The sequence below is a fragment of the Nelumbo nucifera genome, chromosome 1 (genome assembly GCF_055504915.1).
Source record: "Nelumbo nucifera cultivar China Antique chromosome 1, China Antique-T2T, whole genome shotgun sequence".
NCBI lineage: Eukaryota > Viridiplantae > Streptophyta > Magnoliopsida > Proteales > Nelumbonaceae > Nelumbo > Nelumbo nucifera.
In genome coordinates this window covers 35177830-35289116 of record NC_142649.1, presented here as the reverse complement: position 1 = coordinate 35289116, position 111287 = coordinate 35177830, and the positions used below count along the sequence as shown (strand labels likewise).

Below are 111287 nucleotides of genomic sequence, written 5' to 3'. Positions count from 1 at the left end.
TTTAACTATTACTAGCTTGAATAAGTTATTTCTGATTTACTAGGGTCCCTGTAGTAGTGTTGAATTCTAGCAAAACCTGTATGAAGGAGAAATTCTTCATAGTATTTTTGGTCTTTATTTAGACCACATACTATGAAATGATTACCATCAAGAAATTCTAAGGCGAGATGTTGAAGAGCACCCTTTGGATTTACATGAGAGGATACCGCAACTGTTTCTTCACGAGATATTGTTACCATGAAGTTTGAAGAGTTGGTTATGTACTAGTTGAAATTAGCTTCATCAATTGCTGGAGAGGGTTCCCTAATTAAGGGAGAAGCCTTGGGGGACTGATTAGTCCTAGTAGAGATTGACCTGAACTAATAAGTTCAAAGGTTGAACTAATTAGTCCTTCTTTGATGCCTGTGATTAGGACTTGGAGGAAGATCTTGTCTCCTGTTGGCCATCTTTAATTAGATGACCTTGAAGGAATTCTCTGGTCAAAAAATGTGGTAGAGCATTATCAGATCCTTTAATATATTTAATTTTGAAATCAAATATAGATAGAATAGCTTATTTGTTTTGAAACCAAATTTTTTACATCTTTTTCCAAAATCTCTTTTGCAAATTTACAATCAATTTACAAAGTAAAATGTTGATTTATCAAATCTCCTTAAAATTTTGAGATGCATAAAACAATGCTTAACATTTCCTTTTTGACAGTAGAATATTTTTTTCTAGGTTTCATTCTACGTACTAGAGGTAAATTGGATGATTTCATCTCTTCCATTCCTACGTTGCTTTAGGGTTCCTCCATATCCATTTTCACTAGCATCAGTTTCTACGATCTTGGGGATCTCTGAATGACGAATATTGAGACATGGAAGGGTTTTTACCCTTTGCTTTATTCTTCTTACTATTTGAGTGAACTTATCACTCCACTCCGGAGGACTTTTCTTTAGTCTCTTTTGAAGCAGTTGTCGGTCCCTAGCCAGGTCTTTGTAGTAGTCTGCTACATAGTTAAGACTACCTAGAAATCTTTGGAGTTGGGTTTTATCCTTAATTTCATCAGGAAATTTTTCTGCAAATTCTACCACTCTTTGAGTAGGGTTTATTTTCCCTTTGGATATTTGATATCCCAAAAATCTTACTTCTGTTTAAAACAATTTCATCTTCTTAGCTGATGTAGCTAAGCCTAGGAATGGCAGCGGGGCAGGTTTAGGGCGATGATCATATTCCTCGTCCCCGATCCCCGGTGGGGATGGATTCCCCGTGGGGACCCAAATCCCCAAAATGTTTTCAAATAACAATATTTTTTAAACTAAATTTACTTAAAATAAATAAAAAAATTAATTATAAATAATATTTTAAATATGTTTTGATATATAATATAATATAATAGTATATTTAATATAAATAACATTTAATATATATATATATATATAATGAGGGTTGGGGTGGGGCGGGGACCTCAATCCCCATCCCTAGCCCCATCGAGTCGAGGAAGTCGAGTCCTGTCGGGGATGGGAAAAATTGCCATCCCTAGCTAAGCCATTTTCTCTAAATATATTCAAGTATTTCCAATGGGATTTCAAAGATGGATAGTATACCAATACGTTGTTATATAGACTATAATGAATTGAGTATATGGAATAAAAATCTCATTCATAATTCTTTGCAATCTAAAGGGAGCATTTTTTAATCCGAAGGGCATAACATTCCATTCATAGTTCCCAAAAAGAACTATAAAAGCTCTTTTATATCTATCTTTTTCATTTATTTGGATTTGCCAATAACCTAATTTTAGGTCGAATTTAGAAAATATCTTTGCATCGTATAACCTGTTTATTAGGTCTTGCTTATTAGGGATGAGATATCTAATCCATCTCAGGGCTTTGTTGAGTGGTTTATAATTAATCACTAGCCTTGGTACCCCTCTTTCTATCTCTGTTGTGTTTTCCACATAGAACGTTGGGCAGCTCCAAGGAGACTTACTTGGTCTAATTAGACCTTTCACTAATAATTCTGGATTTTGTTTTTTGCAAATCTCTAATAATCTACTATTCATCTAAATCGGTCTAGTTTTAGTGGGAATTTTTGTTTCACTAAACTCTTCCTCATAAGGAAGGCTTACCACATGCCTTTTCCTATGCTAGAATGCACTAGGAATTTCAGCGCATATTTCTTTTTCCAATTTTTATCTACAATTTAGAAATAAATTTGACTTTATTTTTCAAATCTTCCCTTAAAGTATTTATAGTTGTTGTTTTTGGCTTTTGAAAAAATTTATAGGTGATGGCTATTTCACCTATAATGGTAGTAATTTCTACAGAATCTATTTGGCAAGGAAGAATTGATAATAGGAAGGTGTTCCTAATATGGCATCCTACCTAAGGTTTTTGACCATAAGAAACGTGGTTTTTAATCAAGTTCCTTGGTTACAGATATGGCCAACAGGGATTTTGTATTTAATTCCCAACTTCCTTCCATCAGCGGCATTTACTTGTTGGAAAGTTTTTTCAAAGTATTTGGAAGGCACAATTCCTTCCCTAATACAGTTTATATCTGCACCTGAATCAATTAAGGCTATAACTGAGAAACTAAAATCTTTAATCTTAACGGTTATTTTTGAGTATCATTTTTGGTATTTTACCTCTTCAATTGAATATACAAATTCTTCATCCTCTCCTACAAATTTATCTGGTTCTACACCTCCTATTTCTAAAGATCTACTATATCATTCTTGGTGTATGAAATCTTTATAAGATTCTAATATCTTAATTCTTCCTCTCAGGGATTTAATTTCGGTTTTGAGATTGCTAACCTCTTGCTTTAGGTCTATCAAGATAGGGGGGGCGAGAGGAGGTTTCTTCAGCCTTTTTGATAATTTCATTGTATGATATTATATTTTCTTTTTTAAACAAATCTTTTTTAGATTTTTGTCTTTTATTCTTTTCTCTACTACTTTGTATTGCCATAAGTAGATGCTTCTTCTTGGTTTCCTCATCAGGAATATCGTCTAGTATTTATAATAAATGTTCTTCATCTAGAGAGGCCATATTAATACTATTTGAATCATCTTCTGTACTAGTTTCATATTTACATGTACAGAGACCTTGGTTGTCACAGCGCTCTTCTAACAAGGTAGAGGTAGAGGTTTCTCTTTCTCTTTCTTCTTTAGAGGCGACCTCTTTTACAGATTCACCTAATTCATTAACCTTTTTTAGGTTTTTAAAGCATTTGTTAGCAAAGTGACCCCTTTTTCCACACTTAAAGCAAGTGGCGGTCTTATAATCATTTTTATTGTTAGAGGATTTCAATTTTCTTTCTTTTCTCTCAGGTTTTCTTTTGTAAAGTTTGGATTTTCTCCTTTTATGTGTTGGTTTAGCATTGGTGGGTTCAAGACCTACCCTAGAATGGTAGCAGAAATCTCCTAACTCTTTTTGGAATTAGTCTTCTCTCTTTTGATTTGCCTTTTTAGGCATAAGTCATTGCATAAGTCCAGTCCTATCTATTTTACTATCTGGACTAGATATCCGAACGTATAATGTTATTTCCTTATTAGTTGTAAGAAATAGTTAAACCTATGTTATTTCCTTATTGGTTTAATGGATAATTATCTGGATTTAAAAAAAAATCAAAAAAACAAGAAATTAGGAAGGGGGTTTAGAGCAAGGATAGATAGATATTTGTTATATATTACTAATAAAGTTGTGATATGTGTTGGAACGCCCACAAGCTGGCATGACCTAACATGACTCAAACCATGTCTAACATGGCCTAGTTATTGTAAAAGGTGGACCATGTTGAGCTAGGGGTTTTAAGGCCCATGGGTTGGCATAGAAAATTGGTCTATGCTGGCTCAGCCCACGGCCCAACATGGCATGCACTAACCTACCTAATTAATATAATCTTGGTGAATTCCCTATCACTATTTTCACCATTTTGGTAGGGGGTTATAGAAATACCCCTTAACACACTTAGTTTGTGGGTATTTGTGTATTATTGCCTGGGGCAAAAAATGACTTAAATGCCCCCTCACTCCCTACCCCCAACCCTCATAATAGCTACTTATATAACAACTAGTTTGGAGTATCTTGGTAAAGTAATAACTAACTTAGTGAAAGACCAAAATACCCCTTCCAAAAATTATAAAATAGCTAATTTATGAGGGTATTTAGGTCAATTAAATATTTCCCAATTCTTATAAATACCCTTACACTTCCTCATTCTCATCACATCAATTCTCATACTCTAACTAGTAATAATGTATCCAAAAATTTCTATAAACTTTATGTATTTTTTATTTTTTTGTTTTTAATTATTAATCAGATGGAGATTACATAAACACCTCATCCAAATATGTGATAATCAAATCAAGTTGTGAAGTTTCAAGTATCATTAACAAGCCTATCTACTTGGCTAGATTCTTCTTGTCGTAATATTTTATCTTTTTGGTGTATCTTTTCTCTTTTTGTTCATTTATAAAAAAAAAATGTTAGATTTAAATAGAAGGAATTGAATGAGGTGAAAAGCATTCAATTTACAATTTAAATTTCACAATTAAATAGGGATTGTGGCTACCTCACTCGGAGGAAGGACAATTATGGAATATGGATGGAGACGCCACCTAAATTTTTGGAATTGGGAATTTAGGAAAACCCAAGAATTTTACAAGAAAAATAATTTGTTTTCTTGATGTCTCGTTGCCCAATGGGAAGAAAGATTTGATGGGTCCGAGAACCAAGGTATGGTGCGGTAAAGTGTTAGGCACCCCACGTGCATCGGGTTAAACTGGCCATGTTTATAGTCCACTAACTTTTTTATTTAGCATTATGGGTTTTCTTCTTCAAGTTCAAACTCCAATTTCTTATCAAGATTTTACTTGGATGACTTTTGTTGTTGTTGTTATGCAAAGATTTAGCAAACTTAAATGGTGTTGGGTGGGGGGGAGGAGCTACGAGACTTTGAAGAGACATGAATGGGAGGGGTGTCCATAAAAGAACCAAAAAATTGAACCGAACCAGAAAATGCGATTAATCAAACTAATCGGTTTGGTATTTTTGAAAAACCAAAGGACCGGTTTGATTTTCGGTTAACCTAGAAAAAAATCGATGGTTAACCAAATCAACCGGTATATATATTTATATGCCTTCTGGAATTTTTCTTTACTGAAATACCCCTCCTCTTAAATTTAGTTCGTCTCCATTGAAATGGTAGAAAATGTAATTAAAAGAATACCATTAAGTACATTCAATTACCTCTCATTAAGTCTCACATTTAAGTCATTAAATAAATCACATTCTCTCTCATTGAATCCAACATTTATACTTTTGTTTATCATCATTACACTAATAAATCCATGTGTAATAATTATTAATTGAACGAAATTTTATATTTTTAAAATAAACATAGAAATGAAATCATATTTTTCATCTAGGTGGTGGGTAAGTAGTTCAACCATTTGGGTCAAATGGATAATTTCATAATGTCATAAATAAATAATACTAATTTAGAAATATAAAAAGTACTTTTGTTTATCATCACTAAATTCCACTAATAAATCCATACACAATAATTATTAGTAGAATGAAATTTTATATTTTTAAAAATAAACCTAGAAATGAAATCATATTTTCCATCTAGATCATAGGTAAGTATTTCAACCATTTGGGTCAAATGGATAATTTCATGATGCCATAAATAAATAATACAAATTTAGAAATATAAAAAATACAAAAAAATATAGAAAAAAAAGAAATTTTGAAAAAAAAAATTGGACAGATTTCTATTATTATATATTTGCCATACTAAAAAATAACTATGATAAAATATACATGATTTTATTAATGAAGGACAATAAAAGTGCAAATGAGGAGGTATTGGCTTCTAAAATTTTTCTTTACTAAAATACCCTCCTCTTGAATTTAGCTCATCTCCACTGAAAGGGCAAAAAATGTAATTAAAAGAATACCATTAAGTACATTCAATTACCTCTCATTAAGTCTCACATTTAAGTCATTAAATAAATCACATTCTCTCTCATTGAATCCAACATTTATACTTTTGTTTATCATCATTACACTAATAAACCCGTACACAATAATTATTAATAGAATGAAATTTTATATTTTTAAAATAAACATAGAAATGAAATCATATTTTTCATCTAGGTGGTGGGTAAGTAGTTCAACCATTTGGGTCAAATGGATAATTCATGATGTCATAAATAAATAATACATATTTAGAAATGTAAAAAATACTTTTGTTTATCATCATTAAATTCCACTAATAAATTCATACACAATAATTATTAATAGAATGAAATTTTATATTTTTAAAATAAACCTAGAAATGAAATCATATTTTCCATTTAGGTTGTGGGTATGTATTTCAACCGTTTGGGTCAAATGCATAATTTCATGATGTCATAAATAAATAATAAAAATTTAGAAATACAAAAAATATAGAAAAAAAAACTTTGAAAAAGAAATTGGATTCATTTCTATTATTATATATTTGTCATATTAAAAAATAACTATGATAAAATAGACATAATTTTATTAACGATGGACATCAAATATACAACCTAAAATCGATTGGAAATTAAACATCTTCCTATCTAGGGGGTGGGTTAGTGGTTCAACCTTTCAGGTCAAATAGGTTAACCAATGATGTAGAATTAAAAATAAATTTTTTAAAATAGAATAGTATAAAAATAAGTATGATAAATAATAATTATTTTATCAATGATATAAATGAAATACAAAATTTAAAACCAATTTGAAAATGAAACCATTTCCATATCTAGATGGTAGGTAGGTCAATGATCTAACATTCCGGGTCAAATGGATCAATCTATGATGTCATAACTAAGTAACAAACATTAAATACATACATACATACATACGTACATACATACATAAACTCAAAGAAAAATATAAGCTTTGTATAAAGCATTTTGATATAATTCTATTGTTATATATTCACCATTAAACAAAAATAAATTTGAAAATAAGAATTGGTTTTATCGATGATGAAAATGGAATACATGATTTAAAATCAACCGAAAAAGCAAAATGGTTTTTCCATCCAAGTGGTGGGTTAGTAGTTAAACTATCCATGTCAAATGGACGTTATTATTAAATAATAAAATACATAAAATTCTAGAAAATGTAGAAATTTGTCGATAATTTTGGGTACATTCTATAATATTATATATTCATCACATAAAAAAGTGTGATTAATGAGAATTATTTTCATTAATGATAGAAATGGGATAAAAATTAGGATAAAAAATAAAGAGCATTAATTTATAATACATGACCCCACTAACCATGTCAAATGGTTCAAAGATTTAATTAGCTAGGTAATTGTAGACAAGTAGTTTTGTAGGGATGAAAAGAAATTGAATCAGATTTGAATCAAGGTATATTCAAATTCGATTTGATCCAAAGATCTGATCAGATCCAATAAATATTAATTTGAATCTTAATCCAATCAAAATGTTGGATAACCGAATCTGATATGATCTTATTTAATTTTAAAAAATAATAAATTATTAAAAGGAAAATAAAATATAATAGTTGAAATAAGAAAAACAAAAAGTATAAGTATTTTTTCAACTATTTTCATCATGTACAAAGTTTACAAAAATGCAATATAAATAACATATTATAAATAAATAATAAATAACATATATATTGTATATAAATGATACATATAAATAATTGATTTGACCACAATATTAAAAACCAATATTCAAACAATATATTGGAATTGCATTTTCTCTTGGTAAATAAGTAATTTTATTATCTCATAAATTAAATAATAAAAAATAAAAATATAGATTTTTTTATAAATTTTATAAAAAATTGAACATTCATTAATATTATATATTCTTCATATTAAACAGAAATATGTCTGAAAAATAAGAATTATTGTTAGTAAAAATAAAATAGCTAAAATACAAAAAAATGAATTAATTTCTTAATCATTGTCCATTTTCCTGGTTAAATAGGTTAATGGTTCGACCAGTAAGGTCATTTGTTTGCTAACTATTATCATCATCATTTGATATTGCCACGCGCAACACACGTACACTTTTACTAGTAAATATAAAAAACCGAAAAAGCAAAGAACCAAATTGGCCAAAAACTGAAACCAATGGACCGGTTTACCGGTGGTACTAGTTTGGTTTTGGGTTAGAGAAATCAAAAAATCGATAAGATTGGTTCAGTTTGAAAAATTGTCCATAGTTCGGTTAACCAAAACGTGGACACCCCTAATGAATTGTAGGAGAGGATGGATTGGGGAAAGGGTCCTCTTAAAGGCTTCCCACTATTCTCACATTATAGAAGTGAAATGCCTTGCTATCACCCTTTCTATTTCTCTATTTCTCCTTTTTTAATAATTTTTTTCTTTATTTATCCTAAAAAAAAAGAAGCGAAATGTATTGCACCTTCCCAAACTCTCCCCATTATTCTTGTGTTTCCTATGCTTTAAAATTTCAATGTTTGTGCATCCAAAGTGATTATAGAAGCCATTAGGCATATTTATCTTGACTAAAATCAAACAATATAAGATAATAATAATAATAAACAACTAATTATGAAAATATTATTTCCTAGTTAGTTTATTGACCTCGTTATAATTGGTCAATTAGGTATAAGTTCCTGCAAGTTTCTAACCCTTTCATTTATTGAATCCCTTAATCTATGTTCCTACAACAGCCTAATATGATTACTAGAATTAGAGAGCCAAGTAATATCCACCAAGAGAAGATTTGAGATTCAAGTTTCGAATGGGTGATTGGTGAGGAATGAGTTCAAAATCCAATAAAGCCTTGAAAATACATGATAACTGATTTGTGGGCTGACACTTTGCTCATCCCATTTGGTTGAATTTCAAGTGCAAGGCGGCAGGATTGCTATTCAACGTCCTCATTAGGCACTCTAGAATCTTTTAGAGGTCTAAGCTGTGTAATTTTTAAGAGACAAAAATGGGGTAATGGAGATGGAGAGAGAGAGAGAGAGAGAGAGAGAGAGGGACCGCGTTGTGAGGAGGAAGAAGAAAGTGGTTTTCTTGACATATGAATTGTATTTTGAAATTTTGAAGAATAGTGGATATAAAAATCAATCACAAAAAGGTACTATTGGGTTTAGGGATGGCAATTTTCCCTGTCCCCAATGGGTCCCATCGGGGATGGGGACAGGGAATGCAATCCCCGCCCCGACCCATCCTCGATTAATATATATATAATATTATATATTTATAATAATTATTAATTTTTTTAAAAGATTAAAACTTAAAAAACAGTAAAATACTAAAACCCTCGACAGTAAAACACAAAACACTTCGACAAAGAGAAGAAAGAACTCTGTCTCTAAACCCTAGGTCCCTAGCTTCATGCCTTCGTCTTCCACTCTTCCTTCGTCTTCATCACCGGTCGTTGATTCATCGACCGTCATTGTTGTTGCCACTCGCCCATCAAACAAAGGACAGAGATACTCGAGTGATAGAGAAGAGCTACTCAAAGAAGAGTTTCTATTGCCACTCGTTGACTGTCGTCGCTTCAACCTTCGTCTATCGTCGTTGTGTCACCGACCGTCGTCGCTATCGCCCGTTGGACTCTCTCTCTCGTCTCTGACCTCAACTCTCGCAACAGTCCCCTCTCTCTCTCTCTCTTTCTCTTTCTTTTTCTCTCTCTTAGTCTCAATCTCTCTGTCTCAGACTCTTAGTCTTTCACATATGATCCAGGATGTGTGGATACATATCTCATCGGGGATTCGGGTCTCCAATGGGGAATTCATCCCCATTAGGGTTGGAGATGGAGGGGGGACTCCTTTCCCCGCTGGGTATTGGGGACGGGGATGGGGGTGAGTTGGGGATTGGAGTCGGGGATGGGGAATGTAATCCCCGCCCCGTTGCCATTCCTAATTGGGATTTAAAAAAGGTTTTGGGTAAATTACTAAAACCTCCATTGAAGTTTTGGACCGTTGCTAAAATCTCTCCTAAAGCTTGGTAATTACAACCGCCTCCCCTAAACTTTATTACACAATTGCAATTAAACCCCCTTTGTTAGAATCCTCTAAGAAGAGGCATGAAAATGTCCAAAATATCCATGCAGTTACTATTAAGGTTGGTTTATAAGAAAAGGTAAGGGCAAATTTCTTAAACTATCCCTATTATTTAGCTAATTAACTAACTATATCCTTATTGTTTAGCTATTGTCTTACACCATCCTTACTGAAAATTGACTAACTCTACCCCTGCCATTATTGTAAGTTAATGTTTTGTCAAAATTCGTACGAACATGACACCACGTGATCCATAATTTTTTTAAACCCAAAGTTACCCTCTTCATCTTTTGCCCTTAGTCTTTCGGTCGGAGAATGAAAACCTAGGTACATTTCTCCAAGAATCCTATGACCCCTCATCTTCAATCATGAAGACAATCTCAGATGGTGACAACCCTCTTTTGATTTAGCACTTTGATTCTACTACGGAAAAAGTCAGGTTAGGGCTTCGATTTGCTAGTACAAATCACAAATATATTCTCCGATTTACTATTGTTGCCCTTGTTAGGGCTTCAATTTTACATGTGGAAGAAGGCAACAATGGGTTATTGGGCACCATAGGTTCATGATTTCCCCATCTCAATGACTAGCAAGAATCAATGGATCACAAAAGGTCTCTTCCCATGACCCTGATGGGGAAAACCTTTCTTTGAGTTATGCATAGGATCAAGGGATCACAAAAGAATGGCACAAGAGTACTTGCGGCTAGGAATTATGAGAGAGGTGGACCTGCTTGGTTAAGAGAGCTCCGTCGCTGCAACTCCACTCCCCTATTCTCATTGATAGAGAGGGGAGTTGTAGTGGCCTAACGGTGAACTGAAAAAAAAAAACCAAGGGAGAGAGAGAGAGAGAGAGAGGTCGTCGTCACTTGTAGAACTCGGTAACACGGAATTGACGAAGAAAAGGTAGTAGTTCCTTCATTAAAATTATCAAGTATATATAGGCATTTATTACAAGAAGCCAAAAGAGGCTGACGTGGCATTTACCAAAAACAACCAAAACAGATTCATAATCGATTAACAGATTGGTAACAAACTTCTTCCCGAGAGTAAACCTCATCGTAGTTAAAGCTCATCGCAAGAGTTAAGTTCATCACAAGTTGCTCATCGCAACTTGCGTCAATTGGGTATTCTCCAAATACCCCCCTTCAAGTTGGAGCATGAGGATAAAAAATGCCCAACTTGGGTAATAAAGAAGCAAATCTATCTCAACCAATAGCTTTGGTGAAGATATCCACAGGCTGAGTTGATGTAAGAAGATGAGCAGTAGTTATAACTTTAGACTAAAGGTGCTCTCGTATGAAGTGACAATCTATTTCAATGTGTTTGGTGCACTCATGGAATACTGGATTAATAGTGATGTGGAGTGCTACTTTGTTGTCATAATATAACTGCATCAATTGTGGATGATAGAGACCAAGATCAGAGAAGACTTGCTTCAGCCATAAATACTTCATTGGTGGCAGTTGCCATTGCATGATACTTTGCTTCAGTAGAAGAGTGGGCCACTATTGCTTACTTCTTGTTCTTCCATAACAAAGGAGATTGTCCTAGGGTTGTGAGATACCCGGTGATGGATTTCTGAGTGGTTAGGCAACCAGCCTAATCCGAGTTACAATAAGCTCACAATTGGAGATCACAATCAGCCAGAAGAAGTATACCATGCTCAGGTGTAGCCTTCAGGTATCGGAGGACATGTATTGCAATATCCAAATGTTGTTGTCTAGGATCACTCATAAACTGACTTAAAATGTGAACTGAATAAGTGAGTTCTGGTCTCGTAATGGTGAGATAGAGAAGATGACCCACAAGTCGTCTGTACTGATTGGGTTGAGCAATTGGCTCACCAGATTCAGGTCCCAAATGATGTTGTTGTGCAATGGGAAACATACTAGGTTTGCAACCTAGCATGCCTGCATCCTAAAGGATGTCAAGGGTATATTTCCTTTGATTGTGAAAAATTCTAGAAGAAGACCGAGAGATCTTAATGCCAAGAAAATATCGAAGGACGTCAAGGTCCTTGATTGGAAAACACTATCGTAGGTAGTCCTTAACAGCAAAAATACGGGTTGGGTCATTTCCGGCAACCACCAAGTCATCAACATATGCTAGTACCACAAGAATGCTGCCTGATTGGACTAAAGTAAAAAGGGTATTATCAGCAATTGATTGCTTGAAGCCCTGTTGGCGAAGAGCATGAGCTAGAGTTTCAAACTAATTGTGTGAGGCTTGCTTGAGTCCATAAATGGATCTATTCAAGCAACATACTCGCTAATCCTTAGGAGGTAGGAGTCCTGGTGGAAGCACCATGTAGATTTCTTCATGGAGAGTACCATGGAGAAACGCATTGTCTATGTCCATCTGATGTAGTTCCCAATTTCAAGTTGCAACCAGAGCTAAGAGGCAACATACTGTTACTATCTTAGCAACTATGGCATATGTCTCTGTATAATCAATGCCTTCAGTTTGAGTATAGCCTTTTGCTATCAAGAGGGCTTTGTAATGCTCTACAGTTCCATCGGACTTGTACTTGGTTTTGTAGACCCAACAGAACCCAATGAGAGTCTTTTCAGTGTTAGGTCAGTCAAGGTTTAGGTATGGGTGCGCTGAAGTGCAACTATTTCAGTTGACATAGCTTGTTTCCAACAGTCATGTTTTCTGGCTTCATCATAACAAGAAGGCTCAGGTTGTGCAGAGGGGATTGAACTCAGTTAAAAAATTGGAAATTGGGTGGTGGGTGCTGCATGAGTTAGTTTGTGATTGAAGTGTTAGGCAAATGTAGTCAACCAGGTGTGGAGGAGGTCTCTTGGAGTGGAGTGGGCAATGGTTATGTGAGGTTGAAGGGTTAGGAACAATAGGTTCAGAAGTTGGTGAAGCGATGAAGTCCATGTCACTAGTGTGTTCGGGTAATTCTAAACTAATAGGGGGCTATGAGCTATCACAAACTAGTTCAGTTGAAGGTGTTTGACTAGGAACTGTATCAGCCACTTTATCATCGATTATCGGTAGAGGTATGGTTGATGGTGGAGATGGGTCCAAAGACATGTCCTCATCAGCAAAGGGAAATTTGTGTTCAAGGAAAATTACATCTCTGGACACAAATATTTGCTTGGTTGTCAAGTCATATAATCTATATCCTTTTTGATCATTAGGATACCCGACAAACACACATTTGGTGGCACAGGCATCAAATTTATCATGCCCATGTTGGGATGTACTTGCATAGCAGAGGTAGCCAAATGTTCAGAAATGATTATATGAAGGAGGTTTGCTGAAAAAAAAGTTCATATGGTGATTTCCCAGCAAGTATTAGATTAGGCAAGTGATTAATGATGTAAGTTGCTGTCAAAATACATTCTCCCCAGAACTCGATTGGCAGGTGCGCTTGGAACCGTAAGGCCCTTGTTATCTCAAGTAAGTGTCGGTGCTTGCGCTCAATGATCCCATTCTGTTGAGGGGTGCTATGCAAGATGTTTGATGTAAGATTCCATGTGTTGTCAAGTAATCTTGAACAGATCCAGAGAGAAATTCGGTTCCATTATCCAAATGGATATACTTAGCTTGGGCATTGAACTGTGTTTTCACCATTTCACAAAACATTACAAGAAAAGAGCAGGCATCTGATTTATATAGTAACGAATATACCCATGTAGCTCGAGTACAATCGTCTACGATTATCAAGAAATAATGAGCTCCATAATGAGATTGAGTGCGATAGCATTCCCAAATATCACAATGTATGAGTGTAAACTGGGCATCAAATCTAGTATGACTAATAGGAAAAGAAAGACGCGTTTGTTTTGCTCAAAAGCATATGTCATAACAATCATCATTTGGTATAGTAATGTGCAATTCTAGAATCAAAGCGAGTTTCTCATAAGAAGCATGTCCCAACCTTGAACGCCGTATGCGTGGATCATGTGGGTGGGTACTATGAGTGTAAAATGGGCATCAAATCTAGTATGACTAATAGGAAAAGAAAGACGCGTTTGTTTTGCTCAAAAGCATATGTCACAACAATCATCATTTGGTATAGTAATGTGCAATTCTAGAATCAAAGCGAGTTTCTCATAAGAAGCATGTCCCAACCTTGAACGCCGTATGCGTGGATCATGTGGGTGGGTACTATGCAATGAGAAGGATGGTGGAAAGGAAGTGAAGCGATACAGCTCGTCATGCATCAAGCCCACACCAATTAGCTTCTTGGATGTCAGGTCTTTAAAGGCAAAAAAAGTGGGAAAGAACAACACAACACAATTCAGGTCTTTGGTAAGTTTACCAACATATGTAAGATTGCATTGAAATCTCGAAATGAATAACACGTCCTTCAATACCAGATCTGAAGACAATGCTATGTCACTTTGTGACTGAACCGGTAATAGTGTTCCATTTGGAAACTAAACCAGTTTCAGTGTTGATGCCAATGTAATAGATGTAATAGCAAATTCAGAATTAGCGGGGACCATGTGATTTGAGGCCCCACTATCCAAAAGCCAAGAAGTGGTAGTGATTTTACCTGCAAAGTTAGTTGAGAAAGTATGTTTATCTTTGTTCAGAAGATCAGACAGACTGCTGATGGTGCTTAATAACTATTGATATTGTTCCTTAGATAGGCTAGAGGAGAGACTCCTTGGACTAAGTTCATGCTAGCAACAACCTTTTCTTGATTGCTAGTGTTATTCTTGGATGTAGACTTTGATCGAGTTCCCTTATTCGGTGGATACCCGAACAATTCAAAATAGCGGTCCTTGTTGTGACCTTGTTTCTTGCAGTGATCACAACAGATCTTTTTCCTCTTTTTGGGTTGAATTTTGAACCTGCCACATGAAAAGCAATAGCCTCCGTAGTTGGACCGTGTTGGGCAATTAAAGACTGATGTCTTTCTTCTTGTGATATAAGTGCATTGACTCTAACAATGCTCGGTAGAGGGTCCATTCTCAAAATGCTCGATCTGATGTTGTTAAAATTTTCAATCAGACTCAGCAAAAATTGATACACCTTCTCTTTCCTGTTCTGTAACAAAATTTTTCTAGATTCCACAAGTACACAACCCGTAGGTACATAATGGTCTAGCAATGTTGCTTGACAATTCATCCCAAAACGCCTTGAGTTTTGAGAAGTAAACAAAGACAAGGAGATTTTCTTGCCTGAGCAACATGAGTTGTCTCTTGAGATGAAAGATCCTTGGTGCATTTCCTTGTAAGAACCTTTCTTCCAAATCTTTCCATAATCTTGAGCATGTTCAACATGGACTACGTTTTCATGGAGATCTTTGGCTAAAACATTGAAAATCCATGACACCACCATGGAATTACATTTCGACCAGGCGAGGAACTCTGCCTGATTCGCCGGATCTGACTTTTGAATCATTCCATTCACGAAGCCAATCTTGTTCTTGGTGCTGAGAGCATTAATCATTGCTCTTCGCCAAATCATATAGTTGTCTTCATTAAGAAGACAAGAAACAAGCACTATGCCAGGGCTGTCAGAAGGATGGAAGTAGAAAGGTGAATTCTGATCACTGAAAGAGGAGATCTGATCATCAACAGTGAACATAGTGTTTCCACTTCTATTCGTGACTATCATTGTTGATGGCGAAAAAGGGCAAAACAAGAAGAAGAAGATTGGAATCAAGAAGGGCAAAACAAGAAGCAGAGGAAGACTGGAGTCAAGAATCGAATTTTTCTGCAAGAATCAGAATTTTCCGAGATGGCCTGGGGCTCTGATACCATGTAAAACTCGGTAACATGGAATTAACGAAGAAAAAGTAGTAATTCCTTCATTAAAATTATCAAGTATATATAGACATTTATTACAAGAAGCCAAAAGAGTCTGACGTGACATTTACCAAAAACAACCAAAACAGATCCGTAATCGATTACCGATTAATAACAAACTTCTTCTGAGAGTAAACCTCATCACAGTTAAAGCTCATCGCAAGAGTTAAGTTCATGGCAAGTTGTGATGTGCGTCAACTGGGTATTCTCCTATTACCGCTGGTTAGGTGTCAAGAGTTAGAAGATGAAGAGTTCCAATGGCGACCTCTATTTGCAACTATACAACTCAGACGCACTGATTGGAACCATTGTCATTTGAAGAATTTGAAAATGGCAATCAATGCATTGAAAAAAGCCATCAAGGCACTGAAATAGCCGAAAGTTATTCTTTTCTTCTTCCATCTTATCGTCACACAAATTGTTCCTGTTTTCTCCCCCTTCTCTAATGTTTACTTTTTTTTTTATAGGCTAGGTTGGTCTCCTCCTTTATTCCGATTCTCTTGGCCAAACCTCTTTCCAAAAGATAAACCTTATGTTTTGTTTTCTAGTTATTTGTTGCTTGAAATAAAAAAATCTAATGACATGAATAATTGCCGGCTCTTTTCAAGCAATGTTACCTTCAACACTATGGCCTTGATATTTGGGCGTAAGAAGAAGATCTCTACTTCCGCCAAGAAAGAAGGCAAGGAAGGTGAAGCTACCACTTAGGAGGCAAAGAAAAGCAACCATGTTCTGAGGAAACTTGAGAAGCAACAACAAGGTCACAACTCACAAGCTTGACGCACATATTGAGGAATGGTTCAATAGTGGTCGTCTGTTGGCTGCAATTGCATCTTGACCTGGTCAGTGTGGTTGAGCTGATGGATACATCTTGGAGGGTAGAGAAATTCGAATCTACATGAAGAAGATCTAGAGGAAGAAAGAGAAGGGTGCAGGAGGTGTTGCTTAAGAAAGGGAAGGGTGTTGGTTGTAGTTGCCGGTGAAGAACAGTAGCCAAAAGACAAAAATTATTCTCCGATTATGGCGCTGTTGCAAGTGTTAGAGTTTTCATTCTTTTCTTTTGTTCTTTATTTCAGAATAAAAAATGGAGGAATTGCCAACATTCCGATCTTGAATTTCATCAGAGATTGTGCGGTGAGAAGAGGATTAGTGGGGTTGCTATTGGACTACTTGGGGAGTAAGGGCAAAAGGGACATTTCATCATTTCTGTTATAATTTAACAGTGACGACAATTGTTAAAAATAGTAAGGGTATTTTAAGACAATAGTCAAATAATAAGGGTATAATTGTCAATTAGCTAAACAATGGGGGTAATTTAAGAAATTTGTCCAAAAAATAATACAAACTTTATGAAAACTGAAAAAAAACGCAGAATTTAAAGTTGTAGTTTTACTTTTGAGCATTTGGTATGCAGGGAAAATCTGGAAAATAAATCAATTTTAGAAAAAGAGATTGAAAGGATTCAGGTTACATTCATAGGTAGAGAAAACTTGGAAAATAAACATTTTGGCCAAAGTAACTAGATAGGTAATTTGGACATTAAGGGTCTGTTTGGTTTCACTAGCAACAGTAAAGTTTAGGGAAAACTTCTGGGAAGGTTATTGCAATTTATAAATCTTAGGGGAGGTTTCAGACTTTCAGTAGCAACAATATACTTTAGAGGAGGTTTCAGCAATTTACCCAAACAGAAAACTTAAGGATCTGTTTGGTTTGTTTCTGGAATTAGAATTAGAATGATATATTCTTATAGCCTGTTTGGTTCAGATGGGAATTGAAACCAGTTGGAATGAGTTTCTTCAAATGGGAGAATGCCATTTCATGGAATTTCGATTCCTCCCGAACAAACAATTGGAACTAGAATAAGTCAAATAAGTCATTCCGATTTTGATTCCAGATCACTATTCCTATAAACCAAACGGGCCCGTAGTAATTGTCAGAAAAGTTGAGTCCTAAGTGAATTTGGGTAGTTTAAGAGATTTCTCGAACAGAAAAACAGTTCGAAAAACCTCTTTTTTGGGGTGAATTAACCTTAAGGAGAACGTAGCCTCCAGAATCTCAAAGTCGGTCGATTGCCGCCACCATTCCAACTTCACCGCTGGCCGCTGCTTTGCTGCTTCATCTCTAAGTCGACGAACGTCTCAATACCAGTCCACCTCCACAACCATTATTCAGAGCATCATAGACCATGTGAGACGCAGAGTTTTTCGTGAAATATGATTTTGATATATAGTAGGAATGGTACATCTAGGAGATTACTGCTCACCCCCTAACAAACTCCCTTCTTTTCTCTGTTTCGAGAAACAGCTAACTACCACTGCTCTATCTTAAAGTCTGATTGTGAACTAAGAAACAATGTGAGCATATTCTCTTCCAGAATCACGCTTTTCTACTCTTCTTTTTTCGATGCCTTGGGTGTTCTTTTTGATTTATTTTCCTATTATGTTCTCAGGTCTCGGATTTGTGTTAAGAATATTCCTAAATATGTTGCGGAGGATCGCCTCAGAGAGTTCTTCTCTCAGAAAGGGGAAGTAACCGATGCAAAAGTGATGAAGACCAAGTAATTTGATCGAATTCTCTTTCCCTTTTTGCTTCTTTTTTTATTTTCAATCGTTCACTTATTCATTCTTGTTTGATACTTGATGGCTGGCTATAGTTCTAGTATTAATTTTGTCTGTTTTTTGGGTCAATTCAGAGATGGTAAGAGCAGACAATTTGCTTTCATTGGGTTTCGGACTGAGCAAGAGGCAGAAACAGCTCTTAATTACTTCAATAACTCTTACCTAGATACTTGTAGAATTACATGTGAGGTTTGTAATTTTGTCTTAAGAACTTGTTCATTTCCTTGACTTTATTCTTTAGATTCAGTAGGAATTAAGATAACAAGAGTGCAAGTATAAGTTAAGGAAGCAAGGACTGGACCTTTAGCAACATGAAATTTAATTCAAATCAACAAATATCCTTACATCAGGTAGCTCGTAAAGTTGGGGATCCAAATATGCCTCGTCCGTGGAGTCGATATTCAGTAAAGAAACAAGAAGAATTGACTAAGGAGAACAAAAAGAGTACTGGTTCCAAAAGTTCAAAAATTTTGGATTCTAAAGGCAACACAGAGAATTCTAAAAAGGGCAGTGAAAAAAATGACTTAAAGCTTCAAGAGTTTCTTCAGGTTATGCAGCCACGGTCTAAATCAAAGTTGTGGGCTAATGATGAGTTGGGAGCTCCATTTCTTGACCAGAATGGAAAGGTTGATGGAAAGCAGAATATGTCAGGCAAGGGAGGCAGAAAACAAACAGCTTTGGTGGAGGCTGAATTTAATGAAAATGATGAAACAGAAAATGAGCCCTCTGACTATCATGCAACAAAGCACTCACATGATCTAGCTCGTGATGAGGTTGTCTCAGATACGGATTACTTCAAGAGTAGAGTTAAGAAAGACTGGCCAGACTCAGAAAGTGAAGAAGATGATGATGATCGCGATAACAGCATTGATGAGAAAGTAGATGGGGAGCTCCTTGATGCCCATAAGGGTGCAACCCTAGAGGAGAAGGTTGAAAAAGAGGCACCTTCTGAACAATCTGATGGTGAAATGGTTGCTGGAGAACTGTCATCAGAATTAAAAGATGAGAAAGAAGAAGTTCTGAAGACTGGTCGTCTATTTGTTCGTAATCTTCCATATAGTGCAACGTATGCTTATCTTGATTTTCCTCTCTCTAGAAGTTATATCCTGGGAAAATGTTTATCTGTTATATGAAATCAATATGAACATAAAAATTTATTAGAATTTAGAATTATTTCAGATTATTTATTCTAATTGGCCTTTTGTGTTTTAATGAAATTCAGTGAGGAGGAGTTGGTGGAGCTATTCAGTAAATTTGGTGATGTCTCACAGGTCCATATAGTAGTTGATAAAGATACCAAGCGGTCCAAAGGAATTGCTTATGTTCTTTATTCACTTTCTGAGTCCGCAAATAGGTAATAATTTTCATTTTCAAATTCAAAATTTATGGTATTTTCACAATGATATTTGATAAAGCCTAATTTCACTTTTGGGACTATGACATACAGAATTTGTCGTATAAAGAAAGATATATTTATATCTCCTGATTTGTCTTTTTTTTTCAATTATTGTAAGGACATCCTGGCTTTTTTTTTTTCTTCGCAATCATTTGTGTCATTGCTTGAGCTAGATGCAAATGTTGGCTCGCATTTCAAGTTTATAATTTTGATTTCACAACATACTCATAAAAAAATTTTGATTTCACAATTGTTAATCTTAGAAACCCCTTTCCTGTTTTCCAGTGATTTTGATCATTTTATGTCTGTCACCTACCTATGTGTAAGTTATGTTTCTCAATGACCTTACATCTAAAATGTAATTATTTGTGTTTATTATTTCAGGGCACTAGAAGAACTAGACAATTCTATATTCCAAGGAAGACTGTTGCATATTATGCCATCAAAACAACGAATTCCTTCTGAGACGAAAGGGTTAGTGTTGTTAGGTGTTGAGCTACATTTATCATTTATGTTATTGTTACTTGTTTGTGCTTCGTTTGTAGCTTTCTTCATGCAAATATTTGATGACTAATAAGGAACATCTATATTTGGGCTCACCTACTCTCCAGGTTTGATGTCAACCAAGAAGCAAAAACTTTTAAGCAACGTAGGGAGGAACAGAAGAAGGCAACTGAAGCTAGTGGAGATACACGAGCATGGAATAGTTTGTTCATGCGCCCTGATACAGTATGCCCAATTTAGAAGTTACATTTTACTATGAAAAAGAAATTGCATTTTTCCATCATATATACTTACCTTGTAACTAAGCTGAGATATTAGGAATCTAAATTGTTTATGAAGCCTATCTCTTTTAGAGGGAAACTCTTCTAAGTTTCTGTTCCTAGCAGCCCACCCAAAACTTCTCAAAGGAACTAAATCTATCTTTAGTGACTAGGCTGTTTTCTTTCTTTCTTTATTTTTTTGGGTGATTGTCACTACTAGGTCGAATAGACTTTTTTTTTTTTTTCTGAGGTAAACTTGGAGGGAGGGGTGGGCCAGTGGGGAGGGTGACAGTGGAACTTGATCCCTGGTCAGTGGGAACTATGTCCACTGAGCTCTAGGTTGTTGCTCATGTCTTTTACATATAGTGTCACTTCATGGTATGAGCAAGTTCTGGATCCTTAGCCTCTTAATTGTTTGCTTTTTGTGACACACTGAGAACATTATCTTATTGTAAGCCAGCCCTAATGTTTCATGATGAGGAAAATAGTGGTGAAGGATGTGGGTGAACTGAACTGTAGATTGGAAGTTGGAACTTTTGAGAGCCAATTTGGTTGGAAGATTTGCTAGTATTGACCCAGAGACAAAAAATGTTGAACTTTGGGCAGAAGCAAAATAGGAGCTGGCAAGATCATTGGGAATTAGAAAGGTGAATGTAGGAATGCATTTTAAAATAGGGAAGAATCTGAGAAGGTTTTGGCATTTGAAAAACCCAAGTTAGACAATCAGAACTGTGTATTGGATGTTGGTATCTGTTGGTGGGGTTGATGAAGTATACAACAGTAAATAAGTTGTTATGGACTATGGACAAACCTAGCGGGCATTCCTTTACATGCTTGTTGCATACAAATGTGTAATAGGAGATGCATGCGGCAGCCGGCAAGTTTCTGACAGTTGATGGGCATATAACCTGGGACAACTTGATGGTGCCTAGATTATTTTTAGAAGTAAAAGAGATTGAAGACATTTTGTTGCTGTGCGAATTGATGCTTGCTGGTAAAGTGGTAAAGAGGGAGGATGAGACATGTTCCCAGTTGGTGAACAAGATTGGGGGAAGAGATCTGGGCATAGAATAGAGGGTAGTGAGCAAGACGCTGCAGATTTTAAGAAGATGAACAGTCATTTGAATGTGGAAGGTGAAACTTTGGGTCAAGCAAGGTTCAAAATTTCAATACGATACACCCCGTATCGGCAGGCCTCTGAAACCCCAAATAAGGGTTGCTTCAGATTTTGACCAGTTTCAGGGGGTAGGCAGGCCTAAAACTGATTCCCTGGAGCAGTTTTGAAAAAGAAAAACTGTAAAAAAGATTTATTAGGTATTGAAACACTTGATATGCCTATTTGTGTGTATCAATACTTTGAACCTTGGGGTCAAGGAAGGGGCAGAAAAGGAATTTTGATAAGGAGACATGGGGCAAGAGGTAGAGGGGATTTTTGATGGGAAGATGAACCCATGGAGGTTTAATGATACAAAGGAGAGTCAGTGGTTCGATCATAACAAGAAGACAAGTGATTGACACATAGGGAGAGCTGAGATGGATAGGCCACATATTTGATGCATAAATGAGAGTTATAATATAAGTGTAGGCAAGATGCAATGAATAAAAAGTTAAAAAGGAAAAAAATGGCCAAAGAAAGTCTAGGATCAAAAAGGAAGAGGGAAGTGAGAAGAAAAGGGAGGTAAGCCAACAGATGAAGGGTGATGCTCAGAGAAGGTGAAATGGGCAGAGGTTTGGATAGGGATTATTGCAAGATCTGAGAAAAATGAATGTTGGTAGTGAGAAGAAAAGGGAGGTAAGTCAACAGGCGAAGGGTGATGCTTGGAGATGGTGAAAGAGGCAGAGGACTGGATAGGGATTATTGCAAGATATGAGAAAAATGAATGTAGGTAGAATGGAAGACCAGACCTAAAGATAGAAGTGAGTTTCAACGAGAAAGCAAAGAAAAGAAATATAGAGTACAAAGTCAGCTAGTGGCAGGTAGTAGAGCCTGGGAATACAAAGGAGGCTGCTACAACCAAAGGAAAAGAAGTGTGTGGACTGAAGCTCAACGATGTACCAGAGTCATTGGCAGCAGGGGAGAAGAGAGGGGGTGGCAAAGAGTTTAAGAAAGGTAAGATGTTGGAGGATGACTTTGGTTTGAACTCCATCGAGTCCCACACCTAAGACATTGTTGAACAAGGTTAGCAGAAAGGATGAGTGAGAGAGAAGGAAGAGGGTGTATGATAGGTGGTTGAAGTGTTTGGGTGTAGCAAGGATGGAGATGAAGGGAACGATAAAGTGGTTAAGGAGGAACAAGGGTGAGGATTCTGTTGTGGTAAGATGTCCGACAGAGGGCTGTGGATGATATCTATCAGCAAGCTGTTGAATCTGAGGCTCAAATTTTAGAAGGAAATGAAGGTGATACTGAATGATTTGTGTATACAAGAAGATTGTACGATACTGGACCTCTAAGAGATGAGTTGCATGAAGTAGGAGAAGGGGAAGATGTAAGACGTGTTAGAGGTGGGGGGTGAAGGTCCAGACTGCTCTAGTATGGAAGAAAGAGAGGTAGTGTTGGATGAAATGCTTGAGGTGAAGGAAAAGATGGACTGAACCACATTGATTAAGATAACAGAAATGAGGAGTATAAGGGAATTCATGGAATTAGAAGAAGAGTGGAGGACAAAGGACCATAAAATGGAGATAAAGATAATAGAAAAAAAGGTCAATGAAGATGGGGATCAGAGGCATGTGACAGATAGGGGAGGAAGGGATGTCTAGGAAGGAAGAGGTGGTGAGGTGCTAGTGATCAGAGAGAATAAAGTGAGATTGGGGAATGGTCTATGAGAGAAGCTAAAAGAGGGGTGAGAGGGTTACAGAAGAAAGAAGAATCCAGAAGTGGAAGAAGAAATGAAATTAATAACATGGAGTTTTTGAGGTCTTTGGGAAGAATGCAAGTGGGCAACATGGTCAGAAAAGATAAGATTGCAATATTGAAGTTTCAAGAAACAAACCGGAAGAAGTGGAGAGTGGAATAAGTAATGAGGTCTGGTGAAATAATGTTGAAGAATGGGTGGATCTGTGGAAGTACCTTCAGACTTCAGTATGCTAGGCTGGGGAATTCTAATGTTTGGGAATCCAAATTTATTTTGTAAAATTGGTGAACTGAAAGGTAGATTACCAATATGCATTTTCTTCAAGAATGTAAAAGGGGATCAGTTGTGGGTGCTTTCAAATGTGTATGCATTTGATGAGAGGGGAAAGGGAGGATGTGTGGGAAGAATTGAAATAAGTGGTACATGGAGTGTGCCATGCTGTATTGGGGGTGACTTTAATGTGGTGAAATCAATAGATCCAAATTCATTAGCACAAATGTGGTGGTGGATCCTCTCGGAACAACACAAGAAGCAATCTTTGCTTGGACTTGTTGAAGAAAGGGGTGGCAAAGAAGAAAGTGGGGGATTCATACCTGCGAGGGAAAGTGGCATAAATATGGAGAATGAAGAAGTGGGGGCTTCATTCCTACATGAGATGTTGGGCATGGGAGGGTATTGAATATAGGGGGCGATGGAGGAAGGCTTCATACTTGTGATGAGATGGTGGGAGGAAGTTGTGGTAGAGAATAAGAGATTCGTCCTAGGGAATCTAGAAGGGTAGCAACACTGAGAGTAAGGGAAGACAAGAATTTGATGGTTCAAAGGTTTGTGGATGGTGCGGTTCACACTACAATGACTTGAGGGTGGAAAAAGTGAGTTCAGAAGGGAACGGAAGAGTCACTTGGTTGGGAAGAGATTGAACAAAATTGTATGCTTCTTGATGTTAACTGAAGTTTTTGGCAGCAGTGGAAGGCAAATAATTTGTTTTCCAGAAGGGAAAGGAAAACAGGGGTGGACTTTGATAGCAGAGCTATTGCAAGAGTTTGTGGTGAGGAGTTTGAAAGGAGCTATTGGGTGACGAGAGGAGAAAACAAGGGGAATGGAGGTGAAGGGCCAAACTGGAACTGAAAAGGAAGGATCAGAGGTATCGATTAATGGCTCTGCTACGTTTCCAAAGCCTTGCTTGGGGAGAAATAAGGAGGATTGTAATAGAAAAATGGTGATCATTGCTAAGAAAAAGGTAATGGACTGGAAAAGAGTGTTGGCTTGGTCATGCGGAAGACTCAAATTGAAGAGACGACAATCCTAATGCTCTTTGAAAACAATTAAGGCAGTGCTTGACCTGGGGGAGTTTTAGGTGGATTTCATGATAGTAAAAACAGTGGAAGGAGCTGTTAGAGTGGAAAATTGGTCCCCATCTTGTAACGAGAAGGAATTAAAGAAGAATGCTTGGTCCCGAAGCTTTTTGTGCTTCCGTTCAGTCTATGGTTGGACCGTTGGAGCATGTCTTTGAGAAGATTGCAATTGTGTGTGGTGGGGTTCTTGAAGCATTGTACACACTAGACCTGCACACAGCTAGAATCAAAATCATTGGTGCCAACTTTGATAGAACCCCTTGATGCTTGGATCTATCTGTAGAGGGGATATGGAGGAAGGTTTGGGTAGCTTGGAAACTGAATTGATGCTCTGGTTGCAAGGGTGAGAGGTTGAAGATGACAGTGACGTGGCATGGAAACTGACATGTGGCAGGGTAAGAGGGGGCAAAGAAAAGGAAGAACAGAAAAATAAAAATGGGGAAGTTGGTGGGTCTCAAGTGAGGGTAAAAACAACTCACACTGTTTTAGGAAAGGAATCAAAAGCATTTGAATTACATCCAATGGCCAAGAATTTGTCCTACGTGGATATTTTAAAGTTAAGATGAAGATGGGTCTAAAGAAGAACCAAAATGTGTGAGACAACTGAAGTGGGGTGGTAAGGCTTAATCGAATGAAGGAAGCCATTTTGTTCTGGGGACTGTAGCCTGACTACACGAAATATTAAGTGTGCACGTGGCTGGAACTAAATTAGGTTTATAGGGAGATGATAAGTGTAATATATCATTGTCTCCCTTGAAGAAAGTTGAGGAAAAGAAGGTGGGGAGGTTATGCTGGAGTAAAGTCACTATGTAGTGGGCCCCTTGCATTTCTACCGAGCAAGAACACCCTAATCCAGATATTTTCATTTTGAAGAACTCAGCAATGAAACAGGTGATATAAGGTGGGTGAACTTGAGGATAAAGATGATGGAAGCAACTCAGAGGATGCCTCTAGCATCAACAGTATTGGAGGAAACAATGCATACTAGTGTGGGCCAAGATGACTTAAGCTTGACAGAATTGTTCAATGAGAATCTCCAAGAAGTCTTTGAAGGAGGTTTGGAAGATGAAGCAGAGAACTGGTTGACTGATAAAGGAGGGATGTCGGCGTTCTAGTCCAAGCAACATAGAGGGACCTCAAGCAGTCAGAACGAGAAGGAAACCAGCTAAATCACATTCCATTATGGGGGGGGGGCACGTTTAGTGGATGAGAAGTCAAATCATGATACTTGCACAGAGAATCCAGTGAGTGATAATTTTCCAGATTTTGATTAACCTTGCAATACTCCTATGGGAACTCTTCAATGAGGTTAGACTAACAAGGTAGTAGGCATGCGTAGCCTTCCATAACAGGAAAAAGGATACTTTGTTGTGGTCTTCTTCTCCAGTTGTTTCTGCCCTGGCTCCCCCAGGTACTTGTGTTCATTTGATTTTGGGTACTAATGACTGTTTTGTTAACTGTGCAGAAACACAGTTATCCCATTCCTTGTCTGCTAAGCCCATTGTAAATGATTCTGATGGTGAAAGCTATAAGCTAGGGGGATAGGGGAAATTTAAAAGTTGAGAAGTAAAATAGAATTGAATCTAGTCATGAAATAAAGTTTATTGTTACTGATAAAAAAAAAAGAATCTAGTCATGAGGGAGAATGGGGTAATAGTCAGGGTAGTGAGGGCAGCAAATATTGAGATTGTTGGGAAAGGAAGCAAGCAACAAGATGAATAGCCAATGAATTGGGCCTTATGGTAAAGAGGGATCACTAGTAGAGAGAGTTGCAAAAGATAAAGAAGACTTAGAGAAAAAAGAGGAAGTAACAGGGGAAGACAAAGAGGAGAAAGAGATAGAAATGGGATTGAAGATGGTCAGGAGCCCGTGGTGGAAATAGCCAATGAATTGGGCCTTATGGTAAGTTCCACAAAGGAACTAAAATCCTATGTTAGGAAAGGCAAGGAGGGAGGTGGTGGCGTAGAAGACGGTGGGGAGATTGATTTTAGCAATTGGGATGATGATGTCTTGCTTCTTTTGTTAGTTTAGAGTTGAGTCTGAGGAGAGCTTTGGTTAAGTTGCATGTGAAGTTGATGTATGAGTTTTTCTTTTCTGGCAAGGTGGTTGAAAGTGTTTTTGTTCAAGGTGTTAAGTTAGCACCTTACAGGGTTGTAACCGGTTTCTTTTTTCTTTAATAAACTTTCTCTTCTACTATCAAAAAAAGGAAAGGAGAGAGGTAAGACAAGGAAAAAAATGAGTGAAGTTGAGAGGTTGGTGAATGATGTTGAAGGTGACAAGGAATTTAGTGTGAGGAAGGGTAGGAGGAAAGGAAGTTACTAGGGAAGGAGGATAGGCAATTGGGGTTTGCTTATAGTTTGAATTTCATGAAGATCTTAAGCTGGAATGTGAGTGGTTTGGGGTTTAAGATTATAGAGAAGCCTGAGCATGATGGTTTAAGAGTCTAACCTTCAACAGTTGGATGCAAGGTGGGCAAGGAGCTTATGGGGTTTAAGTGGAGTTAACTTGTGGTGAGAGGAAACAATAGAATGTTTGGAAGAGTTGGTGGGTAATGAAATTGAAAAATTTGAATGATGGGTTTGTGTGGGTGTTGACTAATGTTTAAGGCCTAACTCATATTGGGAGAGAACATGATGCGGGAAGAATTGGCAGACATTAGGGGATTGTGGGAAGGACCTTGGTGCTTAAGGGGTGATCATGCGAAGACATCAGCAACAGAAGAGGCAGATTCTCAACAACAAGGCAGTAAAGAGGTTTGTGATGAGGAGCCGTAGTCAGGATTTGGTTTGGAGGTTGGAGTTTTAGCAATGATGGATTGTTTGTAGAGCAGACTTCATCAGATTATGCATTTGAAGAGGTGATGACAGATGATGTAGTTTCAACAAGGACGCAAAATCAAGAAGACACTGTAGTTGTTTTGAGTAAGAGTGGGGTTGATTTTGGGAAGGAATCTCTTTGGGTGGAGGGTACCCCTGGACATGTAAGGGGGTTGACTCTTTTAAGTTGGGGGAAGGCTGCATCGATCTAGGTGGGGAAAATGAAGGTGCTGAGAGTTCCAACGAAATTGAAGGTTCAAGTGGAGATATAGAGATGTTAGATCCTGTGACAGAAGTGCTTATTGGAAAGCTGGGGGTGGATTTGGGGAGGAAAAGAGATGTAAGTACAACAGATGGGGCTAGAAATGGTGGCAAATCTTTGGTGAACTTGAAACAACCCAAAGGATCAAATAATGGTCATGTCACTGAAGTTTTCTATCAGTTGAAAGATGGTCTTTTAGGAGCTGGCCATTGTAGTAAGTAAATTCAAGAGGGTGTATAAGAGGAAGGGGTAAAGGTCAAAAATAGAAATCAGAGCAATGTTTGAAGGAGCAGTAGTTCTTTGGACAAGTTGAAAAGAGAAGTGGAGGAGATGAAGATTGGACCCAATTCTGATGCTCTAAAGGATGATGATGGGGAAGAGGTTGCTGAAGGGATGAGATATCCATCACATGGACGCCCAAGTCTTGCGGAATGGATTGGGCGACTTTCAAAAAATTTCTCCCATCTTTGTAGGGAATCGAATTCCCTATATTTAGAAAAACAATATTGAATCAAGAACCAAACCAGATCTGAACCAAAAGGAGTAGGAGGGAGGATGTACCTGATACGGAGAAACAATATCTCCCAATGGAGGTGTTCACGCCCAAGGAAGGATCCAAAATCTGTTTCCACTGAAGATGGCGCAGTGCAGGATGAAGCAGAGTTAGCAATGTTCTTCCAAAGAACTTGACCCTTCACAAGAATCAACTAGATGGTGTGTGAGTACAGCTCCAACCAATCTTTTTCCCAAAAGATTGGAATCAAGATCAGATCTTGATTTCTCCCAAGAACTGGAGATCGAACTGAAGGTGATGGCGGCGGCAGGAAGGAGGCGGCAAGAGAGAATTCGTAGGGTGCAGAAATCTCTCTTGTGATTTTCAGCTCTGAAGAGAATTGAACATCAATCACTAACTGTCCATCGGCCCTTTCTCCTTTCATAATCTTAAAGGGATCAACTCCTAATCCCATTAGGAGTTGCTAATCTAAATCATGTTTAGATTAGAAGTCCCTTTAAGTGATAAGGGATAACCCTTATCTTATCTGCAGATCAGATCAGCTAACTCCTAATCTAATTAGGAGGTTTCCAGATCTAAATCTCATTTAGATCTTGGACTCTCTAAGTGGATAGGGTCTAGGCCCAATCCTATCAGCTGGTCCATCTCAGAATTCGCCCCCTTTTAATTGACTAATCAAATCAGCCCAGTTCGAAATGGGTTTAAGGCCCATTTAAGGTTATGTACTCACTTAGCCTTCCAAACTGCTGCTCAGTTGGGCTTCCTTGTATGGTGTGGGACCCAAACATTGATCTACACATTAGCCACCTCCGTTTGCTGGTTTACCTATTATTAAAAAGAAAAGGTTCAATGTGAGTACCTCCTGGAATGAATATGGGGTACGTGCCCTGGCTTCCTTCTTGGGGACCAGCCTAGCCTTTAATACAAGGCCTGGTCGAATACACTGTTATGGACAGTGAACCCCCTGAAAACCCATCTTATGGGCTCTATGGGCCCAACACTTACCTTAAGTGGTCCCTGGGCCAAACCACCTTGTAACACCCAGGGACTGTGGGCGGATGCAAGATTAGCCCATCAGGTATTATCCTCAATGGTCTTACACTTAACCTCTCAGCCCATAATGATCATACACTGCCCGACAAGAGAGGACCTCTCCCTCGGCTGCAAGGAACAGTGTTGCACTCTCTACTTATATGGATCCTGGGAATTAAAACCTTTTGCAAACCATTTCGAAACCATAACATATATATATATATCTAAATATATTTTGCAAAACAAAATCTCAACAATTGAAATCGGCTGCCGGCAGTCTTGGTTTCCATCAAAGAGAGTGCATCCCCGATCATTACCTTTGTCCGACAAAGGGGCTGATCCTTTATGATCACCCACTCAGATGAATTCTCGGACTGTCCCAACATACCCAGGTTTTGACCCTCGCTAAGGATCTCACTGATTGGCACATCAAAGACAGCCCAATCCGACACCTAGTGTAGTATCATAATCGAGTCTGGGGTTAGGTGTAACTTTCCAGTTTTGCCCATCTATCTCCAAGGTCCAGGGCATTACTGAAAATCTGGTCCGGTTCAAAGGTTCTATTAATCCTACACTGCATGTGCTTCGGGTCTCACCCTGGTAGCTGAGACAAGCCACCCCAACAGTTGGCCGCACACCAGTGTCAGCCTTGGCAGGATAAATCCCCCAGACATACCCAATGGCTGTGAACATTCTAAACTAACACGTCTCATTAAGTGTCCAGTTTAAGGGTATTACACAGAAACACACCACAGGAACATGAATCAAATGTGTACTTTATTCATTTACAATAAATTCATAATGTACATAATTCTGATTGAAGCTAAGGGCATACAACTGTCTAACAGCTCCCACTTGCACTTAGGTCCAATCTGGTATAAGCCGGAGTCCCATACTTTCCACGTGTTTCTCGAACAGTTTCTGTTTGTGGCTTAGTCAATGGGTCTGCTACATTCTCTGCTGATGCTACCTTCTGAATCAAGATATCCCCTCTACCAACAATCTCCTGGAGTACGTGGTACTTCCTCTCGATGTGCTTCGACTTCGAGTGGGCTCGTGGCTCCTTAGCCTGAGCAATCGCTCCATTGTTGTCACACAACAATGGGATGGGTGATGTGCTGGACGGAACTATTCCCAATTCGTGAACGAACTTCTTCATTCACACGGCTTCCTTGGCAGCTTCACTTGCAGCAATGTATTCGGCCTCGGTTGTGGAGTCTGCTGTGGACCCCTGTTTGCTACTTTTCCAGCAAACAGCACACGATCCTATCGTGAAAACATATCTAGATGTAGACTTTCTATCATCCGGATCCGACTGGAAATCCGCATCTGTATACCCTTGGATATGTAGTGAACTACCATCGAATACCAGACAAAACTCTTTTGTCCTTCGAAGGTATTTAAGTATGCATTTCACAGCAGTCCAATGCTCCTGCCCTGGGTTGGCCTAGAATCTGCTTACTACACTCACTGCCTGGGCGATGTCAGGACGAGTGCACAGCATGGCATACATGATGCTCCCTACGGCTGAGGCATAGGGAACGTCTTTCATGCTCTCGATCTCCTCAGAGGTCTTTGGAGACATCTTCTTGGAGAGATTGACTCCATGCCTAAAAGGAACATTTCCTTTCTTGGAGTTTTCCATGTTGTATCTCTTGACTATTTTGTCAATATAAGCAGATTGGGATAATCCTATTATCCGCTTCGATCTATCTCTATAGAGTCGAAGACCCAGTATATAGGAGGCTTCTCCAAGGTCTTTCATGGAGAATTGCTGTGATTGCCATACTTTTATCGTAGTTAACATTCCCACATCATTCCCAATGAGCAGAATGTCATCTACATACAGAACCAAAAACGTAACCTTGTCACCACTGGTTTTCCTGTAAACACAGGGTTCATCCGGATTTTGCTCAAAATCAAACTTTTTGACCGTAGAGTCAAATCGGATGTTCCAACTTCTAGAAGCTTGCTTGAGTCCATATATGGATCTATTCAATTTACAGACCATGTGTTCCTGACCCGTAGCTACAAAGCCTTGCGGTTGCTGCATATAGATATCTTCAGTAAGATCTCCATTCAGGAATGCAGTTTTGACATCCATCTGCCAAATCTCATAGTCATAGTAAGCTGCTACAGCTAGTAGGATTCTAATGGATTTAAGCATGGCCACGGGGCGAAAAGGTTTCCTCATAATCGATGCCTTCTTTTTGAGTGTATCCTTTTGCCACCAGTCGAGCTTTGTAGGTCTCAACCCTACCATCGAGGCCCTTCTTCCTCTTGTAGATCCATTTGCAACCAATTGCTTTTACCCCGGAGTCCAGACTCCATTGGTCTCCATTGAGTCCATCTCAGCTCTCATGGCATCTACCCACTTAAGGGAGTATGTCCAACATAGCTTCCGTATAAGTTACGGGATCCTCTTCACTAGTTAGGGTTTCGACCAGGTAACTATCTTGATCGTAACCAAAACGGACCGGTGGCTTGGACACCCGGGTAGATCTTCTAGGTTGGTCACTACCTGGAACTTGTGGGACACCTCCCACTGCATTTGAGCTCTCCTCATCAAGAACAATTTCCTGACGAAGATTGTCCAAGATGTAGTCATTTTCCAAGAATTGTGCATTCCGACTGCAGAACACCTTCTGCTCACTTGGATCATAGAATAGGTAGCCCACTGAGCCCTTTGGGTAGCCTCCGAATAGGCAACGGCTGGTCTTGGATTGCAATTTGTCCGGATTCGTTCTTTTAACATGAGCCGGACAACCCCAAATCTTCAAGTGTCGTACACTTGGTTTCTTTCCGGTCCAAAGCTCATAGGGAGTCTTAGGAACCGATTTGGTTGGAACCCGGTTCAGCACGTATAACGCAGTCTCTAATGCGTATCCCCAAAAGGATGTGGGTAACTCTGATTGGGTGAGAAGTGACCGGACCATATTCAATAAGGTCCTATTCCTCCTCTCTGAAACACCGTTAAGTTGTGGTGTAGCAGGAGGAGCCAATTGTGATACTATCCCATTGTCCTTTAAGTAGTCCCTGAATTCGTCAGAGAGATACTCGCCACCTCGATCTGATCAAGGGCTTTAATTTCTCTCCCTAACTGTTTCTCGACCTCTTGTCTGAACTTTTTGAATTTTTCAAAGGATTCATACTTATGTCTCATTAGGAACACGTAACCATACCGAGAATAGTCATCGGTGAATGTAATGAAATACACGTGTTGGTTACGGGTCCTAACACTCAGGGGACCACACACATCAGTATGTATAAGGTCAAGCGTGCCTGTACATCTTTCAGGCTTACCGTTAAATGGCCTCTTTGTCATCTTACCCTGAAGGCAAAGCTCATAAGTGGGAAGATCTTCTACAGTTAGAAAATCCAAAGGACCATCCTTTACCAGTCTTGTGATTCGGTCAATACCAATATGGCCAAGTCGGTAATGCCACAGGCACGTGGGATTAACTGTATCACGTGCTCTTTTCTTGGGGATTTCGGCCGACGTAGTTTCGGCTATGTTAGTTTCTAGAGAATGATGTAGAACATAGAGACCGTTCTCCAGTTTCCCATGTGTGATGAATTTATTGTTTCTTTTAATAGTAATCGTATTACTGAAAAAGACAGAATATCCATCCGCACAGTTTTGAGACAGAAATCAAATTTCTTCTTAGATTTTGCACAAAAAGACAATCTTTAAGTACAATATTTCCTTCTCTAAATTTTAATTCTACGGTGCCTATTGCCGTAGCTGCAACGCTTGCAGAAGTTCCCAAGTAGAGCATCACTTCTCCATCATTCAGCCTTCTGCTTACCTTGATCCCCTACAGTGAGTTACACGCATGAGTTGAAGCCCCAAAGTCAATACACCAGGACGCAGAAGCCACTAATAAGTTAGTTTCTATGACACAAGATTCGAATTTACCTTTCTTGGATTTTAGGTACTGAGGACAGTTCCTCTTCTAGTGGCCGATTTGTTTGCAGAAGTGACATGCATCTGCTGTCCTGTCCTTCTGCTTCTTGGGCTTGGTAGTCTTCTTCTAAGGCTTCTTTGCCTTCCTCTTTTTCTTGCCCGTTTTGTTAGCTTCAACAAGCATCACCACAGGCTCATCTTTCTTAAGTAAGTCCTCGGCCCTTTGCAACATATTGCTCAGCTCTTGGACGCTGACATTCAGCTTGTTCATATTGTAGTTTAATATGAACCCATTGAAGGAAGAGGGCAAGGAGTTCAGAATGGCATCTACTTGAGTGCCAAGATCTAGCCCGGATCCAAGGGCTTCCAGCTCGTTAATGTATCCCATCATCCGAAGACAATGGTCGTGAACTTTCTGCCCTTTGGACATCTGAGCGGTCATGAACATTTTCAAGACTTTCTGTCGAGTAGAGCGGTTCTGCTCTTCGTACATTGTTTTCAAACTGTCCAATATGTCCTTAGCAAGTTCGATCTGATCGAACTGCCTCTGTATTGAGTTGTCCAAAGAAGCAACGACATAGCAGCGGGCTAGGGAGTTTTTATCCTCCCAATCTTGGAATTCTCTCCTACGGGCTTCAGAAGCCCTATCACCCGGACGTTCCGGGGCAGGAGACTTGACTACCTTGTCCAATTTTTCAGATGTTAAAACCAGCATTAGGTTACGGTACCAGTCGGCATAGTTTGGGCCCTTGAGCTTGTTGTCGTCAAGAAGCTTTGCAAATTGTCCGTTTGCCATTTTCTGATAAAACAGCAAATATCAGTCCACAACCTTACTTGATTCATGTTCAAATCATAGACATGGATTTTAATCTATGTTCCATTCCCATTTGTTCATCTCTGAGTTTTCCCTCCTGCTCAGGGACAGAGACAGCGACTTGTCTCTGGAAATGTTGGAAACCATGTAGGGTGCATGGAGCCAACTGTTTCAGCTGCAAAACCCCACCACCTTTCTGTGAAGGATCATATCCACTCATCATATGAGTTTTCCCTTTGGCCTCTGTCAGACAAGGTTCAGAGCCGTTTTCAGGTAAACCTTTCTGTCCAGTGAGTGCTCACCCATCATCTTCATGAACGCCAAGGTACCGTGAGAGAGTTCCCATTTTCTGGTGAAGCCCCTCCTACATCGGTCTATGACGCTCCCATCATCTTATGAAACACTTAGACAAGCCCAACAGCAAATGGATAGCCCATTTTTTGGTGTGTTTCCTCATTACTGAAGGACCCATCCTCATGCTAATGATGGAAGGCCTTTAGAGAGTTCATCACATGAATCTCCCTATCACGTGCATTCATATTTACTGGAGGGAACAAGAATTATGCCCTAGTTTATTTTAGGTCAAACCAAAGTAGCTCCCACCGACTTTCATAAAGCCAGATTTCGATGGGCCTAAATCGGCTAGGGTTCCGCACGTAACATCTTCAGGAGGTGTGGGGCCCACCATTGAGGGAGGTCATCCAATGACCAGTAGGGACACCATGGCAATGATGTGCATTCAGCCATGGTGTGCGCAAGAGCCACTATCGAATCTGCATGGGCCAAGCACTTATGGCCCATGAACGTAGCACATCACACACATCCATACATCACATGCAGGGAGGAATTGATCCAATCAATTAATTATTTGTAAAAGCCCATTTGAAGCCCATTTTAGTCCATAATATTAACAATTAATATCATCTAGGTATATGGGCTGAATTAGGGTTACCCAGTTCGGCCCATATAGCTTGTTCTTTTGAAGTGGGCTTTTGGCAGTTTTAACAATTTAAAACTGGGCCTTACAGGTTGGGCCGAATTAAATATCCAATTAATTATCAATCCTTAGGCTTATTAAACAAAAATTAGGGCTGATATACAGCCTTAATCGAACCCCAGATTCGGTCCAAACAATTTGAACCAATCTTGGTTCGAATGGGTCTAGGGTTTGATTTTTAATTAAATCTTTAATTCAAGAAAATAATATGAAATTAAAGAACTAATAAAAGAAAACAAGAATCAGTCAATCCAGGGCTGTTCGTAAAATCCATCCTGCAAAACAGAGGTTAGATCACAGAATGCAATTTCATAAACTGCAAATCGCTGGTAGCGAATGTCCCATCTGCGAAATCTCCTTCCTTGCGCCGCTATCTTCGATCCAAAAATAAAATAAATAGAAAACCTAATTTCTATTATAATTACATCAGATCGAATACCTAATACATTGAGTCTAAAAATAAAAAAAATTATTTACAGACCAAATGTAATGAATAAATCAAGAAACAACAAATCTTGCAGGTTCCCTGCGCAAACCAAGAATTCGATCTCCTCTTGTACGAACAACCCATAAATCAAGAAAATCATAAAGAACTATTCTAAACAATAATCAGATTTATATAAAATTAATTTCAGATTATTCGCCCATTAATTTTGGGAACAAATTTCCCAAAACCCATATCTGCGCAAATCGGGTAGAACACCTTCTGCCCATTTGCGCAAGTTCAGATCTGAATTAAATTGATTCAAGATTTGAACCATGGCTCTGATACCACTGAAGGGATGAGATATCCATCACTTGGACGCCCAAGTCTTGCGGAATGGATTGGGCGAATTTCAAAAAAATTCTCCCATCTTTGCAGGGAATCGAATTCCCTATATTTAGAAAAACAATCTTGAATCAAAAACCAAACCAGATCTGAACCAAAAGGAGTAGGAGGGAGGATGTACTTGATACGGAGAAACAATATCTCCCAATGGAGGTGTTCACGCCCAAGGAAGGATCCAAAATCTGCTCCCACTGAAGATGGCGCAGTGCAGGATGAAGCAGAGTTAGCAATGTTCTTCCAAAGAACTTGACCCTTCGCAAGAATCAACTAGATGGTTTGTGAGTACTGCTCCAACCAATCTTTTTCCCAAAAGATTGGAATCAAGATCAGATCTTGATTTCTCCCAAGAACTGGAGATCAAACTGAAGGTGATGGCGGCGGCAGGAAGGAGGCGGCAAGAGAGAATTCGCAGGGTGCAGAAATCTCTCTTCTTGTGATTTTCAGCTCTGAAGAGAATTGAACATCAATCACTAACTGTCCATCGCCCCTTTCTCCTTTCATAATCTTAAAGGGATCAACTCCTAATCCCATTAGGAGTTGCTAATCTAAATCATGTTTAGATTAGAAGTCCCTTTAAGTGATATGGGATAACCCTTATCTTATCTGCAGATCAGATCAGCTAACTCCTAATCTAATTAGGAGGTTTCCAGATCTAAATCTCATTTAGATCTTGGACTCTCTAAGTGGATAGGGTCTAGGCCCAATCCTATCAGCTGGTCCATCTCAGAATTCGCCCCCTTTTAATTGACTGGTCAAATCAGCCCAGTTTGAAATGGGTTTAAGGCCCATTTAAGGTTATATACTCACTTAGCCTTCCAAACTGCTGCCCAGTTGGGCTTCCTTGTATGGCGTGGGACCCAAACATTGATCTACACATCAGCCACATGGGTTCAGCCCAGCTTTTGATACAAGGCCTGGCCGAATACACTGTTATGGACAGTGCACCCCCTGAAAACCCATCTTATGGGCTCTATGGGCCCAACACTTACCTTAAGTGGTTATTGGGCCTAGCCACCTTGTAACACCCAGGGACTGTGGGCGGATGCAAGATTAGCCCATCAGGTATTATCCTCAATGGTCTTACACTTAACCTCTCAGCCCATAATGATCATACACTGCCCGACAAGAGAGGATCTCTCCCTCGGCTGCAAGGAACAGTGTTGCACTTTCTACTTATATGGATCCTGGGAATTAAAACCTTTTGCAAACCATTTCGAAACCATAACATATATATATATATATATATCTAAATATATTTTGCAAAACAAAATCTCAACAATTGAAATCGGCTGCCGGCAATCTTGGTTTCCATCAGAGAGAGTGCATCCCCGATCATTACCTTTGTCCGACAAAGGGGCTGATCCTTTATGATCACCCACTCAGATGAATTCTCGGACTGTCCCAACATACGTAGGTTTTGACCCTTGCTAAGGATCTCACTAATTGGCACATCAAAGACAGCCCAATCCGACACCTAGTGTAGTATCATAATCGAGTCTGGGGTTAGGTGTAACTTTCCAGTTTTGCCCATCTATCTCCAAGGTCCATGGCAATACTGAAAATCTGGTCCGGTTCAAAGGTTCTATTAATTCTACACTGCATGTGCTTCGGGTCTCACCCAGGTAGCTGAGACAAGCCACCCCAACAGTTGGCCGCACACCAGTGTCAGCCTTGGCAGGATAAATCCCCCAGACATACCCAATGGCTGTGAACATTCTAAACTAACACGTCTCATTAAGTGTCCAGTTTAAGGGTATTACACAGAAACACACCACAGGAACATGAATCAAATGTGTACTTTATTCATTTACAATAAATTCATAATGTACATAATTCTGATTGAAGCTAAGGGCATACAACTGTCTAATAGTTGCGAAGGGGAAATAGGAAACTGAAGAGGTACTTTAGATCAAGTGAGAAAAACAGAAAAAAATAATTTGGAAAAATAGTAGAGACAGAAGTTCAAGTAAGCAAAGCACGGGGCTATTTTTTATGGGAGGGGAAGAATTTGCAAGAAAAGTTTTTTTTTTTGGAGCTGGAAAAGAAGAATGGTTTGGGTGTAGAGGCTTGATAAGTAGGTGGTTGCATGTGTCTAGGAATTGGGGTGTAGGGGGAGATTTTGGGTCTCTTGTGATGGTCTTGTGATCCTGGCAGCGAGGTTTTCTGATTCTTTAAGGTCAGGCTGGGGAAAATGTTTGTGTTCAAGGGGTATAGGATTGTGGCTGGTGTTGGGGGTCTGAGTTTTCTCTTTCCTGGGTGATATCTTATCAGCTTTTGTTGTTGTGGTCTATTTTTTTTTTTCTTGATAAAGTTTTTCTTTTTTATCAAATTTTTTGGGGTTACTACATAGTTTCAAGCTTTAGAGAACAAATGTGGGGTTAAGTAGCTCCATCTAGCCTAACTTAAAAGCACTTTTAATCATTGTAAATATTATAATTTTTGTTTCCCACAATCAATACAATTTACTGGTACAATCAGAAAAATGTATAATGTGTTTTCTGTAACATTTTAAGCTTTTGTTTGCTGAATTAGGTCTCAGCTTAGTATGTGTGATGTAACACTAGTTCTTTTTTTGACAAAATTTACTTTTCCATATTGAAAAAAAGAAAAAAAATTATCATAAACTTGCCTCTTAATGCTGATGGAAGAAAGATAACACATTTTTACCTGATTTATGTGTAAGTGTATGGTGCATAACTTTCAATGTCAAGTTTCACATCTCAATGTTTCTTGTATAAGAATGGTATATATTCCTAATTCTATTCAAGTTTTCTTAACTCTATGCTTTCATTTTGGTGACTTTATTCTGATGCTACTTATCTATTTTGAATAGGTTGTTGAAAATATTGCTAGGGAATGTGGTGTTAGTAAAAGTGATTTACTTGACCGGGAAGCAGATGATCTTGCTGTGCGTATTGCTTTGGGAGAAACACATGTGATCACAAAAACCAAAAAAGCATTAGAAAATGCTGGAGTAAATATAACTGCTTTGGAGGAGCTGGCAGCTAGAAAGGCTGGCAATGTTAGAAGGAGCAACCATGTTCTGATAGTGAAGAACTTGCCTTATGGTTCATCTGAAGGAGATTTAGCAAATATGTTTGCGAAGTTTGGTAGTTTGGATAAAATTATTCTTCCCCCAACTAAAACATTGGCCTTGGTATGCATTATTTTATGTTTTAATTGGTAATACTTGTTTTTGGCTCAAAAATATCTATCTAGATAGTACCTAATTTTTTCTTTCACCAATAAATTTTATTTACCAATCCAAAAACAAGGAAAAAAAAAGAAAACCTCTATAAGCTGTGTATTGTTCTAATAACTTTATGGTCTTAAGATGCTTTTATTTCTTGATGTTTGTTTGTTGGAAACTTGGTGTATATCATGTACTTTTATCACCTGCATTACTGTAGTTGAGCACAGATCATAATTGATAAAGGAGATGCATTTAACTATTTAGAGAACTCTCTTTTTAGTTAGGAGTTACTTTGCTTTAATTTTTCTGAAAATATGAGGTCTAGGCCATGTTTGGTTTTACTCTCATTCTTGCTTATTCTTACTATTGATGAAATTCTAGGATGGACAAGAATGGGTAGAAATGGGAAGAATGACAAAAAGTTGCTACGAATCAAACACTTTTTTATCTAGAAAAGTTTGGCTGGTTCACTAAGGCTATGTTTGGTTTGAAGGAAAAAGTAGGGAAAGGAAGGGAAAGGTAGGGAAGCCTATACAAAATTTGTAAAGGCTTCCCTATCTTTCCCTACCTTTCCCTTCCTTTCCCTACTTTTTCCTTCAAACCAAACATAGCCTAAAAGGTGATTCTAGCATCACAGTGAGTTGCTTATCAAATAGCAATCCAGGACTGTGAAAGCATGGGAATTTTCTAAGAGAGATAAGGGAGTTGGGAGTTCAGAATTGCTGTCTCCCAAGGGAAGTTAACAGTTTGGTAGACATGTTAATTAAGCAAGGGGTAAGTGAATTAATACTTATTGGGGCTCGGGCTGTCCACAGATTGTTCAATCTGATCCAAATCCAATAACTTTGGATGTGGATTGTAAAGAGATTGGGCCGAATGGGTCCTAGTATCTTCTCTTGTAATATTTTTTCTATTTTCCTGTTAGCTAATGTGCCTCTCTTAATGGGCCTGTTATTTCTTTTTGTTTGATCTCTTTATGTTACTGCCTAGCTGGCCGCCCACTTAAGGGCATACTTTTAATTATTTTAACATTAATTTTTAGTAAAAAGGATTAGAGAAGAAAGGGAAGGATTATTCGAACCTTTCTTCTTCTTCCTCCTCTTTTCTCCATCTTCTTCTCTTGTACTGCTGCTCTTTCTTTTCTTCCTCATTTTTCTCTCTAATTTTTCAAGTTTACACTTATTTTTGAGGACTGGTTTACATCTTGGTATCAAAGTAGGATTCTTTCTTCCTTCTTTTCTTCTTCCTCTTTTCCCATACACCATTAGATTAAGAGAGTGTATGGAGAGATAGGTTTTCTATAGCTCAGAGGTTCTTTGGCCTAGTTGGTAGAGGGGTTGGAGAGTTTAAATCTGGCTGGATATTGCCAAGAAGTGGTGCTGTTCTGTTGCTGCCCAAAACCCTAGCCGACTAGAGATTTTCGAAGGTACATGTAAAGGTGAAGCTTTGGGTGTGGCGCTCTGTGCTTGGGAGGTGTCTTTTGACTCCTAAAGGAGGGCGGTTCAGGTTTGGAAAAGATTGGGAAGCTCTGGTAGGAACGACTGCTTCTTCTCTCTCTTCCTCCTCAACAGTTGGACAGAGTAAAACCCTAGTTTTCAAGCATCTGGGTTCTGGTTTGACTTCAAGTAAGTTTATATAGACCAAATTTCTGGTTCTTTGATTTTCGTTTGATTAATGGAGCCATACGGAAGTGAGTTCAAGCAAGTGCCGGTTTCCGGCCTTTGCTATGTCCCTAGCTGTTCCTCTTCCCATTCCTCTTGAGTTCTCTCATGAGGTGTTCACTTCTCCCACTGGACCTACCTCCAATATTCCTGTTCCTCCTCCTCCTCCACCTCATTCCCCTATAATTCCTCCTCATCCTGTTCTCCAAAGGTGGTACCAAAGGCACAAATTCAGACATGGCCAAGTTGTTTCCACTCCTATGGAAGAGCCTCTTGCTCCTCCCATCATTACTGAGGTAACAGGTCGGCCTTCCTCTGACCCATCTACATCTTTCCCAGACCTTGACCTTCCTATTGCTCTCCGCAAGGGCAAGCGGAAGTGTACAACCCATTGTATCTCCAAACACCTGTCTTACAACCTTCTCTCTCCTTCCTACTACTCTTTTCTTGCTTCCATTTCTTCCCATGTGATACCCAGGTCCGTACCGGAAGCCTTATCTAAACCTGAATGGAGGGATGCTATGATGGCTGAACTGGATGCTTTGCATAAGAACCATACCTGGGATATTGCTGACTTTCTTGAAGGGAAGGAACCAATGGGTTGTAAATGGGTGTTTACCATTAAATATCACTCTGATGGATCTATTGAGAGGTTTAAGGCTAGGCTGGTTGCTAAAGGCTACACTTAGATGTATGGTATTGACTATCTTGAGACATTTGCTCCTCTAGCTAAGATGACCTCAGTCTGGGTTTTGTTATCTCTAGCCGCTACTTTTGATTGGCCCCTACACCAGTTTGATGTTAAAAATGCCTTCTTGAATGGAGACCTACATGAAGAGGTCTATATGTCTTTGCCTCCAGGGGCAGTTTGATGTTAAAAATGCCTTCTTGAATGGAGACCTACATGAAGAGGTCTATATGTCTTTGCCTCCAGGGGTGTATGGGAAGAAAATGCAAGGCAAGGTGTGTAAACTGCAGAAATCTATTTATGGTCTGAAACAGTCTCCTCGGGCTTGGTTTGAGAGGTTCAGGGCTGCTCTTGTCTCCTTTGGTTACACACAAACTCAATCTGATCATACCCTATTCTTGAAGAGAAATGGCTCTCTGGTGACCTTTTTGATAGTTTATGTTGATGATATTGTCGTCACGGGTAATGACACTCAAGAGGTCAGTAAAATCTGAATTTGAGATCAAGGATTTGGGAGATCTTCGGTATTTTTTGGGCATTGAAGTTGCTAGATGTAAGGATGGTATCTTCATTTTTCAACGTAAATATGTCCTTGACCTTCTTGCTGAGACTGGTAAACTTGGAGCTAAACCAATCTCCACTCCTATTGATCCCAATCATAAGCTTTCTGCTACAGATGGTGACCTTTTATCTGATAAGGGGGTGTTTTAGAGACTGCTTTGGAAGTTGTTATATCTTTGCATGACTCGGCCGAACATTTCCTATGTAGCAAGTGTTATTAGTCAATTTATTCATTCTCCCAGAGATACTCATTTAGCTACTGCAGAAAGGGTTCTGTGTTACTTGAAAGGTACTCCAGGGAAAGGTATTCTATTTGCCAAACATGGACACATGAAGCTGGAAGCTTTCATTGATGCTGATTGGGCAGGATGTATTGATGATAGGAGATCCACCTCAGGTTATTGTGCTCTGGTCGCTGGGAACATTGTGTCATGGAGGAGTAAGAAACAGTCTGTAGTTACTAGATCCTCAGCTGAAGCAGAATACAGGGCAATGGCACATGGTGTGTCAGAATTACTGTGACTACAATCCCTTTTAGAAGAATTGGGGGTTGACTATGAGAAGACAATGATGCTTTACTGTGACAACCAAGGAGCTATCAATATTGCACATAATCCTGTTCAACATGACAGAACTAAGAACATTGAGGTTGATAGACGTTTTATAAGGGAAAGAGTTTCCTCAGGAGAAGTTCGTTTGCCATTCATCACATCAGATGAACAATTGGCTGATATCTTGACCAAGGGAGTTCCGAGAGGGAAAATGACACACTATATAAGTAAGCTGGGCATGATTGACATCTATGCTCAGCTTGAGGGGGAGTGTAAAGAGACTGGGCCGAATGGGTCCTAGTATCTTCTCTTGTAATATTTTTTCTATTTTTCTATTAGCTAATGGGCCTCTCTTAATGGGCCTGTTATTTCTTTTTGTTTGATCTCTTTATGTTACTGCCTAGCTGGCCGCCCACTTAAGGGCATACTTGCACATAATCCTGTTCAACATGACAGAACTAAGAACATTGAGGTTGATTGACGTTTTATAAGGGAAAGAGTTTCCTCAGGAGAAGTTCGTTTGCCATTCATCACATCAGACGAACAATTGGCTGATATCTTGACCAAGGGAGTTCCGAGAGGGAAAATGACACACTATATAAGTAAGTTGGGCATGATTGACATCTATGCTCAGCTTGAGGGGGAGTGTAAAGAGACTGGGCCGAATGGGTCCTAGTATCTTCTCTTTTAATATTTTTTCTATTTTCCTATTAGCTAATGGGCCTCTCTTAATGGGCCTGTTATTTCTTTTTGTTTGATATCTTTATGTTACTGCCTAGCTGGCCGCCCACTTAAGGGCATACTTGTAATTATTTTAACATTAATTTTTAGTAAAAAGGATTAGAGAAGAAAGGGAAGGATTATTTGAACCTTTCTTCTTCTTCCTCCTCTTTTCTCCATCTTCTTCTCTTGTACTGCTGCTCTTACTTTTCTTCCTCCTTTTTCTCTCTAATTTTTCAAGTTTACACCTATTTTTGAGGACTGGTTTACATCTTGGATGCCTGTTAAGGCTTAAAGGATTGACTTGGACTGAAAGTAAGTGGATCTTTTCGTTATTGGATTGAATTGGATGTCCAGTCCAGTCTGATAAAAATCCAATCCATCTTGGTCTGTTACCTTTGGAAGGATCAGTTATTGGACAGGATCAGATTTGGATATTATGGATTGGATCATTATTGGTTTTAGATTAGATTGGACCAAATCCATTCTAATGACAGCCCTGTTGGAGGGTAATTAATGGAGACCCGGTTAACTATAATGTATAGATAAAGGGTGTACTTGGGCTGATATTCGTAGTGGCTCGTACTTTTAGTACAGTTAATAAATCTTACAGTTACTAAAAAAATTGTCCATTTTCCTCAAATGGTTCATGGACATATCATATTGACCATTCACTGTAGTTAGCATTCTCTTTTTCTTTTTCATTTAGGTAGCAACTTTTCTATTCTCCACCCAAAAATACAGTTACTAAAAAAATTGTCCATTTTCCTCAAATGGTTCATGGACATATCATATTGACCATTCACTGTAGTTAGCATTCTCTTTTTCTTTTTCATTTAGGTAGCAACTTTTCTATTCTCCACCCAAAAATATAGGAGTTTCTTACTATGAAGTTGAAAGTTGAAACTTGTATGTTGCATTCTTCATGGTTATACACTTCAAAGTGCACATATTTGAGAATTAACTTAAAACTTCATTGAAAAAAGAAGAGGGGACGATATAGAAATTGGTTACTTAATGATTGACCAAGAAAAGGAAAAACTGAAAAGATTATGGATGGCAGAGGAATATGCAGTCTATGATACATTCTCTCATCCTGTTTCTCATTTTATATCTCTATGTTCTATCTATTGTCTCTCTATCTCTCTATATACATCAAAAGTATGCATAATTACAATCATAAATTGTTACACGGTGATTGTCCAGCAATGTCCATTCAGAATTGAGGATGCTTGTCTCTCAGTCAATTTCAAGGTCATATTTGGCTGTAAGTAATGGTATGGCTGTATTGTATTCATAGTTTATGCATATCTTCCAGGTTGTTTTCCTTGAAGCAGCTGAAGCGCGTGCAGCTTTCAAAGGTTTGGCATATAAGCGTTACAAGTAAGTTAAATTGTTTTTTCTCTTTCCATCATTGAAAAGCTGTAGCAAACAATAATGCACAATGTTAACCATTATCCAAGACTAACTGGTGAATGATGGTGTTTCTGTCTGCCAGCGTTCACTTTAAGTAAACTGATAAAAAAGTGTTAACCTAAAGTAATGAACCTGTTTCTTAAGTCTTTCAGCTCGCTCATTTGTTTTAATTGAGTTGCAGTGTCCAAAAAAGAAAGAAAAAAAAAAGAAAGCATTGTTTTTTGATTAGTAAGAAAACAAGAAATTATGACTTCATGGTCTGTTTAGCCTTGATGCATTTTTGGTTTTGCTCTGCAAGTCTGCTCAGAGATGTTTTTGTTCTAAGCTATGCTCTAGCTTAAGATGCAAGTGTATTCAAGATATGCTTGTAGTAGGTTGCAATTTCAAGGTGATACATCTTCTATCCTCTAATGTGATACTTAGGTTGAAAAGGGAAGGAAACAATGGACAAAGAAATGACATTTTTCTTAATTTCTCATCCATTGCTAATTTCATAGTTTCTATTATTTGATTTGGGCCAATTCTGATTCTTTTTGGTTATTTTTGTTTTCATTATTTTTGTAAGGATTCATTTATTAGTCTAGATAATTTAAATACACTTATTAGGGAGTTTTAGAATTTATAGTGGTTCTTGTTTCATCACCTTTCATCTGAAGTGTAGGTGTCAAATCTCAGAATTTTTCCATCTGCCTTCATTTTGGTGTCATTAAAATAGGGTTTTCATCCAATGAGACCAAGATCTTGCAAAAAAGAATGTACTCTGTGGAAAATTACAACCATTACCCATAGGGTTTTGACTGGTGACAGTAGTTGAGTCTTTTTTATATGTATATTTTAGAGGTTTTTATCTGTTATTCCACCTCAGAAATCGAAATGTCCGATGGCCTTGTACGGAGTGCGAATTGATGGTTGACTCCTAGCATTACATATGTAATTTTTGTTCGCTCCACCAATTTGAACACGTCAGCCCTGTGCTTGTTTTTATTCCAACTATACCCCTCGAGTTCCTAACCTCCGTTTGAACGTCCTAGCCTCATGTATTCCTCTTCCTCTTCCTCCTGCTTTCATCGTCTTCCTCTTCTTCCTACTTTCGTCGTCTTCCTCTTCCTCCTGGTCTCACTCGAGTCCCTAACCTCTGTTTGAATGTCCCAGCCTCATGTATTCATCTTCCACATCCTCCAGTTTTTAGCTTCTTTCCCTTCCTCTTGGTTTCACCTTCTTGCTCTTCCTCCTGGTTTAACCTTCTCCATCTCATCTTCCTCCTCGTGCATTCGCCGTGGTCGTGCACCTCTGGTTCATTTTCCTTCTCTCTCATTCCCCATGGTCATGCATCTCTGGTTCATCTTCCTCCTTATGCATTCGCCATGGTCGTGCATCTGTGGTTGCATTTCTTCTTGTTTGTTTCAACAGTGAAGAGCCCATAAGGATCTCTTTTTTTCCTACTGAGTTTTTAGGAAGTTCGTCTCCTCCTGGTTTTTTAGCAAGTTGACCTCCCCCCGGTTGAAGCAAGAAATCGTAGAGCTGACGTGTCCTGTATTTCCCTCTAGCTTGTCTTCTTCCTCCCAGTTTCCCATTGAAGCTCCCGTTAGGCTACCTACTTCATTTTCAGAATTTTCAAGTAGTTCAGCTCCCATAGTGTCGTTCTGTTGAGGCTCTCTTTGTGCCATCAATCATCGCCTGTTTGTGGTAATCCTCTATAGATGGGGTTTAAATCATTGTTGATTTTTAGTTTAGAACATGTGATATGTTGTTATCTTGTCATGGGTTCTAGTGTTATGTATATCCCCACCTCGGCTGTGTGAATTGGAAGAACATCGACGGAGTCACAGTTGGGAATGGTGGCCCAATTGGAGTCACGGTTAGGCTTGATGAGTGAAACAAAGCTTTTGGGTAAACCTCGATTTCGCTCCGTCGACCAAGGTCGTCGGTAATTTTGCATCCTGTTCGGGCCAGATGTTAATATTGGGACATTCTGGAGTGCCCTGAGCCGGTTTTGCGGCCAATGCACTGCTCCTTCAGTCCACGTGCCTCTTAGGGCAACTTAGTGAATTTGGTCACGTGTGCGTTTCAATGGGTAGGGTTAGGGTTGGGCTATAGGACCTGCACGACGGGGTAGGGTATTGCCCTCAATGACATGGGTCTTATGGCGGTGCGATCGAAGTTACGGTTAAGCTTGACAGAGTGAAACAGAGATTTTGGGTAAACCTCTTTTTCGCTTCGTCAAGCAAGGCCGACGGCAATTTTGCATCCCGTTTGGGCCGGATGTGTAAATTGGGACATTCTATAGTTCCCCAAGTTGGTTTTGCGACGAACGCACTGCTCCTTCGGTCCACGTGCCTCTCAAGGGCAACTTAGTGGATTTGGCCGCGTGTAGCGCCAATGGGTAAGGTTAGGGATGGGTTGTGGAATGGCTGCCTGATCAGAGTTGTGGTTAGGCTTGACCGAGCGAAATAGCACTTTTGGGTAAACCTCCATTTTGCTTCGTTAGCCAAGGTCGTCAGCAATTTTGTGTCCCATTCAGGCTGGATGTGTATATTGGGACACTCCGGAGTGGCCCAACCCAGTTTGGTGGCCAACACACCCCTCCTTCGGTGCACGTGCCTTTCTAGAGAAACTTAGTGGATTTGGTAACGTGTAGCACGCCAATGGGTAGGGTTAGGGATGGGCCGCGGGACCCTCACGGTGTGATAGGGTTTTGTCCCCCAATGACAAGGGTCAAATGGCGGCCCGATTGGGATCATAGTTAGGCTCGATGGAGCGAAACAGAGCTATTGGGTAAAACCTTCCTTTCTCTTTGCCGGGTAAGGCTGTTGGCGATTTTGTTTCCTGTTTGGGCCGGATGTGAATTTTGGGACATTCCGGAGTGCCTTGACTTGGTTTGGCGGCCAACACACTGCTCCTTCGTTCCACGTGCCTCTTAGGGGCAACTTAGTGGATTTGGCCGTGTGGCATGCCAATGGGTAGGGTTGGGGATGGACCGCGGGACCTGCACGGTGTGGTAAGGTATTGTCCCCCAATGACAGGGGTTGAATGGTGGCTCGATCGGAGTTATAGTTAGGCTCGATTGAGCAAAACGGAGGTTTCGGGTTAAGCTTCGTTTTGCTTCGTTTTGCTCTGTCGGCCAAGGCTGCCGACATTTATGTGTCCCATTTGTGTCTGATGTGAATAATGGTACATTCCAGAGGATTGACATGGCATGGTAGGGTAATGTCCCCCGATAGCAAGGGTCGAACGATGGCTTGATCGAAGTTACGATGAGGCTTGACGGAGTGAAACGGAGGTTTGTTCACCCTTGTTCAAATTTAACATATGTCTCCAACTTCCCTATCTTACATCCTAAATCACTACAAGTGTACCCCTATATACACCTCTCCCCACCCATCTATATATCAACATGAAATTACATAATTAGTTTACTCATATGACACACGGATGGTGAAGTGGAAACTATCTTCTTCATTTTTAATTTTAGTCTCATGCCTTAGATGAAGCAATCCCAGTCAATTGGAAAATGATATTTGATCAGGGTTTAAGGGGTTATAGTCCATTGCATAAATCATGATGCACAATGGCCTTATACGGAGAATGAAAAGTGCACCCCACAAACCCCCAAAAATTCCTAGAGTGGTAATATCTAATATATTAAATATCTGGTTGTTATGTGTTTTATTGATTGTTTAAAACTGGGAGAGTTCAATGAGGGTTAAGAGCATATTATTGTCAAACTCTTAGTTTGATTTTTCTTGGCCATATTGAGAATTTATGAAATTGTAATGGGCATCGATCATAAAAAGTTCAAGGTACATATGTCATCAATGGGAAACAGTAAGATGAGTTCCTATAATTGCATAATAGTTCATGTATAGTGTTCTACTACTGGTCATGCAATGGTAAGCAATAGCACCAAAAACCGGCTGTTCATGTGGAAAACAAAAACCAATTATAAGCCATAGCACCAAAAAACCAGTCATTCATGTGGAAAACAAAAAACAATGGTACGTAATAGCACCAAATACCAGCCCTTCATGTGGAAAAGAAAACCACCAAGGACTCATTAATACCTCCTGAGCCATAACTTCATTGGTCGATCAGTGCCTTGCACATGCTCTTCCAAAAGGGCTACCGAGTACACTCTATACAAATTGGTGGTAGTTAACTCACGGGCATATGAATGGGGTAGTGAAAACCTTCATTAGAGGACCATGCGTGCACGCTACTGAGGAGTAATTTCTTGGAATCTTCGTTCTACTACCTGTGTGCACTGACATTTAGATGTTCGGACTACTTGTGCACCATCTGATGAGTAGCTGATCGGCCTATCTGATGGACTAGCTGCAGGCTGCAGCTGAGGTGAAAAGCCTATTCGTAGGCCAACCCGAGTGGAGTTACACGACCGCTGTAGTTGCTAGATGGCAACATCTCTTCACGTTGCCCTAGGCCCGCCGGCCAATGCTGTTAATGCCCTCCGTTGCAGACAGGGAAGGCTGCAAAGACTATTTGCAGGACAATTGACTCCGAGTGGCTAATAAGCAACTCAAATGGTCTCTACGAGGCAACCGTCACCATTGTGGTGAATAGAAACGAGTCCTCGTTAACGGGCGAACTCTGTCCGCTAGATAAAGCAAGCGTCTAGACAGCTGCTCATCTTGCAATGTGGCACCTTAAAGAGGCATAGCATGTACGCGCTGTTGATGTTACATACCCGGAGTACCGGCACTATGCTCGCCTATGCCACAATCTTCAAAAAGAGGTGGATGATCTACAGCTTGAGAATCTGGCATTGAAGATTAAGATCGCACGCCTGGAGCGCGATCTTGACGAGTTTAGGGCAAGGCCTGACAACAGTGTGTCAAGCAACCACCTTTGAAGGGGTTGTATACTAACCATCCACAACTTAGCCTATTAAAGACAATCCTATGTTTGTGTGCTCAGGACTACTCAAGCGTATTGTTCTTTATTGTGTCTACTAATACAACTCCCCTCCTTTTTTCTCTTCTAATATGTTTGTCAATATCCTATATTTGTATGTAAACTAAGATGTAATAGAACTACCTATGCACCAGGTGCTTATTGATGTTGCACTACGAGTCAAGTTAACTCATTGTTATATAAAAATGGAATGGCATCCACTTTGACGGCGTGAAAAGCCTATACAACCACCAACACCGTGTAACGATACCCAACCACACTGTGTCCAGTCTCGCGTCCCATCTGTATCTCTAACCCTTATTGCGCCATACTCAGCCAAACCACCAAGTCAACCCTGAGTGGCACATGGACCGGAGCGGTTGTGTGTTCGCGGCCAAACCGCAATAGGATACTCCGCAAAGTATCGATATTTATAGTCGGCAAGAACGGGTTGCCTAATTAATTGCCTACGGCCTTGGCCAACGGAGCAAAATAGAGGTTTACCTTAACATAGCCTAAATGAGCTATGTAATAATCCTAAGTATGTGGCATCATGTTCATTTTTTTGTTTCGTTAAGCTTGGAGCTTTCTTTTGAAAGTTGAGGGAATCCTCTCTTGGGTGAGTGAGTCCTAAACCCCTTTGGTTGAGTGAGTCCCCAACCTTATTGCCTCGTTGTAATCCACCTTATATTAATGAAGTTCTATCCAATTTCCTCCTTTTCCATTTCTTCTTTGAACAAATTTCTTATTTTTCTTTCTTTATACTTGAGCTGCATCAAGCAATCCCCAACAACTTCAAGAAGACGATGATTTTTCCTTTACAACAACATTCTATTGAGGAGTTCCTATGAATGAGCTTCAGTGAAGAAAGCCACTGGAAGTAAAGAAATAAGTTAGATCACCATGGAAGTACTCCTTTACGTTGTCAAATTGGAAAACTTGTATCTCAATCTGAAACTATGTAAAAACAATATGTTGGAAATTTACAAGTTTAGGTATTTCTTCCTTGAAGTGCATTGGATAAACCCATGTATATTTGGAGAAGTCATCAATGAAAGTAATGGAATACTTGTAGCCATTCTCAAATGAAATAGTAGCAAAGCCCCAAACATTAGAGTGGAAAGGATAATTAGATCTTTTATTTCTTAAAGGAAATGGAGTTCTATAATGCTTGTTTAATTGACAAGTTTGACACGGTAACTCAGTTATTGACATGGACTTAAATAATTCTAGAAAAAAAATTCGAGGACTCAAATGACATATGACCAAGGAAATTATGCCAAAAAAAACTTGACTTTTATTAGACTTGTAAATTTGGATTCAGTATTCTTCTTTCTCATCATTGAATGTAATGTTTCGCACCACTGATTAAAAGGAAAAACTGGGTTTATTCTGAGGATGAGTATTCACCATTAATTGAAATAGTAAAATAATGCGCCTTTCATTTTCTGTTGAAAACTTTTACTTCTTGGTGCAACATCAATATAGTTGGGCTTTCTTGGTCCATTTCCTCTTTAGTGCCAAGTGGGAAATTAGCTGCCCCAATCCAGTAAAACTTGTCATAAGCGTTTTTGAGAATGGCTATCTATGTTTGTGAATTGCTAGGACCCTCTAGTTGTTAGCTTATTTAAAATAACTCTTTTAGAATTCATGGTTTCTCTAACTAGTAGCCTAGATATTCTTTTACAGGTAACTTAGTGTTTACAATCTAGAAGTTGAGCTTGCTATTTGCTTCTTGTATCTAGTGTTATTTTGGTGGTCCATTTTTTAGCATCCTATTTGTCATGTGCTTGTGTAATCCTATCCTTTTTATGTTTTTGTTACATGTCTGTTGTTCACTGGTTTTCATGTCTTTAGGCATTGTTATTCTTTATTATGTCCATAGTACCTTCACCCCTATGTGTTTTCTATCAACTGCTTTTAGTAAAAGCGTTAGTTGAGCATTTTCCAGATGAAAATTTAACTTTCTTCTTCTCTCCATAGAGATGCTCCATTGTACCTGGAATGGGCTCCTGAGAACATTCTTAGTCCAAGTTCAACATCAGAGACTGAACAGACTAATGATATTGTTGGCGAAAAGGATGTCAAGAGAGTATTATTAGAGCAGCGTGTGGAAGGAATATCAGAAGTGGATATTGATCCTGATAGAGTTGAGGTTTGACATTAATCTTAATATAGGAATTCCTCTTCCTTTCAATATATATGACATAATCAGTTTCCTGTGATTCTTTCTGTTTTTTTTTTTTTGTGTTTCCTTTTTATTGCATTCATTTAAAGAGTTAATCATGGAAGAAAGTTCTCTTATCCTTCTGTTTTGGTGTATTCCCTATCAATGAAAGATCAACACATATATTCTTTTCCCACTTCATCCAAGTTGTAGAAAGAGGTCTAGTCATTGATAAAGAAAAAGGGTAAATAAAGGAATTAATGGTGATTGGATTAACTGTTCTGAAAAATGCCAACTTTGAATAAATTAACAAGGAAAAACATGTTGTAGTGAAGGTGGATGTGCAGTGTCTGGTCATTTTGGCCTACCTGGGTGATGTGTCAATTACTGCTAGTCGATTTGATAGGTCACCTTGTCTAATGTGGTTCTATAATTGTGGAAAAACCTCCTCTACTAGCTCATCACTATTTTAGAGAAAAAAAAGCTAAAATACTCCCAAAACTCATTCTTTCTCTCTCTCTCTCACTCTCAGTTTCTGATCCGGGACATCCCAAAACCAGGTACGTCTTTGAAGTGGCAAAAGATAATAAAAGTTTGTTTATAGAATTACCTTTTCTTTTCGAAAGGAGACTTTTTTTATCTTAGGGCCATCTCTAAATTTACCCCATCTTTTTCCTTTCTGTTTTGAACATTGGGGTTTTGCCCTTCCCCAAACACAGACCTTGATGAAGATAGGATTTGATCCCAGGTTTCTGCTACAACAAGCCCAGTGATTTAAAAGGCGCGCCTAGGCGCACAAGCGAGGTGCATTTTGGGATATGCACCTCGCCCAGGTCTTAGGCACACCCCTTTCAAAAGGCCCAGGTGTGCACCATTTTAAAATTTTGCACTATTTGCTAATGTTGTTCATTCATTCATTGCATTAAAATATCTTCTTAAAAGGCAATGGAAGTTATAAAATCATTTTTTTTTATGTGAGATAAGAATTTCAGACCCTGACATAGACTTGTTTGGGCTTGCCTCGAGGGGCGTGTGTTAGTGTCGACTGTATAGGGGTAGTTTAGTCCTTCTATTTATATTTAAGCTGATGTGTAATGTTTATGTTAAGTGATGTGTCCCATACTTAAGTAGGGACATAATATAACCTAGCCGACTAGAGAGAGTGACTTTCTCTCTTCTTTGAACCAGTTTTCTTCTTCACCTTTCCTCTCTTCTCGTCTCTTCTCTTCTTCTCTCTTTTCTTCTCTATCTCCTCTAATCTTCCTCTAATTTTAACAGAATTCTAGTGCAGGTCTGAACTTTATCATGGTATCAGAGCAACTGTGAAAAAAAGAAAAAAAGTCAGATCCGCCCAGAATTCTGTTCTCTCGCCATTCAGCCTAGGGTTTTACAGTTTTCCTTATTATCAGTTGGAGATAGGAAAAAGGGTTGAAAAGGAGTGATCACCCTTTCCTTTTGGAGGTTTTCATGCCTCTTGTCAGTGGTTTAGTGGGTGTTTGCAGTGGTTTCTAGGAAGCCCTCTAATCGATGGTACGAAGGGGGCTATTTCAGGTGGTGCAGTGAACAGTTGAGTGTTAGGCTGTTTTTCGGTGATCAAATAGGTGGGACATATGTGTGTTTCAGTGAGGATTGAGTGGTTGGTGAGTTGCTAGTGCTATGATGTGTATTAAGGTAGTTGTGTGGTAGTTTTTATGGTGCTGAAAGTAAAGAAATCAGTGAAGGGTATTGCTGAAATTTGTGACTATAGGTAGTTCCGCTAGTGTGCAGTTTGTTGTGGTGCTGAAAGTGAAGAATTCAGTGATGGGTATTGCTGAAAAAAAATATTGACTGTAGGTGGTTCCACTAGTGTGGAGTGTGGTGAAAAGTGATTTAGAAGCTTGATATACGAAGTAAAGAAGGGGAAGAATTCAGATATGGGAGTTCAGCCCAGTCATAGTGGCAGCAGTGGATTCATGTATGGTCGTAGTGGTGGTGTTGGACCCATGTATAGTCGTAATGGTGGACGTGTTGGAGGCCAAGTTTCAGGGGGAGCTCGTGGTAGAGGACGTGGTAATGGTCCAAGGAGGTGTACTCGTTATGGTATGGAAGGGCACACCATTAACTTCTGTTAGGATTTGCATGTCCCACCTTCAACTTGGGTAAATCATGCAGTGTCCAGTGATAGTAGTTCAAGATAGGATATCCAACAAGCTGATTAGATGCCCTTTACATCTATGGGTGTCTCCAGGAAGGAGATGATAAGTATCCCACATGATGAGTATGAGCGGTTTATCCAGGCCACCTCTCAACAGAATACAGTTACTCTTGCTCACAGGTATGGCTTGTATGGCATCCAAACCCACCTCCTGGATTATCGACTTTGGAGCTTCTGATCATATGACTGGGACTCTAGGTGTGTTTTCCTCCCTTTCATAGTGCTCCACATCATAGTATGTTACCCTTGCTAATGGTTCCGCATCCTCCATTTGTGGTGTTGGTAATGTTGACATAGACCTTTTTCCTCTGTCCTCAGTTTTGTATGTTCCCAAATTCCCTTTTAATCTTATGTCTGTTAGCAAGCTAACCAAGTCTCTTAATTGCTTTATTACCCTTTACCCCTCTTCTTGTGTCTTTTAGGATCTCAAGACGGTGAAGAAGATTGGTGGAGGGTATGAAGCTGGTGGTTTGACAACAACCCTTTAGACATCCCTTTCTCCTTTTTAGTGGCATTGTAGACTTGGTCATCCATCACTTAAAGCACTAGAGTCACTTATTCTATCGTTGAGTCATCTTTTTGTTCTGGATTGTGAGTCATGTCAGTTGGGGAAATATCATCGTGTTCCCTTTAGTCCTAGGGTTGATAATCGTATGTCAAGTCCTTTTTCTTTAAGGTCATTCTGACTAAAGGGACTTGACATACGATTATCAACCCTAGGACTTGTTTCCTACCTTGAAGGTCATTCTCCTTTCACCACCTTGTTTCCTACCTTGAAGGTCATTCTGACATACGCCCATCCTTGAAGGTCATTCTCCTTTCACCACCTTGTTTCCTACCTTGTCTCCGTTTTCTCTTACTCCTATGGTTTTCGAGTGTGTATGTTTTGTTCATAATCTTGGACTTGGAATCGACAAATTAGATGCACGATCCACTAAGTGTATCTTCCTTGGCTATTCCCAGACCCCAAAAGGGTATGTGTTATAACCCTAGTTCTCGACGTTCCTTTGTGTGTCCTAATGTTACTTTATTTGAGTCTACTCCGTTTTTCTCTGGGTTAGGTGATGTCTCTTCTTCTTCACCTCCTCTTCCAATTCCCGTTGAGGACCCCATTCCACTTGTTCTAGTTGTGACTAAGTCCTTGCCTCTGGTGCAATTTCCTGTTGAACGACCACCCATCCATAAAGTGTATACGCATTGACAACATGTATTAACTCCTCCAGCTTCGTCACCATCAATAGATCTGGCAGTTGTTACCACACCAGCCCTAACTCCTATTTCTGACCTAGGCCTTCCTATCGCCTTGCGGAAAGGTAAGCGCAGTTGCACACTTCATCCCATTCTAATTATGTTTCTGTCTTTTACCTTTCTACTTCCCATCGCTAGTTTGTTTCTCTGTTGTCTTCTATTTCTATCCCTACTGTTGAGAATGGTTAGACGAATGTTTTTTGGTCATTTTCTCCTTTCTTATACTCTCTCTGTATTTGGGCACCCAGATAGGGGCCTTGTAATTATTAATTTTCAATTATAAAGTGAACTTTTGAGGGTGTGAACAATGAACTTCACACACCTCTCTACACTTTCCTTTCTTCTTCTTCTTCTTCTTTTCTTCTCTTCTTTCTCTCTCTTGAAACCCTAGTTTCTGCAACTTGGTATCAAAGCGGGTAGAAGCATCTGGGAGTTGGTTTCTGTTGATCTCCTACCTAGAGGCGAACTGCTGGCGTCAGACTGCTGTCGGATGACGTCTGCAGTCACTACAAGTGTCGGTGGTAGTCTATGAAACCAACACAGTTTGATTCGCCCTAATTTTAGAAAAATTTTGGTATGACTCTTGTTGTTATATGAAACTTCTATAATTTTTGGTGGATTTTTCAAGGAAAAAATCGCAGAAATTCCAGATCTGATGTCGAGCCATGTACAAAAGGTTTAATTATTCTTTTTTTGCTTTAAAACCTAGACCATTCAGGTCATTTTTCAATTTGTGATTGATGGGAAGTGTTGGTAATTTTCTGAGCATTGTGTGATTTTTGGGAGATTTTTTTCTCCCTCTATTTTTCCGCCAACCTAATTTTTTGGGTCTTATTTTGGTTCTTAACCGTGGGGTAACGTGTTTTTGTGTCTGGAACCTCGGTTAAAGTGTTGGGGGTCCGTTTTGGTTGGTGAAAAGGTGTCTTGTTAGAATATGGAATCATCTAAGGTTTTTCAGATGGTTCCCGGTGTGCTCTCAGGAACTGCAGATATTTCCAGTGGTATGATAACTACTATTAAGCTGGATGGAACTAATTTTTTAGAGTGGTCTCAGTCTGCTAAACTTACCATTACTGGGAGGGGTAAACTGGAATTCATCACAGGAAGGGAAGTGAAGCCGAGTCCTGAAGACCTGAAATTTGCAAGGTGGGAACAGGACAACTCCCTTGTTATGTCAAGGCTGATTTGCTTAATGCAACCTCATATTGCCTGAGTGTATCAGCTTCGGAGGGAAGCTTGTAGTATGCGTCAAGGGAGAGATCTGTTGCTATGTATTTCTCTTCTCTACGGTCTATCTGGGAAGAAATGGATCACTTGAAAGTTCTAGTTTGGAAGGACCCTGAAGATGGTGAGTAGTATCGGAAGTACATAGAAGAGAATAGAGTCTTTGATTTTTTGGCTGGCTTGAACCCAGAGTTTGATTTCACTAGACAACACATTCTTAGTGTAGGCGTTGTTTCTCTTGCTACTGCTTACTCTCTTGTACAAGGGGAAGAAAGCCGAAGAACCGCCATGATGCAATCCTCTATGAGTGATCATTCTGCCTTTATGTCATCTCGACCCAAGCAAAATACTAGCAAACATCCCATTGCAGAGAAGGTCGAGGATGTTATTTGTGAGTATTGCAAGAAGCCAAGACACAATAAAGAAAGGTGTTGGAAGCTCAATCCTCATCTAAAACCGGAGAAGTACAAAACTGGGAAGAAGGGCAATGCCCACTTGGCTACAGTTGGTAATGATGCTCAGCCCTCGGATGTGCTTGATTCCGCTGATGTGATGGACAAACTCAGAAATATATTGTTGCAGCTAGAGAAGGGTGGTACATCCTCGTCATCTGGTTTTGGACTTAGTAATCTATCTAGTTCATATGCCAAGACAGGTACTGCACTTGCTTGCTCTACCTCTTTTAGCCCATGGATTGTAGACTTTGGGGCTAGTGCCCATATGACTGGTATGCCTTCACATTTTACCTCATATAAGTTAACCTCAAGGAAGGGCAAGATTATTGTTACAGATGGATCTCAGACCCCAATCTCGGGTCAGGGTGAAGTCAGAATCACTAATAACCTTTCTCTTGACTCTGTTCTACATGTGCCCTAGCTACAAAAAAATTTATTGTTTGTTAGTTCTCTAACAAAATCCCACAATTGCTCAATGACCTTTTTTCCCACCCATTGTGTTTTTTAGGACTGGAGCATGGGGAAGATGATTGGAAATGGGCATGAAGTGGATGGAGTCTACCTCCTCGATGGACCTTTAGAGCATGGATTGTCAAGCCAAATTGAGTCTTGTTCCTATGAGAAAATTAGTCTTTTGAAATTATGGCATTGTCGCCTTGGTCATATGTTTGTCAATTCTGTCAAGTTTTTGTTTCCAAACTTGTTTGATTCTATGTCCAAATCGAATTTTGAATGTGAAGTTTGTCATTTATCCAAACAATGTAGAAACACATATTTTGCAAGCAGTAAAAGAAGTAATGTTGCTTTCCATTTGATCCATACTGATGTTTAGGGCTCATATGCTGTCCCCTGTATGGGGGGTACAGATATTTCATTCTTTTGTTGATGACTATAGTTAGTATACATGGTTTTACTTGATGAAAAGTAGAGATGAAATTCCTATGATTGTTCAAAACTTCATGAATATGGTCGAGACACAGTTTGAGAAAAGAGTTAAGATCTGACAATGCCAAGGAATACTTTGAACATCACTTGCATAGATTTCTTGCAGACAGGGGCACTATTCACCAAAGTTCATGTAGTTATACTCCACAACAAAATGGGGTGGCTGAAAGAAAAATAGGCATATGGTTGAAGTTGCTCGAGGCTTATGGTTCCAAACTCATGTTCCAACTCGTTTATGGGGTGATGCTATTGAGACAGTTGTATATCTCATTAACAGACTCCCATCAAGGGTCCTTAACCTTCATTCTCCTCATTAACTACACTTCCCTGATGAACCTCCTTTTAATTTACCCCTTAAGGTCTTTGGTTGTGTTTGTTTTGTTCATGATACGAGTCCTTGTCTAGAAAGGCTATAGATGCTTTGATGCTCTCTCTGGAAAGAGATATGTCTCTAAGGATGTTACCTTTTTGGAATCCTCTTCCTTTCTCCAGCCATCCCGTCCTCTTTAGGGGGAAAATGCAAGTGAAGATCAGACTCCCTTTTGCCTTCCTATTCCTACCTCTATTCCTCCCTCTCTTCCTACCTTTATTCCTTCTCCTCTTCCTCCTGTGTATTGACCTTGGTCCTAGCAGCAATTTTTCGTCAGGCGCAGTAAGAGGGTGGCTCCTGAAGCAGAATGCCCATCACAATTTGATTCTCCAAACTCGGGTAATTTTGAATCTCCTGACAATCCTATTATTGATTTTGACCTTGATCTTCCTATTGTCTTATGATGCTCTCTCCCCTTCCTATTATGCCTATATTTTTGCTATCTCTTCTATTTTCATCCCTCGTAGTGTTATAGAGGCAATGCGGTACCCCAATTGGAAGAAAGCTATGAACCAAGAAATGGAGGCCCTAATAACGAACCAGACTTGGGAGGTTGTTCCTTGCCCTAAAGATAAGGTTCTTGTTGGGTGTAAGTGAGTTTATACTGTTAAGCACAAGGCAGATAGCTCAATTGAAAGATACAAAGCTCGGTTTGTAGCCAAAGGATACACTCAGATTTATGGCATTGATTATCTAGAAACCTTTGCTCCAGTTGCTAAAATGAAATCTATTCGTGTGATCATGTCTCTTGCCGCCCATTACTCGTGGCCTTTATATCAAATGGATGTAAAGAACGCTTTCCTTAATGGAAACTTACAAGAGGAAGTGTATATGGACTTACCACTTGGGGTAAGTTTCCCTAACGGTGATGGAAAAGTGTGCTGCTTGAAGAAGTCTTTGTATGGGTTAAAACAGTCTCCAAGAGCATGGTTTTACAGGTTCGGGAATGCCATCTTAAAGATTGTTTTTTCTCAATCTCAGGCTGACCACACCTTTTTTATTAGAAGAGTTGATGGTAGAGTAACAATGTTGATAGTATATGTTGACATTGTTGTGACAGGTGATGATATCACAAGTATCTCTTAGTTAAAGTCATTCCTTGCCTCTGAATTTGAGATTAAGGACCTTGGTGATCTCTAATACTTTCTTGGCATTGAAGCTGCAAGATCCAAGAAGGGGATTTTTCTATCACAAAGGAAATATGTACTTGATTTGTTTCATGAGGTTGGGAAATTAGGGTGTAAGCCTGTAGAAACTCCAATTGATCCCAACCACAAGTTGAACTCTACTGAAGGAGAAGTTCTTCCAGATAGGGGGGTATATTAGAGATTGGTGGAACATCTTTTGTATCTTTGTTTGACTAGACCTGACATTTCCTATGTTGTTGGAGTGGTTAGCCAATATATGCATGGACCTAGGACATCTCATATGCAGGCAGTTAACAAAATTTTAGCCTACCTGAAAGGATGCCCTGGCAAAGGGATGTTGTATTTCCAACCACGACCATCTAAAGATTGAGGCTTACACAGATTTCTGTTGATTGGGCAGGGTCCATTGATGATTGAAGATCTACATCCGGTTATTGTGCCGTAGTTGGAGGCAATGTGGTTTCCTGGAGAAGTAAGAGACAATTTGTGGCTGCTCGTTCTAGTGCTGAGGTAGAGTATAAGGCAATGGCTCATGGAGTGTCTGAACTACTCTGGTTGAAGACCTTATTGACTGAGATGGGCATCCAAGCAGATGTTCCAATGAGACTATATTTGTGACAATCAAGCAACCATATATATTGCTCACAATCCTATCCAACATGATCTACAAAGCATATTGAGGTGGATAGACACTTTATTAGAGAAAGAATTGCCAGCGAAGAGATTTGCCTTCCTTTTGTAAGGTCAGAAGACCAACTAGCTGATTGCCTCACTAAAGGTGTTCACCACCCAAAGTTTGCTAAGAACCTTGCCAAGTTGTGCATGATTGACATATATGCTTAGCTTGAGGGGGAGTGTTGAGAATGGTTAGATAGGGGTGTTTTTGGTCATTTTCTCCTTTCTTATACACTGTATTTGGGCACCTAGATAGGGACCTTCTTGTAATTATTAATTTTCAATTATAAAGTGAACTTTTGAGGGTGTGAATAGTGAACTTTACACACCTCTTGACACTTTCCTTTCTTTTTCCTCTTCTTCTTTTCTTCTTTCTTTCTCTCTCTTGAAACCCTAGTTTTTGCAACTCCTACGGATGTCCAAGAAGCCCTTGCTTCTCTCGGGTGGTGCTATTGCAATGGAAGAATTCTCTGCTTTAGCTCATAATCATACGTGGGATCTGACCACACTTCCTCCTGGAAAGCATGTTGTAGGTTGTAAGTGGGTATACACTGTTAACTACTTACCTGATGGTAGTGTAGAGCGGTTGAAAGCTAGACTAGTTGCTAAAGAATACTCAAAATATGGTATTGATTATACAGAGACCTCTCTTGTTGCTAAAATTGGTTCAGTTCGTGTTATGATATCTCTAACTGCTATGTATGATTGGCTTCTATTTCAGCTTGACATCAAGAATGCCTTTTTACATGGTGATCTTCTTGAGGAGGTCTATATGGAGCAACCATCGGGGTTTGTTGCTCAAAGGGAGGATGGTAAGGTATACTGACTAAAGAAGGCCATTTATGGACTTAAACAGTCCCCTCGTGCGTGGGTTGGTAGATTTAGTGAAGTGAATGAAACAGTGTCAAGCTGATCGTTCAATATTCAGCCATGATTCACATGCTAGGAAGATCTTATTGGTGGTATATGTAGATGATATTGTCGTTACTGGTAGTGATAGATTGGGGATTGATAGGCTGAAGACCTTTCTGCAGGAGCACTTTCAAACAAAAGACCTTGGTAAATTAAAATACTTCTTGGGGATAGAAATAGCAAGGTCTAAGCATGGTATTAACTTGTGTTAGAGGAAGTATGTTCTTGATTTCTTGGAGAAGACAGGATTCTTAGGAGCCAAACCGGCTGAAACACTTATGGAACCAAATACCAAGTTGAGCAGTGATATGGGTGAGGAGTTTGAAGATCCTGGAAGGTACAGGCAGTTGGTGGGTAAGCTAAACTACCTAACCATTATTCGATCAGATATTTCATTTGCAGTTAGTGTGGTGAGTCAGTTTATGTAGAAAGCTCGGGTTCCACATTGGGATGCAGTTCTAAGGATTGTAAGGTATTTGAAGGGAGCTCTTGGTCGTGGCTTGATATACAAGAGTGGAGGAAATCTTGAAATAGAGGAATACACTGATGCTGATTGGGCTGGTTCTCTATCTGATAGAAGGTCCACTACAGGTTATTGTACCTTCCTTGGGAGTAATTTGGTGACATGGAAAAGTAAGAAACAGACAGTTGTGGCAAAAAGCAGTGCAGAAGCTGAATACAGAGCCATGGCACATTACCACTTGTGAACTAGTATGGTTGAAGAATCTTCTACAGATGGGATATTCCATTGACACCCCAATGAAGCTTTATTGTGATAACCAAGCTGCAGTCCACATCTCTTCTAATCTAGTGTTTCATGAGAAAACAAAGCATATAGAAGTTGACTGTCACCTTGTGAGAGAGAAGGTGCTTAGTGGAGTTATAGATATTGCATATGTTAACACAGGAAGTCAATGGGTACACTTATTCACCAAAGGGTTAAGTCGGGGAAGAGTGGACTACATATGTAACAAGCTGGGACTATATGATATATACTCACCAGCTTGAGGAGTGTTAGTGTCGACCATATAGGGGTAGTTTAGTCCTATTTATATTTAAGCTGAAGTATAATGTTTATGTTAAGTGATGTGTCCCATACTTAAGTTGCGACATAATAGTCTTTTTGTTTTACTCTAATAGAAACATATAAATATAACCTAGCCGACTAGAGAGTGACTTTTTCTCTTGTTCGAACCAGTTTTCTTCTTCACCTGTCTTCTCTTCTCTTCTCTTCTTCTCTTCTTCTCTTTTCTATCTCCTCTAATCTTCCTCTAATTTTAACAGAATTCTAGTGCAGGTCTGAACTTTATCAGCATGGTACAAAGGCAACTCATAGAATCAAGAATGCAATATGTTTTACATCACATTAGCTATTTGAAGCAATGCAATTAAGGAAAAAAAGAGATTGTGGGCTTTACATACTTGAAAATGCTTTATATGTTTGCTTTTATTTTTAAATTTTCATTTTAATACGCTTTACATGCTATGTTTGTGTATTTCAATTTAGATAATAGGTTTTTTAAAACATTTATTTTAAAATTTAAGTTTATTTTTTTATTAACATAATGTTTAAAAATTTTTGGCATTTTTTTGAATTTTCTGACTCTTTTTTTATTTTTTAGTTTTTTTTTTTATTTTTTATCATTATTATTTTTTTTGTAATTTTGCGCCTTGCTTAAAAAGGCATGCTCCTCACCTTGCGCCTTGCACCTTAGGCGCAATATGGACCTTGCGCTTTTTTTGTGCCTTGCGCTTTTAAAACACTGAACTAGATAGTGACTTTACCAGCAAACTAGCTGGTACCTTTCTCATATATTATTGATTGAATGCATTTTTCCTCTCCTTTACCTGTTGAAACAAAAACATGTGGAAAGGACCCAGTGAACTAACAACTCTATGGTTGCCTAATGACTCGGTCTCAATTGTTGGATTGTGATAATTGATAAAAAAATGGTTAGATTGTTGTAATTGATAAAAAAATTGGTAGATTGTGGTATTCAGGCAATCAACTAGTGGTGTTGTATTTATCTAGTGGGATGCTAGGGTACTTATACATCTAGGTAGTCAACTTATTGACTATATAATGGGAAAAAAGGTGATTTTCTCATGCTTTAGGTCATCAGGGAAGTTGGTCTCTTCTAACACATTGAGCTTCTCAATTAGAAAATGCAACTTCCTGATACCGGGATATGAAATGGTTTTTTGTTAAAAGTAGTTTGGGCCCTTAGAAATGTGATGATTTTGTGTATGCATCCAAATTCTTAGAAAATTTCAATTTTCTTATGCTTTTGTTTTTCAACCAACCAAAAAATTAATCTTGAAACTGATCTATAAAGCAGAGAAAAGGTACAAATCAGATCTGACAGGGGTGACTATAAGCTAGACCAATAATCCAAAGAAACAAGGTATGCCTAGAGTCTAGGCAATCCTTAATGAGCATACTGTGAGGCAGCAGTTGAAGATGGGGTGACATCATAGGGGCTCAGGTAGGTTTAAAACAGTGTTTTAAAAGCACAAGGTGCTAAAAAAGCGCAAGGGCCATTTTGCACCCGAGGTGCAAGGTGAGGCACTTACCTTTCTGAATCAAGGCACAAAAATGCAAAAAAAAATAAAAAAAATACAAAAAAAATGCAATAAAGTTCAAAAAATGTAAAATATTAAAAATATTAAAGACATTATTAATTAAAAATATAAACTTCAGTTTTAAAATAAGTGTTTTAAAGAAACCTATTATGTCAAATTAAAATACATAAAACATAGCGATGCTAAACTCTTAATCTCTTTATTTTTTTCCCAATTGCGTTACTTCAATTAGCTAATGTGATGCTAAACATTATGCATTCCTGATTCTACAAGCCGCCTTTGTACCAAGCCCCTCGAGGCAACCCCAAACAAGTCTATATCAGGGTCTTAAATTCTTAATCCCTATAAAAAGAGGTTTTATAACTTTGTCTTTTAAAAATCTCTTTTATTAGGATGAATGAATGAGCAACATTAGCAAATATGGGCGACAACCACTGGAGGTGGGGTACTTGTTGCAATCTGTGTTAACAGAGTTGGGGGTACTGAGGGTGCATCCCCTCATGAAAGATAATGGTAGGGGGTTTGGTTCTTGTGGGAATTGTGTCCTAAATTAGTTAGTTGAAGTGGCTGGAATAAAAATTTGAATGATGATGATGAGGTGGTCTTGGATGCAGCTGTCTCTTTGATTAGGTGTATCCCCCTAGTCATGGATTTGATGGAAACTGGCATGATCATTGAATTCATTTTTTCTTGGGTTTGGAAGAAGGGGGTGGTTGGATTTGATGAATGAATGTTTAGAAGACCAAGAGGAGAAGACCATAGTACAATGATATCAGTTTTGAAGAAGGTAGAGGTAACAAGGAAAAGAAGGCAGATGGTCTTTGGTTTGTAAAGAGGTGCTACAATTTAATTTTTTTCTTCAATAATTATTAATGCAATTAACTTTCTTCAAAAAAAAAAAAAACAAAAAAACAAAAAGCAAGAAGGGAGAGATTCATAAAGAGGCATGCAATCATCATGATTGTGATATGCTGGAACCTAAGGCAGGGAAAGAGAGGAAGAGACAGTAGGAAGCTTGAAAGTTGAAAGAGGCACTTTATAAGCACAAGGGGAAGGGGGAAGGGTGGGAAGGCGAGGAAATAACTGGGTCTTCTGAAAGAAAAAATACATGACTGTAGGTTTCAGGTCTAAGTCATATTGAGGGTTTGGCTGCTATAGTCAGAGTGGCAATTTTGGGATGGGTTAATCTTAAGCTCTATTTGTAAAAGAAAAAAGAAAAAAAAAACTTCAGTTCTACACTGGGGATGAGTTTGGAGTTGGTATCATGGGTTTTCTTGGCGTGCAGGGGGTCCTTGTCATTGCTTCCTGCTATTCACTTTTATATTTTTTTGGGGGACATGCTGCTTATATATAGCTTCTTTTTCTCTTTTTTATCTAATGCATTTTAATTTTAACTGTACTACTAAAAAACTCCATGAGCAAGCCTTTATTCTATGCAAGTTTCCTCCTTGTAATATAGGAGTGCAAGTGACTGTCTAGATACAAGAAGTTTTTGTCTTGAGTGTAATTTCTTTATCCAATTTACCATTAATGATCTTGAACCTCAGTAATCTTAATTTCATAAATGCAGCCTACACCTTTTTGAATAGTAGAAAAATGTAATTCTTAATTGTTCTTTTTATTGTTTCTGCTTGTACTGTAGATAGGTTAGCTTTCTGACTAATCTTAGCTTCCCTTAGACTGCTAGTTTGTGGGTAACCTGAACTTTTGGTCTTATAAGGCAGACATGGCCACTGTGTTGATCAGTTTGCACATATAGCTCCAATATATCATACTTGTCCACAATGTATTATTTGGTGTAACTGGCTAGAAGCCAAATTTCATTATGGAAGGTATAAAATTACCATTTCTCTTTCTGTAACTTCATCATTTCAAGTTTTTGCTCTGTGTGGATGTTTATGAAATTCTTTGATCAATCCAGGTTTTTGTTATTTATTAAAATTTAAGATGATTAATCTTCTCATTTATCACGAGAAATCTCCACTGATTGGAGTTTTGTGGATCTCAGTTGTCATGTTTCATGTAAACAAATGGCATAAAAAACACCATAGAGTGCTGATTATATTTGTAAAAGGAAAGTCATAAATCTTAGCATTTGGCATCTTTTTTTTCTTGTTTGTTTTATGCTAAAAATGATTGCATGAATGATGGATTTGGGTATAAATGGGAAGAAAGCAGTAGCTATTCCTCATCCAGAGATCAGGCAATACATGTAGTATGGTATCAATAAGTGGTCTTAGGAGTGAATTTTTTATACAAATTTGAAGGCAATATAGGAATTAAGCACAAAGAAAATTTTCACATTTCTTGGATCAGAGAAAGAGGTTCGCATAGAAAGTGCTAATGCTTATCCATTGGAAAGAAAAGTGCTTATGCCATGACTGGTCTTTAAATTTGTAAGGCTTCCTTGAAAGGCATGTGCCACTGCTTCTGAGCATGGAAATAGATTTAATTACTTTTAAATTTTATTGTAATTGGTGGTTGTTTTAAATGGTAGTGGATTAGTTGTTCTTCGCATGCTATTTGTCAACTACTAATGCTTTTCTTCTAATTAATTTGTATTGATGTATTAATTTTTGCTTTTTGAGCAGTCACGGTCTCTATTTGTGAAAAATCTTAGTTTCAAAACATCTGATGAGTCTTTGACCAAGCATTTTAGTGAGAATATGAAGGATGGAAGGATTCTAAGCATCAAAGTAAGTCTTTGCATTCTCAAAAACATTGCTATAATGTTTCAATCACATTCTTTTCTGGTGTCATAGCGTTTTCTTTTCTTCTTTTCTTTTCATAGGTAAAGAAGCACCTGAAAAATGGAAAAAATGTCTCAATGGGTTTTGGTTTCATTGAGTTTGATTCTGTAGAAACAGCAACAAATGTGTGTAGGGATTTACAGGTAATGTCTTTAAGAAAGGCACTGCTTAGCTGTATTATTTGTGCATTAAGTTTTCTTTCTGTAACCTCTTAACTAAGGCAGCCGAAACATTCTCCATATCAGGGAACTATTTTAGATGGGCATGCTCTTATTTTGCAACTTTGCCATGCCAAGAAAAAAGGGCAAGTTTTGAAAAAAGCTGAGAAGGATAGAAGCTCAACAAAATTACTTGTGAGGAATGTTGCTTTTGAGGCTACAGAGAAAGATCTAAGGCAGCTGTTTAGTCCATTTGGCCAGGTAATTGTTAATCATTATAGTTTTTTGTATGTGCTTCAACTTATAAGTTATAACATAGAGGTCCACGGACATCCTTCTCTTTCTATTTATGGCCTCCATTTTGTTTCAGTGCCTAATTGCCTCCAATTTCAGTTTGCTTTTCTCTGTAGTATTCTGCCTAGACAAAGAACAGGATCTGAAAGAAAAAAAAACAGTAACTAAATATTCTTCTGGAAAGCATAGTTGTCAAGGTGACGCCTAGGTGAAAAGTTGCTCTCTTGGAGGGTTGACTTGCCCAAAAGCCTACATATTTATATGTAAGACACCACATAATATTTTTATATTTTATTTATGTTATTAATAGTAGTACAATAGATTTTGTTGGACTAAATTAGTTCATATACTAGTTTCTTTTTATTGTTTTTTAGTTGTTTGGGTTCACTCGACACACAAATCAGTGATAATAGTTTTGGACCCTTTAAGACTTTAAAACCCAAATTGATAAGTAAGAAATAACTTGAAGATTTTATCCAATTGACACATAAGAACAATCAATAGGTATTTTTTTTTCATCATCTTCTTCCTAGGACCAAAATAAGGACTCAATCCTTTTTTTTTGATAAATGGGTTTCATCCCTTATGTTTTATATGCTTTCTTTCCTTTCTTATCTTTTTTATAAATATGTTTATTTTCTATCTTTTGATATGGGGTTTATACTTATTTCATGAGGATATAGTAATTATTAGTTAAAACTTATTGCTTATTACTATGAAACCTAGGGAGCTACCCTTGGATTTATAATTTTATTTTAAAAAATTCATTGCCTAGACGATTAGGTGACAAGGCACCCCCTGTCACCTAGCTTCAACTTGGCACATTGAAACTATGCTGAAAAGTTCTCAATATGGTTAGACTTTTGTCTTATAGCACCTTCAAATATTAGTAGCAAGTTCATGAGGAAATGACAATGCAAGTTGTCTTAAAATAACCCAATTTTCAATTTTCATCTTCTTTGGTTTTAAGAAAGTAGATCAAGACTGTAATCAGTCTTGAATCCTAATAGGTTTTAGGTTTACAAAACAGAAGAAAAGTGAGAGAAAGGAGAGAGAATAGAAGAGAAATAGGAGAACACAAGTGGTTGAAAGGAGGGACAGATTCTTACAGATCTGCCGCCGCCACTCTCTTAATATTTATAGGTTATATTTTGTACATAATGGAAAGGACACATCTGCCCTTAGTACTTACATAATAAATAAAGTAAATAAAAGCTGAAATAAATAACAACTGAATTAACAAACTGACTCAAACTGGCACTACTATAACTGAAACAAATAACTACACTGCTGTCCTACGAACACAGTGGGGACCACTGCAGTGGGGCCCACATCAGTGTTCTCTACACTCCCCCTCAAATTGGGAGTAGATATCTATCATTCCCAACTTGGATAGGTCTGTCTCTAACTTCTTCCTTGGTACAATCTTGGTGAGGATATCCGCGAGCTGCATATTAGATGTGATGTACAGAAGACACACTTCTTGTGATGTGACCCTTTCTCGCACAAAATGTCGATCAACTTCGATATGTTTAGTTCTGTCATGCTACACTGGGTTGTGGGTTATATTAATAGTTGCCTGATTATCACAATACAACATTAAGGGCTTTTCATAGTCAATACCCAACTCTTCAAGTAGTGACCTCAGCCATAAGATTTCAGCCACTCCATTAGCCATTGACCTGTATTCCGCTTCAGCACTGGAGCGGGAAACAACACTCTGCTTCTTACTCCTCCAAGAGACAAGGTTACCTCCCACAAGGGCACAATATCCAGAGTTAGACCTTCTGTCATCAACACTCCCAGCCCAATCGGCATCTGTATAGACTTCCACCCTCATGTGATTATTGTTCTTGAGCAATATACCTCTACCCGGGCATCTCTTCAAGTATGCTAATATTCTCTCTGCCGCAAGAAGATGAGAAGTTCTAGGGGAGTGCATGTACTGGCTAACAATACTAACTGCATAGCTGATATCCGGCCGAGTGAGGCAGAGATATAGAAGCTTTCCAACCAACCGTTGGAACATAACTTTGTCTTCAAGAGGCTCCCCACCCTATGCACTAACTTGTGATTTTGTTCGATGGGTGTATCAGCCGGCTTAACACCCAACTTTCCAGTTTCCGCCAACAGATCTAGAACATATTTTCTCTGAGAGATAAAAATCCCCTACTTTGATTTAGCAACCTCAATACCCAAAAAGTACCGTAGTGCACCAAGATCTTTCACCTCAAACTCTTGATGAAGGAGCTGTTTGAGGGACTCAATCTCATGACTGTCATTTCCTATCACCACAATATCATCAACATATACTGCAAGTAGTGTCAGAGAGGACTCCACCCTCTTGATGAATAGTGTATGATCTGACTGGACCTGTATATAACCAAACTTTCCAAGGGCTAATCTGAACCTATCAAACCAAGCTCTAGGTGACTGCTTCAAACCATACAATGCCTTGTTCAGTCGGCAAACCTTCTTACCTGTCTCTGTATCATATCCAAGAGGCAACTGCATGTAAACCTCTTCTTGTAAGTCTCCATTCAGAGAGGCATTTTTAACATCCATCTGAAACAGGGGCCAAGAATGATTTGCTGCAAGGGATAACAGAACTTGGATGGTGGTCATCTTGGCTACTGGGGCAAAGGTCTCCAAGTAGTCTATACCATAAGTCTGAGTGAACCCCTTTGCAACCAGCCGGGCTTTGTACCTTTCAATAGAGCCATCAGCATTATGCTTCACAGTGAACACCCATCTGCATCCCACCGGTTTCTTTCCTTTTGGTGGGTCAACTAGTGCCCAAGTATTATTCTTCAACAGGGCATCCATTTCGACTTGCATTGCATCTTTCCATTCTGGAACTGATAAGGCTTCTTGCACTGTTCTTGGAATAGGGACATCAGCAATGGAAGTGAAATAGGACCGGTAAGATGGAGACAGACGATCATAGGATAAGAACTGTGAGATGCTGTGAGCTGTAGAAGTGGTGCAATGTCGTTTCCCTTTGCGAATGGCAATAGGGAGATCAAGGTCATCCACAGGAGGGGAAGTGGCAACAGTGAGAGGTATCTCAGTAGGCTCTGGATCTGGAGCCGTAGAAGGAACTGGACCTGGCCGGGACTGCCGGAGACTAGGATCAACCTGCCTGCATCGCCTGTGATAGACTCTCAACTCCGGCTCCCTTTGACCACCCTCACCACTACAACCTTCATTATCCAGTGGAATAGGTAAAGGAACAGCCCCACTCAAAACAGCCCCACTTCTACCAGCCCCACTTCCACTCTCACTGCTCTCCCCCTAAGGAGAAACCCTAGGATAATAGGGTGTCTCCTCAAAAAAGGTGACATCCATGGAGACAAACCGTTTCCCTGAAACCGGATCATAGCAGCAATAACCCTTTTGAGTTTGTGCATAACCAAGGAAAATGCATTTGGAGGCCTTAGGTTCAAACTTGGAATGATGAGGCCCGAGAAGTTGAACGAAACAGGTACAACCAAAGGTTTTAAGGGGAACAATGAACAACTCCTCATCTGGGTATAGAAGGGAAAAGGGGGTTCTCATATCAAGAACCCGGGAAGGAACTCGATTAATGAGATAAACTGCCGTGAGGATAGCATCACCCCAGAAGCGAATAGGTACATTGGAGGTAAACATAATGCTTCTAGCCACCTCCAAGATATGCCTATTCTTCCTTTCGGCAATGCCGTTCTGCTGTGGTGTATAAGGGCAAGAAGGTAGGAGGTCAATGGCTGAGCAAAGTATTCCTTTGCATTATCAGATCTAAGGACTTTGATTTTGGTCCCAAACTGAGTGAGAACCATCTGATGGAAGTTTTGGGTCAGAGCAGGAACCTCATCCCGAGAACGCATAAGATAGACCCAATAAAAACGGGTATGGTCATCAACAAACAGTAGAAAATATCTGTACCCACCCATAGAAGAGATATGATATGGCCCCCAAACATCAGTATGCACAATATTAAAAGAGGAATTACTCCTTTTATTACTTAAAGAATAAGAGGTTGTACAATGTTTGGCAAACTCACAACTCTCACACCTCAACTTTGATAACTCAACAGACTCAAATAAAGCAGGAAACAAACTCTTCAAAGACTTAAAAGACAAATGACCTAATCGGTTAACCGAACTCACAGACTGGGAAACAAAAGACTTCTTATCCACTGACTCCTCCCGACGAGAACTCTCTCCAAGCAGATAGATCCCGTTCGTCTCACGGCCAGTCCCAATCACCTTCCTCGTCTCCAAATCCTAAAAAACACATCGGTCAGGGAAAAAGGTTATTGAACAGTTCATGTGTTTGGTAATACTACTAACTGAAAGTAGGTCATTATCAAGCTTAGGAACATGCAAGACAGAAAATAAAGAGATAGTATCCGATAGCTTGATGTCCCCCTTGCCCGAAATGGGAACAAGAGAGCCATCAGCAATGGATACTCTTTCTCGGCCAGAGGACAAGTGATAAGAAGTGAACAAAGATGGCAAGCTAGTCATATGGTCAGATGTACCTGAATCTATTACCCAGCAGTGATCAGTATTACCTGGAGCTGAAGCATGGTAAGTTGAGGCTCGAGTACCTGAATGTGCAAATGCAGATGTGGCAGGAGCTGATGGTGACTGAGATGGCTGAGCTGAACTCCCAACTTCCTTTTCCAATTGTATGAGGGCAGCCCGAACAGCAGCTAAAGTCTCTAGGGATGTGCCTGATGAGGATGTTGAATCAGTGTTCACTGCCATATGAGCATTACCCTTTTTATTTCTTAGTTTTGCTGGGACCAAGTGAGGATGTAGCTCCCAACAAGTATCTTTCGTGTGCTTGGGTTTCTTGCAATGTTCACATACCAGATCCCGTTTATCTTCCTTCTTCCGGTCCCTTTCTGAGTCACCCCCTGGCTTAGGTTTAATAGCTGTCAAGGCTGGGAAAGAGGGCTGAGGCTGCATCATGACTTTCCTCCTGGTCTCTTCACTATGCACCAGGGAGTATGCTTGAGAAAGGGTCACACTATCTCTTGTCAATATCTGTTGTCGTACAATGTCATATTCTGAATTCAAACCAGCCAGAAACTCAAATACCCTATTCGTCTCGACTTGCTTTCTGTGAGTCTGTGCATCTTTGGGACTCTCCCACTCAAGGGTCTCTAGATGGTCAATCTCATGCCACAAGGATTTCAAGGTAGAGAAGTAGACAGAAACTGGCTTCTCTCCTTGTTTAAGGTTGTTCACCTCACACTTCAGTTCATAGGCTCTGGCAACATTAAGGGGTTGGGAATAGGTTTCTTTCACAACATCCCATATCTCTTTGGCTGTCTTTGCCCACAAGTAATTTTGGCTGATATGTGGCTGCATAGAATTACACAGCCATGCCATAACCAAATAGTTCTCTTGAACCCACTTGGTGTATGTTGGATCCTCCTTGGAAGGTTCTTTCACATCTCCCAAGAGGTAACCCAGTTTTCCCCTTCCTCCAATAGCCATCATGGCTGATTGAGCCCACTCCAAATAATTTGACCCATCAAATCTCATAGTTGTAATCTGAAACCCGGTTTTAGATACACTATCATAACGGTGGTTTCCAAAACTACTTTCTCCCTGACCCTTAAACTCCATCTTTGATCAAGATTCAGTGGCTACAAACTGTTAGAGCCACTATACCAGAAAACAGAGTCAAACAAGCAAGTCTGAAATCTGATCCGAAACCAACACAAATCTGATCTGATCTGATCCGATCTGAAACCAACCCAAATCTGATCCAAAATCAATCAGCATGCACAGTACCAGGCAGCCTATCAATCTGAGATGCTATTTTCTGAAATCACTACTGTGGGGCCCACTGCTGTGAGAGAAAAATTAGGGTTTCAACTGTAGGTCTGAGGTAAGTGCTCAACTGCACTCTCCAAGCAGTCCGCACAAGTGGGACTTGTCGTAGGGCAATATGAAACCCTAAAAACTAATCACCTTTGAAGGGGGGGGGGTTCGGCCCAACAGTCAAACCCTAGAAACAAATTTAAACACAGTTCGGCAAGCCAAACCCTAGAAACAAACTTGAACATAGTTCGGCCCTTCTTTCTAGATAGGTCCAACCTATCTCGACTGATTGCAGTCTCTGAAACTCAATAAAAAAAACTTACTTATGTACTTCAGTTTATTGTCTTCTAGGGTTACCTGAACCCTAACCTTCGCTGCTTCTTCCTGATTACCAACTCTTTGCAAGCCGCGGCAAGTCTTCAACTGCTACGAACCTCTCCTGGTAATCTCCAAGATTCAGCCACCGAAAACTTCTTCAAAGCTTCCAGCCCTAGCTAGTCCTCGTGTGGTCAGCTGGACTAGACACATGAGAAGCCCTAGATAGGCTCTGATACCAAGTAGAAGATCAAGACTGTAATCAGTCTTGAATCCTAATAGGTTTTAGGTTTACAAAACAGAAGAAAAGTGAGAGAAAGGAGAGAGAATAGAAGAGAAACAGGAGAACACAAGTGGTTGAAAGGAGGGACAAATTCTTACAGATCTGCCGCCGCCACTCTCTTAATATTTATAGGTTATGTTTAGTACATAATGGAAATGACACATCTGCCCTTAGTACATACATAATAAATAAAGTAAATAAAAGCTGAAATAAATAACAATTGAATTAACAAATTGACTCAAACTAACACTACTATAACTGAAACAAATAACTACACTACTATCCTACGAACACAGTGGGGACCACTACAGTGGGGCCCACATCAGTGTTCTCTACAAAGAATTTATAACAATAGTTTCAGGGGGAGATGTCCCCTTGAGCTCACTTTAATGTGTAAAGGGAATCTCTAGATTGTCTCATGTGGCAGAGCAATCCCTATATTTCTATCTTGGAACAAGCAAGTTTCATCTTTGCATTTTTAGTTCAAATTGTTTTTTGGGGTAGCCATTAAATGCTTATGCAAGTTGAGAATAAAAGGATCTTGGGTGGGAGCCATTCAAAATGTAGTCAGTTATGTGGGCCATGGGCAACTTTGGGTCTTGTAGCCCTTCATCCAAGGCATATAAATCTGTTACTTTCGAACACCTTTTCATTTCCTTCAACTTTTGAAAAATTCTAGTAAACTTGTTTATGCATTTTTGGGATACTTCTGTTGGAAGGGTTTAGATCCATTTTATGGATGGCCGAACCATGGTAGATGGCTGGGCGAAATTTCAAAAATTTCCTAATCCTTATGGGAATCAAATTCCCTATGTTTTGAAAAACTGCATTTTTTTGGATCGATCTTGCACTGAATCGGATCAGATTTGAAACCAAATGAAGAGGGAGATGTATACCTGGTACGAATACCACAAATGCAGGTCCCAAGGTGGAAGTTTATGCCCAAATCAGTCCTAAAACCAGCCTCCACTGAAGATGGATTAGTGTATAGGTGACGGATACCACAAATGCAGGTCCCAAGGTGGAAGTTCACGCCCAAATCAGTCCTAAAACCAGCCTCCACTGAAGATGGAGTAGTGTATAGGTGAAGTTGATTCAGCAATACAGTTTTCAGCAAAACTGCAACCCAACTACTTGGATTGAATTAGGAAGGTGAGCCTGAATTTCCTCTGAATTTCTCTATTAGTCCTTGAAAGCCTGGGTCGTGATAGGGTTTCTTGAAAGACAAAAGAGAAGAAGAGAGAACAAGAAAGAGTTGTGCTCTTGTCTAGTTTGCTTTCTTCTTCTTTTATCTCCTTATGGAGCACTCTTCTAATCAAATTAGGAGATTATCCAAATCTAATTTGGATCTGGACTCTATTAAGAGATAAGCCTTATCCTCTTAAGATGATGTGTGTTTCATACCCATTTTCAAACCCAGATTCGACCCAGAGCACATGACAATTTGACAGTTTACTTAATCTTATTAATTATGGGCCTAAGGCCCATTTACCTAAAAGGCTCACGACCCAAGATGTTGCATGGCCACTTTAGGCTTGATATTGTATGCCGTGGAACCCACAATGACCTCAATTAAGTCCACATGGATTCGGCTTAGCATCTGTGAAAAGATTTAGTTGAATTCACTACTAAAGGCAGTGAACCACTGAGCACATTACTATGGGCTCAATATGGGCCCAACATTTACACTTAAATGATCCTTAAATTCAGCCATTCTATGAAGACCCAAGGATAATGGACTTAAGTAAGATAAAGTCCATCAGGTAATCGGCCCTGTAATGGTATCTTACACTTAACCTCTCGGCCTATAATGATCAAACACTTCCCGACAGGGAAGGATCTCTCCCCTAGCTGCAAGGTGCAACGTCACACTATCTACTTGGATGGATCCTAGAAATTAAAACATTTTGCAAACATTTTTCACTAAACATTAATACATATATATATATATATATTTTGATCAATAACACTTTCATTAATTCATCAGTAGAAAATTTACAAGTGGAAGACAAACACACTTATCTTCCAAGAGTCACAAAGAACTTCCAGAAATGAAAAAAGAAAATACAAAGATACAGAGACACTAACGTTACAGCTTAGCCCAAAACAAAGAATCCCTTTCTGCCCCTTGTTTTGCTAAACCGTCAGCTAGGGAATTAGCTGATCTTTTAATCCAACATGTATTAACTTCCATCTCCCGCACCAGCCATTTGAATTTCCTCTTCTCATTATTATACTTCCATAAATTATTTTGATCTTTAGTCAGCCACCCTATCACCACCTCTGAATCCCCTTTAATTATAAGTTTCTTGATGTTCAATTCCTTAGCTTTCTGGGCTCCTTCCATAACTGCACATATCTCATCTCTAAGGGAGTCACCCACTCGAATTGGGCCTGAGAACATAGCAGAGATGACCCCATTTTCATCTCTAAAAACACCCCCGATCCCCGATTGTCCCGGGTTTCCCCTACTGCATCCATCAAAGTTTAATTTCAAGAATCCACTAGGTGGGGGGGTCCAAGCCACACTCATTATTGACTTGGTTTGCGTGCAATTTGCAATTTCACCCCACTTCCTCAACATGTCATCCACAGTGTAATCTGTGAATATTTCCAAAGATTTCAGCCACTGTACCGCCCTAAAATGTATGATAGCCCTCAGATCTGTTGTTCCTCTCTGAGTTTCTGAGAATATCCTGGAGTTTCTTTCTTCCCATAGTGTCCAACATACTGCAGCCCTTAGTCCTCTCCACATTGTCCCCCTTTTTAACCGCCACCTGAAAAAGGAAGGTGAGAAAAGGCCCTGCATGTTTGATGGGGGATTCCAGCTGCATCCAAATAAGGAGAAAGCCCAATCCCACAATGACCTCGCGAAGTGACAAGACACCATTAGGTGAAAACCAGTCTCCCCATATATATATGCAAAATCAGATTTCAAATACAGTTGAAATTCACTGTCGGTAGTTTATGTTTCCATCATAGAGTGTACCCTATCATTCACTTTGTCCGGCAAAGGGGCCGATCGTATCACTATGATAACCCACTCAGGTGAATTCTCAGACTGCCCCAAGATACCCAGGTTTTGACCCTTGATGGATCTCATTGATTGGCATATCAAAGACAGCTCAATCCAACACCTAGTGCAGTACCATAATTAAGTCTGGGGTTGTGTAACTTTCTAGTTTTGCCCATCGATCTCCAAGGTCTAGGGCATAACTGGAAAATGGTCCGGGTTCAGTGTTTCAATCAAACACACACTGCGTTTACTTTGAATCTAATCCTAGCAGCTGAGACAAGTTGCCCCAATTTGTTTGGCAGTACATCAGTGTCGGCCTTAGTAGGATAAACTCCTCAAATCTATCCAATGGCTGAAAACATTCTAAACTAACATGAGTCTCATAAATGTCTAGTTTAAAGGGTAATTTCACAAAAACATACCAATATCAACATGAAACAATAATGTACTTTTATTCATTTACAATAAATGTATCTATGCATCAATCTAATTGGAGCTAAGGGCATGCACTGTCTAACAACTTCATCCTAAAGAGTGAAGACATGGTGGAACTTATTACTACTACAAGATAGTTGGACTTGTCTTTTCATGGATCCCACTTTCTTTAGCTTGTATAAAACAATAAATCACATAAACTTCTTGTTTTAAACCAATTTCTTTAACAAAGGAGCTTTTTAAACCACATTCTTTTAATGTTCATAATTCTTGTAGGTCGTACTAATCCGTGCCATTATTGATGTATGTGTTTCAATTATTTATCCCTTGGATAAATAATTTATATATGCATGTTATCAAGTCAACCAACCAATATGCTTCGACTGTAATTGATATATTTTGGTAAAAGACTAAGTGATTGTGTACTTTCTGAACAACATTGTTGAGAAGTTGGTGCATGATTCTATAGCATATCAAGCTGAGTGGTAGATGATTCCACTGGAAAATTCTGTTTTCCTTGTGATGGTGTTTACTCGGTCATCTTATGACATTGCAGATTAAGAGTGTAAGGCTTCCAATGAAGTTTGGGAATCATAGAGGTTTTGCATTTGTGGAGTATGTTACAAAGCAAGAAGCAGAGAATGCACTTCAAGCTCTCTCAAGCACCCACCTGTATGGTCGACATCTGGTAAGATCCTTTTTTTTTTTTAAACATGCTTTCCCTGCTAAGATCTTAAACAAAATCGAAGTTGTTGAAATTTCCTGTTTATTTCTTTCAGGTCTTAGAGCGAGCAAAGGAAGGTGAGAGCCTGGAAGAATTGCGGGTGCGAACTGCTGCTCAGTTCAGTGATGAGCAAAGTGGGTTTCTAAATCCCACAAAGTTGTCCAAGAAAAGAAAGCACATGGCTATCATTGATGAGGGAAGCTTCAAGTTTGGCAGGATCGCCGATTAGTGTATCCAACAATGTGTCAACTATATTTATTGATCAAAATGAGGAAACTGAATATTTTCTTGTATCATGAGGTAATTATATTCTAGTCTACATCCGGCTTCCCAATTTTTTCCGTGGTAAGCTTCAGAGCTTGTAATTGTTCAATGACCTGGCATGAAATTTAATGTGGTCCATTTATGATGTGGCTATCAGGATCATGTTTATCATCTCGGCCTGGGCTGCTTAGCTTAGGCCCATCCCATCCCATAATACACTGTTTAAATGTATTAGCAAATGTGCATGGTGCGCTGCATTGGCAATTTCAAATGATAATAACAATATTTTTTACGACACCGTGTTGCTTTCTGGGTTGATCCATTTGATCCATGTTTTTTTATAAAATTTTCATATTTTTTATAAGTCACTGTATTTTTGTTTTTTTTAATTTCTATTATTTAATTATGACATGTGTTGACCCAATAAACCTAAGGCTGTGTTGGTTTGAAAGAAAAGGTAGGGAAAGGCAGGAAACCTTAACGAATCTTGTATAGTGTAAGTTTCCCCAACTTTCCCTTCTTTTAAACCAAACACAGCCTAAATGCTTAAACCATTGGCCCAACACCTGAATGAAAAATTTGTTTTGTTTTTGGTCGATTTTAAATTTTGTATTTTATTCCCATCTTCATTGGTGGGAATGACTACTTTAAAATTTTATTAAGAAATCAATACAGAATATAGGACATACCCCACCTTGCCCCAAAACCAATAACATTTGCACACCCTCACACTTCAAACCCGAAAACCAAAAAGAGAACCAAAAATTTGCAATTTAACCGAACGTGGTAAAGAATAAAGATCAAAAATAGCGAGGCCTTCAATCTGTAGAGGATAGTGAATGAGTTTGCAACGCCATTTCCTTCCCAAAGAGTGTATGTGAACTTGATATCTGAAGAAGAATAACACTCCAAAATTATCATGTAGCCACTGTAGAATGGTCCAATGGGTCTAAGCCTTACCATTAAGGGCTTGTTTGATTTTAGGATTTTGGGAGGGGAGAAAGTTGGCCAATGGATTTTGATTCTCATTGACTAAGATACCCATGTTCATTTTTTAGATTTGTGGGTTCTTTGGTATCACTTACCAAGTGGGTAACTTTACCACTTGGGGGGAAAAGTTGTCAACATTTGGATGAGACAAAATTGTCTTCATTAATAATGGTTTTTTATGGCTAAAACGATCATTATCTTATTTGTCTGGGAAATAAAAGAACATGGCTAAATGCATTTACCCGGGTAAGTGTATTTACTGTAAATAACTTCCCAAAAATCACCTGTGAGTTACTCTCAAGAATCAAAGAAGAGAAACCCAGAGCACGAGCATAGTTCAATGCATCTAGGATCACTCGACATTCAGCCGTAAGGTTTGGTACCTTCACCATAGAAAGAAGCAAAGTAGAAAAAAAGGAATTTTGGCTCTAACAACCCCTGAACATTGCAAAACAACCACTTTCACCCTTTTATAATCCGAGGAGTCAAGTTAGACCACAGACTTCAAAGAAAAGGCCAACTGTAGGCAAAAACAGACGACATTTGTAATGATGTCATCTATGTCATTTGTGATCGATTAAAATAATGAAAAATAGTGACATGGCATGCCCATTCAGCGTCTGCCATCCTTGGTGGGTCCCATTCTCGACAATTTGTGAGTACACATCACCCCTTTTAAAATTAGGCTCAATTTTTAACCATTTTCAACCCTAAACTTTTCTAGCAAAAATTTTTTTGATTGTCTGCTACTCCAATCCAATCGTCTCTTCCGATCATCTTCTTCTCCTTTGTTCTCCTTTGTCTCTTCATCAGGTGCGAACATCACCTCACCTTCTGCCATTCTCCCAATCTCCTCCGTTCACATTCTCCTATATCTCTGTCAAGTGCCAACATCCTCCATTTCTCCGTTAAGCATCATATCCTTTGTCTCCCAACATCATCTCCCATTCTTCTGTCAATCACTAGCCAACAAAGAAAAGACGTGGGAACAGGAGGAGGTATGTATAAATGTGTATACAAAGGGTTTGATTGTGACTTTGTTTCTTCATCAATCAATTATTAGTTTTCTATTTTGTTATTTGTTTATTCTTTAATAGGAATCAATGTGGGCATAGATGTATCTGTGGAGTTGAAATGGTTTATTGGAGGAGGATTTGAGCAGACCAATGGCAAAATGTTGTATGTTCGGGGTAAGGTGAAGCTTATGCATAAGATATCCTATTGGACATTGTTAATCATGGTATAAGATTATGGATATTTGAAGAATGAGATGAGTAAAATTTTTTACAAGGTGCCTAATTTGGGTATTAGTGATGGGTTAAGGGAAGTGATTGATGATTCAACCACATTTGGGTTATTGAATTGTTCATCTGAGGGTGGTAGTCTTGACATGTATGTGGAATACACTAAGGGGGAAATCCATCATATGGATGGCCGAACCATGCAGGGTGGTTGGGCGAAATTTCAAAAAATTTCTTTTCTCCCTTTCGGGAATTGTATTCTCAGTTTTAGAAAAACTACATTTTTCAATGATCGTTCTTGAACCAAACCGGACCAGATCTAAAACCAAAAGAAAGGAAGAGAAATACCTGATACAAAATCCACATGTGTAGCTCCCAAAGTAGGTGTTTACACCCAAAGAGGGTACCAAAACCTACTTCCACTAAAGAAGGCACAGCTTGAGATGAAGCAGGTTCAGCAATACAGTCCTTCAACAAGAACTGCAATCCAATAGCTTGGATCGAGCAAGGGGGTATGAGCACGAAATTTGATTTGATTTTCTTGCAAAATCAGAGGTAGGAATTGATCTCTAACAGCCCAAAAGCTGGAGATCGAATTAGGGTTTGGGCGGCAAGAACAAAGGCAGAGAACTCAGAGCAGAAAGGTGAAATCTGGAGCAGTTTGCCCTCCTCTATTTTTAGGCCTTAAAGATCAGCTTCTCCTAATCCAATTAAGAGCTTCTTAATCCAAATCTTTATTTGGATCTAGACTCCTTAAGTGGATAAGAGTTATCCTCTTATCTCATTACTAATCTAAGCTCATATCCATACCCAAATTCGCCCAAGTCACCTGACTGCTTCATGTGACTTCTTAACTAATCCAATTAATTATGGGCCTTAGGCCCATTAAGCAAGTAGGCTCACGTCCCCTTTTAATTGATGGATAACTTGGCTCTCTTTGTATGGTGTGGGACCCTAACATTGATCTCACAAAAGCCATATGGGTTCAGCTTAGCTTTTGTGACAAAGCCTGGTCGAATTTATTGCTAAACATAGTGAACCCCTGAGTCCATCAGTACGGGCTCTTAATGGGTCCAACATTTACACTAAATGGACCTTGAGTCCAGCCATCTTATGAAGGCCCAAGGACTATGGTTTTAAGTGAGATTAGCCCATTAGGTATAATAGCCCTAAATAGTCTTATACTTAGCATCTCGGCCCTTAATGATCAAACACTGCCCAATAAGAAATGACATCTCCCTCGGCTACAAGGTACAGTGTTGCACTCTCTGCTCGGATGGATCCCGGGAATTAAAACCTTTTGCAAATCTTTTTCATAAAACATAATATATATATATATATATAAATATATATATATATATAAATATATATATATAGATTCATATAAATATATTTTGCAAAACAGATCTCAATCACGGTTGAAATCAATCGTCGGTAGTTTTTGGTTTCCATTAGAGAGAGTGCAGTTCTGATCATTCACTTTGCCCGACAAAGGGGCTGATCCTATCACTATGATCACCTGTAATACCATAATCAAGTCTAGGGGTTAGGTGTAACTTTCCAGTTTTGCCCACTAATCTCAAAGGTCTAGGGCATAACTAGAAAATGGTCTGGGTTCAATGTTTCAAACAAACACACACTACATGTGCTTCGGGTCTCACCCTGGCAGTTGAGTCAAGCCACCCCAACCAACTTGGCAGCACATTCGTGTCAGCTTTGGCAGGATAAACCTCCCCAGGTCTATCCAACGGCCGAGAACATTCTAAACTAACACGAGTCACATAAGTGTCCAGTTTAAGGGTAATTACATAGAAATACACCAAGTACAACATGCATCAATTATGTACTTTTATTCATTTATAATAAATATTTAATGTACATCAATCTGGTTAAAGCTAAGGGCATACACTATCTAACACACACTGTGTCAAACCCAACATATAATGCAACAAGGTGCATTGCAAAAGAATTATGTGGGAAGGGGGACCCAAAAGAGATCAAATTGGTTGTGGATTTGAATAAGCATGCACAGGAGTTTGAATATTGCAGGGATAATGATATCCAACATAATGTTGGTGACATTTGGTTGACTGAGGATGTAACTTGCAAAATTTTGCAAGGTGATTTAGAGGATATATGTGCTTGTGTCACACAAGCCAACCCCATTGAAAGGGTGGGGGGGGAGGCTAGGGTTCACACTAAAGGAGGGAGTCGAGAGAAAAAACCTACTAGAGTGACTAAGGAGGGAGAGCCTAAGGAGGAAAGTGATGGGCAGTTAGATAATGAGGATCGTGCATCTAAGGAAGAGATTGTAGATGTAGATATTGAGTGGTTAGCATACAATGATGATGAAGATCTTCAATCGGTAAGACAAAGAGTGAAGGAGACAATTAGGAGAAAAAAAAGGTTGGTGTTAATGTAACGGATGTATCAGAGAGAGAGAGGATCCAATAGTAATTCGACTAGGATTGAGGAAGCAAGAATCCAACAGCCTATATCTCCAAAATGTGAGGAGGGAGGAAAGGGAGGAGAGGGAGGTGAGGAAGGAGGGAACTAACAGTCGGGTTTTACTAAGTATGGTTTTGATGATGATGGAAGCTATCATATGGTTAGTGGTGGGTCATACAATGAAGTAGAAGCAAATCACTTTAGGAGGAAACGAAAAACCTGTTTTGTGTATGACCCTAGTATTGAGGTTCCCCACTTTGAGTTGGGAATGATTTTTGTCAATACCAAGCAATGCATGGGGGTAGGTAGTTATAAAGCAAGCTATCAGGAATCGTAGCGACATTAGATTCAAGAAGTGTGAGACCCAAAGGATTAGGGCTACATACAAGGATGAAATTTTCCTATGGATATTTCATGCTTCAATTGAAAAAAGTGAATGGATGAGAGATCCATCGTATGGACGCCCAAATCTTGCAGAATAAAGGGGTGAATTTCAAAAATTTTTCTCTCCCTTTCAACTGGGAATCGCATTCCCTATTTAGAAAGTTATATTTTCAAGGATAAATCTTGAACCATAAACTGAACCAGATCTGAACCAAAAGGAGTAGGAGAGGATTATACCTGATACGGAGAAAAAGTATCTCCCAACGAAGGTGTTCACACCCAAGGAATGATCCAAAGACTACTCCCACTAAAGATGGCGCAGTGTAGGATGGAGCAGAATCAGTAGTATTCTTCTCCAAGAATTCTGTCCTTCGCAAGAAACAGCAGGATGGCACGTGAGAACAGCTTCCTATCAATTCTTTCTCAAAGAACTGATGTCAAGATCGAATCTTGACTTTTCCCACAACTGGAGATCGAACTGGATGTCTGGCGGCTACAGGAAGGAGGCGGCAAGAAAGATCTTTGCAGGGATTGCAGAAATCTTTCTTCTGTAATTTCAGCTCTGAAGAGGATCTGATTATCTGATACTTCTAAAGGCTGCCGCCCCCTCCTTTTGTAAACCCAAAGGATCAGCTCCTAATCCAATTAGGAGTTGCTAACCTAAATCATATTTGGATCAGACATCCCCTTAGGTGATAAGGATAAACCCTTATCTTTTCTGCAGATTAGATTAGCCTTCTCCTAATCCCATTAGGAGGTTTCTAGATCTGAATCATATTCAGATCTGGACTCTCTGAGTGGATAGGATTAAGACCCTATCCTATCTGCTGATCCATCTCAGAATTCGCCCATATTTAACTTATTAAATAAGTCCAGTTCGAAATGGGCTTTAGGCCCATTAAGCTTATGTGCTCACTTAGCCTTCCTAACTACTGCCCAGTTGGGCTTCCTTGTATGGCGTGGGACCCAAGCATTGATCTACACATCAGCCACATGGGTTCGGCCCAACCTTTGTTACAAGGCCTGGCCGAATACACTTTTATGGACAGTGCACCCCCTGAAACCCATCAAATGGGCTCTATGGGCCCAACACTTACCCTAAGTGGTCCTTGGGCCAAGCCACCTTGTAACACCTAGGGACTGTGGGCAGATGCAAGATTAGCCCATCAGGTATTATCCTCAATGGTCTTACACAGAATCTCTCAGCCCATAATGATCAAACACTGCCCGACAAGAGAGGACCTCTCCCTCGGCTGCAAGGAACAGTGTTGCACTCTCTACTTATATGGATCCCGGGAATTAAAACATTTTGCAAACATTTTAGAAACCATAATATATATACTTTTATATCTCATATAAAATATATTTTGCAAGACAAATCTCAACGATTGAAATCGGCTGCCGGCAGTCTTGGTTTCCATTAGTGAGAGTGCGTCCCCGATCATTACCTTTGTCCAACAAAGGGGTTGATCCTGTCACTATGATCACTCACTCAGATGAATTCTCAGACTGTCCCAACATACCCAGGTTTTGACCCCCGCTAAGGATCTCACTGATTGGTACATCAAAGATAGCCAAATCGGACACCTAGTGCAGTATCATAATCGAGTCTAGGGGTCGGGTGTAACTTTTCAGTTTTGCCCATTAATCTCCAAGGTCTAGGGCAATATTGGAAATCTGGTTCAGTTCAAAGATTCAATTGATTCTACACTGTATGTGCTTAGGGTCTCACTCTAGCAGCTGAGACAGGCCACCCCAACCGACTTGGTGGCACAATAGTGTCAGCCTTATCAGGATAGGTCTCCCTAGACCGACCTACTGGCTGTGAACATTCTAAACTAACACGAGTCTCATTAAGTTTCCAGTTGAAGGGTATTACACAGAAACATACCAAGGGAACATGAATCAAATATGCACTTTTATTCATTTACAATAAACTCATAAAGTACATCATTCTGATTGAAGCTAAAGGCATACAAAACTATCCAACAAAAAGCACATATGATTTTTATCTAAAAACCTATGTGCTAGAGTACAACTGCCAATGGAGCTTCAAAAATTCTAAGGTGACTTTTAAAGTAGTAGTTGAATACTTCATAAAGAAGATGTAATCTCCAAAATAGTGCTTAGGAGTAGTTGTTCTGTGATGTCACCCTATCACAGTGCAAGAGAGAAAAGTAGAGGGTTAAGGAGCACTTTGCAGGTGACCCTAGTCAGGAGTTATAGGTTAGTATATGATTATGCTATAGAGTTAGTGAGGTCTAATTCTGACAACTCAATGTATGTAAATTTTCATAGAGAGAACGAGGGTGAGAAATCTATCTTTAGGAGGTCCTATGTTTGTTTTGATACATGTAAGAGGGGATTTGTGGTTGGTTGTAGGCTAGTGATAGGATTAGATGGGTGTTTCTTGAAGGGACCAAGTCATGGATAGCTGGTTTTGGGTATTGGAAGGGATGAAAACAATCAGGTGATGTCAATAGCATGGGCAATTATGAAAAGTGATAGCATTGATAGTTGGAAATGGCTCCTTACTTACCTGACGAATGATCTTGGTATCACAGAAGCAAATAGTGCCACTTATACTATTATATCTAACTAACAAAAAGTATGTAATTAACCTCTTTATCATATAGTTATGTACATGTTGGATTAATAAGGCTAACTTTATGTTATGGCTATGAATTTTTTAGGGACTGGTGAAGGTAGTTGCAGACCTACAACCTTATGCAAAGCATGGGAAGTGTGCAAGGCATGTCTTTGCATACTGAAGGAGGAAACACAAGGGTAAGGGTAAGGAGTTGTAGAGACAATTTTGAATGTGTAATAAGTTCACTACAATTGCTGACTTTTATATTGAGGTGGAGAAGCTGGGGATGCTGAAACCTGGTGCTAAAGAAGATTTGTTGAAAGTAGATCCAATGGGTTGTCAAAGGCATATTTTCAGACATTATTGAAGTGTGGCTATGTTGATAATAACATGTTTGAGACAATCAATGGAGGCATCATTGAGTTCAGACATAAGGCAATTATTTCAATGCTGAATGATATCAGAGTAAAACTATTGTCAAGGACAGTGGAGAGAAAAAGCTTTGCCTCTAGGTTCAAAGGAGTGTTTGGGCCCAAGATATGGGAAAGGATAAAGGAATATAAGGAAGAAAGTGGTCGAACTAGATTGGTTGGGAATGGGGAGTCAGAGTTTGAAGTCCAAGCAAGTGTAGACAAATATGTTGTTGACATGGTGAAACAAACCTACACCCACCAAAGGTAGGACTTGACTGTCATACCCTGTCCTCATGCGATATGTGTCATTTTATATAGAAAGGAAAAGATAGAGGATTCGGTGGTACATTGGTATAGTAAGGAGACTTTCATGAAGACATATCGGTATGCCATGCAGCCAATGACTAGGATGAAGTTTTGGCCCAAGTCCATTGTCGAAGCACCTAAGCTAGCAACGAACAAGAACAAGGGAATGCTAAGAATAAGAAGATTTTGGAGGAATGGGAGACTCATTAAGGTACAAAGCTTGGTAGGAGAGGTAGGATAATAACCTGTCAGTATTGCTTCAAACATAGACATAATCATAAAACATGTCCTGTTAAGTAGAGTGACAAGTTGAAGGTATATTATTTAATTATATGTTATTGTTAATTTTGTTTATTTATAACCATAGTTAATCCTCTATTTTGTTAGCATGGCCAGGAGGTAGGATGGGTTCTAGGCCAAGTTGGGTTCAGGGTCAGGTTTGGGTGTAGGTTGGGTTCTAGTTCAGGTAGGGGTCAAGGTTAAGGGTAGGGTGGATTTTGGTTCAAGTTGAGTTCATGGTCAATTTCAGATATGTGTTTGGTTCAGGTAGGGGCATGGTTAGGGGGTAGGATGGGTTCAGGTCCAGGTAGGGGTCAAGGTCAGGGGTAGGTTGGGTTTTGGTTCAAGTTGGTTTAGGGTCAAGTTTAGGGGTAGGCTAGGTTTCTAGTTCAAGTTGCATTTAGGGTCAGGTTTAGGGGTAGGCGGGGTTTTGGTTCAAGTAGGGGTCAGGGTCAGGAGTAGACTGGGTTTAGGTTCAGTTTCAGATATAGGTCTACTTCAGGTAGTAGTCAGGGTTAGGTTCAGGCAAGGGTCAAAATTATCGTATCTTTAAGGGTTTGGCACAGAAAAAGTTACAAAATCATTCGTATCATGTCTTTTCATGATACAATACGATTTTCCTATATTCAAAACACGAATTAAAAGCGCTTGAGAAAAAAACTTCTAACTCTTTCCAAAAGCCTTATTTCTCTCCCAAACTCACCAAATCATCCCTACAAATTCTTGGATTGCAAAATCATAAAAAAAAAAAACAAAATCCAAAAACAACCTCCAAAACTCAAGATTTTTGAAGTTTTTTCAAATTTTTATAAAAAATAACAAAAGTAAATGTTGTTTTTCAATTTATTTGATAGTATGTTACAATATTTTGTACTTATGTTGAAAATCCTATTTTTTTTGTGCTTTAAATAAATCTATTTATTTTTTGAAGAAAATTAATATATATATATATATATATATATATATATATATATAATAACAACAACAAAAGATAAAATTTTATATTTTTGGTGTAATCTACCCATGAAGAATAATTGTGTCATAGATCTATGGGTGATCTACCATATCCACAGATCTATTGAAATTTCTAAAATAATCATCTTTTTATTTTTTGTACTTTTTGGAATAAAAACATTTATTTTTTTTGTAAAAAAAGTGTTTATTTTATAAAACTTTTTGTAATTTTAGAATAAAAATTATTTTTTCTATTTATTAATTCATAAATCTATTGAAATTTATTGTAAAATATTTATTTTTTTATTTTTTTTTCTAATTTTTTTGTGTGATATAACCATAATATTTATCATGTTGTAAATATATGGACAATCTACCACATCCATAAAATTATTTTTCTATTACATTTTATTTTTTAATTTTTGTTATAATTTTTAAAATAAAAATAAAATAATTGTTTGAATAAGAAATAAATAAATGTTTCAAAAATTACAGAAAATGTTTCATTAAATAATTATTAGACTTATATTTTGTAGTTATGACCATATTAGAGAATACCCTTATGTTTGTGTATGTTAATTATGATATATTCTTTCATAAAAATCACTAAGGGATGTGATTTTTATGTATATATAGCTCATTTAGGTCCTATATTTAATGTTATTGATGTATATTTATGATTTATTTGAGTATATATAGTGTTTCCATGTGTATATTAATTTTCTGCTTGTATCCTAAGTGTATCCCGATACATCTCTTAAATTTTTCTTTCCAATACACTTGGTGTTTTCAATACTTTGAACCTTGGGTTTCAGGTAGGAGTCATGGTGAAGGGTAGGTTGGGTTCTAGCTCAAGTAGGGGTCAGGGTCAGGAGTAGGCTAGGTTCTTGTTCAGGTGGGGGTCAAGGTCAAGTTCAAGAGTGGGGAATGGAGTGTGGGTGAGGGAATGGTGTTGGATCAAGGTTAGAGTCAAGGTTAGGGTCAGGGGCCTATCAATGGACTATGGGCTGGATTAGATCGGGGCTAGCCTGTGTGCAGGCACCTAACCCCAGTCCTATTAATGGACTGAGGTTGGCTACCTGTTCACAGGCTAGCCCACACTGGTGTTTAGAATAGGGAGTTAGGGTTGGGGGGAATGGGGTTGGGTCAAGGTTAAGGTTTGGGTTAGAGTCAAGGTTGGGGACTAGGGCTATGTTAGGCTAGGGCTAGTTTATGAGAAAGAAATTAGCTTCAGTCCATTAACTAGACTAGGGCTAGTTGCCTCCACATAGGTCAGCCCACCTTGGTGTTTGGAATGGGGAGTTAGGGTTAGGGGGGAATGGGGTTGGGTCAGGGTCAAGGTTGGGGTTGGGATTGGGGTTTGGGGTTGTGTTAGGCTAGGGCTGGCTTGTGGGCAAGTAGCTAACCTCAACCCATTAACTCGATTGGGACTGGCTGCCTACATACAGGCCAGCCCACCTTGGTGTTTGGAATGGGGAGTCAAGGTTAGGGGGAACGGGGTTGTATTAGGGTTAGAGCCAAGGTTGGGGTTGGGGTTGGAAGTTGGGGCTATGTTAGGCTAGAATTGGCCTGTGAGTAGGTAGCCAGCCTCAGTCCATTAACTGGACTAGGGCTGGTTGTCTGCACACATGCCAACCCACCCTAGTGTTTGGAATGGGGAGTCAAGGTTGGGGGGACTGGGTTGGGTCAGGGTCAAGGTTATGGTTTGGGTCAGGGTGTAATGTTTGGGGTTGGGGATTGGGGCTAGGTTAGGTTGGTAGCTTGTGAGCAACTAACCAGTCCAAGTCCATTGGTTGGACTAGGGTTGGCTACTTGCACACAAGCCAACCCACCCTTGTGTTTGGAATGGGGAGTTAGGGTTGGGGTAATGGGGTTGGATCAAGGTCAGGGTTAGGGTTAGGATTAGGGGTTAGGAACTGTAGGGTGGGGCTGGTCTGTGAGTAGGCAACTAGCCTTAGTCCATTGATTAACTAGACTGGGGCTAGTTGCCTGCACATAGGCCAGTCCACCCTAGGGTTGGAATTGGGTTAGGGCTGTGGGGAATGGGGTTTGGTTTAGGTTTACTGCTAGGTCAGGTTGGAGTCAATGTTAGGGATTGGAGTTGGGGTTGGGGCAGTGTCAGAGTGGGTGTAAATGTTTTATACATTGCACTAATTTTTGTGAAATATGCATGCCCAAGTTGGAGATGGTTTTGGGACAGCCACAGAACTTGAGGTACTTGTGGTTGAGGTACCTAGGGCCGATGTTAAAGAAGTGTAACCTACATCTGATGCTGGCTACTGATGCCCAACCCTGAGTGAGAAGAGTAAGAAAAAGGAATAAGGGAGACTCTTCTTTTACACCTCCCAAATCATCTCAGAAGCAGAGAATAGAAGGAATGGGGGTTTATACCAATACTAGAGTATTCGATCTGTATTTCGTAGTCAGAGGTGAAGAAGACGAAGGGGTGTCTCCATTCTTATTTTCCCCTAAAATTGAGCCTAATTTGAAAGGGGTGACGTGTACTCACAAATGGTTGAGAGTGGGACCCATCATGGACATGCCATATCACCATTTTTCATTATTTCAGTCGATTTCAAACAGCACAAATGACGTTTGTTTCTGCCTACAGTTAGCCTTTTCTTTAAAGTTTGAGGTCTAAATTAGCCTCTCAGATTATAAAAGGGAGAAAGTGGCTTTGTCAAAAAGTTTAGGGGTTGTAAAAATACCCCTACTACTCGAAGGTCTAGGGTTCCCGGAGCAATCTCCATCTATGTTAGCTTTAGTTCTTCCAATAGGAGGTCGTAATCATTTCACAAACTAAAGCTATGGTGTGGCTGGCTTTTGAGGATGTAAACATAGGATAGACAAGATTAAATTATCCTTTATTAAAAGTAAATGCTTTGGAGAGGTCCATTTGATCTCATACATCCAACCACAAATCCTGTAAATAACATACTCAGTTGAATTGGTTGTGCCCTCCATTCACCTACTGCAATGTTCTCTCTAGATTTCCCATGCTATGAAAGAGAAAGATTACTGAAGTACTTCCACACTTTTACTTGCAATCTTACGATGAACCAAGTGATCCGAAGTTTCAATTTTCTTCTCTTTGCAGCAATTACAACTTGACACTACTTGAATTCCCAATGCTTTGATATGTCCATCAGTTGCAATGTCACCCATCACACCTTCCAAGTTCCATCAGTGAAAAGCTAACTTTTATAGGTATTCTATGATTCTAGAGAAATTTGTACCATGGCACAAAATCAAGACTTGGGTGTAGTGAATTCCAAGTAGGCAATAAATTTACAAGTAAAATTTTCAGTGGAGCTGGACTTCTAGATCCTAAGGTCTCAACCAGATTTAAGAAAGAAAATCAGAAGCTTCTATCCTCTGTTTAACAAATGTATCGAGGCTTATCACCAATCAAACCCAATTCCAAGTGTCATCCATATTCAAAACATCACAAACCATAATAGAGAGATCAATATTTGCCAAGTCATCAGCCAAATTCACCAAAGGACCCACCCCCTGGACACCAATTCTCAAGCCAAAAACTGATCTAGGGTCCTCCAAAGAGCCTTAAATCAGAAAACCTTGTCAACGAATTTAAGGCGCCTAATACCAAGACTACCTTCATCAAGTGAGATACAATTAGTTGAACATAGTAGCTGTTTAGTAGGATGTGGAACTAACACATCAGTCATAAAATTCTTGAGGCCCACAACCATTTAAGTTCTTGGTGTGGGCTCAGTGTATTTTATCATTGGTGTGGGGCATTATCATTGGTTCCACAACCTTTTACACAGCTAAAGCATTCAGCTAATCCAAATTCTCCTTAGGTCCCCTACCACATGCCTAGGAACCCACACATGTTTTGCATTATCACAAGGCCCCTGACCATAAAAACTGCCTTAGCTTCTTTTCTATTCAATGAAGTAGACCTTTGGGAAGATCACAAGACATCATAGTATAGACAAGCATGTTTTAGTAGTGTAATATGACCACCTCCAACAGTTGAGAGTAGTCTACCCTCTAGGAATCAATCTTAGATTGGAATTTAGCAACCAATTCATAAAACATATATGATCTAGCCTGACCTTTATAAATTGGAACTCCCAAGGTATTTGCATAGCATCACATGTTTACCAAAACCCAAAGCAGGTTCAATTAGGTTACATCTAGTAATAGAGACCTTAGCTAAAATATAAAATCCGCTCTTCCTCTTATTTATTTTCTATCTAGAGCTGTCTTCATAGGCACTGAGGAAGTTCATAAGCTTTATTAACAAAGATAATCATGTCATCTGTAGAGGCAATGAGTCATAGCTAGATAGTTTTTGAGAAACCTAAAATGTAAGGCTTGATTGTCTGAAAACAATTTGGTCAAACCCCTACTTAAAATTTCCTCTACAATGATAATAGGTAAGGGGAAAGAGGATCCCCTTGGTGCAACCCTCTAGTGGATTTGAAGTAACCATACATGCAGCTTTGTATTTTTCAAAGAAAACCAATCGTTACAAATATCTTTCCACATTTGGTTAATCCAATCAGGAGAGAAGTCAAATCTTTCCAAGAATGAAAATAGAAAATGCCAATCTAATCTGTCATATACCTCCAATATGTCCAACTTTAGTGTTGTGCTGCAATCTGACTACTCCCAGCTGGAGGGCAATCTGACTTGCAATCGAGCAGCGAGCTACATCTATCCGCAAGATAGTGGATCGGAGAACTTGGGTTTGCTAACCCGGCGAGATCGCTCCAATGCTTAAGTTAGTATACTGTAATGCGAGTTGAATGCTTGAGAATTTGAGAGCTTGAGAGCTAGAGAGTAGAGTAATCACGCGTACCTTTGGCCTTGAGGTTCCGGTCTTTATATACTAGAGTTGTCGTGGATCTCACAAAAGAGCTCAGCGATCTCCGGGGCGTGGAGATAGAGTTCGTTCTGCTTCCGAAGGAGCGGTATGTAGATAAGGCATATCGTTCCACTTCCGACTCTGACGGAGCCGGGATGAGTCCTCATAGTGATCTCGAAAAAGTCAGGATCTGTTACCTCATTGTGATCTCGAAAGATTCGGGATCTACTGGAGAGACCTCTGGAGTCGGTTACGGGGCGATTCAGGTTGTTAGCCCCGAGCTTATACTTCGGTTCTTTAGTTCTGAACTGGATTGGATGTCCTCAGTGAGATCCTCATAGCGACAGGATCAGCCCCTTTGTCGGACAAAGTGAATGATCGGGGATGCATTCTCTCTGATGAAAACCAAAATTGCCGGCAGTCAATTCCAACCGTTGAAATTTTTTTTGCAAAATATATTTATATAGAGATATACATATATATTATGGTTTCAAAATATTTGTAAAAGGTTTTAATTCCCGGGATCCATGTGAGTAGAAAGTGCAGCATTATACCATACAGCCGAGGGAGAGGTCCTCTCTTGTCGGGCAGTGTTTGATCATTATGTGCTGAGAGGTTAAGTGTAAGACCATTGAGGGTAATACCTGATGGGCTAATCTTGCATCTGCCCACAGTCCTTGGGTTTTTATAAGGTGGCTTGACCCAAGGACCATTTAGTGTAAATGTTGGGCCCATTAAGAGCCCATGGTGATGGACTCAAGGTTCACTGTCTCCTACAGTGAATTCGGCCAGGCCTTGTAACAGAGGTTGGACTGAACCCATGTGACAGATGTGTAGATCAATGTTTAGGTCCCACGCCATACAAGGATATCCAACTGGGTAGCAGTTTGGAGGGTAAATGAGTAGATGGACTTAATGGGCCTAAAGCCCAATTCGAACTAGCTTAATGAAATTAATTAAAAGGGGGCGGTTCTGGGATTTAGATCAACAGATAGGATAAGGGATTATCTCTATCCACTCAGAGAGTACAGATCTAAATAAAGATTTGGATCAGGAAACTCCTAATTAGATTAGGAGGGCTGATGTTTATCTACAGATAAGATAAAGGATTATCCTTATCTCTTAAAGAGAGTCCAGATCCAAATACAAGATTTGGATTAGGAAACTCCTAATGGGATTAGGAGAACCTCTCTTTAAGGCTATAAATAGGAGAGCAGGGCGAACCCTTAGAACACAAGATCAGAAATCATCTGACTGACTGCTGGATTCCAGAAAGAGACAACAAAGTTTGATTGCACTGTCTCCTTCTTTCCTATTGTTGCCGCCATACCTGTTCAATCTCCACCTGTGGGAGCGATCAAGAAGAGTTCTTGATATTACCTTTTGGCAGAAAAGGTAATCTGAAGTCGTGCTGAAGAACCATCCTGCTGATTATGCTTCATCCTGCACCGTGTCATCTTCGGTGGAAGTAGTCTTTGGATCTTTCCTTGGGCGTGAACACCTTCATTGGAGGTTATTACTACTTCGTCTCAGGTATATCCCTCCACTCTCTTTTGGTTTCAGATCTGGTCTGGTTTAGGTTCAAGATTGATCCTTGAAAATGCAGTTTTCTAAAATAGGGAATGTGATTCCTACATGGGAGAGAGAGAAACTTTTGAAATTTCGCCCAACCTTCCTACAAGGTTCGGCCATCTATATGATGGATCTCTCATCCCTTCAGTGGTATCAGACTAGGTTCAAATCTTGAACCAAAATTAACCAAATCTAGATCCGCGCAAATGGGTAGAAGGCGTTCTACTCGATTTGCGCAGTTAGCGTTATCTAGGAAATTGGTTCCCAGATTTTGGGCGATTGATTTGAAATTAAATCTTTATAAATCTGATTTATATTTAGAATTTTTCTATATATTTTTCTTGATTTTTGAGTTGTTCGTATGGTAGAGATTGAAATCTTTAATAGCGCAAGAAAACTGTGCATTTGCTGTTCTTTTTCATTCTTGGTTATTTTTATTTTTTAGACGGAATGTATAGGAATTCAATTTTGATGTAATATTAATAGAAATTAGGTTTTCTTTTTTATTCCATTCAAAGTTGAAGCAAAAAGCGCAAGGAGGAGAATTTCGTAGCTTAGGGTACGGCCATCTGCTATTTATAGTTTTGGAAACTGCATACTGCGATCTAACTTTTGTTTGCTGGGTAGCAATCCTATGAACAACCCTCCTACTGATTCTTGATTGTCTTTTATCAGTAATTTAATTTCAGATCATGTTCATGGTGGGCCCCACACCAGCTTCCTCCCCAAGAGGAACCATGTGAAACCCTAGCCGTTTAGGGCCCATCTAAATCTGGCTTTATGAAAGTTAGTGGGAGCCACTTTGGTTTGACCTAAATTAAACTAGGGCGTAATATTTCGTTCCCTCCACTGAAATATGAGTGCATGTGATAGGGAGATTCATACGATGAACTCTCTAAAGGCCTTCCATCATTAACATGAAGATGGGTCCTTCAGTAATGAGGAAATGCACCATAAAATTGGGATATCCATTTGCTGCTAGATCTGTTGGATTGTTTCATAAGATGATAGGGGCGTCATAGACCAGTGTGGGAGGGGTCTATCCTAAAATGGAGGTCACTCTCATAGTACCTTGGCATTCACGAATATGATGGGTGAGCACTCACTGGACAGAAAGGTTTAACCTAAAATGGCAATGAACCTTGTCTAACAGAGGCCAAAGGAAAAGCTCATAAGATGAGTGGATATGATCCTTCATAGAAAGGTGGTGGGGTTATGCAGCTGAAACAGTTGGCTCCATGCACCCTATGTGATTTCCCACATTTCCAGAGACATAATTCGCAGTCTCCGTCACTGAGATAGGAGGAAAATCTTATAGATGAATAAGTGGAAGTGAAACATAGATTAAAAGCCATATCTATGTAGATAACATGAATCAAATAAGGTTGTGGACTAATATTTACTTTGTCATTTATCAGAAATGGCAAACGGACAATTCGCTAAGTTGTTGGACGGCAATAAGCTTAAGGGCCCAAATTACGTTGACTGGTATCGTAACCTTATGCTGGTCCTGTGTCCGAGAAATTGGACAAGGTAGCTAAAAACCCTACCCCAGAACGTCCGAGTGATGGGGCTTCTAAGGCCCATAGGAGGGACTATCAAGAATGGGAAGAGAAAAATTCCCTTGCCCGCTGCTACATCATAGCCTCCTTAGATATCCGATACAACGATAGTTCAATCAGATCGAATTGCCCAAGGATATCTTGGATAGTCTGAGGACGATGTATAAGGAGCAGAATCGTTCTACTCGTTAGAAGGTCTTGAAACAGTTCAAGACCGCACTGATGTTCAAGAACCAACAAATTCATGACCATTGTCTTAAGATGATGGGATACATCAATGAACTTGAGGCTCTTGGATCCGGGCTTGATCATGTCACCAAGGTTGATGTCATCCTAAATTCTTTGCCTCCTTCATTCAATTAATTCATCACGAACTACAACATGAATAAGCTAAATGTTAGCATCCAAGAACTCAGCAATATGTTGTAGAGGGCCGAGGAATTGATAAAGAAGGATGAGCCCGTTGCCATGCTTGTTGAAATTGGAAAATCGGGCAAGAAGAAGAGGAAGGCAAAGAAGAAGCCTCAGAAGAGAGTTAGCAAGACCAAAAGGCAGAGGAAGGACAAAGCATCAGATGAACTGTCCTCAGTACCTGGAGACCAAGAAACAAGGTGATTTCGAATCCTTTGTCATAGAAACCAATTTGTTGGTAACTTCTGCTTCCTGGTGTATTGACTCCAGGGTTTCAACTCATGCGTGCAACTCATTGTAGAGGTTCAGGACAAGCAGAAGACTGAGTGACGAAGAGGTGATTCTTTACTTGGGGACTTCTGCAAGTGTTGCAGCTACAGCCATAAGGAATGTAGGATTGTATTTCAGAGAATGATTAATTACATTAAAAGATTGTCTTTATGTATCAAATTTGAGAAGAAATTTAATTTCTGTTTCAAAACTGTGTGTGGATGGATATTATGTTCTCTTTAGTAATACGATTACTATTAAAAGAAATAAAAAATTCCTCGCATACGGAGAACTTGAGAATGGTCTCTATGTTCTCCATCCTTCTCTGTAAACAAATATAACCGAAACTACGTCAAATGATATCCCCAAGAAAAGAACCCATGATACAGTCAATCCCACATGCCTGTGGCATTACCGACTTGGCCACATTAACATAGATCGTATCACAAGGTTGGTAAAGGATGGTTCTTTAGATTTTCTAATTGTAGAAGATCCTCCAACCTGTGAACCTTGCCTTCCGAGTAAGATGACGAAATGACCATTTAACGGTAAGCCTGAAAGATTGACATGCACACTTGACCTTATACATACTGATGTATGTGGTCCCATGAATGTTAGGACACGTAACTAGTACGTTTACTTCATAACGTTTACCAATGATTATTCACGGTATGGTTATGTGTATCTAATGAGACATAAGTTTGAATTTTTGAAAAGTTCAAAGAATTCAGACAAGAGGTCGAGAAACAGTTAGGGAGATTAATGGACTTAATGGGCCTAAAGCCCAATTAAAAGGGGGCGATTCTGGGATTTAAATCAGCATATAGGATAAGGGATTATCCCTATCCACTCAGAGAGTCTAGATCCAAATAAAGATTTGGACCAAGAAACTCCTAATTAGATTAGCATGGCTGATCTTTATCTCCAGATAAGATAAGGGATTATCCTTATCTCTTAAAGATAGTTCATATCCAAATACAAGATTTGGATTAGTAAAATCCTAATGGGATTAAGAGAACCTCTTTTTAAGGCTATAAATAGGAGAGAGACAACAAAGTTTGATTGCATTGTCTTCTCTCCTGCTCTTGCCGACATACCAGTTCAATCTCCACCTGTGGGAGCGATCAAGAAGAGTTCTTGATATTACCTTTTGGCAGAAAAGGTAATCTGAAGTCGTGCTCACTTGCCCTCCATCTGATTCTTGCTGAAGAATTCGGTTCTTGTTGAACAACCATCCTGTTGATTCTACTTCATCCTGCACCGTGTCTTCTTCGGTGGAAGTAGTCTTTGGATCTTTCCTTGGACGTGAACACCTTTATTGGAGGTTATTACTACTTCGTATCAGGTATATCCCTCCATTCCCTTTTGGTTTCAGATCTGGTATGGTTTAGGTTCAAGATTGGTCATTGAAAATGCTATTTTCTAAAATAGGGAATGTGATTCCCACATGGGAGAGAGATAAATTTTTGAAATTTCGCCCAACCTTCTTACAGGGTTCGGCCATCCATATGATGGATCTCTCATCCCTTCACTGACCTCCTCGTCGTTGAAGCCTACCATAGGAGTGTATGCCAGTTTTAGATCGCTCTGCTGTAGCTGTAGCTTGTCAAAAGTTTCCTTGAACAGTATATCTACCGAGCTACCTGAGTCCACCAGGATGCGCTTGACTTCGAAATCGTTGTTCCTCAATTTTACCACTAGGGCATCATCATGAGGATACTGGATCCCGCATGCATCGTCCTCTTTGAAGTATATTGGTTCTTCAAGCCGAGGTCGCTTTGGCGGGTTTTCCTCTTTATTTTCTAGCTTGCGGACTGAGGTCCGTCCAACTGCTGATGTACACCCCGCGATGGACCCGCCAGTAATCATGTTGATTACCCCGTAGATCGGTATTTCCTCGGGCAACTATCACGACGGTTGCTCGTTCTGCCTGCTGGTCTCGGGGGCATTCCTTCTTTGGTCCCCCTATCGGTCTACTTGTTGATCTACTTGGCCTCTCTCTTCTCGTTGTATGAAATTTTTTAAGTATCTGCGGCGGATAAGCTCCTCGATCTCGTCACGGAGGTTTTTGCAAATTTCTGTGTTGTGTTCGTGGTCTCTGTGGAAATGACAATAGACATTTCGGTTCCTTGTTGCAGGATCTCCCCTTAACCTTGGAGGCCATTTCACGAAGGAGGAGTCCTTAATGTCCATTAGGATTTCTCCTCGCTTAGCGTTCAATGGTGTGTAGTTCGTTCTTTCGACAGGTGGGGTCCTGTAGTGCCGACCTGATTTGTGAGTTCGCGAGGGAGATTGGCTTCTGGATTTGTTTCTTCCCCTGCTCAGGGACTTGCTCTTCCTTCTTTTTTGTTTGCTATTACTTGTTTCTTCATTGTCTCTTTTCCTCTTTTCTGTTGTTGGGTTGTTGGCCTTCTGATTGATTTCCTCTTCGATACTGATGGAATGATCGGCTAGCTTAAGGAATTCGATGATATCTTTTGGTTTGTTGGCCATCACATGCCATTTAAATTCCCTGTGGGTTATTCCTTTCTTAGCTACCGTGAGTCTTACCACCGGATCTAGGTCCGGTATCTATAGGCAAGTGTCGTTGAAGTGCTTAATATAGTTTCTGATCAATTCTCCTTCCCTCTAAACTATGTTGAGAAGGCTTTCCTACGACTTCACGCACTTCTTGCTAGTGATGAAATGCGAGGTGAATAAGTCTGCGAACTGTGACCAGTTTTTGATCGATCCCGACGTGAGGTTCCGGTACTAGGTCTGGACTACCCCTTTAAAGGTAGTGGAGAAGGCCACATACATGCATGACTCATCAGCTCCAGCTAGGTGCATTTGGGACTGAAAAGAGTCCACATGGTCATTAGGATCGAATGATCCGTCGTACTTGTCCAAGGGAGGCATCTTGAAGTCTAGGCATCGGGGTCGCCAAGAGCTCAAGAGACAAGGGAGACGACCTGGAAAGTAGGGGAGGAGCGGCCTTTGTAGCCACCGAGCTCACTTCTTACTTACCTTTGGCTTGCCCTTCTTGTTGGCTCGGCTTTGCTAGCTGGTTGTTCTGAGCCGAGGTACGGTGTGCCTTGGGACGTCTCCGCTGTTGTTTTTTTACTGGCTTGACATTGGTGCTACTAACTTCGGTGTGCTCCGGTACCGCTCTGTCGCGAGGTAACTTCTGGTTCCTTATGGGACTCTGGGGCTGGCTATCACGGACGGAGAGGCCCTGTTTCGAGTTCGCACCTCGAATCCCGAACTGCTTACCTGCTAATGAACCGTCATTTTCTTGTTGTGAATGCCAAGGAGGATTGGTCATGTTAGGCTGAGTATCCCCGGACCTGTTTCCGAGGTTCCCTTGCGAAGCCGGCGGAGTAAGCCAACTGTCTCTTCTCCCACGGGGCGAGACCTGACTCCTGAGAGGAATCGGGACTTGGGAGGTCTCTTCGCCCCAGTGGGGAGATCGACTGATATTCTGGTTAATCTGAGGCTGGTTCTAATTCTGGTGGGCCCCTGGGTGCCGAGGTGGAACCGACTGCTAGTTCTGCGGTAGTGGAGGGAACTGATGCTGGTACTGATGATAGAAAAAATGCTGCTGGTACTGTTGAAATTGCTAGACCTGCTGCATCTGGATCTGGATAGCTCGGACGCATTGAACCAGGTTGTTAAACTGGGACTACCCGACTCCGGGGGGAACCACAGAAGGCTCAGAAAAAGTTGCGCCTACCACTGGGGGGAGTGGGGCGCTCACCTGTGTGGTGTTTGGTGGTGTGGTCAGCGTTGGAACTCCAAACGCAGTAAGCGGGATGGTGAACTGGCCGATGCACACCGTAGGGAGTTGAGGTTTTCCCCTAGAGACGTTCATCTCGCTGCTTTTCCCGGTATGACTGGAAGAGGCCATTGACGTAGAAATTAAGGTTGGTAACTGATGGATGGGGATGACTTTCAATCGGTTCCCACAGACGACGCCAATTGTTGTGTCATGATCTAACTACTCCCAGCTGGAGGGCGATCTGGCTTCCAATCGAGCAGCGAACTAGATCTATCTACAAGACAGTGTATCAGAGAACCCGGGGTTGCTAACTCGGCGAGATCGCTTTGATGCTTAAGTTAGTATAATGTAATGCAAGCTGAATGCTCGAGAATTTGAGAGCTTGAGAGTTAGAGAGTAGAGTAATCACGCGTACCTTTGGCCTTGAGGTTCCGGTTTTTATATACTGGAGTTGTCGTGGATCTCACGAAAGAGCTCTAGGATCTCCAGGGTGTGGAGATAGAGTTCATTCCGCTTCCGAAGGAGCGGTGTGTAGATAAGGCATATCATTCCACTTCCGACACTGGTGGAGTCGGGATGAGTCCTCATAGTGATCTCGGAAAAGTTGGGATCCGTTACCTCATCGTGATCCCGAAAGATTCAGGATCTGCTGGAGAGACCTCTGGAGTCGGTTACGTGGCGATTCAGGTTGTTAGCTCCGAGCTGATACTTCGGTTCTTTAATTTCGAATTGGATTGGATGCTGAGGTGAGTTTTAGGCCGAGGTGGCTGAATACCCGAGCTCAAATGTTGCGAAGTAGGCTCGCCAATGCTGAGCTGTCATCCCTTAATCAAGTCGTGTCCACGTGTCCTCTTCTCGCTAGGTCGGGCCAAATCACCCTTCATCATTTAATACCACATTATTGCATCTCACCTTCATGTCAATCTCTTAAAAAACCTCCTGAACCAAATCTACATTGTTCATAATATTTATATCTCTCCCCTTCTTAGAGGCAACTTGCTATAGAGATATCATTTTGGTGAGCACAAAAAGTCTTTCAACCAAAATTCTTACAATTATCTTGTAAGAAAATTAGAAACATTAATTAGTTTGAACTTGGAAAAGGATCAAGGGTTCTTACACTTAGGCACAAGAGAAATATAGGCTGAAGTGCAGCACAAGAGAAATATAGGCTGAAGTGCAGCACAAGAGAAATATAGGCCAACAATGTGTATAAAAGAAACCTTGTCAATGGAACATCTGTTGGGATTTGTGGCCTTACCCAAGAGAGGGGTTGATTGGGTATGGATTTGTGGCCTTACCCATTCGACCCGGACGATTGAACTGACCCACGACCCCCTTTGAATGGGTTTTTAAAACATTGAAATAAACTTAAGAAACAGATTGATGCAGTTTTTTTTTTTTTTTTCTTTTTGGGTAAAAGATTGATGCAGTTAAATAATAAATATAAACAATTGAAATAAATTACAACAATGTAAATGAAAAGAAGTTAATAGTTAGTGACTAACTAAACAATAATGCTCAATATGATGGATACGAATTAGGATCTGCTCCTCAGAGCTCTAATCACACCGACCTCACAGTTCCATAAATAAAAAATACATATAAGTAGCGAGATATTGCCTATGAGATCTGCTCTTCACATTTGGACACCTCATATGCACATCCACCGTGCATTAAGAATATCTCCCGTAAAAATAATTTACGGGAAATATTCCCAATGCATGGTAGGATGTGCGTGTGAAACGCTCTATGTGAGGAGCAGATCCGGTCTCGATACATGGTGAGATGTCCCAGAAATAAAAACACAGATAAGTAAGAGATGTTACCGATACACGGTGATATGTGCATGTGTCTGTGAGATCGGTGTAAGGAGCGCTGTGTAAGGAGCAGATAGCAGGTGATCCCAAGTCTTTCAACCCTGCAACTGCAAACACTCCACTCTCTCTCTCTGCTTCTTTGCCTTCACAGTCGTTTGGAATGGCGAAATCCAGTTCTTCGGTCTGGTTAGCGCCCATTTCTTCTCTACTGTTCCCACGGGGCGAGACACTCTATTACTTCCTAGTTCTCCTTTCTGTGCTTTCCCTCCTCGGCCAAGAACTCACTCGCTGCTCCGTCCTTGCCGCTGACTTCGAAGGCTTCGGCGACGAAGGCGAGGAAGAAGAACTCTCTGATTCCTCTCATATTACCGATCTACCTTTCCGTTCCCCTCTCCCTCCAACCCCCCTCACTCAGTCCGACTTCGAAACCGATCACGGTCCCCCGGCCGAATCCCCTGCCAATCCGTCGCCGCCTTCCGATCCCACCCCAAAATCCTCACCCACCGCCCTCGATTATTGGGACGAAGACGAATTTGAGGGTCTCCCGATCCAAGAACCTACCCAAATCCCTGCATCGCCGGAGAACACCACCCCGTCGTCGCCGTTAGAATCCGATTCCAAACCGGCGGAGAAGCCAACGCCAACGCCTCGGTCTTACACCATTGAGATTGTCTGTGGAAGTTTTCTGATCACATTTATCATCAATTACTTCACAGGGAGGAGGGAGAATGAGAATATTGCGTTGGCTTGGGCGGCGAGGTTTGCAACCAAGGATTCGATCTTCGAGAAGAACTTTAGCCTTTTGGGGACCGGAGATGGCAAAGACACGCCATTGCTGTTGAAAGAAGGGCAGAATGTGTTTAAATTTTACGCGAGCGGGAGAAGATATTGCCAGGGTTTGTTGGCGACAATGGAACTGCAGAGTAGGCATGACTTGATATCGAGGATCTACAATTTGATTGTGCCCTGTAAAGATGAAATTACATTCGAGGTTTATATGAATGATGATGCTATGGATCAAGTGGTTTTTGCGCTTGCGAAGAAGAAGGCTGCTAAGGTGATGCTGAAGGAGGTTAGGGATCTCCAGAGGTATGCGAATTTGGTTTCTCCACCTACTAACAGAAAATGGGTTGTGGAGGATTTGTCTGTTATCTCCGAGTCGAGGGAAGTGGCTGGGGACCTTATCACCGAGGCTGTGCTTGATCAGGTACAAGTAGCGGCAAATCTTTTTCCTCCCACTTTGGAATATCAGTTGTTTCTTGTTTGTGAATTTTTATCATTGCTTGTGCTTTTCTTGCTCATTTGGATTTGGATTTGGTAAGTAGTAAAGTTGCTACAAATGCTGTGGAACAATTTGATATGACACATGTAGTTTGAGAGTGATTTTCGTGATAACTGAGTTACATTAGTACTCTATGAATTATCTGAGAACGTCTAGATGCTCAAGGCTGAACTAATGGAATACGTTAGTAATTCGTGGTTGCTTATGGCTTGTATTTATGGAGAAGGCAATGAATTTCAACACGATAAAGCCTTATCCTAAATATGTGAGGGTTAGTAGGTAAGGTGGGGAAGGAAAAAAAATTGAAGCCAAGAAGGTGCAAGCTAGCTTGGTGGTAAAGTCTCTAGCTGGTAAAAAAGATACTTAGGATCAAATCCTGCTTTCATCAGGTTTGGGATGTTTAGTTTAGGCCTCTAAGGGTTTCAGGGAGGACAGCTCCTGTTGTGTAGCCTATTTGCCTAAAAGAAAAAGGTGAAGCCAAGATGTATTGATCAGGAAGCTGAGAAACCTTAACTTTGATGGCAGCTGTCTTGGCAATTCGGGGCCTTCAGGTGTAGGGCATGTGCTAAGGGATGAGGATGGGCATATAATTGCACTATTTTCAGGCCCGATTGGTCTGGGGGATTCTATTTTTGTAGAGTTACAAGCAATGCAGCCGGAGGTGCAGCTTGCAAAATAGTTAAACATGGATAGATCGATAATTGAGTGGGATTCTAAGCTGGTAGTTGGGTGGTTGATAGCAAGGTCTAAAGTATTGATGCACCTCTGTGTATCGGCAAAGGTGTATCAGTGCTTAAAATCTTGCGTTTTTTATATACTTTTTAGTTTTATTTCAAAATTTAGTTTATATATATGTACATATAGTACATATATTTTTCATTAAAAGATGTTTTGCGAACCAAAATTTTGTTTATATCATATCGTATCGATATGATACGATACGCCCGGTACGGGGCATATCATATCAATACTTTGAACCTTGGTTGATAGATCCAGATTGCGTTATTTGGACCTACAGGGAATCTGTGAAGAAATTCAAATGGTTAACCTCTAACATGACTGTAAGGATTCTCTGGCAAAGGAGGTTGGCTAATGGATTATTAGACTTTTTAGCTAAGCAAGGGGTATATAGGGAATCTATGTTTTGGGCTCAATTGTAAGTTGATTTGTGTTTGAGGTTGCATCTCATGCCTCCTTTTGGGATGGCTTTTTGCATACTTTATGGTTTAATTAATTAAGGAATATTTCCTTTACCTAGCTGAGAAAGCTTAATTTGTAATAAAATATCCATTTATTGTAAATGAATAAAAGTACATTATTGTTTCATGTTGATATTGGTATGTTTCTGTGTAATTACCCCTTAAACTGGATACTTATGAGACAAGTGTTAGTTTAGAATGTTCTTAGCCGTTGGATAGACTTGGTTGCTAAGGTTGACATTGATGTACTGCCAAAGAAGTTGGGGCAGTTTGTCTCAGCTGCTAGGTTCGACTTAAAACACATGTAGTGTATGTTTGGATGAAATACTGAACCCGAACCATTTTCCAGTTATGCCTTGGACCTTGGAGATTAATGGGCAAAATTGGAAAGTTAACTCCTAGACTTGATTATGGTATTGCACTAGGTGTTGGATTGAGCTGTGTTTGATATGTCAATCAGTGAGATCCATTTAGGGTCAAAACCTGGGTATGTTGGGGCAGTTTGAATTGAGTTGGTAATCATAGTGATAGGATCGGCCCCTTTGTCGGACAAAGTTAATGATAGGGCTTACACTCTCTCTAATGGAAACCTATATTGTCGGTAGTGGTTTTCAACTGTGTTTGATATTTGGTTTTGAAAAATATATTTATATGATATATATATATATATATTATGTTTTATGAAAAATGTTTGCAAAAGATTTTAATTCCTGGGATCCATTCGAGCAGAGAGTGTGACATTGTACCTTGCAGTTAGGGGAGAGGTCCTTCCTTATCGGGCAGTGTTGTGATCATTTTGAGTCGAGAGATTAAGTGTAAGAGGCCATTATAGGGTTGATTACCTGATGGGATTTATCTTACTTAAGTCTATTATCCTTGGATCTTCATAAGACGGTTGAATTCAATGATCATTTAAGTGTAAATGTTGGGCCCATATTGAGCCTATAGTGATGTGCTCAGGGGTTTACTGCATTTAGCAGTGAATTTGGCCAAGCCTTATTACAGAGGCTGGGCCAAATCGATGTGCACTTATGTGATGTTATTATGGGGTCCCACGCTCTACAAATTAGGCCTAAGTTGGCCATGCTTAGGTTGTGAGCCTTTGAAGGAAATGGGCCTAAGGCCCATTATTAATAAGATTAAGTAAGCTGTCACATGATAGCTTAAGTTGTCATGTGCTCTGGGTCGAATCTAGGTTTGGAAATGGGTATGGAGCACCCATCCTCTTAAGAGGATACGACTTATCTCTTAATAGAGTCCAAATTCAAATTAGATTTGGATAATTTCCTAATTTGATTAGGAAAAGTGCTCCATAAGAAGATAAAAGAAGAAGAGGGTGAACTAGACTAGAACACCACTCTCTCTTATTCTCTCTTGTTCTCTTTTGTCTTCCAAGAAACCCTATCATGACCTAGGCTTTCAAGGATCGATAGTTAGGTTTTCTTTTGATTTTTGCAAGAAAAATTCAGAGGAACTTCAGGCTCACCTTCCCAGTTCGATCCAAGTAGTTGGGTTGCAGTTTTATTGAAAACTGTGTTGCTGAATTAGATTCACCTATACATTGTGCCATCTTCAGTGAAGGCTGGTTTTAGGACTGATTTGGGCGTGAACTTCCACATTGGGATATGCATTTGTGGTATTTGTATCAGGTATACATCTCCTTCTTTGACTGGTTTCAAATATGGTCCGGTTCAGTGAAACACCGATCCTGAAAAATGCAGTTTTTCAAAACATAGGGAATTTGGTTCCTAGAAGGATCTGAAAATTTTTGAAAATTTGCCCAACCATTTATCATGGTTCGGCCATCCATATGATGGATCCTAACCCTTCCAACAGTGGTATCAGAGCACTAGGTTCAACCCTTGGACTGAATCAAACCAGATTTGAACCAAAACTTAAATCAACAAAAACGAGTCTTGCCGATTTGAGCAGTTAGCAGAAATCTTTGAGAATTCAGTTCTCAGAGTGGGACAACGATCTAAAATTTTTATAGATATTTTATAGAATTGTTCTATTACGGATTCTTGAAATCTTGGGCTGAAAGTGTGATGAAGATCGAACTCTTGGTGGTGGCAAGATTTGTGAACACCGAATTTGTTAATTTGATTATTTGGTCTATAATTAATTATTTTTCTTTTCTGGAAAGAATGTATTAGGTTTTTCTGATGTAACCAATAGAAATTAGGGTTTTTCTATATTTTTTTTTTACATCGGAGAAATTGCTGGAGCTTACAGAGAAGACGGAGATTGCAAATGGAGATCGATATGCAAATTGCAGTTTCGCAGGGATGCAGTATTTGTTCGGATTGGATTTGGACCATCACACTATCAGCCCTAGCCTTTTATTTTTTATTATTTTCTATTTATTTGCTGATATGATTGTGAATCATAACTAAGAATTTTAGATCATTACCTATGTGAATTGATGCATGTTTTGGACACCAAACCCTAGGCTAATCTAACTTAGTTTTGGTCCAATCTTGTTGGGTCGAACCTATGGTTCTTTAGGGTCTAACCCCTTGGATCACTGTTTAAGTTACCCAAAATCGATTTTAGGCCAAGGGATTGATGGCCCATTGCATGGGCAAAATTTAGCCCATACTTGAAAAACCCTTTTATGTTAGATTAAAGTAAGACTAGCCCATTTCAGCATGGATTGCTATATGGGCCGAATTGCTTTTTGCAGTTTAGCCCATATACCAAGATAAAATTATGAGATAATTTAGTTCATTGATGGGCTGATCATGTGTTAATCTAAATGTGATATGGGTTTTACAAGTTTTAAATTGATATGGATCAATTATTTATGTGTATGTGATGTATTGAGTGGATGTGATTCGTTCATGGGCCATAAGTGCTTGGCCCATGTATTGACTTATGTGATGCCAATGGATTATTACATGATCTCCTTTTATAATGGACCCCCTTAATAGCTTCCTCCCCAAGAGGAATCTTGCGAGAACTCTAGCTCGTTAAGGGCTCATTTGAATCTGACTATGAAAGTCAGTGGGAGTCACTATGGTATGACCTAAATCTGACTTAGGGACTGATATACACATTCCCTCATGATTAATATAAGTGTAATGAGATAGGGAATATCGTAAGATGATTTCTCCAAGAAGTAGGCATTTTGACTAACAAACAATTTTTGTTCTCGTGGGTCATAGAAAAGATACCCTATGGAGTCCTTGGGGTAGACTACAAATAGGTAGTGACTGGTTTTGGATTCCAATTTGTCCGCACTTGTCTTTTTTACGTGTTGGACAACCCCATATTTTTAAGTGTCTTACACTTGGTGTTTTGCTGGTCCATAGCTCATAAGGAGTCTTAGGAATCGACTTGGTTGGAACCCGATTCAGCACATAAATTGTAGTCTCCAATGCATGCCCCCAAAAGGATATGGGTAACTCTTAAATCGACGAGGAGTGATCGGACTACATCTAATAGAGTCCGATTTCTTCTCTCTGACACATCGTTTAATTGTGGTGTAGTAGGAGGAGATAACTGTGATATAATCCCATTGTTCTTTAAGTAGTCCCTGAATTCATTGGAGAGGTATTCACCTCTTCGATTTGATCGAAGGGTTTTGATTTGTCTCCCCAACTGTTTCTTGACTTCTTGTCTGAACTCCTTGAACTTTTCAAAGAATTCAGACTTATGCTTCGTTAGGTACACGTAACCATACCAAGAATAATCATCGGTGAAAGTTATGAAATAACAATGTTGGTTCCGTGTCCTAACATTCATGGGACCACATGCATCAGTATGTATAAGGTCAAGTGTGCCAGTACTTCTTTGAGGCTTACCTGTAAATGGCCTCTTTGCCATCTTGCCTTGGAGGCAAGGCTTACAAGTTGGTAGATCTTCCAAAGTGAGAAAATCTAGAGGACCATCCTTCACCAGTCTTGTGATATGTTGTATATTAATATGGCCAAGTTGGTAATGCCACAGGCACGTGGGATTAACTGTCACGTGTTCTTTTCTTGGGGATGTGTTCTGATACAGTTTCAGTCATATTTGTTTATAGAGAAGGATGGAGAACATAAAGACCATTCTCAAATTCTTCGTGAATAAGGAATTTGTTATTAAATTTGATTGTAATCTTATTACTAACAAAATAGAATAATCATCCTTACACAATTTGGAAACTGAAATCATATTTTTTTTAAGTAAATGTACATAAAGATAACATTTTAATGTAACAATTCCTTCTCTAAAAATTAAATCTACTGTTCCTAGAGCAGTAGCTGCAACAGTTACAGTCGTCCCCAAGTAAAGCATAACCTCATCATCATTCAACCTTCTGCTTTCCTTGAATCCCTGCAATGTGTTACATGCATGAGTGGAAGCCCCAGAGTCAATACACCATGATGCAGAAGTGACCAACATATTGGTCTCTTTGACAAGGGATTCCAAATTACCTTCTTTGTTCTTGCGGGATTCCAGATACCGAGGACAATTCCTCTTCCAGTGCCTAGTCTGCTTACAGAAGTGACATTCATCACATGACTTATCTCTCTTCTTTTTTTTTTTGTTTGCCTTCTTTTTCTAAGGCCTCTTCTTACCCTTCCTTTTTTTCCTGCCAGATTTTCCACTTTCAACAAGCATGGCTACTGGTTTGTCCTTCTTAATTAGTTCTTCGGCTCTTTGCAACATATTGCTGAGCTTGTGCAAGCTAACTTTTACCTTTGTTTATGTTATAATTCATTATGAACTTATTGAAGGATAGGAGTAGAGAGTTTAGGACGACATTAGTTTTGGTGTCATTGTCAAGTTGGAAGCCAAGAGCCTCCAATTCATTTTTATAACCTATCATCCGCATGGCATGGTCATGAACTGGTTGGCTTTTGGTCATCTTCGTGATCATCAACAGTTTGGGGACCTTTTGTCTTGCAGAACGATTCTGTTCCTCATACATGGTTTTTTAGACTATCAAAGATATCTTTGCAGATATCAATTTTGTCAAATTGTCTCTAGATAGAATTATCCAAGGAGGCTATGACATAACACCAGGCAAGAGAATTTTTCTCTTCATTCATAAAAAAAGAGAATTTTTCTCTTCCCATTCCTGATATTCCCTCCTTGCCTCAGAAGCCCTATCCCCTGGACGTTCCGGTGTTGAGTTTTTGGCAACCTTGTCCAATATCTCTGACGTGGGCACTAGGTTCTGGTTATGAAACCAATCTACATAGTTGGGTCCTTTCAATTTGTTGTTGTTTAACAATTTAACGAACTGTCTATGTGCCATTTCTGATAAAAGGCACGATTAATTAGTCCATGACCATAATATTGTTTCATGTTATCTTTCATAGAATGGATTTTTATCTAAATTTCATCTCCATTTGTTCATCTCTGAGATTTCCCTCCTATCTCAGTGACGAGGACAAAGTTCATGTCCTTGGAAATGTGGGAAATCACATAAGTGCATGGGGCAAACTGTTTCAGCTGCATAACCCCATTATTTTCTGTGAAGGATCATATATCCACCCATCCAATGAGCTTTCCCTTTGGCCTCTATCAGACAAGGTTCATTGCCATTTTAGGTTAAACCTTTCTGTCTGGTAAGTGCATACCTGTCACATTGGAAGCCCTAAAGTACCGTGGAAGAGTCTTCCACTTTAGGACAGGCCCCTCTCACTTGTCTATGATGCCCCTATCATCTCATGAAGCAATCCCATTGATTGTCTCAGTGAAATGGATAGCCCAATTTGATGGTGCATCTCCACTCACCAATTCAGCCTGTTTTCATGTTAATGACGGAAGGCCTTTAGAGAAATCATCTTATGATATTCCCTATCTCATTGCACTTATATTAATCATGAGGGAACATGTATATCAGTCTCTAGGTCAGATTTAGGTCATACCATAGTGACTCCCACTGACTTTCATAAAGTCAGATTCAAATGGGCCCTTAATGAGCTAGGGTTCTCACGAGGTTCCTCTTGGGGAAAAAGCTATTGAGGGGGCCCATTATAAAAGGAGATCATGTAATGATCCATGGGCATCATGGCAATGATGTGCATTCAGCCATGATGTTTGTAGAGAGCCATATAAGTCAATACATGGGCCAAGCACTTATGGCCCATGAATGAATCACATCCACTCAACACATCACATATACATACATAATTGATCCATATCAATTTAAACTTGTAAAATCCATATCCATTTAGATTAACACATGATTAGCCCATCAATGGACCAAATTATCTAATAATTTTATCTTGGTATATGGGCTAAACTGCAAAAAGCAATTCGGCCCATATAGCAGTCCATGCTGAAATGGGTTAGTCTTACTTTAATCTAACATAAAAGGGTTTTTCCAGTATGGGCTGAATTAGTCCATGCAATGGACCATCAAACCTCTGGCCTAAAACTGATTTTGGGTCACTTAAACAGTGATCCAAGGGGCTGTGATTAGACCCCAAAAAACCATAGGTTTGGCCCAAGAAGATTGGACCAAACCTAGGTTAGATCGGCCTAGGGTTTGGTGTCCAAAACATGCTTCAATTCACATAGGTAATGATCTGAAATTCTTAGTTATGATTCACAATCATATCAGCAAATAAATAGCAAATAATCAGACATAAATGGCTAGGCTAGTAATGTGATGGTCCGAATACAATCCAGACAAAAACTGCATCCTTGCGAAACTGCAATCTGCAGATTGATCTCCATCTGCAATCTCTGTCTTCTTCTGCAAGCTCTAGTGATTTCTTCAATGTAAAAAAAATAGAAAAACCCTAATTTCTATTGCTTACATCAGAAAAACCTAATACATTCTTTATAGAAAAGAAAGATAATTAATTACAGACTAAATAATCAAATTAATAAATTCGGTATGCACAAATCTTACCACCATCAAGAGTTCGATCTCCATCACACTTTCAGCCCAAGACTTCAAGAATCCATAATAGAACAATTCTATAATATATTAGGATATATCTATAAAAATTTCATATCATTGTTCCACTCTGAGAACCAAAATTTCTCAGAGATTTCTGCTAACTGTTCAAATTGGCTAGACTAGTTCTTGCCGATTTAGGTTTTGGTTCAAAGCCGGTTTGGTTCAGTCCAAGGGCTGAACCTAGTGCTCTGATACCACTGTTGGAAGGGTTAGGATCCATCATATGGATGGCCGAACCATGCTAGATGGCTGGGTGAAATTTCAAAAATTTCCTAATCCTTCTAGGAATCAAATTCCCTTTGTTTATTTTTTAGGATCGGTCTTGCATTGAACCTGACCAGATTTGAAACCAATCAAGGAGGGAGATGCATACCTAATACGGATACCAGAAACGT

General features: G+C 39.5%; 3 protein-coding genes across 3 annotated transcripts in view; 2 read left to right on the top strand and 1 right to left on the bottom strand.

The window, feature by feature from the left end:
• Window positions 1-14698: 14698 nt before the first annotated feature.
• Window positions 14699-15643, bottom strand: LOC109115485 (uncharacterized). The gene has a single exon (XM_019199583.1). It carries the CDS (start codon window positions 15641-15643, stop codon window positions 14699-14701), a length of 945 nt encoding a protein of 314 aa, XP_019055128.1.
• A 2185-nt stretch (window positions 15644-17828) lies between these two features.
• LOC104608271 (uncharacterized) lies at window positions 17829-77832 on the top strand. The gene is made up of 16 exons (XM_010274203.3): window positions 17829-18021; window positions 18139-18188; window positions 18284-18391; window positions 18527-18641; window positions 18803-19518; window positions 19675-19806; window positions 20233-20322; window positions 20460-20577; window positions 38827-39150; window positions 44686-44750; window positions 51675-51846; window positions 66204-66308; window positions 66404-66505; window positions 66608-66781; window positions 77239-77370; window positions 77462-77832. Coding segments are annotated over exons 2-16 (2529 nt in total). The 5' UTR covers window positions 17829-18021; window positions 18139-18186; the 3' UTR covers window positions 77636-77832.
• Window positions 77833-101502: 23670 nt separating this feature from the next.
• The window catches only part of LOC104608270 (uncharacterized protein At5g49945-like), a 22486-nt gene continuing 12701 nt past the window's right edge, over window positions 101503-111287 (top strand). Inside the window, exon 1 of the mRNA XM_010274202.3 lies at window positions 101503-102711. Coding sequence (XP_010272504.1) covers window positions 101665-102711 — 1047 coding nt within the window. The 5' untranslated portion in view covers window positions 101503-101664. The remainder of the gene's footprint in view (window positions 102712-111287) is intronic.

Bases quoted from the DNA above. Each gene is read 5' to 3' on its own strand.
- LOC109115485 (XM_019199583.1), bottom strand. From the start codon at position 15,643: ATGATAGTCACGAATAGAAGTGGAAACACTATGTTCACTGTTGATGAT.
- LOC104608271 (XM_010274203.3), top strand. The intron at 19,519-19,674 runs GTATGCTTATCT...AATGAAATTCAG, and splicing joins AATCTTCCATATAGTGCAAC to TGAGGAGGAGTTGGTGGAGC. The intron at 20,578-38,826 runs GTATGCCCAATT...TATTTTGAATAG, and splicing joins TGTTCATGCGCCCTGATACA to GTTGTTGAAAATATTGCTAG.